The sequence below is a fragment of the Akebia trifoliata genome, chromosome 14 (assembly GCF_017979445.1).
Source record: "Akebia trifoliata isolate Shusen 1 chromosome 14, ASM1797944v1, whole genome shotgun sequence".
Lineage (NCBI taxonomy): Eukaryota > Viridiplantae > Streptophyta > Magnoliopsida > Ranunculales > Lardizabalaceae > Akebia > Akebia trifoliata.
In genome coordinates, this window is record NC_141388.1 from 752,059 (window position 1) to 866,275 (window position 114,217).

Consider the following 114,217-nt stretch of genomic DNA (forward strand, 5'->3'; position numbering starts at 1 on the left):
CCCAGGAAATCATCTTTAGCATTGTGGGGTTGTTGTTTTATTGGAGTAAGCAGTTCAGGAGTTTAGAGGGCTTAAGTTTGAAGAATTTTTTGATTTGTAGTGGGTGATTTTATTTGGTTTGTTTTTCTTTAGGTCTGTGGTTTTGTCTTTTCTTGTTTATTCCTTGTGGACTTCTCGTCCTCTTTTCAATACAATTTTGGTTATTAAAAAAAAGGTTATCTTTGCAAAAAATTGAAGAAACTTCAAAACTTGTAACCCATACCCCATGTCCAGGTAAACACTGCAAACAACACATAAGCAAGTTTTTTCGGTTCTCTTTTATCATTCCCATAAATTGAGACATACAGATTCTAAAAAAAATGAGAACTTTTGCAATATGAAACTTCTAACTCCATATTCAAAACCTATATAGAAATTAATTTTCAAACGATCCTAAGCTTACCATGTCACAACGCAGTCGCTACTATTAAGTCTAACAGCTGGTCTAAGACTTCCGAAGAAGCTCCACTACCTCCTATGGAGACGTTCAAATCACAAAGCAGACCCAATCAAAAACATAATCAGAAACCACAAAATTGCTATATTAAAAAAAATACCCTTGTACCGTGTACTTGCTAGAGATTAATCTACTGTTATTTAGCTCATCAAAATAATTTGAAGCCCTAAAAATTGTTATTTTACGTCAGCAGCGTCTCATTTCCACGTAAAATTTCTACAAATCAGTTAAAATGGATACTACCATGAGAAGAATCTGACTCGATCACCATATCACGGACCTCCACAACCAAAACTCAGATAAATTCGAAATAGAGAACCAAATATAACCCTGAAATCAATCAAATATGAAGCTCTGAAACCTAAATATAACTGCTTACGAGATAAAAAATGAGCACCGAACTTAAGAAATCAAGCAAGATGAGATCTTTAAGATAATTATTATACATCGATAAGAATTAAAGGTACATTGAAACCTTGGAGAAGAGGGTTGATACCTTCGATTTGAGAATTCGATCGAAAGGGGGGAAACTGTGTTATTTGCTAAGTGAGTTCGCTATGCTACATTAGGATAATGTATATTTTTTTGTTTTCTATGAAGAATTCTAGTGTCCAGCGTCGTCGGACACTCTGGGTACAACAACAATGGTTTATATGGGAAGTACGTCTACTGTTCTATAAAATTATTAAAACTCTTGTACTCTACTAATTCAAAAAATTAAAAAATAATAATAATAATAATAAAATAGTGATAAATGAGTTGAAAAAGAGAGATGATATAAGCATCCCCTTTTACTTATTACAACCCAACTAAAAATAAAGAAAATAAATGAATGATTGGGAATAAATAAAAGTCTAGTGCCAATAGAAGTTCTCCCTTTTTTCTTTTCACCGGTTAGATTTTCATTTTTTGGGTTTAGGATTTAATATGAGCCAAATCATAGTTGTAACAACCACTGAAATTGTTTGAACAAGTGTTATAATGTTTTGTAATGTTTAAAAACTATGTTTCAATCTTTAACTGGGGTGTGATGAATAATTTAAGAAAATGGAGTGTAATAAGTAAATGTTAGAATTGACTGCCCTCTAAATTTGAATGAAATTTAGAAGTGTTGTGATAATCTGACTACCTACGTGGCAAACTCAATTGACTACCTGATGTACAAGTTCGAAAATTGTAGATCTGAACTCCTCAGGATACAAGGTTCCCTCGAGATACATTTTTTTATGGGAAAATGCAGCCATATATCCCGAGGAGCACAGATCTACGATTTTCAAACTTGTCACGTCAGAGTAGTCAATTGAGTTTGTCACGTGGGGTAGTCAGATCAACACAATTCAATTTAGAAAGGCCCATTGGTGTTTTCAAACAAACAACATACCCATCAACCTCAATCTTGCATGAGGGATTAACACAAAATGCTTAAAACACCCTCCTTTTCAATCGTATGATAATAAACTTGTAATTTTTTTCCCCAAAACCCATTGCCTCCAACTTCTAATATGAATTTTTTAACATGTTTAACCTCTTCAAACTTGTCTTAAACCCATCATCTTCAATCTCTTGAAAAAAATCCCTGATTTTTTTCCATTTGAAAATTCATCGTCTTCAACCTTCCCAAAATCCAAATTTTGTTCTTAAGATTTGAAGGTTGAAAGAGATAAAATCTTTAGGTTAAAGATGGGCATAACAAATTTTACTTAAAATTTGAAGATGATGGATTTTTAAAATTGTTTTATTTTGTTTTTCCCCTCTCAGAGGTGAAAATCGTCATAGACATCGACTACGGAGCGTGGTGGTTTGTTATGTGCCTATGTGGTTAAGAATTTAAATTTGATGCATCCCAATATGTCTAGGCCTTTTGGACTATTGGTTTAGGTTCTTAACAATAGGAAAGGGGGCAAGGTTGAAAGTGAGGACATTGCAAGAAATTTATGCTTTTTTTTATCTTCAGAAAATGCTGTAGTAACATTGAAATTGACATCCTCTCACACATTGTTGGCATAGATGTGTGTACTAAATGAGATACAAGTGAGAGTCATCTATGGTTCTGTGCACACCAACGTGTGAAACGATGTCAATTTCAATGTCACTCCAGCACGACTACTTGTTAGGGAGACGGATTTGGAGTTGCAATTTTTGTGAGGGCAACCAAACACTAGAATTCATTTCAAGAGTTGCTAGAACACATAATTACTATTAAAGCTTGTATATTTTGGTTAATTATATCTGTAAACCTTGAAGGCTTAGATATATTTAAAGCAAATGGTCGGGTACATATATTTAGAGCTTTAATCAGCTCAGTGATAACCACATGCACCCAATATACTTAAAAAAAATAAAGAGTCGAGCTACGTTGCCTGCGTTAGACACTACATTCAACTCTGAGCTGATGTGGCAGTGCACAGATAATCATAGATTTGTTATCTTTGAAATACAAGTTAAAAATCAACGGTTGTATAATCTAATTAACACAATGTCCAACCCAGGCAGTCCATCATCTTCCAAAAATAAATATCAAGCAATGCATCGTTACACATAACGATCATTTCACATTGCTCAATTACCCTCACAAATGCTAGACCATATCTTTTTCATGATGATGATCTTAGAATCTCACTTGAAGAAATCCTTGTATCTAATGCTCTAATTAGAATTGTGAAATTTAAAAATTGGCATAACTTCACCTCCGAAGGAATGAAAAGTCACGATCAAATTATTGTAAAACTTACAAAGGCTCAAAAATGCTTGGTTACATGAGTAAAAATTGAGATCAATAGAGAGTAAGCCGAATAAGCAAAAATTGAAAAGATCGAGATCATGGAAGATATTGACAATTGGAGAAATATTAAAGATCGAGATCATGGATAGATTAATAATTTATAATCATATTAAAATGACATAAGAAACCATCGCTCATCACACCTTGAATTATATTTTTTTATATAAAAGATATGATGTAAAGACTAATGAAGGCATGTGTTATATATCAACATGTTATGTTCTCTTCCATGCCTTAATGTATAAAAAAAAAGTTGAAGTCTATATTGATGACATGTTAATCAAAAGTTAAAATGTTCAAGGAACCACTAAACCCATAAAACTAGGAATCTTTAAATTTATGTTCAACGTCCTTTTGTCATTAGTTCAAAATTTCTGAATTTCAATTCTGAAATCTAAAATTTGAAATAAAATATACGAAAATAAAAATTTATAAAATTTGAATTTTAAAATAAACCATCTCCATTAAGACTTCAGAAGTATTACCAAACACACACTTAATCATTTCACATTATAATTAAAACATTGGGATAAGACTTTTCCATGAATGATGATAATGACAACCTTCCATGGATTTTGTAAAAAGCCAGTAAGACCATCCTCCTTACTGAAAATATGAATGTTTCCCCAATCACGGCCAAATACATTTTCAAAGACAAAAACAAAATCAAAAGCAATCAATCTGGTAAGAATGTATGGGTACAACAATGTTGGGTTGATACATAATGAAACAATCTATAATTACAATTGGTTCAGATCAGAGTCAAAAACTCCCACAATCATGACCAGATACATCGCTATACAAATGTACATGACACGTGTAAAGTGTTGAGGTGGGGTCTTTCTAAATAAAGAATACAGTCTTGATCACGGCTCGATGCATTAAAACATATAAGGGAGGGAAAGAGGATACAACTTCCATTTGAAAACTTAAATAAAATATGAGGAAACGTATGACACTACTCCACACCATACAAGATTACAACTTACAGCAAATGTACATCTCAGACTGTCCAATATGTGGGTCCCAATTTTCCCCTCTCATCACATATTCCCCCCATCTCACGCAGAAACATACATCATTTGCCTTGGAATACATAGAATTATAAATCCTTTTCTTTAGTATCCCAAGACAAAAGATCTAAGATTCTTTGACGGGAGACATGTCAAAGGGGGTGTAAGATTATTATCACTCTTGAATATGTCTATCTCGAGGCATAACATCTATGATTCTAGTACATGTCACATCGGGAGAGTATTTTGATTGTGGCACGTGGGGGAGTCAAATTGTCGTGACTCTTTTTTGAAAGTTGATGGATGTATAAATCTGATCAGGAAAATCTTGTCTATCCAATCCAATGATCCAAGCCTTCCTCTTCATCTAATTGCAGTCCCCTACAAATGGAAGTGTAAACAATTTATTCAAATAAATAAATAAATAAGAGTTTTCGATTACGTAAAGAAATCCCAAAAACATCTAAATATTAACGAGATGAGAAGGAAAAAAAAAAAAAACAGTTGATTTGGACGTATTTGAGTTGCCCTTTGTATTTTCAAATTGATGACAAGTCCCCTTGATCTAGGTCTCCTGTGTTGGACCAATAAAAAATGGCTTAAATGTCTTCTTCCTCAACCTATAATCAAAATGGCTTAATGGTTAAAATTTTCTCCTACTCTTCAATCTTGGGATTCTATCTATTTCAATGTCCAAACCTCAAAAACAAGATATAAATTTTCTTACAAGAGATATTGATAACTGATGTATGGAAGACAAGTTTCAATAAATTAATAATAATTTAAAATAGAGGTCGAAGATGATTGATTTTGAAAAGAAAATTTAAAGATTTTTTATTACAAGGTGAAAATAATAACCTTTAGTCATTTTACATGAATCTATAATAGAAGATCAAGGCCAGGACCATGTCTTCAGTTTTAAAACACAAGTGAGTAAACCATAAATATTCACCAAAACGAGGGGGTACCCAAAAAATAAAAAACTAAAATATTTTGGATAGTTCTTCATCTTGAATCTGTATATAAGATTCCATGGGACATATATTTTTTTATATCTTAATCAAAAAAATGCCAGGACTCAAGATCACCAAAAAACATCACAAACATCTCAACAATCCCTTTCCTTCTATTCCAAAATCTCTTCCATTCATCCATGGAAGTCTGTTCTTCAATTCTGATAGAGTCCCTCCACATCAGGTCTTCCATGTTGGGAAGGATTTCCAGGTCAATTGGAGCTCAATCAAGGGTGGGTATCTCTCCATTTCTCATCAATCTCAACCAACCAGAGCCATCTGGTCGACCATCCCTGGACAAGCCTTTGTTTCTGCAGCATTTGTAGAAACAGAAATTGAAGAAAGTAGAGGCTCCTTTGCTATTAAAGATGGTAATATTCACTTCATCTGTAACCATCAGTTCATTGAGGATATAAGATTGATTAATCAATCTGATTTTGATGAAGAAGCGAAAGATCAAGATTTCTCATCTGGGTTTTGGAGTTTTGCCCAGAAATCAGATCTTAATAATACCCATTTCCCTGTTTTGCTAATAACAGGTTTGATTTTCACTAGGAAGAGAAAGAAGGTTGAACTGTCCACTATTCATGGAAATATAGATTCTGAGACAAATGAAATTTCCAATGCTCTAAGGTATTGGGTTTTATTTGATCAGAAAAATAATCATCAAATTGGGTTTCAAGTGAAGCTTGGAAAACCCAACTTTGAAATCCACCCAAGAGCTTCAAGAAGATTCCACAAGTTAAAGCAAAGATTGGGTAGGCTTCGACGACGACGACTTGGGATGTGTTGGTCCTTAAAGCCTAGGGGTTTTGTAGGAGTTCCGTCCGCCGATGAAGACGACGAAAAGGTTGCAGAATTTAAAGCGTTCAATAGGATTTTCATCACCTATTCAAGTGAAGAAGATGAGAGGTTTTATGGATTTGGTGAGCAATTCTCCCATATGGAATTCAAAGGCAAAAGGGTACCCATTTTTGTTCAAGAGCAGGGCATTGGAAGGGGAGATCAACCAATAACTCTTGCAGCTAATTTTGTTAGCTATAGGTACATTAAAGACCAATCTACTCATCATTTAATTTAAATTATGATTTTTCTAATCACATATGTTTATCGTCCTCATTGTAGAGCTGGAGGCGATTCAAGCACAACTTATGCTCCTTCCCCCTACTACATGACATCGAAAATGAGGTCACTTTACCTTGAAGGATACAACTATTCTGTTTTCGATTTAACGAGACACGATACAGTTCAAATACGGGTAATTCATGGTTGTTAAATAACATTCTATAACATATTTTGATGGCTTGATGTTTTGACATATAGTTTGTTTGAAGTCTTTCATATTCTGGATATTGTTGATAGATACATGGTGAGTTGGCACAAGGAAGGATACTGCATGGGAACTCACCTTCGGAGCTCATCGAACGATTCACTGAGACCATTGGGAGACCTCCCGAACTTCCCAAGTGGATAATCTCCGGTGCTGTGGTTGGAATGCAAGGTGGAACAGAATCTGTACGCCGTGTTTGGAAACAATTACAGAAATATGGTGTCCCCATTTCGGCATTCTGGTTACAGGTAAATAAATGCTGTGAACATTTTTTATTTTATTTTATGGGTAAATGCTTGGTTAGTACAGAAATATTGTTAATTATTAATAATTAGCATAAGCGGTATGGGTTCAAGGGGTTTGAACCTAGGACCTGGGAACAACCTCCACAAGTATTATAATAAATACTGTGAACATCACAACCCTAATAAATTATAAAGGCAATAAAAGAACACAGAATACAGCAAGATTTATATAGCTTGTTAACCAGCCAACCAGTCCAAAAGATCAATTTGTTGAAGAGGGCGAGAACTATGAAGATAAGAGGGTCACGGGACTTTACTGGGTATGACACATCCGAGAGTGGAGGAAAATATACATTCAACACTCCTCCTCACCCATAAGGATGGAAAGAATCGAACCCGTGACCTATACAAATCTAACGCCTTGATACCATGTTAACCAACCAAGGACTCCAAAAGACCAATTTGTTGGAGAAGGGGAGAACTATGAATAGAAGAGGGTCATGGGGCTTAACTGGGGCATGACATACCTGAGAGTGGAGGGAAATATACACTCAACAGTTTGGCAGTATGCCTATATCCATGGATGAGATGAGACTGGAGAGTGACTCACAAACTTTAAGAAATTACAATCTGGGTTTCTCCACTCTCTCTGATTTCCAGATCCCTGAAACACTAGTTTTCCTGTTCAATTTCACTCTACCCAAGACCCTAATTTGAGTACAAGTGGTCAGTACTTTCATGGTTGTCAATCACCACTTCGATTCAAGAAATCTATCACAACACATATATTTGTCAATTCATGTTCATGTTCATGTATAGTTGTGTATTGTGTGTCTTGTGTTATGTGTAATGCTTGTCATGTAGGATTGGGTGGGGCAGAGGCAGACGGTAATCGGCTCACAGCTCTGGTGGAACTGGGAAGTGGACACATCACGATATGAAGGATGGCAAAAACTAGTGAAAGACCTATACACCCACGAAATTCGAATGATGACTTACTGCAATCCTTGTTTAGCTCCGGTACTCATCTTCTCCCTCATCAATGCTTAACGAATAACGTGATGTTAAAACCATCTTTACATTCTTATTGGAGGCTACTTTCGACAGTTTGTTGAAGCTTTTGCTCACTACTGTAGATTCATGAAAAGCCAAACAGAAAGAGAAACCTCTTCGAGGAAGCCAAAAACTTGGGTATATTAGTGAAAGACAAGAATGGAGAAACATACATGGTTCCAAATACAGCATTCAAGGTAGGGATGTTGGATTTGACACACCCAGATGCTGCAAGTTGGTTCAAGCAGATCTTACACGAAATGGTGGATTGTGGGGTCAGAGGGTGGATGGCGGATTTTGGCGAAGGCCTTCCATTAGATATCTCAGTCCATTCAGGTTCGAAATTTTAACAATTATTTTTCCTGAATTTGTGAAGAATTTGTATATGCCAATATTAATTAATTTGGACATTTATTGATTAGGCGAAGATCCTGTTTCTATCCACAACAGATATCCTGAGTTATGGGCCAAAATGAATCGGGAGTTCGTGGAAGAATGGAAGGCTTCTCGATTTGGAAAAGAAAGGGAAGACCCCGAAGAGACCCTTGTCTTCTTCATGAGAGCTGGTTTCAGGGACAGTCCCAAATGGGGAATGCTCTTTTGGGAAGGTGATCAGATGGTGAGTTGGCAGAACAATGACGGAATCAAGAGTGCTGTCGTGGGTTTGCTCAGTAGTGGGCTCTCTGGTTATGCCTTTAATCATAGTGATATTGGAGGCTACTGTTCAGTAAATTTACCCATTATTAGGTATCGAAGAACTGAAGAGTTGCTGCTGCGTTGGATGGAGCTAAATGCATTTAGCACAGTTTTTCGGACACATGAAGTATGTTAAAACTGCCATTACTACAAGTAACATGTCTGATATTCCAACCTCATTGGCTTTAACAGCGATTGTTATTTCCAAACAGGGAAACAATCCATCTGCTAATACCCAATTCTACTCAAACGACCGCACATTATCACATTTTGCACGCTTTGCGACAGTGTTCAAAGCTTGGGAATTCTACAGGATCCAACTAGTGAAGGTGACTGCAGCAAATTCACTGGCACCCACTACCATTTTCAATACTATCAGTTGATGAACAATAATTGAATTTGCTTCTTTTTTTCCAAACAGGAAGCTGCACAGAGAGGTCTACCTGTTTGCCGTCATCTGTTCCTCCACTTCCCGAATGATGAGCATGTTCATAGCCTGACTTACCAACAGTTCTTGGTTGGTACCGAGATTCTAGTGGTGCCTGTCCTCGACAAAGGTAAGAAGGAAGTTAAGGCTTACTTCCCAAAAGGAGAAGATTGTTCTTGGAAACATATTTGGACTGGAAAATTATTCTCAAAACAAGGATGTGAAACCTGGGTAAAAGCACCGATCGGCTATCCTGCCATATTTGTAAAACTTGGATCCCATATAGGAGAGACCTTTTTAAAAAACCTGAGAGATCTTGGTATTATGTAAAGTTCAAGTTCTTAATGAAACCCCAAGTCCAGAATTCATTTCAGAAATTAATATTTGTATTAAATGTCAATCCAATTACAAGCCCTCAAAATAAAGGGCATTCCATATGAAGTAATTCGCACACACAGGTGAATCTCTTTAATATATTGAATAGAAAATGCATTGCCATGGGTGCTTGTTTTCAAATCAAATAATTGCAATTCACAATGAATTATAGTTAGGGTTTAAGGCTTTAACAACAATGTATAGTCAATTATTTGATAATGATAAAGCACTGTTAAAAGCTCAAAAACTGTTGGCCTTTAAGTGAACAAATAGCCTTAAACCAGTAAGGGATCCATCAACTTTATCTTCACCCTAAATAATTTTTGTTCATGTGCATCTCCTTCCCCTACCCACCCACATAACAATTATTACCAGTAAATCTCCATGAAACAGTTCTTAATAAATTTTAAATTACTTACATTATAATAATTTCCAATTTCCAATACATTTGACATTATAAGAGACTGTTGATCTTACTGGGGTTCTAATCATTCTTCATTATTATCCTAAAGGCAAGAAGAAAGGGATGTCCACCAAATATGTCTAGGGTTCAGACCATGCAGTTAATGGTTATTTCCTGAATTGCCCATGCACTGGAAGTTCTACCAGTTCAATACTCCCAAGCCAAAATCCCAAATTTGAGCAGTTACAAATACAAAAGGCAGCATTTTATCTGCAACCTCGAGCATTGCCATCTGCAACATCAACCGGTGGTCAACCCTTCTTGCCGTGGATATTCTTCTCTCTTTAGCAAATTCATTCAACCATTTTCCTAAAATGAAATAACGAATGAACAAATATTGATGAATTGTTATTATTGCAAAATATACAAGAACACAGTAATATTCCGAAAATCATGTCAGTTCTTTACATAGATTGGCTGGCCAACGCAGCAAAAGAGAGAAGAGGAAATAAAAATAAATAAATAAAAAAGCCAACCATGCATGCATGCAGCTCCTGACCCAGTCCCCCATCAAACACACCCAAAAAAAACCCAATAACCCTTTGATCAATCACTGCTTTCGAAATGCAGGATCAGCAAGCCTTAACACACGTATAAGACAAGGAAAAAAGTCCAGTTAAAACATGATAAGATCATAGAACCTATTGATCAAAGAACCAAAGCATAAAAAAGTTGTCCTGATCCGATAATTGTATTGTAGCAGATGCCAGCCACCTAAGGATTCCGTACGTGCCTGAAAAAAATTATGGCACATTAGATAAGTTGGGTATGTTGGAAAAGTAATCTAACTACAAAAACTTTGATCTTTCTCACTGAAAGCTCTCCCTTTCGTGTTACAATGATTATGGAACGTGCTTTGCACATGATTTATGAATATTTTACAAGTACAGTGTAAGGTGAACCAAGCTTGCCACACATTGTTTTAACACAAACACTTTTCCTTGGTAAGATTTTAAGCCTTACTAAGGGTCACTTTGCTCAAATGGATTACCACATTAGCAATCCAACATCACAGCCCATGGAAAAACTCAGATCCAAAAAAATTAAAAAATCTTTCGGACTTGATCCAAGGTTTTGAAAATGGACAGCAACCAAACTTCCACCTAACTCCCAAATTTAAGATAAGGTGAAAAATAACTTTTTGGATTTTTTTTTCAAAGTTTATAGAATTTTGTCCTCTACAATCCTCTGATGCATCGGATCATGGTTTTGGATGCCACATAGTGAGGGTGAAATCCTTACTAACTTAGTTAGGCTAGATGGACTCATTTTTTAAAGGGTGCGATTAATACCCATGTAAGTGATGTAAAGTTCATCACATTGAATATAGAAAAACCTAAAATTACCTTGCAGAAAGTAGTTGGGAGCTATTTGCATCCCCCCTGGAAGCACCACTACGCCGTGCCCTCATATCTTGTAGCCTGTTAACACGCATAGCAGCTACTTCCTTTTCCATGGTAGCTACTTCTCTTCGCATCTTTTTGGCCTCAACTTCCATTGCTTTATTCAAAGTATCAACCTTCTTTGACAACATCTGCTCAGAATTTAAATATCCAGAAGTTAGATAGAACCAGATTTTTTTAATGAGGGAAAGAGAGAATAGTGGAAACAGACAACCTCAATTGCATCATTCTTGTCCTTTAGGCTCTGATCCTTCTCATGGCACGCTTTCCTCAAAGTTATAACTTCCTTTTGTAGGATATCATATAAAAGTCCTGGCACATAATCCTCATGATCTGCATTCGCATTCCCACTTGGTTTCCCATCTGGACTCTCCTTACATGTACCACTTGTCTCATTACTTTGGATCCCATTTCCGTTCGTGATAACCTTTTTTCTGTCCACTGACCTACTACCACCATCAAATGATCTAGATGAACCCTTGGAATGTTTCAACAACATGCTAGCACTGTTGGAAAGCACGGATCCAAACTGTGAATTTGACACTTTTCTTGACGAAAAACCATTGGAAGATGATCTGGACAAGAGCTCTGCTCCACCAAGAGACTGGCGTCGTGAACGCCCATTGCTCGGACTTCTTTCCAAGATAGCTCGACCATTAACATTAGGAGATGCTTTTAGCCCCTCTTCCAAAACTTTGAGCCGTAAATGGTATTTTTCCTAAGTACCCAGCTCAATCAATGAAAAAAATAGAATTGTTTCGATGAGACTACAAGATTAAATAATTAAAGCATAGAAATTGCAAATCAGGAAAATTCCCTCACTTTCAACTGGGCTTCAGATTTTGCAGTACGCTCTGCTACTGCTAGTTTGTCCCGTAGGTGTTGCATCTCTCCCTAAAAAGAATATAGCAAAAAACAATATTAAGCTCCGCAAAATGTCTAAAATATTTTGAAAATCTCCAAATATTTTCCAAGGTTTCTGAAACAATACTCCCGACATTTGAATCACCAGAAAGTGCAATTATTTTGCTTAAATTTTTTTTTTTAATCCATGAAGATATCAAGAAGTTCTCTATCTGTTTTGATATCTACAATTAATTAAAATAATCTAAAATTTTAATATATTTTTGTACCTTCAAATTGTCTCAAGATTGTGTGGATAACATAAGAAAAGAAAAAACATATAAATAAAATCCCCCAAGTATTACCAAAAGAACTTGATGAATGAGAGACTGTGATGAAAACGTAACAATAGAAAATGGGTAACTTTCAGAAAAAGAACATAATAAAATGGAAGGGAATCAATAAAAACCTGAAAGAATTTCCTCTCTTCAAGCCATTGCTTTACGGGCATTACTTTGTCATTGGCATCTTTCCATTCATTTGCAACTACAACTGCAACTCGATTTGCTGAAACCTTTGCACGAGCTAATTCCCGATCAAGAGTTTTCCTTTCCACCTAAGCAATTATGTCATGGTCAAAAACAACACTAGAGACATTGGTGCATACTTAGGATAGCACTCTGGTATTTTGAAAGAATAAATATCTTTACTATTATAATGAGAGAAGGCGGAGTAGAAGTAGTTCGACACCAAAATTTGGATTCCAAAAATGCCCCCACCTTAACATTTAAACTTAATATACAGGGTCCTTTTGGTCAAAAACCAAGAAAATTGCAATCCTCAGTCCCTAAAATCACGTTGGTTAGTTTTCAAAATCATAAAAATATTATTTTTACTATAATCTTCAAAACCACCATTTATTTAATATATATTTTAAATTACAAATAAGACCTTCAGATACATGTGAATTTGCACATGCCACCTTCTTGTTTAAAATAAAAAGAACAATTACATTCATCTCCTGCACTTTCCGCTGGTAATCACGCACAGCATTGGCAGCAGCCCCCCCAGCAAGAACAGACTCCTCAAGTTCACGTACAGTTTGACTTAGCTTTTCAACCTCTGCAACCTTTTGCCGATGCATTTTGTCCAGAATTTTATTTTCCTCCTGATAAGAAAGCAACAAATTGAAATCCAATCATGCATGAAACTCATATGGGGCAAAAGAAAAAACATACCTGAAAAACAATATATGTAAGATAAAAAAAAGTCGAGCTAGAAAAATCAAGCAAACCTGGCATATCTCAATCTGCTTCATAAGCTCTTGGTTCTTGTTTTGCAGATCATCAACCAGCGATGCCTTTGTCAAAGCTATCTGAACAGTTCTCTCAGCCTCAAGTAAAGCAGCTTCTTTTGATTTAGTAAGGCGATCCAGTGCTCTATTGTCATCCTGTAACTTGGCTGCCTAATAAACCCCAATAGATTTTCTAGTAAGGAACTCATTATTATCCATCATGATCAATTGAGTAAACCACAACATTGCTGACGAAGATCAAAACAAACATCCATATGTGTCATTCAAGAAAGTTAACAAACTATCACTAAAGATGCAAATGTGGATATGAACGTATGATTGTGTCTAACTAAGCACATTTTACACATGAAAATGAGCAGTTATTATACATTAAGAGAGCTTCTATTGCCGCACCAACTTTACTAAGAGCACCCCAAGATCTGTGCTAACTCTTTGGCGATTAGCAAAAGTTGGCATGGCAATAGAACCTCTCTACATTAACCACTATTAGCGCAACTTAAACGTACCTCCAGCCTAGCCAACCTTAGCTCTGCCTCCAGTGGAGTAATGATGGCCTCAATGGGAGGCATCTCATCGTCTTTTTGGGCTGCATGGACTCTTCGAAGGGTGGCTTCTGCTGCAAACTGTGCAGCCAGAGCTGCTTTTCTCTCATCATTTATCTTCTTGATCTCGAGGTTCTACAAATTAGAGTACGAAAAGGCACAGTCAACGCCTACTTATGACGGGATGCAGAAAACTAACCCAAACAGATGCAGAAAATAAATTCGGGCAGAAAAAATAAATAGCACCTTGTTTTCCAAAAGAGCTTCAGTCACCATTAGCTTTTCCCCCACTTTTTCTAGTTCCTCAGTCAGCTGGAATGACATTAAGCAGAACAAATAATAAGGGACTCCATATTTATGAATTTTAATAAAATAGAACCTGGATTATTCTTCAAGAGCTAGATCATATATCACTGGTTCTGTCATTAAAGGGCTATTATCAAATTCAATGATTGAACAACCTTGAAGAAAGGTATATTGTGTACTCTTCTCAGTTATAGATATTAAATAACAACCGGGATTCAATTAGGAAATCTCGCAATTTTTCAATTAGACACTTTGTGGTACTCATTTTTCTTTTACAGATTGTGGTAAATGTCTTGTAGTGCCGTACCATCTTGAGGAGTGTCCAAGTTCCAACAATTTTCAGCACGGCAAATATCCCTAAAGTAGAAGTACCAAGAGAACATTGAAAACATCTAAACCCTGTGTGAATCAATGTCTCCAATCTAAAGATGAAGTCCTCAAAGAACACTACTCCAGAGCCTCCGTGCCTAGAAACCCATTGGAATATAGAGCCTTTGATATAGATAACAATGGTTTGAAGAGATGCTTTGAACCCTTAAAAACCTTCCCATTTTGGTCCTTTCGAATTCTTTACAACGTAGTGAAGAGAAGAATCCTTAAAAAAAAAAGATGGTTTGTTGAATCTCCACTTGCTTTATACATTGAACAAAATCTCACAATAATCCACTAGTGGGTATTGAGATGATCTACTATGAGATATCTATCAAAAATTGATGTCCAATAAGAATGATAAAAAAAAAAACACATATTTTAGACGAGATTTAGAACTCCCTCTCCTCCAAAAAAACGAACCAATTTTTTGATTTGATCAAACAAGACAGATAACCAATTATTTTCCTCTAATTTGAATTTTATTTCGTGATTATAATCTCCCTTCCTTTGATATACAAAATCCGGTTTCTGATATTTTATTGAACTTACTTCTTCAACTGCTTTTTCTTTGAGGCGTTCTGAGTATTTTAATGCCTTGATTTCTGCATGTGCATCCCCCAATTCCCTATCCTTATCTGCAAATAGAGCATCAAAACTCAAACTTTACACACAAAAAAACGCCATAAATAACGGAATTCACCAAAACGGCCAAAATAAATGCTCCAAAACAAAATCATTGTCTCAGAGAAAAATTAAATTAATAAAGAAGGAACCCTCCATAACATAAATAAATGCAACACCCCTAACATACTAGGGGGGTCAACAAGAACCGTGGGTCTATCTCCAATAGACCAAAAACTAACGAAGAAATCCAAAAATACCTCATCGACAACTCCTTAAATTAAGTTCACTAAGCACAAAGCATGGGCATTTAAGTAAATACATCTGCAAGTTAATATTATCTAATTATGTATATAAGAACATCAAATCCAGAAATAAAAATATCTGAAGAAAATTAAAAATTTGCTGGCTCCGAAATTAGCATTAAAAAAAGGGGAGGGGAGGGAAACATCCAAAACTCTAACAGACCATGATCAAAACAAACGCATTTCTCCTAAAATAGATGAATGACAAAACAAAATTAGAAGAAAATTTGCTCACCTCTAACCTCATTTTCGAGGCGATTGAGCTCAACCTTGACTGGATCAGACCCGTGCAAGAGAGTAATGAAATCGTCCACTTCGGAGCCAGCTCGAGCGATCAAGCTCTTCTTCTTAGACTTAAACGAAGCTGATGTCGCAAAAGCCGTTGGTCTATAAGAATCCAACACCGGCGTAGCTTCCCCATTGCTGATGTGTGCATCCTCCATTAGAGATCTGGTTCTCCACCCTCATGAAAAACTGAAACCCTAGACTTAGAAATCTAGAGAGAGAAACATAGGCCCGCGGTTTTTATTTTTCCTGCAGAGAGAGAGAGAGAGTTTATACGTTCAAGCTGTGATTAAGAGGGGTTTAGGCGCGGTTTAAATGCGAGAGATTTATTTGAGTTTTTCTTTTATATTTGGTTTTTATAAAGCGAAAAGTTATCCAGTGTAGCATTGTATACATAAACAGTGTACGTAGTCATTTCTAACTGTTGAATTTTCACCATGATCATTGCATTAAGAATTGAGATATTGTACATTTTGTAGATCCAAGAAAGTGGGGCCCAATGTTTAGATCAATTTTGTACTCTTGTAGTGTTGGTAGCCCCCACATACATCATTAACTTTTAGATTCCCTAATTTTAGTTTTGGCTAGATTAACTGCGGAACTAAGATGACTTCCTAGAAGAGAATTTCATTGCACGTGCAACGTGGGACCTGCATTTAGATCGATCCCACTTAGCAGACATCTTACGCCAAAACTGACATCTCAATCAGGCTATTTTTTACATAAATGATCATACATGGCCTATTAGATGACGCGTGTCTGGTAAGCGTTGAGATGGGAATAAATTCTTTAATAATCAAATCAACTAATCTCGAGGATTGTCTTCCTATCTCAGCTGTTCGAGTGTCCAATGTTGGGACTCTAGAAAAGTCCTTAAGCCAAATGTGGAGGGCCCAGTTATGTGACACGTAGTGTCCAATAACACTATCAAACATTTGGTAGGTCCCTTCCTAATAGCTGCCATATTTTAAAACTCGGAAACTCAATTCGGATCTCTGGACCATTCGATTTGATGACTCAGTGAGTGAAATATTTATGGGAAATGGTTGCATGGACCAAGTTCCTCACTTCCTCGTTTCTGCCCCAGTGGTCCTAAATTTCGTTGTCTAAATTGGATTTGAAAAGAAATTTAAAATAAAAATAAAAAACAAATAGAGGGCATCTTGGCTATGAAAATGAACTGGCACTTTTATCCAAAGGCTCTGTTGGATCATTCATGGACAATAGCCCGAATTTCTATTTTTCATGGAAAGTTATAATTTTCATTATTTAATTGAGTTTTTTTCATGATGATTAGAAATCTACTTTTATCTAAAATTCCAAGAAAGGTTGGAGTTCATTTTTTTTCCACCTATATCTATAGGAAAATGAAATTCGCTCTAGAATCATCTCAAAATCATAAAATCCTAAATTTTGCTTTTCTTCTTCCTTACCATCACCATACCCATCATAATCAACACAATTATTGCCGTCGTTAACGACCGTCGCTATCATCGCATGAAAGTTCTCTCTCTCTCTCTCTCCTTTTTTTCTTGATAATTTTTTCAAATGCAATCAAAAATTATAATTTTATTTTTTCCAGCCTACTCATTTTCCCAGGGATTGGAATTTTCATGCAATCAAAAAGACCATAAATAAAAATTTAAAATCCAAGGATGATTTTTTTTTGTGTGTGTGTGTGGAAATTCACAAGACGACATGAGTTTGCTCACTTGAGCTCCCAAGTTGACCTGATGCAAAATTCAATCGAGTTGAATTAATTTAATAAGTTGATCTGATACTCTCTGTCACATTTGGAAGCATTCTCTCGACTGGCATTGCTAGGCAACAACAACTAAGAGCTTCAATGACCTAATGTTAATCGTGATTTTCAGCATAATTAAGAATCAGTATGCTCGACACCTCAATCAACAAAATCAAATGCAGTCTATGATTGAGAGTTGATTTCAAACTCGATTCTCTAAGACCCTTTGTCACAAGTCACACTATCTTCAACTAGGACTCTGGCTCATGGAACATGCATAGTTAGAAAAAAATCAACTCGAATATCCAGTGAGTGTAGTCAAGTTGAGAAGTCCACTAAGAAAAAACTAAATAAATATATTAAATTTATGAATATGAAAAAAAATATAGTTTTAAAAATTAAAAAACAAATAAAATAATATATTTAATTTTTATTGTCCACTCAGTCGAGTTGGTCATGTTGATGCATGACCAAGTTGAGTTGAAGTGCTGATTCCATTAAGTTTTGCAACTGAGTGAGTCATCTTGAAATCCAATCAAATCCAACGCGTTTCAAAACATGTCCACGTGGCAATACCTTGTGTGATGAACAAGCAGGACAGTTACGAACAACTGGCACCCTAGATTTCTTATTTCTTAAGTGTGCCAAGGCAAAGCATCTGGGGCTGGGCCTATTGAGATGGACAGGACGCAGAAGCACATGGGGGTGGGGTGGAGCGACAAAGCGTGATTCCAAAGCGGGCCTTTTGGATTCAAAACTCATCCACTTCTCTTCACATCTATCCAACCCAGCGCAGCGAACATATTTGCTTCTTATACATATATATCAATTATAATAATAAATTATGATTTCTCCTCAACCACCATCCCAGCTTTTGTCTTCCAACCCCAAAATGATGGGATCTATATATTAAATATGTAAGTCTGTCGTTACAAGTGAAGCAATGCCCCCTATTCTATTAGGACAAAATCCAAGACTAGTCCACATAATTGGACACCATTCTACTTTCGAAAGTGTCACTTGGTCCACCTCATTGTTCATCTATATATTTTAACTTTTTTACCATGATTCATAATTAGTCATAACCATTGTAAAAAATAAAAATGTACTGGTGTAAGGTCCGGGGAGACTTTCATGGAATATGGTCAAATCAATTGGTTGGTCAAGTTCATCAGATCGTTCCCTTCTCATGGAATCTTCTTTCATTTCTTCATCGTCTAATGTTGGGCTTCTCAAAAATTTTTTTCCAGTTATAGATTAATTGGTTTCTTACGTGTTGTTCTACGTGTGATTTGGGTGGGGGGCAATGAGTTAAATTGGTGTTTATCATGCTCTTGAAAGAGGTAGCCCCCTATTTTTACGTAGATTTATGTTTGTCTTATTTATATCCATACCTGAACAACTTAGGTTAAATGAGTCGAGTAAGCAAATATTATCTGATTAGGGCTAGTAATGAATCAGGTCTACCCTAGTGGAAACACACACCCATACCCAAATCCGAATTTTTACCCAAGTTCTAGGTGGATAACCATACCCAATTTCTTACCCGATTCTTAAGTCACCCAAATTTTTACCTTCTCACTTTAATTTTGTTTTTTTGTTTTTTTACTTTAATAATAAAAATTATTCAATAAAAATCTCAATTATTTACATATATTTATACATAAAAGATGAAATTGTAATTTTGACCTCATAAATGAGTAATCGGGTAGGATCATGGTTTTAAAATTTGACTGAGACGGCTCGTCCGATTCATCTCGATATTATCCAGCAATGAGATGGATTGACAAGTCATCTCAAATCTAACGTGTCTCTTATAAGTCTGCCTATTCTGTCATTTTTTAATCGGACAACTCAATTAAATCGAAAAACTTGTTCGAGACAACTCGATCTCATTCATGGATAAGACAAGACATCAAAACGAGTTTTAAAATTGTGGGTGGGATATGACATATATTCATATCTGACCTTACAAAACTTTTGGGTAAACGGGTATAATAACCTTGCCCATATTGGATTTGTTCGGGTCGGATGAGTTGGGTAGACTGGTATTATCCGACCCATCACAAACCCTAATTATCAGGTGTTTCTAGTAAATTTAATGGAAGCAAAGGAGTTCTTCGTAATTATGAAGAACTATAAAGCCTTTGACTTTGTGTTCTTGTTCTCAGAGGATTTAGGGTTTTTGTTAGGGTTTTAAACTAGTTAAAATTGAAATCTCGTATCCATGGCGGAGAAGCTCATTGTAAACGAAGAAATGGAGGAAACCGAAGAAGAAGATGAAGTTGAGGAGAAGCTACAAGACTGGGGAGATTGGAAGGAAGACGAAGAAGATTCAGATTCAGATTTTCTCTGTTTGTTCTGCGACGCAAAATACAGTTTTAGTCAACTTCTGTTTGACCATTGCAGATCAAATCACTCCTTCAATTTTCAGAGTATAAAAAAAACCCTAGGTTTGGATTTCTACGATTCCTTCAAGCTCATCAACTACGTCAGGTCCCAGGTATGCACCTTTGCATGCCCATCTCTGTCACTTCTGTTAAATCCTTTGTTTCGATTGCGATTTTTTTCGAAATTCGACTTCATAATCTGTTAAATTAGCTTATATTATGCTGTATTTTAATCGAATTTATTTATTTTTAATTAAAATCGAGTGGTAGTTCTTAAAGTTCTTATAGGGCTTGTTTGGAAGGCCTTTGTGTGAATAACAATACTATAAGCCTATAATTCTTTTCAAGTTCTGACTAGTTGTTTCTTACTTTAAAGTTAGTCTTTTAGGAGGGTTTGTTGGGCATAACTTTGAGATTCAGTGTTCTTGGTTAACTCTAAAATCATGTTAAAAAAATGAAAATCAAATTTCACACAAGAAAAAGAAAGCAATACTTTATTTGAAACACCATTTAATTCCACTTGAAACCAACCTTTCAAACGAATCCCTACTTCTAAATTTCACTCCTTGTCTTCAAAAATAAATAGAACTTGTATTTACATCGGTTATTGCCAACTAATCCCAAGGTATCAAAGCTTATAGGTGCTATTTTGAATTACAAGTGTCACTTGGAAATTTCATACCATCGGGTAACTTTGTAGTCTCCAAGCTCGAGTTCACGGCTCAAACTTGTAGATGTAGAGAAATAACCCATTGGCAGGCCATTAAAAAGGATTCAATGATACAATGTTTGATGGTTATTCTTCATATTTGTTTGATCTTTATTTTTATAACGACCCATGTGTGGGAACTATGCATTAGTGCTTTTAGGTGTAGTCTTCTTTTTAGTTTACTCAAGGAGTGGAAGCTGAAAAAGAAGAATAAACACAAGATATAAAAGTTGATGGACCCGGGTTGTGCTCGTTTCTTTTGTTCTTTTTCACTTCCTAGGTGGCCAAAAACAGATGTTGGAGTTGTGGGCTTACCTGTCAGTCCAACAATGATTTATTGAACCATTTACATGAAGCAGTTAGTTTACAGAAGGATGGAAAGCTCCTTTGGGAAGATGATAATTATCTGAAACCGTTCTTGCAAGAGGATTCTCTCTTGCACTCTTTTGGGGAAGATGAAGATGGTGAGGAAGATTATACTACAATTGTTGATAGAGAGGAAGTGATGAGGGAATTAGCAAAGACCGAAGATATTGAGCACATGTGTTTCACCGGAGAGAGCATTTTGGATATGTTTCCATCTGAACCTGGTGCCATGAATGAAAATGGAAGCAGGGAGGCATCCTCTGCGTGTAATGGTTCTTTAAACATGATAAATTCTTTAGAGAAGGTCACGGTCAGTGGTACAGAGGCCGGTGAAGATATCGTATCACACCATCAAAAACGTAAAGATAAACACCTCAGAGTTTCTTTTGCCAACGTTGTTGCAAAGGAAATCAAGAATGTGAACGAGAATTATTTTGGGGCCTATGGTTCTTTCGGCATCCATAGAGAGATGATCAGTGATAAGGTACACAATTTATCACTAGGTTCTTTATTCAAAGAAAAGTTGCTGTGTTTAACTGTATATACCAGTGAATAAGGTTCATTTTCATTAAAGTGAAATTTATAGCTTGATCATGTTGTAATACAGTAAAGATTCACGCCTCAGTTATGCAGGTTAGGATGGATGCTTATAGAGGAGCAATCTTGAACAATCCTTCTCTCATGAACTTTGCAACTGTTTTAGATGTTGGTTGCGGCACTGGAATTTTGAGGTATGTTGTTATATATATATATATAGTCGTATGTTCTATTTGTTCAGTTATTGCCATTATTGGCTCAATATCCAAACCTTGCCCCATTTTACCATATTTGAGAAATACTGTCAAGTTGGTCTTTTCTCTGTTCTGCTGTAGTGCATATTTCTCGTCCACATTGTCTAAAGAGTTGACCCTTTTTTGGCTAGTTAATCCTGTTTTTAATGAGATCACCCATAGACTTTACCAACTAAGCTAGCTAGCACCTTCGTCTAAAGGGTTGTCTTAAGACTCTTGTAATCCTGTATGGAATTTCAAGGCCACCTCATTGCAAAAATATTATTTTAGGGATAGTTTCTGGAGTGTTGCTCTGAAACTTTTCATTGCATAGGCAGAATTATTTTATATATGGTAAATGAGGTGTCAGGCCCAAAGAGGTATGAATTTCACCAGCTCACCCTCAGCTCATGTGGCTAGTTTCAGCCCAAAATCAGTCCATTACACAGTGAAAGAAGGAACATTTCTTTTACCTTGCAACGGCTGCCATTTGTTGGAACAAAGTATAATTCATGGTAGGGCATGAGCATGATCAGGGGATATTGTCCATATGACTACTACAGAGGAAGGAATGTCAGATGGATGGTTGGGTTTGGTCACTCGGCCTTATAGCTAGAAAAGAGTTTGCCTGTGCAGTGAAGAGTTTTGGAGCAGACTTCTTCAAAATAATAATATTTAACCAATTTACTGTGAAAATATTGGTTTTAGTGTAGGGGGCCAATATCTCAGTTGAAAGAGTTTGGCTAGAATCCGAAGAATATTGAAAATCTATCCCAAATAAAATATCTTGATTCATAATTCCTACTTTAGAAAATGTTGAATCAATCCCTATCTGTCTCGCCTCTCATAAATAGCTGAAGATAGTAAACTTTTGTCTCTTCCTTGGTACTGGTTTATTCTGCCAATAGTTTATATTTATAAATTTTTAATAGAAACAAAAAGGGTTTTTTTTCACTAGCATTTGCATGAAAATGGCTGAGCGTCAGACTTATCCTTTTTGTACATGTAGCTCTCCAGTATATGATTTAATCCATCACTGCACATTAGTTATCCACAACTAGTCGTATTAGCCAATTTAAGTTTGTGATCATCTTCTACTCTTTTATCATTAAGTAATGATCATCCCATTCTTATATCTGGATTCCACTTTCCCTTTTGTAGTCTATTTGCAGCCCAAGCAGGGGCTTCAAGGGTAATTGCAGTCGAAGCCAGTGACAAGATGGCCGCAGTGGCCACTCAAGTAAGCCTCCTTCAAATTTTCACCTCTTTAATTCCTCATTTGAATATTTTGAGTTCCATTGCAAGGTTTTCAATCAATGCAGATTGCAAAAGACAATGGTCTGTTGTGGGATGGAAGCTCCAGTGGCTGCACTGGGGTAGTCAACGTGGTTCGAGGTATGATTGAAGAGCTTGACGACAAGTCCATACAGATTCCACCGCAAAGTGTCGACGTATTAATAAGTGAATGGATGGGATATTGCTTACTCTACGAATCGATGCTCAGCTCAGTGCTTTATGCACGGGATCGATGGTTGAAGCCCGGTGGTGCCATTCTTCCTGACACGGCAACTATTGTGAGTTCTCTACAATTTCACTTACTCATTCTGAAGTGGGGCTGCAACCTTATCAAATCTTACACCCTATCTGCTTTCTTCTCTGAATGCTTTTACAGTACATAGCAGGTTTTGGAAGCGGTGGAACTAGTATTCCTTTTTGGGATAGTGTCTATGGTTTCAATATGTCTTGCATTGGCAAAGAAGTTGTAGAGGATGCTGCCCAGTTTCCTATCGTTGATGTAGTGGACAGTCGTGATATAGTGACCAATGCCGTGGTGCTCCAGGTTAGTAATCAACTTCATCAATCATTACTTCAATACTTCATTACATATAACATTGAAATATCTTGACTTGATGATAGCAATTAGTTCATTAAATGGTAGTTTTTTGGCCAACGTGGTTTTTTGGCTGTGGCCTTCATTTCAAATCTATGGTTTGGTTTAACTGGTACCAATTGGGTCTGAGTTGACTCAGGTCCAGTTTATAATGTCTTTATCCGGGAGATTCTGTTAATGGAATTTCTTTCCTTATGGACCCATTGTGTTATATTTCATTAGTCTTTTATCTCTCTCTCTCTATTTTTTTTTTCACTTTATTCTCAACAAGGAATAGGTATCATGCTAAAGCGAGCTTGCAGCCCCTCTGCAAGTCAGCTGTGTAAATAAAACTTCTGACAGCAATAATTTAAATTGTAGTCTTATTTTAGTTAGGTTTTTGTTACAGAACTTCGATCTATTGACCATGAAGCCCGATGAGATGGACTTCACTGCAAGTGTTGAGTTGGAACCAAAGTCAGATCTTCCAGTGAACAACAAATCCAAAACAACTTGGTGTTATGGAGTTGTCTTATGGTTTGAGACTGGTTTCACTACCAGATTCTGCAAGGAGATGCCTACTGTACTATCAACCTCACCTTGTACTCCTAAAACACACTGGTCTCAGACCATCTTCACATTCCGAGAACCGATTGTAATGGCATCTGGGGAACCTGATTCTGATAGTGCTGCAGCAATTGGTACCGATGCCTGCCCTGCCGTAAGAATCCAGTCACGTATCAGCATTGTCCGGGCTGCGCAGCACCGTAGCATCGATATATCCTTGGAGACTTCAGGAATCAGCTCAGATGGTCGAAAATGCAGCTGGCCCGTGCAGATTTTTAATTTATAAATGTGGATTCTGCCCATCAATGGAGGAAATCATCCAGCTGGCAGTTTTCCATGTTTGCCCTGGTGATTTTGTGGATTTTAGAGTTGTTGCAAGTGAGCTTGTAATCAGCGATCTTGCGTATTTATTGTCTTGTATAATTGGATTTTCTTTTTCTTTAATAGTTTGTGCTCATCTTTCTTACTAGTTACCTCTGTTTTTTTCGTTTTATAAGTGTTACATGGTGAGCAGGGATCAAACTCATGACCTCACCATTGCGGCCTCAATCCAGAAACAGCATGTTTGGCTTCAGAGGGTAGTAAGTGAAGGAAAAGTGGATTTCTCCGTTCCTACGGACAAGAAAACTTTATCCACAGAAATCATAGCTGTGCTCCATCATCCCATTCGTGCACAAGTGTCCCTATGCTTGTGGCCCACCAATTGAAGATCCTGAATTGCAGGTCAATTTTGTTTCTATGGTTGGATGTGGGAGTAAATCCATCCAAAGTTATTGAATTATTGACGATTGACGTTTGGAAGAGTGGCCTAGGACAGATTGGGTTGGTGCCTCAGTTGTACAATCAGTCTTGAGATGTAAGACAAGATGAGGAATCCAATTGATAAGAATGTAACAAGTACGCCTAAAGCACCTATGCGACAATGGTGCAGAAAATTTAGTCCTAAACATATATTTGAGTCGTGACACAACCTTATACCCCACAATCAACTTCTGGAGTTGTTTACTCTGGTAACTTTTCACTCTAGTTAAACCTCCCACCCCCAACCACGCGCTCACACGCACAAATATCTTTTGAGTTTCCAGGTATCCCTTTCTCTAGATCACTTTTAGGTTTTGAATTGGAATAGTTTGATGCTTGGTTTGTTATAATTAAGGGCAACAAAATGAAAAGGTAATCCAGCCCACAAAAATAAGGTCATCCAGTCCATTTAACTGTCCTTATTCCTTTACATGGTTGGGTCTTGGGTTCATTTCCTAACCCTTTAATGATACTAATTTATATAGTTTCTCCTTTTTATCCCCTTGACGGAGGTGATGCGATCTCGCTTGTGTGAAACCAAGCCTTCATTGCACATGTTAAGAGCTGGGGAGAGGTTGAACATCTCATTCAAGCAGGCATCATGAGTCACTCTGATTATTTGGATCAGTAGGACCATCTTCTTGTCTTGATCATCATCATCATCATCACCATCAAAGCTGAAAGATGTAGATAGTTAAGCTGAAAGATTTTACCATGTTTAAAGCCATGTATTCTGCTATGCAAAGTGTGTTTACTTTGATGACTACCTTTCTTCCACTTTCATAGTAGTCGCGAAATATCTTTTTTGCTATTTGCCACATTAAAACCCTCCCTCCCGGTTGGTCACATGGACAGTTTTCTTGCCTGGTAAATGCACATTTTAATATTTTTCTAAGTGACTAAATGCGCATTTTAATCTTTTCCTAAGTAACATTGTTAGAACTTTTATACTGGCATTAAAAATAGTTCTCTTACATGTTTTTACACTAAACTTTTGTAATCCCATATTGAATAACATTTTTCACAGTTTTTAAGAATCAAATATACATAATCAAACCTTCAGACTCATGCTTTTGCTGGAAATCCAATCATTAAGTCGATTCAGAGCCCTTCATCAAAGACAACTTCTCTTTGGGCACACCTCTTTTCTTGCTGAGACACACTCAATATAAGTAGATAATCATTCATTATAAGGAAACTACAGAGATTAACTAACTACATCTACATAAACAAAAATAAGAAAAGAAAATAGAGTTGTAATAAGGAATTAAAAATCAAATTTCCTTGAAAAAATATGAAGATAAGAAGTGTACCCTTCTTTCCCTGTATGGAAGAAAACAGACAAAATCATGGATTGGACTAATGGTTGACATGAGAACAACGTTCACTCCCATAAACAACAAGAGCGCTATCATAGGCTGTGTTCTATGCAGAGGTGCTTATCTTTCCTAATTTTTATATCCTATATCACAGTAATCATTAACTCATGTTTGTGACATGTAGAGACTGAACATAAATAAAATTGCAGGCATTTACTAAAATTGTAAGTTTCTATTAGAAACAACTTAACAATTGAGATGTTCAAATGGACATTTTTTTTTCTCAATGAAAATTTTTATCAAACAATTGTTTTGCAGTCACTGTATTACAAGTTCCTTGATACAAAATTCAAACAATAAATAAACATACAAATATCAATGGATTCAACAAACTAATTTTGCTAAAACAAAAATAAAATAAAAGGGAGGATTTGATTCAAATTGAAATCAAATATAGAACGATTTAATTCTAAATTTCTAATTCAAATCGAAAAAAATACCTGAAAACATATAATATGGTAAAGCAATTAAATAGGATCACTCACCATATTTATAGTATTGAGCTACTAGGGTAGGCTTTTATATTTGGATCCATCTTGGTGGGTCGGACCCAGGTGTCCACTACATGCAGTATCTTGTGTGAAATTACTTAAATAGACTCCGATGAGGGACGTGTTTTAAACACATCCTGATCTTTTGGGGGCATATAGTAAATTATTTATTTCTTAATGCCCCCTCATATGATATAGCGCAGACCTCAAATCATTGAGATCCGCATTCAAATCATCAAATCTCAATTCATGTTAAAATGTTGATATCCACGACTTTATAAATGGTCAATCTCAACAAGTTGAATGTTACTCTCGTTGATTCATGTTCAAAGGTTGATGATTTACCATCTTTGATTTTTCAACATTTTGCTATAAATGATATCGGGAATTGTAAATAAAGTCAATCTCAACGATTTGATCACAAATCTCACTCATCAAGAGATTCTTTGTTCCAAGAAGCATTAATGGAGGTCATACTGTTGACTGCATAAATTATTAATTGTCTTTCAAAGTCAATTAATAATTAAATTATTTCAAATGGTCCTCAACAATTTAAAATTTAAATGCACAAATAATGAAAATCAATCGAATTAATCACCAATCACCAATATAATTGATTATATTAATTAACTTTACATAAAAAATTGGTTCGACACTAAAATTTGGAGTCCCACACATATGTCTCTAATGCTCATTTTTATATTTAAACTAAATACTATTAAAGTCATTTTTATAAAAATAATAAAATACAATGTTACTATATCTATAATTATATTGTTTAGAATTATAAAAATATTTTTTTATTAATTTTTATCTTCAAATTTGCCTTAATTAATAATTTAATATAATTATATAAAAAATCTTTATAATAAATGTGCTTTTGCTAATTATAACAATCGTAATTAAAAAAGGGTTCTTAATGACATCATATGTCATCATCATTTTTTCTATTCAGGGTCTCAATGAGTAAAATATTAAATTGTTCAGGGATAAAATCGTAAATAACTATTAGAGAAGGTAAGTGATTCTTGTTTGACTTTTTAAGTGAAGGACATAATTGCCATTAAACTTTAATCAAATATAAATAATCCAAATGAAATCTTCTGCAATCTCCTTTAACAGCAGGCGGCGCAATAACCACTGCACCCTTTTTCATATATGAGTAGGGATCCAGTGAGATGTCCCGTACCTAACCAAGGTCAGGTGACACCCCATTTTAATGCCACGTATTTTTTTTAAAAATAAAATTTTTACCCTGACCCTACGAATATGTGACCTATCCCTTAGTGAACTAAGTACGGAAAATCATTGTGTTCGAAAATTTGTATCCACTAAATATCAATAGATTTACAACACCAATCAAATTGTTTTTTTTGTACGTAAATTCACAAAGGCATGGATGGCATGTCTATATGTTCAGTGGATCTCATTAAAAAAAGGTGCCATGTGGCATTAAATGAGGTTTCACCTGACTTTAATTACGAACGGGACACCATACTGGATCCCTACTCTTTAAATATTACTCAAACAAAAGAAGAAACAATAAGATCTCGTGTACGCACGTGGCTATCCAACGTGCTTCCACCATTTCCCGTCGTATAACTCACAAGATCAAACCTAATTTTTCATTTAATTACAATTAACCCTTGAGAAGACATCAAATAGGTCAAAAGCGATGGTCTTGGTCAACATGTTTAGTTGACATGATGGGAAGATGCTCCGTCGCTTCCAAACCTTCGATATTCGACTTAATTGATGTAGAAATTCTCGATTGATACAAGGTGATGAAAGATGCTTTTGATTAGGTGGCCATTAAAAAAAAAAAAATGTTACGTGGCATTTTTTTGGGACAGTGGGAGTACTTAACTTAATATCCGTGAGCGTCATAAAGTCAATGACAAGTGGAGAAGGTCGTTCCCACGTGGTAATGAAGTCAAAGAAATAATAGCGGTCATCAAAGATCGTAAAAAAATCTAACTCATTCAATGGTTGTAATCTTATCCTCAAATGCATGAACTTCCTCCGCAGTCATGATCACAGTGGGTAAACTTGTAATTAAAGATAAAATGAGGAGGATTTAATTAGTAAGCCAACTTTTACTGAACTCAGAGCCAAATAATAGGGGTGAAAATTTTATTTTATTTTATTATATCTGGATGGAAAGGACGAAATCCAAAGAGGGAGAGATAGAGAAAACAAGTCAAAAGTGGCGATTTTAATCTGTAAAAAAGTCCGGTAATTGAGGAGAGAAACAACGAGAAAACAAGTCAAAGAAGGCGATTTGATCTTCAAAGAAGCTCTGGTGGTTAGGGTTTATATTTTGTTTTCGTATTTTTCGTGGGTTTCGGAATCTTTTGTCTATATTTCAAAAGTCGCACCTTGAGATCGATTTTCTGCGTCGGTGGTGATTGGGTTTTCTTTGGAGAACTTAGGCTTTATTAGGGTTTTCTGGTTTCAAATTTTAGTTTTTTTTTTTTTTTTTTAGTGTGGTGATTGTAACTTCCAAGAGTTGCTAAAGTTTTGCTCATCTTTTACGGATTGGAAGATTTAGTAACTTTCATGATTTCAGTCTTTCTGATTCTATTGTAAATGATTCGGGAGGTGAAGATTAGGTTGATTTTTGTTCTGATTGGTAATTGTTAGGGGTTTAGTGTTGTATTTGTTATAAAGTTTCAATCTTTTTGTTGTTTGTTTAATAATCTTCTAATAAAGCTACTGTCGTTGGTAGTTGGATTTTTGGAGATTTCTAGGGGTTCTAGTTACTGGGTTTTTTTAAGGGATTAGGGTTTTAGGGGGTTAAGGTGGTGGTGATGATGGTGATGTATGGGAACTAGAACAGTGAGGAGTGGTGCAGAAGATGGTAAAAACGCCGAGGAAGTGATGCCGAGCTTTGTGCCTTCGTTTCCCGTCTCTCATCCACTGTGAGTTTCATCTCACTCAATTGTTCTCTTTTGATATATTTATTTATTCAAGAATCCTCTGTAGTAGATAGAGTCTCATGGTTTAAAATCTTTGTTCCTTTTTGCCATCTCATAAGGAGATTGGATGATAAATGAAAAAAAAAATGATTTATAGGCCTCAGGATAGTGCAATAATGCTACTCTATCCAACACTTACCTATAAATTCACCTTTTTAGTTTCTTGGATCATTTTTTTTTTAAATATTGGACAGACCAAAAATGGTTGGTCTTTTGTGGTTTTTAGGTCTTATTTAGTGTATGAGATTGGACCCATTAGTTTGTGTTTATCAGTTTTGGGAGTTTCTTTTGGTATGCTGTAAATTATGTGATCTTTCTTCATATTCTGTTTGGAAAATGTTTCCTCTGTCAGTCTGTCTATGGTTTTTAATTTTTATAGTGCAATTGTTGGTATTGGATGGGTGCACTTAAGTAAACGTTGTCTCTTTTTTTTACGTTAGTTTTTTTTTTTTTTTTTTTTTTGCAAATTGTGATTGTCTCATTGTATAGTAACGGATATCTCATAGCGTGGTAGCTTAAAACATAGGTTCCTTTTGTATTATTGGTGATCGGTGATTTTGAGATTTTGAATGGCTCAAAAAATTGTGACATAGATTCAATGGGTTAGCCTAAAATCATGATTGGGAAAAGAATATATTTTTGACCACATAGTTAGGAGGAGAAAACATGAATAGACTCTCCAACATATCAAGGAAGAATCTTTAAATTTTGATGGTGCCCATCAACATGTAAATCAAATTAATAGCTTCTCACTACCCCTAATTTTAATACTGATCCATTGCTACATTGTTTTCTTCATAGTTCATTGTAGAGTTAAATTTTGTTCGTTTTGCTGGATTTCGTTTTCGGTTTTTGGTAACTGATGGATGTTGGTAACTTATGGTTTCAGTGACACTGAAAGAAACTCCATCCATTCTTCTCAAATCTCTGATTTTGGCGTGCTTGAGCAATCCATTGGATTTCGTGTAGATGATGCTGTTGACCTCAGCAGAAGTATGTATTCCATTAAAAAAAAGAAGTATCTATTCCATTAAAATGAAAGCATATCTGTATCTTGTGTTTCCTGCTCTTCTGTCCAGTCTTCAACAGCATCTGAAGACAATGCATTAGACCAATCGTTGGAGGAAAATTCAAATCTTTCTTGTTTGTTCTTCGTGAAAATGCAAAAGAATCAGTTTGTGAGTCAGAAAACTTGAAGTTCACCCTGTCCATCCTCCAGGAAATAACTATTTTGGTCTATGAACTATATGTGTCAATTGATGAGCTCAATCCATCCATTCATCTCACCAAAAAGTCAACTCATAGCAATACTTTTGATACTCATAAGAAGTTGGTCGATGATGCTGGAATATGTACTTGTTTTGAGTGCTTATTCATTTCTGTTGGTAATGATGGATCAATTGCAATTTGAAATATGGTTCAAGGATTTATGTCTCTAGTCTGTGGACACGTCTTGAGTTGACCATAACTCCCAGGCCTTGTGCACTTTTACCTTTTCATTGGCACACATTTCACATTTGTTATTGGCCATCGAAAAGAGACTAATTTGTTGACAATGCACCCCGACAAATGGTGGCTCCAAATCATAGCATGCAGTGCTATAACTGCTCATTGCTTCTTTTTTGTCAGGATTATAATTTTGGGTTCGTTAAGATTGATTTCAAGATAAAGTAATGGTTTACGGAGTCATTGTGAATTCATGTTAGTGCCTTTTGATGTTAGATTGTAACTGTTACAATATTATGACATCAAATTGCCCTCCCTTTCTCTGACCTATTTCTCACATTGAAGACAGTGTTAACAAAGTCAAGCGGCCAGGCTTTTGCTTCTGATCCTCTCCAATTTGGCACTTCTAATAAGGTGAGACTCTTGATCTTTATTTCAAAGTTGTTTGTGTCTGTAATTGGAAAGTTAGGAATATTTTTTTGCCTGTTGGTAACACTCAATAGTGTTGCTTCATCTGATTGCTAATTTTTCTGGGATCATAGTCGCTCGTTTCCCCTACTATAACTGCATCTGCCCCTAGAGTCATATCTCCGGGCTTTCCATCACAAAAAGGGCTGCAACAAAATCTTGCTTCTCTATCTAGTGGTCATTTTGAGAATTGGGAAGAGGCCACCATGGCAGACACCAGCCCTCGGACCGATACTTCAACAGACGTGGACACTGATGATAAAAACCAAAGAGTGAGGCCTCTTATTTTCGCTCTTCTGCCTTCAGTGTTGAAATTTTGTATCTTGTATTTATTTAGACAATTTGTCCTGATTACTGGTATCTGAATGCCTCTTTCCAAGTTTTGTGGACCTTATATACTGGTTTGTTTCTTGTGCTGCCATAAGTTATTCAATTTTGTATGCTAAGTAAAGTTTTTTCTGCAATGTTAGAAGATTTTTCTGTAGTGCAGTGAAGTTTATTGTAGCACTGACATTTATTGTTTCCCGTGCACAGTTTGAAATGGGTCAGTCTGCTGGACTACTCGGTTCTGATTCCAGTGACAGATCAAAAGAAAAAGTAGGGGATCAGAAGGTTGTAAGTTTAAAATGAATTGTCTGAGTATTAATTAAGCTGAGTTTAGTAGTACATGGTAATGTACTTATGTGAACTATTTTTCAGACACTTCGGAGGCTTGCTCAAAATCGTGAGGCAGCTAGAAAAAGCCGTTTGAGGAAGAAAGTAGGTTCTCTTATGATATATTTCTCCCCCCTCCTACTAACATACCTGTGAACAAATATAGTGCATTGTGTTAAGTGTTAATACTTAGTATCGAATATTAATGCAATTACATTAAGTAGCAACAATCGGGAATCTATCAACTAATGCAGTGTATAGTGCCTTGATTCATCAAAGTAAAGTATATGCAGTCTCAATTATCTCAAATGACATTGTGATCATATCCATATGTCACCACAATGCTAGTTTGTTGATAATATGCTGTCGGCACCATATATAATTAGTTGGCTAAATATGGTCCCAGATTTACAATATAACTCAGTAAATAACATTCTAAGTGTTGATTTTGATGGGTTGCACATTCCTTTATTTCGGCAGCTCTTTTTGTGGTTGAGTTGGCTGTGTTGTGTATGGATGGTGGATCTTCTTCATGGTTGGCAGCTGTAATTTCCCCCTTCGTGTATACCTTCTCATTTCAACTCGTGTGTTTTGAAAGGTCCAAGGAAAATAGACATGTGAGATTATTGCAGACCTTCTATTTAAAAAATGTTGGAGCATGAAGAAGGAAATAAGCCATGAACTTACTTTGAACTCTATTTATGTTGGTAAACTTATTGTGGGCAGTTAGGAAGGCAAAATAGTAGGAGGATAAATAGTCCTTGCCGTGAACTTCCCTTTTCATGTTATGTGAGGTACTTATGGTCGGCGACATGGCCAAGATGGGGTATACCATGAGCTGTTCCTAATCTGCTACCTTCTTTATAAGCTGTTCGATCTCACCCCTCCCACAGCGACATGTGCACACAAAATGGGCATTATTATTTTTTAAAGAGAGTTGCATTATCTTTGTATTAACTTGCACTTATTGTTGAAGGTGCCAGCTTTCTAAGTTGGTGATCAGGAGGGTGTTGATACCTCGACCTGGGTTCAAAACCCACCTTCACCCACTAATTAGTAACTGCTAACCCTCTTACCTGTCAAAAAAAAGGAAAAAAACAACAACTTTGTACTTAATTTCTTTTTCTTCTGTTCTTCTGAAGGCATATGTCCAACAGCTTGAGAGTAGCCGATTGAAGCTGACCCAACTAGAGCAGGAGCTCCAGCGAGCTCGCCAGCAGGTTTGGTTCATGTCCTTTTGGTTTCCCCACTTAATACTTTTATCAAGATTTTTTTTTTCTTCATTTCAACTGGGCCATGTAGCATATATTTCTTTTTGGGGCCTGTAATGTAGCATATATTTCAATGTACAACAAGTGCCTAGAAACTTCCTCCAAATATGTGTACTACATACCTTTTCACTCTTATTTTATTTTCTCTTCTTTAGGGCATCTTCATTTCTAGCTCAGGAGATCAATCTCATTCTATGAATGGAAATGGTATGCCTACTGCCACCTTACCTTTATTTCTTTATTTGATTAGGTATACATGTTCTGACTGTTGGGAAATGTGTTCTTAAGTACTGGAGACACTTTGAGTCTATTGTGACAGTTTCAACAATGACAGCAACAATTATCCCATAGATTTGGTGTCAGCTAAATGAATCTTGTTCCACCATTCCACTATGTTCAATGCCAAGTCTTCTGTTATTGAGAATCCATGGGAAAAGATGGAGGAGTTATGGTATTGACACCCACGTACCAACTTAGAAAGCTGACATTGTAAGAAAGACATTATGTTACAATTTAAAATATTGGATCTGGGTTACTGTAGAAATCCGAATTTTAGGATCTTAGAAATGCTGCTTTCTAAATACAAATAATTGCTTCCGTTTTTAGTATCCTTATCAACCATAGTTCAGATCATGCTACTATTATTTTGCATAAAACAATTATGCAATTAATAAACCACTTCTCTTTCAGCATAATGACATTTCGACCGTTCCCTTTTATTCTAGGTGCTGGAAATTTTCTATTTGTAAGTGTAGCATGTTTTCTAGTACATTACAGTCCCCCTACAACTGCTCCTTAGAGATTATATATTTTATACGATCCAAAATTGATGTCATATTTATAATAATTATTTTATGGTTTCTCAATCTTAATTGGAAAGATCATGAAAAATTCATCGGTAGTATCTTATTTCTCTCCTACATGGACTTATTTTGTAGTGATCAGTACCTGAGCTGTATTCTTGATAAATCATCTTCCAAAAAAGTTTATCTTTTTGAATGGATTGTTATGCAGGGGCCTTGGCATTTGACATAGAATATGCACGGTGGCTGGAGGAGCAGAACCGACATATTAATGAGCTGAGGGCAGCAGTGAACTCCCATGCGAGCGACACCGAGCTACGCATTATTTTGGATGGTGTCACTACACACTATGAAGAGATTTTCAGGCTGAAGGGCATTGCAGCCAAAGCAGACGTCTTCCACATTCTTTCAGGTATGTGGAAGACACCTGCAGAGAGGTGCTTTATGTGGCTTGGTGGCTTCCGCTCATCTGAACTCCTCAAGGTAAGAGCATCTTTTTGCGTTGCAAGTTTGTTTCCATCTCCTTACTGGTTTTTGACAATTGATCGTGACAGTTAATATCACCTCTCCCCACCCCCACAAACACATACAAACACACACACACACACAAAAGAAAAAAGTAGAAGACCAAACCGCATGAATGCACACACTAAAAGGAAAGAACAAATGTGACTGATTGTTTTTTGCTTATTAATTAAAAGACCGGGACTCATATCATTGTGAAAGTCTTGGTTGCAATCACATTTTCTGTGCACTGTTGTTGGTATTCGGTCCATAAGGGATCTCGTACTTGTGTGCAACGAAGGTTTCAATTTTATGTTGATTTGCATGTTTAGAGTAAATTCCTATGTCATCACCCTTGATTAGTTCTTAGATATTATTTGTTTGTTATTATGAACTACTATTAGCTAGAAATTCAGATTTTGTTGAGAGTATTTTCCCGATTGTTCCTTCTTTTGAAATGAACCTGCATTGGTTGCAGCTTCTTGTGAATCAATTAGAGCCGCTTACTGAGCAGCAAGTGATGGGCATCTGCAACTTGCAACAGTCATCTCAGCAGGCAGAGGATGCATTGTCTCAAGGGATGGAAGCGCTGCAACAATCCTTGGCTGAGACATTAGCCAGTGGGTCTCTTGGCCCCTCAGGATCATCTGGCAACGTGGCAAACTATATGGGTCAGATGGCGATGGCCATGGGAAAGCTTGGAACTCTTGAGAGCTTCCTTCGCCAGGTAATCCAAATCAATTTCAGTTTGTTGTAAGATTCTAGAAAAACCTATGGAACTGTGTTTGTTGTGGTGGTTCATATATTTCATGGTTTAAATACTTTTAGAATAACATAATTATGATATTCTTTGCGAGTCTTTTTTGGCATCTACATTTCTTGAAAAAGCATACGATGGTCCCCAAAAGGATAATTTGGTGGGTTATAGGAAAAAAGGGAGTATTGAGTAAGTACATTGCAAATATTGAGGACATTATGCCAAAGTTGTAACTAGTGTTAGAATAGTTGGCTGAGACAAGGGGAGTTCCTAGTTCCAGGTTTACAGAAGGGACCAGTCCCAAGACTATACCTTTATGCAGTAGTCATGGATGGAATATTTTCATATTTAGGGGCATATACCATGGAGGCATATGCGATTTTATGGTTGAAAGTAGCATATGCGATCGCACAAGACAACTATGATATGTAGGCATATTTGGCACCAGGATAGATGAAAAAAATAAAAAATCGTAGAACATGAAGTTTCTTGGTTGCATAGGGGATTTGTTGGGTTGGTAAAAGAGTAATTTTGTTAGAACAATCGCCCAAAGAACAAAGAATGCGATGGGGATCACATATGAGAGTCACTAAGGGATCGCCTCAATGAACTTACAAATCTGAAGCCAATCACAATCCAACCCATCTAAAAATAGAAGCTTGAAGATGACATCCCTGAAAATCAGGCAAAATCGATGACCAACAGAACAAAAGAGCCTTGATCTTCAAAACAATAGCCTCCAAGCTCTCCTCTTTGTTTTCATGCAATCTTTGGCTTCTTGTCCAAATGGACAGCATATTCTAAATAGATCTTCCATGAACCTTTGCTTTCTTCGAGAACACCCTCGTATGCCAACTCTCACGTAAGTCAATGACCAAGTGACATATAATCCACTCATCCCAAAGATGGAAAAGAGAGGACAATGAACAATGAATGGTCTATGGTTTCTTTAGATGCCTTGCACATCTGACATCTATTTGGTAGGGAAAAATCCCTATTCAACAGATGGTTAATAATAGTAAGGATCTTGAATGTATTGGTCAAGTGTGGGATGTTGTGTTCCATAATTGGTCTATTAGTGTTAGCTGGGCATTGTAGACTACTTGTATACTATTACAATTCTTGGTTTTGCACTTCCTCAAACCTTTGGGTTAATCGATATGCTACGGCCGTAGAATATTAACACCTGAAATCTGGCTTTCAATATTTTAATAATTATTGTTGTAATTTTGTGATTAATTTCTAAATTGAAATATCCAGCTATAGTTATAGTTACCAGTAGCTAGGAAAAGCAAGAGCATGGAAGTATGTGCATACAAGAGTTAGTTGTAATCCTTATTATCTTGTAAAATTGCCAGGCTGACAATCTGCGGCAGAAAACTCTTCAACAAATGCACCGTATATTGACAACCCGCCAATCAGCACGTGCCCTCCTTGCTATAAATGACTATTTCTCCAGGCTTCGTGCTCTTAGTTCTCTGTGGCTGGCACGCCCTCGGGAATGAGAAGCAGCACTCCTCCTCCTTCCCTTTTATCTGCAACTGCTCTAGAAGTTGTCCTTGCTGGAGGGTCGGTCCCCGAAGCACAATAGTTGAAGAAGGGTTCCTGAAACGGTGGTTTACAGCAGAATTCCAGATTGGGCAGTCTAGGCACCCAATGTGGGTAACATGATGGATGGGTCTATTTGTTAGGAGTCTCCCAGCAATTCTTAAAATGTAACAGTCAACATATGGTTACTGATGGTGTTGTATGTTTGGAACAAAAGTTGATATAATTGGCACCTACTGCTGCTGCTGCTGTTTGATTATAATGAATGTCACTGTAAACAAGTTTAAAGAGAATTCTGATTCTGACTAAATTTTATTTGGTGGGCCAACTGTTCTTAGTTTTGGTGTATATTTTGGAGATACCTCGCTTGTGTTTTCAAACTGATTTAAATACCCCCCTTAACCTTTTTTTTCCCTTAGAAAACGTGTAATCTTCAGAGCTGTCAACAAAAAGCTCTTGGTTATCTCCACTCTCTTAGCTTCTATGAGAAATTATTATTTTTACCTATTCATCGTTGTTTTCAACCTTGCCTTAGCTACTTGCAGAAAACCCTTGTAGTTTTCTACCCAAAATCAATAATCGTCTTCTACGTACTATATTGAGATGATTCAACCTAATCATCTCGATATAGTTCATTAATGAGAGGTTTTTTATGTGAATCATGTGTTTCACATTGACTCATTGAAGATATGATATAATTTGTCCAATGTTTTGAAAATATTTGCAGGGTTAAAAATTACAGTCGGTGTCAATTGGGTTTTTGTATCGTTTTAATTATTAAAAGGAGTCTTGATAATATGATTCCCTCCTCTGACACATCCCTTATGCGCGCCCCCCCCCCCCCCCCCCCCCCCCCCAATAACAGAACCGAAGATCGTTTGCCCTGGGATGCATTCGGTCATTTGCCTCGGGATACTTATATATCCCAAGGAATGGCCTAAGGTTCTGTGATGGGGCGATCAAAACATCATTACACTTTTATAAAATCCCTTGCAAAATTGGCAATATTAAGTTTGACCCCCAGCAAATGCAAGAAGATGTTTACCCCTTTTACCTGGAGGTCAATGTCCCATGTGAATTAATGGTGAAATTTTGATTTTTTTTTTTTTTTTTTTTTTTAAATACCCTTTAAATCCTACATTAAATTGAAATTTGAATAAAATTTTCACCTTTAATTCATCAAAAGAATGGAAGTTGACTTCAGGCAAGGGGTAAAACTAATCTTCCGTATATATGTGTGTGTGTGTTGGGGGGAAGGGGGGGAGGACATTTTATTAAATTATCCTCAAAATTTTTTAATAATATAAATACATATTTTCTAAATAAAATATAATTGTGATGAACATCTTCTAATCCACTTTATTTTCAAAAAAATATATAAATATTTGAATATCTCGTTGCTGAACGAAGACGAGATTTAAAATCATGTTTATGTATAACAATAAATAATCACAAGCCAAGTCAAAAGATTCTCAACATTTCACTAACTTTCCTAATGCCACTCCAAGATGTGTGCAAATTCTTCAGTAATTTACATATGAATTGAGGTCATGTTAGCAAAAGTTGGTGTGGCAATAGAATTTCTGTTATTAAAAAAAAGAATAAAGAGTTTTGGGTGAGTTGAGTAAAAAGGTGAGAGCGGAGCATCCACAACTCACGGTTGAGGCTTTCCATTAAACAGACGGTTGAGATAAGAGGAGAAACATAGATTTCTAAGGACACAAACATTACGAAAATTAAAACCACATACACACATGGCTTATTATATTTAGGCTTCAAGCTGCGTATGCCCTTAGTGGAAAGCGTGGGGTCACCACAGCTGAGAGTGGAACTGCTTTCTGGAGTGCCAGCCCAAATGTCTCATCCATGTTTAACTTCCCACCATTGTGATGAGCATCCCAATCGAAGGAGTGCACCAATGTGCCTAACATGTACTCAACAAGCACAATTCCCATCCTAGTCCCAGCACACATCCTTCTTCCAGCCCCAAATGGAATCAACTCAAAATTATTTCCACACACATCAATTTTCGCATTTTTTCCACTTAAGAACCTTTCAGGAGTAAATTTGAGTGGGTTATCCCACACATTTGGGTCTCGCCTGATTGCCCAAATGTTGACACTGAGCCTAGTACCCTTGGGTATGTAATAACCGTTGACATGGCACGCTTCGGTTGATATCCTGGGCTAGATTGAGTGGTGTAGATGGGTGTAACGTGGATGTTTCCTTGCATTTTGCTTTTAAGTATGGGAGGTTGGGTATATCGGACTCTTCAAGCCTTCTATTCCTGTCTATGACTTCATCCATTTCATCATGTGCACGTTTTAGGATGCTTGGCTTCTTCATCATCTCACTTAGTGCCCATTCTATTATGCACGAAGACGTGTCGGTTCCTGCAGTAAATAAGTTCTACCACAGAAAAATACATCGTCACTACTATATTATTAAAGAGTTGAGATCTAGTATGGTGTCCCGTTCCTATACATAGGAAAAGGTGTCTATGTGGCATGTTTGGATTGGAGAACATACCCATTGGGCGAACCCAAGGTGATTTAGACTCCAACTAAAGCATGCCACACAGACACCCGGAAAGGGATACCCTAATGGATTCTGAGTCATTAGTAAATTGTTATTAGCGACCAACTACTTGTAGATCACAATTCATTGATTGTGACTCCTGACCATAAGAAGATATTGAAATTGGAAACCCCACTCCCCCACCTCCTTTGGGAAAAAACTTTGATTTCAGCATCCCGCTTCAAAATTTCCATAAAACCCTCCCTCTTTTTTGGATTACACGTGCATATCCAAGGAGGTATCCCAAATAATCATGAAAATGTAGGGGTATGAAATAAATATCAAAAGCCACGTCTCATGTTGCAAAGAGAGTTCCATCAAAATTTTGAAATGGACTACCCACTTCAAAGTCGGACTTCCAAATTTTGTCACATAAATATCACGACTAATATAATATTAAAAAAAAAAAGGCAACTTCTTTTAACGAGAGATCTAGGTGACAAGATTTGAGGTGTGGTTGGATTCCAACCGTCCTCACTTGGTCTATAGAATCCACTTTTAAAAAATTACTCCTACTTTCTTTAGATACCAGAGTTCACCCGTGTCTACAGCACAAGCATCCTCTTTGAGGGGTTAAAGGGGGTAAAAGCAAACAAAATAAAAATTGAAGGGATATTATGAAAAAAAAAATAAGTTTTAGAAGTAAAAGATAAAAAAAAACAATAAAGTGGATTAAAAAGGAGACATAATAAAATTAGAGGAAGTGAAGAGGAAAGACAAAAAATCTATGGTGTAGGTCAACGAGACATTTGTCCAACCACAAAAAATGTGGTGGTAGATGAAGTGGTCACGTGTGTGCAATCATCTACTACATCAATTTACCATTCTAAGTTCCACGAGTAGAAAGTAGATATCTTATCCGAGGAAGATTTAGTGGTGTCGATGGGGGTAGCTTGAAGGTTTCCTTGCATATTGCTTGTAAGTATGGGAGTTTGGGTATGTCAGACTCTCCAAGCCTTCGGTTTTTACCAAGGACTTCATCCATTTCTTTGTGTGCACGTTTTAGATTTTTAGTATGCTTGGCTTCTTCATCATCTCACTTAGAGCCCATTCTATTACACTCAAAGATGTGTCGGTTCCCGCAATAAATAAATTCTACCACAGAAAAACATGTCGTTAGTACTATATTATTATTATGAGCAGGGCGGAGCAAGATTTTATTGTAGTGGGGTCAAACTACAATTAATGGTACAGTTGAAAAGTTTGAATATGTATAGTCACGTGTGATGATGACATGGAGGGACGGAGCCAGGATTTTATTGTAGTGGGTCAAACTACAATTAAGGGGAAATTATTAAAAAAAAGTTAATTCGTAAAAAAAAATCCGATTTAAAAAAATATATATAAGCACAAACCTTTTTCGATCTTTTCAAGGCCAAAATGTACATGAGAAGACAAAAAACCATTTAAGGGTCAAAAATTTCTCTCTCCTATTTTCTCTCTTTCTTCATTTTCTCTCTCCTACTTTAGAGTAAATTCCAATGTCATCACCCTTGATTAGTTCTTAGATATGATTTGTTTGTTATTATGAACTAATATTAGCTTGAAATTCAGATTTTGTTAAGAGTATTTTCCCGATTGTTCTTTCTTTTGAAATGAACCTGCATTGGTTGCAGTTTCTTGTGAATCAATTTGAGCCGCTTACCGAGCAGCAAGTGATGGGCATCTGCAACTTGCAACATTCATCTCAGCAGGCGGAGGACGCATTGTCTCAAGGGATGGAAGCGCTGCAACAATCCTTGGCTGAGACATTAGCCAGTGGGTCTCTTGGCCCCTCAGGATCATCTGGCAATGTGGCAAACTATATGGGTCAGATGGCGATGGCCATGGGAAAGCTTGGAACTCTTGAGAGCTTCCTTCGCCAGGTAATCCAAATCAATTTCAGTTTGTTGTAAGATTCTAGAAAAACCTATGGAACTGTGTTTGTTGTGGTGGTTCATATATTTCATGGTTTAAATACTTTTAAAATAACATAATTATGATATTCTTCGCAAGTCTTTTTTGGCATCTACATTTCTTGAAAAAGCATACGATGGTCCCCAAAAGGATAATTTGGTGGGTTATAGGAAAAAAGGGAGTATTGAGTAAGTACATTGCAAATATTGAGGACATTATGCCAAATTTATAACTAGTGTTAGAATAGTTGACTGTGAGACAAGGGGAGTTCCTAGTTGCAGGTGTACAGAAGGGACCAGTCCCAAGTCTATACCTTTATGCAGTAGTCACGGATGGAATATTTTCATATTTAGGGGCATATACCATGGAGGCATGTGCGATTTTATGGTTGAAAGTAGCATATGCGATACGCACAAGACAACTATGATATGTAGGCATATTTTTCACCAGGATAGATGAAAAAAAATAAAAAACCGTAGAACTTGAAGTTTCTTGGTTGCATAGGGATTTGTTGGGTTGGTAAAAGAGTAATTTTGTTAGAACAATCACACAAAGAACAAAGAAAGCAATGGGGATCGCTTCTGAAAGAGTCACTAAGAGATTGCCTCATTGAACTTACAAATCTGAAGCCAATCACAATCCCACCCATCTAAAAACAGAAGCTTGAAGATGACATCTCTGAAAATCAGGCAAAATCGATGACCAACAGAACAAAAGAGCCTTGATCTTCAAAACAATAGCCTCCAAGCTCTCCTCTTTGTTTTCATGCAATCTTTGGCTTCTTCCTTCCAAATGGACAACATATTCTAAAAAGATCTTCCATGAACCTTTGCTTTCTTCGAGAACACCCTCGTATGCCAACACTCACATAAGTCAATGACCGAGTGATATATAATCCACTCATCCCAAAGATGGAAAAGAGAGGACAATGAACAATGAATGGTCTATGGTTTCTTTAGATGCCTTGCACATCCGACATCTATTTGGTAGGGAAAAATCCCTATTCAACAGATGGTTAATAATAGTAAGGATCTTAAATGTATTGATCAAGTGTGGGATGTTGTGTTCCATAATTGGTCTATTAGTGTTAGCTGGGCATTGTAGACTACTTGTATACTATTACAATTCTTGGTTTTACACTCCCTCAAACCTTTGGGTTAATCGATATGCTACGGCCGTAGAATGTTTACATCTGAAATCTGGCTTTCAATATTTTAATAATTATTGTTGTAATTTTGTGATTAATTTCTAAAATAAAATATCCAGTTATAGTTAAAGTTACCAGTAGCTAGGAAAAACCAAGAGAATGGAAGTATGTGCATACAAGAGTTAGTTATAATCCTTATTATGTTGTAAAATTGCTAGGCTGACAATCTGCGGCAGAAAACTCTTCAACAAATGCACCGTATATTGACAACTCACCAATCAGCACGTGCCCTCCTTGCTCTTATTTCTAGAAGTTGTCCTTGCTGGAGGGTCGGTCCCAGAAGCACAATCCTGAAATGGTGGTTTACAGCAGAATTCCAGATCGGGCAGTCTAGGCACTCAATGTGGGTAACATGATGGATGGGTCTATTTGTTAGGAGTCTCCCAGCAATTCTTAAAATGTAACAGTCAACACATGGTTACTGATGGTGTTGTATGTTTGGAACAAAAGTTGATATAATTGGCACCTACTGCTTCTGCTGCTGTTGTTTGATTATAATGAATGTCATTGTAAACAAGTTTAAAGAGAATTCTGATTCTGACTAAATTTTATTAGGTGGGCCAACTGTTCTTAGTTTTGGTTTATTTTGGAGATACCTCCCTTGTGTTTTCAAACTGATTGACATACCCCCTTTAACCTTTTTTTTTTTTTTTCCTTAGAAAACGTGTTATCTTCAGAGCTGTTAACAAAATGCTCTTGTTTATCTTGATACTCTCTTAGCCTCTATGAGAAATTTTTTATTTTATTTTAACCTATTCATCCTTGTCTTTAATCATTCTTTATTTTCAACCTCGTCTTAACCTCTTGCAGAAAACACTTGTAGTTTTGTACCCAAAATCAATAATCGTCTTCTACATACTATATCAAGATGACTCAACCTAATCATCTCGATATAGTTCATTAATGAGTGAGATTTTTTTATGTGAATCGTGTTTCACATTGACTCATTGGAGATCCGATATGATTTGTCCAATGTTTTGAAAATATTTACATGGTTAAAAATTACAGTTGGGGCAATTGGGGTTTTGTATATTTTTTTTAATTATTATAAAGAACCCTCGTAACAGAACCGGAGATCATTTGCCTCGGGATACATAATTACACTTTTATAAAATCCCTTGCAAAATTGGCAATATTTGGTCCCCTGCAAAATGCAAGATGATGTTTACCCTTTTTACCCGGAGGTCAATGTCCCATGTGAATTAATGGTGAAATTTTAATTTTTTTAAAAAAAATACCCTTTAAAACCTTCATCATTAAATTGAAATTTGAATAAAATCAAATTTTCACCCTTAATTCTTCCAAACAATGGAAGTTGACTTCAGGCAAGAGGTAAAACCAATCTTCCATGTGTGAGTGTGTGTTTGTTTGTGTGTGTGTGTGTGGTGTGTGTGTGTGTGTGTGGGTGGGGGGGGGGCACATTTTATTAAATTATCATCAATTTTTTAATAATATAAATACATATTTTCTAAATAAAATATAATTGTGATGAACATCCTCTAATCCACTTTATTTTAAAATAATATATAAATATTTGAATATATCTCGTTGCTGAACGAAGACGAGATTTAAAATCATGTTTATGTATAATAATAAATAATCATAAGCCAAGTCAAATGATCCTCGTCATTTCACTAACTTTTGCTAATGCCACCCCAAGATGTGTGCAACTCTTTGGTGATTTACATATGAATTGGGGTCACATTAGTAAAAGTTGGTGTGGCAATAGAATTTCTATTATTAAAAAAGATAAAAGAGTTTTGAATGGGTGAGTTGAGTAAAAAGGTGAGAGCAAAGCGGTTGAGGCTTTCCATTAAACAAACGGTTGAGATAAGAGGAGAAACATAGATTTCTAGCGACACAAACATTATTAAAATTAAAACCACATACACACATAGCTTATTATATTTAGGGTTGAGATAAGAGGAGAAACATAGATTTCTAGGGACACAAACATTATTAAAATTAAAACCACATACACACATAGCTTATTATATTTAGGCTTCAAGCTGCGTATGCACTTGGTGGCAAGCGTGGGTTCACCACAGCTGAGAGTGGCACTGCTTTCTGGAGTGCCAGCCCAAATGTCTCATCCATGTTTAACTTCCCACCATTGTGATGAGCATCCCAATCAAAGGAGTGCACTAATGTGCCTAATATGTACTCAACAAGCACAATTCCCATCCTAGTCCCAGCACACATCCTTCTTCCAGCCCCAAATGGAATCAACTCAAAATTATTTCCACGCACATCAATTTTCGCATTTTTTCCACTTAAGAATCTTTCAGGAGTAAATTCGAGTGGGTTATCCCACACATTTGGGTCTCTCCCAATTGCCCAAATGTTGACACTGAGCCTAGTACCCTTGGGTATGTAATAACTGTTGACATGGCACGCTTCGGTTGATATCCTGGAAGATTGAGTGGTGTAGATGGGTGTAACCTGAATGTTTCCTTGCATATTGCTTTTAAGTATGGGAGGTTGGGTATGTCGGACTCTTCAAGCCTTCTATTCCTGCCTATGACTTCATCCATTTCATCGTGTGCACGTTTTAGGATGCTTGGCTTCTTCATCATCTCACTTAGTGCCCATTCTATTATGCTCGAAGATGTGTCGGTTCCCGCAGTAAATAAGTTCTATCACAGAAAAATACCTCGTCACTACTATCTTATTAAAGAGTTAGGATCTAGTACGGTGTCCCGTTCCTATACATAGGAAAAGGTGTCTATGTAGCATGTTTGGATTGGAGAACATGACCACTGGGCGAACCCAAAGTGTTTTAAACTCCAACTAAAACATGCTACACAGACACCTCGAAAGGGAGACCCTATTGGCTTCTGAGTCCTTATTAAATTATTATTAGGGACCAACCACTTGTAGATCATTGATTGTGATTCCCTTTCATAAAAAGATATTGAAATTTGAAACCCCACTCCCCCACCTCCTCAAATTTTGGGAAAAAACTTTGGAACCCTCCCTCTTTTTTAGATTACATGTGCATATCCAAGGAGGTATCTCAAATAATTATGAAAATGTAGGGGTGTGAAATAAATACCGAAAGCCACGTCTCCTGTTGCAAAGAGAGTTCCATTAATATTTTGAAGTGGACTGCCCACTTCAAAGTCGGACTTAAAATTTTGTCACATAAATATCACGACTAATATAATATTAAAAGAAAAAAATGCAGACTTCTTTTAACAAGAGATCTATGTGACAAGATTTGAGGTGTGAGTGGGGATCCAACCGTCCTCACTTGGTCTTTACGATCCACTCTTAAAAAATTACTCCTACTTTCTTTAGATACTAGAGTTTGCCCTTGTCTATGGCACGAGCATCCTCTTTGAGGGTTAAAGCAAACAAAATAAAAATTGAAGAGAATTTATGAAAAAAAAAGTTTAAGAAGTAAAAAATAAAAAAAACAATAAAATGGGTTAAAGAGGAGACATAATTAAATTAGTGGGATTGAAGAAGAAAGATAAAAAATGTGTGGTGTAGGTCAATGAGACATTTGTCCAATTACAAAATTGTAATTGAGGGGACTTTTATCCCTATCTCAGAAAACACAAAATCGATGCAGCTTAGTTGGATTTTATTATATAGATTTAAAAGAATAGCGCTCCTTGACTCCACAAAAATTACTCAAGTAAATTGCAGGAAATATGGTTTGAAATTTGGATTTTGTTCACAAAAAAAAAAAAGGCCCTTTAAAAGATTTTTTTTTTTACCAAAATACCCTCATATGTTTATTTTTAATGTGTATTTATTATACTTAATAAAACCCAAAACATACATAGGATCATGGCAAATATTTAATCTTCTTGGAGCCTTTGCTACTAAGTGGGGTTGGATGCTATTAATATATAAATCGTGGCTCAAATAAAGCATATGCTAAAATTATTAATATATAAATCATAGTTTTAACTTTAAGAGTCGTGATAAAATGACTCACCAGGTGGCATACTCAATTGACTATTGATGTGACAAGTTTGAGAACTGTAGATCTGTACGCCTCGATATACACAAATGCACTTCCTCATAAAAAAGTGTGTTTCGAGGGAGCCTTGTATCCAGATGCGTATAGATCTATGGTACCTGAACTTGTCACATCATGGAGTCATTTGAGTATGCCACCTGGCAAGTCATATTATCACGACACAAAATAATATTTACTTCTCTTTTTTGGTAAAGAAATATTAGAACATTGAATGTAGTTTCAAAACTCAAAAAACTCAACACAAATGACTATAGAATCAAGATAACTCGATGACTTGTGATTCAACTCAAGGGATCGGAGTCCAATAAATATATTCTCAATTGATAATTATTTAAAAACAATTTCTAATATTTTAAAAGAGTCGTGATAAATGCACATACGCAGTTGGTTAAGTATGTGGCTGACGTGGCAAGGGTACATAACCATAAATCGTTTTCATCGGGAAAAAGATGTGCGATTTTGTGCCCTTGCCACGTCAGTCGCATTCCAAGACCGCATGCATTCATCGTTATTCATTTTAAAATTAAGAAATATAATAAATCGGACTCCAGAGGCATACCAAGAGAAGGGCCTTGATGTTAGTATCAGTGAGCCTCTCATCGTCCGAGTTGTTCTCCCTATAGTCCATATGCACATCAAGGAAGTCTGGATTCCCCTTACGCTCGTGTTTTGTTGCATCATGCTCCGCAATCATCTTCGTTAATAGTATATCAAACTTCTTATGCAATCGCTTCATTCCTCTTTCGATCCCTTGCAAGTCCATCCATGCAATTGACGGTATAAAGTCGCCAATATTAAAAAACCCGGCCGTTGTCATTAACTCAACCACCATATCCTTGAACTCATTCGACTCCGACCCATTTGTCACAAACACACGACGACTAAGTATGATCTGCCCTATCATGTTTGCCATAGCATATGTTAGCATCTCGGCCACCACCACGGGGCCACTTGAGTGACACATGGCTCGGATCATGTATCCAAGTTCTGAGCGCCTCACATGGGCCCAAGACTCAAGAGCCTTTCCCCCAAGCATATGCAAATTACTCAATTTACGGAGCAATTTCCATTGTGGCCCATAATCGGCAAACACCATATCTTGCGAGTTGTACGCAAGATGCATTGCACCAGCGTTGGGTGGGCGATTGGAGAAATTGAGGTCGAGTGTTTTGAGAAAGGCTCGAGCTGCGTCGGGTGTGGACGCCACGGCCATGCCGCATGTGCCCATCTTCAAGTAGATGATGGGTCCATATTTTTGAGACATTTTGGCTAGGGCAACATGTGGCATGGCACCTAGAAGGGGTAGTGCTCCAAGGATTGGCCATCCTCTCGGGCCAGGTGGGAGTATCCTTTGCAATGAAGGTTTGGGCAAGAGGTAGCTAATGAAACTACGAGTGAGAAGGAAGAGGAGACATGCATAGGCAAGCTCACGTAAAATGAAAAAGGGAACCACCATGTTTTCAATTTAATTAATGGTATGAAAGTACATATGTGCCAGTGGGAGTGGATTAATATATTATTATATAGGTGTAGGAAATGTGATGGTAGATGAAGTGGTCACGAGTGTGCAATCATCTACTACATCGATCTACCGTTCTAAGTTCCACAAGTTGAAGTAGATATCTTATCCTAGTTAAATTTAGTGATGTCGATGGGGGTAGCCTGAAGGTTTCCTTGCATATTGCTTGTAAGTATGGGAGTTTCGATATGTCAGACTCTTCGAGCCTTCGATTTTTACCAATGACTTCATCCAACTCTTTGCGTGCACGTTTTAGACTTTTAGTATGCTTTGCTTCTTCATCATCTCACTTAGAGCCCATTCTATTACACTTAAAGATGTGTCGGTTCCGTAGTAAATAAATTCTACCACAGGGAAACATGTCGTAAGTACTATATTATTATTATGAGCTGGGGCGGAGCTAGGATTTTATTGTTGTAGGGTTAAACTACAATTAATGGTACAGTTGAAAAGTTGAATATGTATAATCGATGACATGGAGGGACGGAGCCAAGATTTTATTGTAGTGGGGTCAAACTACAATTAAGGGGAAATTATTAAAAAAAATTAAAAAAATAATAATAATAATTCGTAAAAAAATAAAATCATATTTAAAAAAAATTATAAATACAAACATTTTCCGGCCCTCTCTTATTTTCTCTCTCTTTCTTCATTTTCTTTCTCCTACTTTCACTTTTTTTCTCTTACATATTGAGATCTTGACCTTAATCAACATGATCATGATCACATTGATTATGATCATGATCTTGATCGTGATCTGTATCGTAAGACAATCATGATCATGTTGATTAAGATGACGATCTTGATCATGATCGTATTATTGTTATAATCAATCAACAAATCAATCAAAGAGAGGAATATGAGAGAGATCTTGATCACGATCACGATCTTGATCTTAATCAACGTGATCATGATTGTCTTATGATACGGATCACGATTATGATCATGATTATGATCACGTTGATTAAGATCAAGATTAACATATGAAAGAAAAGAGGTGAAAGTTGGAGAGAGAAAATGAAGAAAGAGAGAAAAAAATAGTAGAGAAATTTTTGATCATTTAAGGGCCAAAAATTTCTCTCTTATTTTCTCTCTCCTCTTGTACATTTTCGACCCTTAAAGGGTCAAAAAAAAGTTCATACTTATAATTTTTTTTTACAAATTAATTTTTTTTTTTTTTTTTATTTTTTTTAATAATTTCCCCTACAATTAATGGTACAATTCACCAAGCTAGGATTTTATTGTAGTGGGGTCAAACTACCATTAATGGCACAATTGAAAAGCTTGAATATATATAGTCATGTGTGATGATGACATGAGGGGACAAAGCATGGTTTTTAAACTCGGTATCGCATCTTGTCTCGTTCAGCTCCGATACCGAGTTGTCTCGGACGAGTTTTCCGATACGTTTGAGACGTCTCGTGAGATAACTCAAAAATTTGTACATGAGATGTAAAACTCGGTCAAAAAAATCACTTTGTGAGTTGGTCTCGTTCAACTCTGATACCGAGTTAACTCGGGCGATACGTCTCGGTCTCGGACGAGTTTAAAAACCATGGGACAAAGCCAAGATTTTATTGTATTGGGGCTAACTTATAATTAATTGTACAATTGAAAAACTTGAATATGAATAATTTTGGAGATAAATTCAAAGATTTTTGGTTGAAAGTTAAAAAAAAAAATACCATTTAGATATTTCCCAATTAATCCATGAAAAAGGGTCCAATCAAGAGATAATATCATCTTCAAAAACTTTAAGGGATGGGAAGAAAAATTGGAGGGAGGTGATGGGGTGGGGGCAAATAAGGAAGGAGATGTGGGACTGAGGGCAAATGAGACATATATTTAATTGAAAATATAGCACTGTCTCAAAGTTCTTTGGGGGCAATTGCTCCGACAAGCTCCTTACTAGCTCCGCCCACTACGTCATAATGCGGAATAAAAGACTTTCTTGGACAATTGTTTTAAAAGGAGTCGTGTTTAAAATGCGACTGCCAATAAAAGTCGGAAAAAACAACCCTTTTAGACTGTCAAAAAAAAAAAAAAACGACTGTTGTAGACCGTTGGAAAAAAATGACAATCTTATACAGTCGTTTTTCTGGATTTTTAATTTTAAAACAAAATATTTTTCTTCTTTTATAAATTTAAAAAAATGGATCATTACAGTCAGAAAAAATGTGCCGTGTTGACACCTAACGTTATTATAGGACCTAAACACTGATCTCCGTCATTTAACTGATGCAAATTTCCTACAAAATAAAATAAAATGAGGGATCCAATTATAAATGATTTACAACAAATTGTTTTCCTCTATGCTATATAGTAGATGTTGTGTTGTATGCCTCATATTATAAATGTATTCAAGTTGCAATCTGTTGCAAATCATATATTTTAGTTCTGCTAACGTAAGCGAGATTAGTGGACTCTCCATGTTGCAACCTTCCTTTGGGTTCATGGTTCCACAATCCAAGTAAAACCCAGACAGTAATGAAGTAAAGCACCATATTTTTAAGGTAGTCTGTTTACATCTTTATTATTAATGATACAAAACCTTCCCCAAGTAAATCCCCAAAATTATATACTATGAGATTGTTTTCACCTCATACTCATGGGAGATTTTTAGAGGTGAGTCCTTGGAAACTGGCCTCTCTTCTGACCACAGCTCCATGTTAACCGTTCCCGTCCCCCAGTGAATCAAACACTTGTAAACATCGCTCCTCAAGTTGAACCGGTTCACCAAACCCTAGACCAAACATTTGTCGACTAGCATCCAATCCCCTGAGAAATAAATGATCGCAAAAAAAACAAATAAACAATCAAAGCTACGATAAATTCAGTTTATCCGTTAACCCTTCTTCAACCACAACAAAGCCTTATCCTGAAGATTTCCGAGTCAACTAAACGAATCCTGTTCCTCTATTCCACTCTGTTCACAATCAAGCCTAATCCGTTAATCTGATAGATTTGTCTGAACTAGTATGGGATTTTCACAATAAGCAACTTATCAGGACTAAGTAGTGAAGAGGGTATAAAGGTGAGATGAAGAAAATTACCGCTAGGCCAAAGATCCCCTTCAAACAATTGCTCTCCGAACTATGGCCATACTTCATATTTAGACCCATTGATAGAAACGAATGTCACGAAAACTTCTTTAGGATGCAAGAGAGTAAACATTGGGTGCACTCGTAAGCAAACCAACCTTCAAGGCAACCATTAACAGAAAGTGTTAATGGACGAAAAAGAAGAATAACAAACTATTCTTCAAACAAGAAGATTATATGATCAGATCTGCTAAAACAAAGCCATGTGCATCATTTTGGCAAGAAGAACTGTTCTATAAATATTTGCCTTAAATAAGAGTGTTTCTATTGGCACCCCATCTTTTACTTATTACACCCAATTTCTTAAATTATTTCTCTCCAGTTAAAGATTATAACACACTATTCAAACATTACGAAGGTTTGGCATAATTATTATCTCAACATTATAACACTCGTTCAGCACAATTTCAGTAGTTGTTTACAAAAATGATTAGGTTCGTATAAAATCTTAGACTCAAAAAATAGAAATATAGCACACCCAAAAAAAAACATGAGAGAGTTTCTATTGGCACCCTAACTTTTATTTATTCTCAACCATCTACTTATTTTCTTTATTTTTAATTGGGGTGTTATAAGTAAAACTTGAGGTGCCAATAGCAGCTATCGTAAATAATTGTTTCTACGACAAACCTTGAACATGTCAAATCGATGGCCCAACCGATATATATCCCTGCTGAGCATCTGCTCCCCGTTACCACAGGCAACTTTTGCTTCAAAGAGTGAGATTTGGTTGAACCCAACATCTCTTCCTTTCCCAACCTGAATGTACTCGTGGTGGGTAACATTCCCACATCGCAATGTTGAGTTGAAACCTTCAGAAGAAAAACAGAAATCAGAAGCAAAGTAAATTGCAATCATCTAGGAAGGTAATTTTTGTTTTACAGAAGTTAAAGAAATTTACCAGCAAATATGACCTCAGCTCAAATTGATACCCCGAGAAGCCTTGCTGATGCCACCTCGAGTAATGTGGAAGATTCTGTTGAACACATCAGGATGGCCATAATGGAATCGAACCCTGGAACCAACCAATAACATTTTGAGTAACAAGATAAATTTTTTGTTTCAGATACAGTTACCTTAAAAACTTTCCAATGGACTAACTAAAATTATTGTTCATCATTCCATTCATCTAATCAGGATTAAGGATTCCTGTCAAAAAGTTCAGTGTGACTTTAAGAAAGTTCAATGAATTAAAACCTGCATAAATGATGAGTTTGGTTACTGCCGTTTGATTGTTATGACCAATTTTAAGGATTGAGGTAGAAGTGTAGAACAATATTAATGAGCAATGCATCTACATTAAGGTATATATGGGCAATGCTGCTTTAAGCAGAAGTCAAATAAGTACCACATACGAACATAAAGGAATAGACATAGGCACTAAATACTTATAGGAAATGGAACTTACTTTAAAGGGTTTGCAAGAACTCTTTGATTAATAGTGACAAAACTTGTTTCCTGATTTGACATAAATCAGGCCAAAGAAGATACACTGCAGCCCAGATGTAAAATAATTAGAACAGAATCAAAATGATGTTCCCTGAAAGATATATCAAAGAAACTTAAAAACTTGCAAAGATCAAATGACTAATTTCATTGCACCGACCTTCCAGTAAAGATATGCTCATGGACACCTAGAATTGTAGGTGGATGCACTCCATGATCCTCATTGAATTCTTCTAAAAGATTATGCATTTTAAAAGCTTCTTCCAAGTAATTGTCCTACAGAAAAAAATTGGACTCAGGAATCAAATTAGTTGAGCAGAACACTAATATTACCTGGTTCATGTCAATGGTCTGAAGAGCTTCCCCTCGAGTGAATATTATTGCATGGTTCTGATTTTCAGGCTTTACTTCCCCTATTTTTGCACACCCCGGCAATTTTATACGATCGATTTCCTTTCCAAAGGAAAATATAGAAAATTCATTTAATATGTTTTTACAGGGCACAAGTGTGTGACATTTCTTTCAGACTTTAAAGGACTAATACCTGATCTAGATTTAATATGCTTCTGATTTCCATAATTTTAACAGGTAGCAACATACGTGAATTTCATGTCAGCCACAGCCTCTAGTTGAGCACAAAGAGATCTCTGGCTCTTCTTCTCTTCCTCTGATGGAACAGAAACAGTCTTGTAGCCTTCCAAAATCTCTGCAGGTTCAAAATGAAAAGAATCACAACATAATCACCCAAAAAAGATTAACCACATCTCTAAAAATACTATAGAAGAAGCTCTCTTGTGATTACCACTTTTACAGGCTATGTCAAGGAAAGCTTGAAGCTTCAAAGCCCTCCGATAGTACATCATTCCTCTAACTACAAAACCAATACCGTTCATAAGAATCAACACACTAGGTACCATAAGAAATTAAAGGGGGAAAAAATAAAGAATTCATCGGCTATAATAGGGAGTCATGACACTGCCAACAGCAAGTAAAATAATTAAAGATCAACAATAAGAAAACAAAAAGTATATTGTGGAAATGATGCAAACATTGCAAAAAAAGTTAAACTTAAGGAAATGATATAACAATCATGAAAGACATAAGTTATCACAGTGCAATATAAAACCATACAGGGTGCGGAAACCACTTTATAAGGCCTTGTTAGAAAGCTGTTAAATTTTTTTATCAAAAAAAAAATTGTTGAGGAGCTATTAAAAGAAGTTGAAAAATGTTGTTACGTTGGACCGTGGTTTTAGAACTTAGTTTCGCATCTTGTCTTGTCCATGCCATATATCAAGTCATTTCAGATGAGTTTTTTGATACGTTTGAGATGTCTCGTTCAAAAATGAGAAAAATGAACGTGAGATTCTAGATCTTGTCCATGCCTAATATTGAGACGATTTAGACAATACATCTCGGTCTTGAACGAGTTTTGAAACCATGCCTATTTGAAGGCACTTAAGAATAGAAAAAAAAAAATTGTAAGGGCAATAGTGGTGGATTTTTTTTATCCGTCGCTAATATATGTCATAATAGCTCATTAATCTACGGACTTTGAAAATTCTTGTGGGGGCAAGTGCCCCCACTGTAAATCCGTCCTGTATTTGACAATTATTTTGGAGAACTATTGCTGTATTTGTACAAGCTGAGATTATTATTTGGTAAATTGTATTTTTTTTTCCTTAAGAGATTGTCAAACATGGACTCATATTTAGTGACACATGTACTTTTCTTCTCATCTCAGCCGCTAATTTTATGGGCCCTAAAAAGTCCTTCTACCACCGTATATATCTGTCAGCCCATCGTATCTCGTCCTCTGTCGTTGTACCTTTTTAGGATCACCGTGCGTCAAACCCTACTTTCGAAAATCCTACAACTAGGAAGGATAACCAGTCACACCGAATTTCTCCGGTTCATCCATCCATGGAACCTCACCCTAAGAGATCTCGCTCTGACATAAATAGTAACTCAATTAGGGTTTCTGAGCAGCAACAATGGGGCTTTTTCCAGCAAAGTAATGGAGGTGGAGATCTCGAATGCAGACGGTTTAATACCCCCGATGGTTGCCCGTTTGGATCTACTTGTAGATTCCGCCATGTTTCAACTGGTACATCAATCCCAAACTCTTCAATTTCATCTGCGATTTATAATTTTTTGGAATTCTATTACGGTGGAATCGAAGATGGTTTGGTTTTTCTTTATTCGGACTCTTGAGAAATTGGAACTTGTTTAACCTACATCAACCATGGATCGCTAAATTATGCAAATAAACAGAATAATTCATCATCTATCTTGCATGATCTCAATGATTTTGTTTCCAACAATTAAAATCTTTGAACTTTCAGTAATAGAACTAAATTTTGCTCGGAAAGTTCACATTTTTAGGGCCTTTTCGGTGCCAGAATTTGGGGATAATTGGCTACTGATCTACGTGAAACTGCAATTGTGGAAATGTTTGTGATGAGTTTCAATGTGAAATCATCAACATGAAATGTTTGGAGCACTGTGTGATGAATTTAGGTTTGGATGTAAAACAGCAGTCAGTAATAAAAATAATTAATTCCTAGTTGTTTATGGAAGTCGAAGGAATTAATGCGAAAAAATTGAAAACTACGAAAGATAATGGAATTATTGCAAAAATATAGAAATCACATGCTAATATTTCTGGAAGTAATAAAAGAAGTAGGGAAATTTCTTTACTAATTATAGCAAAAGTTGTCATATGTGATTATGTATGCCATTTTTTGTCAATAAATCTCGTATGTCATGCATATGCCATGATGGCATATGAGATTTATGACCATTAGCTGATTATGTCATCGCATTCAAAAGTATGTGATCGCGTATGCTTTTTCCCCCACTATTTTTTTTCCTATTTATTGTCTGATCCCATGTATGCACAGGCATGTGTTGATCACACAACATGGCATACACAATTTGATAACATTTATTACAACAATTCAAAATGCTATCCAATTTAACAAATGCATAAAATGATAGTATTCATTCCTTACATACTAGTAATTGTATGTGAAAATTTGAGACGCTAGGAGCCTCAATTATACAATTAATTATTCAAAATTAAGTGCACATTATTTTAGGGTAGTGATGGGGATGAGAATTGTACTTGAGATGTAAAGAGGGTAAGGTACTTAGGATGAGGTGGACGGGAACATCTCGTCTAAAACGAGAGGACAACCATTGGGGTGGTCGTTGCATGAGTCAAAGGGAAATAAGACATGAAAGAAACTCTATGAAAGAGAATGGGAGGGAGGAGAAGCTCCCATGTAAGGGAAAAGACTAGAAAATTGTGCCCCCTATATAGCTTATTTATAGGTTAAAAGGGGTATAAAATGACTAGAATGCCCGAGATTCAATGACTCATGTGTTAAATTTCTTAGATAAAAGGCATCGAATGTGTGATCATGTGGTCACAGTAATCTTTATATATATTAAAAAAATAAAAATAAAGTCTTCCGGTCAAGTTTTTCTTATTGTACCTTAATCTGATAATATTTTATTGCAGATAGTCAAGATTTTGGATCACAGAACATGTCTTCCGGAGGCAAGCCAAAACCCTGCATGAAGTTCTTCAGGTTTGCTCTTTGTCTTCATAATCTCACCATCAAAATCCAAAAATGACCGTATTGAATACCCTCATAAATTAATGGGTTAAAAGGGAAAAAATGGCTGATCTTGGAAATTCTTGAACGAGACCAGTATTTTGTCTTTCAGGTCTGGCATTGCTATCAAGGCAGCAGTTTCACATCCACTTTCGATGACTTGGAAGTGAAAAATTGCTGCAGCCGAGTCATCAGGTACACCTTAAAGAGGGGGAATCATGACTAGATATTTCATATAACTAGGATAGATTTTTCATTTGGCATGGATAGAACTATAACCTCTTGGTTATGCAGTAGGGGTGCACATTGGATTGGGTAAATCCGAGATCCGAACCAATCCGAAGCTTTTGGATTGGATCGGTTCGGACTAAACACACCCACGGTTCGGGTACGGATCGAAGAAAAAAAAATCCGATTAATTGGTTCGGTTCCAGATTAGGATATAATAGAACCGAACCAATCCGAAAACCGAACCAATTATATATAAATATATATATATATATAATTATTTAAAAAATAAAATTTTCAATTTTTTATTTCTTTCTTCTTCTTCCTTTTAATTTTTTTATTATCCCAAGTCCACGTTCAAAAAGTCCTACTTGTTTTTAAGGTTTGAAGATTGAGGAGATAGAATGCTTGGATTGAGGAAGAAGGTATCTATCTTCAATAAGTATGAGAACCGAGAACCGATCCGAACCAATCCGAACCAGATTGGATTGTATTGGTTCGGTTCTATAGGGTAATTGGATTGGTTTGGTTTCAAATTTATAGAACCGATCATGTTTGGTTCGGTTTCAATTTTGCCAAAATCCGAACCAATCCGAACCATGTGCACCCCTATTATGCAGAATGTAAACCAATTCAGCAATGGGCTTGTGCCTATATAATGAGGATTTCAATCTCTGAAAAATCAAATAGTCCATCTATAACTGGGGGAAATACAAGTGTATAACTTTCGTTCATAGAGTCTACTAGCAATGTAGCATTGATATGTTCTGGGTTTTTCTTAAGGCAAGGTTTATATTTTTATTTGGAAAAATTATAGGACCCATGTAATGGACTATAAAGATGGCCAACCAATCAGCCTGATTTGGTATCACAATGGAGATCTTCTATGTCATAAATTGATTGATTGTATGAATGTAACTATGTATCTGCTTTGTTCTTCAGGATGATTAGAAACTATAATGAATGAAAAAGATAAAAGATTCTCTAGATTGAGTAGTTACAGTCATCTGATTGACAATCTGTAGTCAGTTCCTCTCTCACTCTAGTCATTTCTAGCTGATTTGGTCTCTTTTTTTTTGGGCAATTATTTCACTTAAGAAAGGATCCATTTCTAACTTGGGAGATCTAAAGTTCATACCACCAAGTGCATAGCTATGACATTGCTGGAACACCTTTGCAGTGTCTTCCTCAATTTTTCATGTTAGATACCTTAATAGTTATTACATCCTCCATCTGTTGTGCAGTACTTCAGGTTGCTCGTATGGAGAATCATGCCATTTCCAGCACTATGTACCTGGGGGTCTCAGTTCTTTGGGTTTATCCCCCATTGTCTCACTCTCAGCTGTCTCAGCCATCATCTCTCAAAGGAAACCAGAGGTGTCCATTGGGGACCTTAACACCACAGTTAATGGCTACAAGACAAAGCTTTGCAACCGGTTCAACACAGCAGAAGGCTGTCGGTTTGGTGACAAGTGTCATTTTGCACACGGGGAGGGTGACCTGCGACTGCCAAACTATCCTTCTCGAGGGAATTTCTGGAAAGCTCCAGTGGAAGGAACAAGAGGGATGAGTCCTCCTGGTTTCAGCAATGTGGATTCTGAATTTCCAAGCCCAACAAAGTTTGGAACTATGTCAAATTTTAATTCTCAAGGCTCTGGTGAGCTGAATCCACCTGGAGTTGCAGTTAGTGATGACTCTGCAAGTTATTCAGCCAGGCCTATTGGTGAAAATTTACAGGTATACTAATAACAGGTTGTTGAGTGCCCATATTGCTCAACTTATCAGCAAATCTTGCATTTCAAGGGAACATTTCAGCATACTGACGACTAGTCTAGACCCTCATGTAAAAGCTTTATCGCATAATCTATGTTTTATTAGAAATATGTTCCATTTTATATGCAGTATCAGAAAATCAGCAACAATAATAGACACCCCCAGTGATTTACTTGAACTTGCCCGTTGGATTACTAGCAAAATTATTGAATGGCAGGTTGTGTTGATTTTTATTTTTTTTCAGTTTTTTTAGTTTTTACCCGGACTGAATTCCAACCAGAACAAGAAATAGTTATCCCATTTCTAGATCTATTGAAATTCAGTATCAAAATGGGAATCAGAATCAGGTTTTGGTCTATGCATTTCAAAGGCCTCTTATACTCTTGCATCGACAATTATATAGAGGAATTTTTTTTTTTTTGAGAAGTATATAGAGGAATTGGCTTTCGTTAAATTGTAAAGCTGGTCAGCACTAAGCCCAGTTGAAACCTGATGTTTATTCCATTGTAAGTCGCTGTATCATAATAGATCTCATTCTTCAACAAAACAAACATTGGACCAGGAGGTTGAATGCCAAGGAGTGAAGTGCTCTTCACAATCAAGAAATTGAATCCAAAGAAGCTCGCATGTAAATGATGGATGACCTTCACCTTCAAGGGTTTGGCTCAGTGACAGGTGTTTGCTCCCTCTAGTAGTACTATGTTCAAAACTGGGTGGCATGAAAATGTAAATGATGGATGGAAAAAAAAAAATCTTCCCCATTCTCTATTAAGAAAAAAAAATATATTTTTCACCATGCTATGACATCATAATGGTTTTAGTATGATGATGTCCTCAATTCTCACCTGGATATCATATTTACATTTTTTTTCTTTTTTAAATTAACCTTCATCCACCCTATCATTTGTAGGGTTAAATTTACAAATGCCTTAAACAATGTATGTATTTTCGACTGGTAACCACTTTTGATAAGATCAGAAATGTCAGAATATGCTGGATTTTACGAGAATGTTCACCATAGAGAGATCATCATCTAGATTTACAAACCTCTAGAAGAGGAGTTGATGCAAAATGTGTGCTCTGACTTGAGTGGAGAATTGATAAACAATGTTTGCTAAAGTCGGGTGTGGGAGAGAGTTTTCAGACATTCATGGGAGCCGTCGTAATTCATAGGTAACGCTCAAATATATAATTTAAAGGAATCTTAATTTTCAGAAATCAGACATCATGGAATTCAGTTTTCATTTTCAATTCCACACCTGGTTCACAGATAGACCCTTAATCAAGATGGCCTAAAAAGGGAAGATATATTCAACTACATCTTAAGGAAATATGACAATGTTAAACAATAAGAACGCTATGCGCAATAAAAACATATAATGAATTTAAAAGAACAAGGCAACTCCATTGGTACGATAGTAGAATACTTGCTAGTAAGTTGGTACTGAAGGATCTGCTTTCATTGCATAAGCGTGAATTCCACCTGACACATTGAATACTCTCCTGAATCCCTGAACACGGAAATCATATCGGGCAGGTAGATCAATCCTCCCAATCCCTTATATCCGCACATATGTGTGCATCTATGCATGAATGTCTACTTTTTAAAACAGATATGTGGGAATAAAAATATACGAAATCTAAATTCAAATACAACATGCACCATTCGTAAAGAAGAAAGTACGTCTAGTTTTAAAACAGATATGTGAGAATAAAAATATAGGAAATCTAAATTCAGATACATCTTGCACCATTCATAAGGAAGAAAGTGCTACCAAAGTACCAAGTCCATAAATTTCTTATGCACACCTCGTCCTAAGTCCAAATTTCTTTGTTGTCAAGATTTTATAAATGAGATGTTTAAAATCCTTCTATCCATCCCCTTTTTTTGTTTTCACACTTGCTTGCTTTTTTGACGATATCTTAGGTGTAAATGACCACTCCATTAAGGGTTTTCAAGTCAAAAAACAATTTCCAATGTTCCTATAATAATTCTCAAGTTTCTCTAAGTTTGTGAATTTTATAAAATTTCTCCATGTCGAATAAAACATTCTCCAATTAATTTTTAACTTTAACTGAGCGATGTTTAGGGTGAAGTAGACATTTAGTACCCTGATTTCTTGTCAATGATAACATGGTTCACACACATAAATGCACATACACGTACCAATTGATAGATATTCAAGTACTTTGAATATGAAATACGGCATGAAGAAGAAATTACTAAATCAGCAATGAAATTGTATTTTGTACACAGTGACCAAATAACAGTTTACAATAGGGGGATCTACCTGCGTCTGCAACCACTTGGCAACCTGTAATGACCGCACACCATGGTGACACTGCAGTTTAAACAACCATAGTAAATATGACAGGAAAAAAAATGCAAGGATTTAGGTGCTTGACATGTGAAGGGCAAACAAACACGCAAGTAATCAAAACAATCATGTCTATCGCATATGAGCTAAATTGTTAGGATGTTTAAGTGATCAAGTCCATGGGGTCAATTGTGTCTGACATTTCTTACTTAGGTTATACATTGACACAAGTGTAGTGTGTGCCCCATGTCATTGTTCTGTAGATTTCTAGATTCCAATCTTATTGTCAATCACTTCAAATTTTCTTATGAAATCAATCAACATATTTTTTGTTCCATATCAACTCTAGTGGTTTGTTACACTCATTGCATTTGAGTGTCAGTTCGTTGATTGGTGGTCAAGGGAGAGATCCTAATTCAAAGCAATTCAAGGGGGCTTACTAATTCAACAAAATTTCAGGGGAGCAGTGTTAAAATGTCCTAAACTATCTGACAACAAATCAAAAATAATAATTCTCCCACTCACCAAAACGTAAGTATCCTTTTGAGGATCAAATTTAGTCGTTATTTCTGATGCCCAACTTCCAAACTGGCGAAGAGGAAGAACCTGAAACCCTGGCAAAGAAGCTTGGGCACTGTCTTCACCAAATGATCAAAGAAGTGAGAACGCATGACAAATAATACTAGTATGTGATGAAACATAAAGGGAAATGCCAATAGTTGGCTTAACAAATCAAAACAAAAGGCCAAAATAAGTGATTTCAGCCCTTATAAAAAGAAAACAAATTTTCCTTTTACTTTTTTCTTCCTTTTCTAGATTTAGAAGAAAAAACATGAAGCTATGGATTTTTCATAACTTATTTTAATGATCTGACTTCAATCTTCAATGGCTCTTTCGGGTCGAGCCTGTCACTAAATAACTCCCCTAGAAAAAGTAAAAGAAAAAAAGGGGGAGGGGGTAGACATGCCAACCATGAAAATCTCAAATGCTAAAGCATAAAGCTCAAATTCATAGATGATCAAAATGCCCTTCCAAGTTGGCAGAAAAATATTTAATTATACCTTTTTTATGGGTAATGTTATTTGTTGTTATTTGTGATACATGTAACCTAACAACCCTGGGAAGAAAGTCTAGACACTTGATTTAAGAATGAAACTTGGTCATTTGTAAAACTTGAAGAACAACCATGCCTTCTGAAATCTATGGTGATGCTGTTCAGTATGAGCAGCAAGAAGGAAGGACAAAAAAAAGGCTTACATTTCTTCGGGTTCTCGGACATCTATCAGTTGAACCTCTTCAACAAAACTTGGGTTTTGTATTATTGCATGAAGCTCCTTTGGATCAATGTCTTGAAGTAAAGATTCTTCCCTACAACCATAAATTACGCAAAAAGATCAAATACACATACACCAAATCACAAAAGGAGAGAATCCGATCAGCTTTGATTATCAACTAGCATATTCAATTTAAAGACTGCTACATAAAAATACCTCTCAGACAAAACTTGCAACAAGTGCCAACCAAACTTAGTCTTACAACGTACGACTTTGTTTAAAGGGGCATTAAATGCTGCTTCCTCAAACTCTGGCACCTAGCATAGTATAATTCACCGAGAAAAGTCCATCAATCAAGCAGAGTAACTTAAGAACCACAGTATTAAATTTCAACATATTTCTACAAAATACACTGACATATTCCCATTTCCATGAGGCTTGCACAAAATTTAACCGATTCCTTTGTTTTACATACTTCAATGAAAAACACTATTCATTTTGTGAAACATTTCAGTGAACGATAATGTTTGACTGAAAAAATAAAATTTCAGGTATAAAAAATGCAAGATTCAGTGAAAATATTTCGATATACAATAAAATCCAGCTAAAATATATTCTTGAAAAAAGATATTCCTGAAAAATAGTAATAAAAATAACAAAAAAATATAAATTAAGTATCAATATATCAACATATTTTGATGTATTTTAAGCATACTAGCACATTCTTATAACCTCGCACGTGTAATCATACATGTCCTTGATATTTGAAAATATTAGTTATTTATTCATACATATTGATAAATAAGAATGAAAAACCATCCGTGGATGTAGTACTTAATAGTTTTTCCATTTAAGTGTTTTATACATTAAGGTTTGTGCAGTTAATGTGACCTTATTATCTTCTCATTTCCATGTAGAATACAGTTGCTATTCATTATTGAGCTCTCAGATACTTGCTCTAATGTGTAAAAGAACGCTATTGATCTTCCTCACACATTCCATACGATTGTTTACTATAATCTGTTGACTTGTGAGTGTCTTTTCACGACTATGGAAAATTGCGTTTAATGGCAGAAAAACAAAGCCAATACAATCTGAATAGTTTGATAGTTTGTCCAAGAGAATATATTCATTTTGACTATTTAACTTCAGAGAAGTGAACTCAATGTTCTTATAATATATTCATGGTCGAACCTGAGAATATGGTTGTTCAGAAATATGTGCTTCACCAAGATTGTAAGTTCTTATGCAACCATGTAACATTACAAGATTTCATTAATCTAATGTGAGCATACCATCTGTCCTTTTTGCACCCACCCAAGCATCCCACCCTGTTCTTTTGATGGACATTTTGAGTATTCCACAGCCAAGTCACTCAGGTCCACTCCTAAATGGATGAATTGAAGAAGACAATGTTAGCAAAATGAAATTTTACAACAGTAACACCTATATGTGAACTATAATGGTTTAACTCCTAATTATCAAAAAACATTAGAAAAGTGGAAAATTGATTTAATATGGATATCAATTGTTGCAAACCTTCTGCAATACTTTTTTGAAGCTCCGATAGAAGCTTAACGTTGTCTTCACCAACAAGCAAGTGTTGCACTAATATTTCCCGACCATCAACACCTCCACTGTATCCAGCACTAAATGAAGCTGTACAAGAAGAAAAACTGAAATTCTCATACAAAAAGATAAATAAATCCTTCTCAACTTGCATTTTAGAAAAATAAAAAGCCTCCAATTTACTGAAATTGGAAAGGCATTTGTGGCCAATACCTCTGGTTCTCTTTTCTCTTATAGGGAAGACCACTTCCATCCTCGTTAATAATTAAGTCCAAAAACAAAAGAGAAAAAAGAAAAACCAAAAACAAACTGGAATGATTTTATGGGAGGACAAAATCGGCATCTCATCTGGACTGTTCGATAGACACGTATATTTAGGCACTTATCATGCCACATCACATTATTTGGGTTGGATTTTATCTGATCCGGAAAGAATCGCAACAGGAAAAGATTATCTATTTATGTATAATTGCTTTATTTGGATAATAGCAAATCCGACAATTACAACTTGAAAAGATTACGATTCCATTTTAAGATTAGGATTAAAAGGGGTAAAACCACTGAGAAAGAGGGGAAAATCATGTAATATTGAAATATTATAATGGAATGGCTCCTCGAGTCTATGGATGTAGGCATCTTTGTTGAAGCACGTAAAAAATCGGTGTTCTCTTTCTTCTATTTTCTTTTCCCTATTTTATATGTTGTTTGCAAGATTTCTTCATAAGATCTTGAGAGTCATATCAGTGAATCTCTGGTATCTCAAGGTGGATTGGTAAATAGCGAAATTTTGCTTCTACAGATTTAACTCAAACCATAAACCATTAAACTGATAGCAAACAAACACACAAACCCATTTCAAATTTCTCGAAAAAAATACATTAAATAAAACCTATTTCACACAACATTGAAACCAATTGATATTCCCCAAACATTAGTGAACAAACAAATAAATTATGATAAAAGAGATGGGTTTTTTTTTTCTTTCTTTTCTAAGAAATACTTACTCATTCAATTTTGAGGGGGGGAAAAAAAAGAACAAATAAAGCAAAATCAATAAAATAAAAAGTACATATAGAGAACCCATTTGACACATAAACGAAACCCGACAATAGATAGTATGGGGTTTTAGTGGAATTACCGACCTCTTCCTTTGGGACTTTGATTGCCCACCATAGATAAGGCCCGGCTGAAGCTGGGAGAAGGAGAAGAAGGTGAAAAAGAAGAAGGTAACTGAACAAATGAAGAGAAATTGGGAGGGTTTAAGCAGGAATATGAGAAGTTGAGAGAGGAAACTAATGAGAATCTAAGAGTGCAAAGGAGGGTTGGAGATTGCTTGAGATATGGGAGATGAGAAGCTCTCAACATCATAGTTTTGATAGCTTAGATATACTTTGAGCTATATTTCTCTTTCTTCTACGGTTTGGACTCCAGAGTTTAGTAAGCAAAATCCGAGAAACTTGGGAACGGATTTTCGACGTTTTGTTTTTTCTACAACTTCTATTAGCCCACATAAGTTTGAGTCACCACTTGTTTTTTCTACAACTATTAAAATTTCATTTTAATTCTCAAAACGTGTTTGTTTTCAAGTGAGGTCGCTGGTAGGTATTTCAATTTAAAGTGACAATCTCATTAATAATTACCAATCACAATCTCACCATTAAAAAATATTGATATTTATATTTAAAATTATCAGTGAGATTGTCATTTTAAAATTAAAAATATTTATTCTTTAAATTAGTCGAAGAACTCATCACTTTTTATCAACGAGATTGTGAGTTTAAATTAGAATACCTTCAAATAAACTCACTTGAAAACATACTTTGAAAATTATTAAAATAAAAGATAATTTTTGCAAATTCTACGCATGTTTTCAGAAAATACTCAATCTCAGAAAGATGAGTGTATTATATGTAAAATTGGTGTGATAATAGAATCTCTCTTCAATTTTTTTTACTTTTATTTTTTCTTTGAGAGCAAAGGATTTTTAATTGTGAATAAAAAATTTATCATCACACACCAATTATATTAATGTCTAAAGGTAAAGGGGTGGAGATAACCGTTATTTTTCTTGATGATTGGTGAGATGTATCTAATTTCATTAACTGTTGTTTTAAGGTAATAATAGAAGCTGTTAAAATTAAATTCAATGCCATCGAGTGGCGTTAATAATTTCTTTTGTTTTACATCACCACACCACACATTTTTCTGATTCAATACTTTCTTCCAAAATATTGACTTGTTCATCAATAGCATTGGATGAAGTACCTTATCCAGATGGCACCCCCCACAGGCCATCTGGATCACAATTGAAATTGCTGACGTGGATGTGTGCACAGAATCATAGATGCTTTTCACCAATACGAGTGAGAAGTATCCATGGTTCTGTATACATCAATGTGTGAAACGATGTCAATTTCAATGTTACATCAGCACAACTCCACTGATAGTCCCTGTGACATGTCACTCATGGAATCAAAACTTGGTAAAAAAAAAAAAAAAAGATTAATACAATAGTATGAAAATAGCATCAATTAATCCAGTTTTACCGGAAAGAAAAAAAAAACAAATCAATTGTATATAACAATGCACCCCTATCATTAATAACAACCAATGAGGCCTCGGCCCACAAAGAATTTCATGAAATCAAGATACCTAGCTCCCAAATTCTCAATCACAAACATTTGAGTTCTGAAAAAATTTTACCTGTATGTAAAAAATTTAAAAACCAGTTGACTCGTTCGAACCAAGCATCCCTCATCTCGAACAAATTTTAAAATCATATGGTCCTGAGTCCTATTTGATGGGCCGCTGAAATTAATTAATGCACAACACAATCTCAACCTATCAGTGAATTTCTTTCCAGGTCAGCCTTCGTCATTTGCATAAATGAATGGAACTGTTTACCAAAACAGAAAACTACAATGTGTATACTATCATCTTATTGCATAGATAACTTGTATTTCATACCAAATTTATGAAAAATACATATAACTTTCGTCTCAAGTAACTCAGATTCAAAGCAAACCAAAATCAAAGTTGATGACTTCAGTATTTGAACTAGAAAAAAAGCAAATACATGATTGCCTGTAAATATATACACATTTAGGATCTAATAAGTTCTATATGATGCTTTTGTGGAAGCAGGACTTACGCTTAAGGGCCTCAACCAAATAACTCCAGTATTTTGTGCTGGAAATACAAGGAACGGAGATCCATTGTTGGTTGGATGACAGGAACTTCGAGTAGAGAGATAGACCCAACTTCCTTTTTCGATGATTTCTTGCATCTGATTTATTCTAATATGATACAAATTGACTGCTGTTCTGTTCTATACCAAAGATTGGAACTTTGGCATCTAGTGATAAGACTGGGTGATGACGTGGAGTCATAGATGCGTGCTTCAAGCTGTGGTCATATGATTCATGTGTGCTAACAGCTTCCGGGCTGGGAGTTACGTATTCTACAAAAGAAAGGTCCAGCTGATCGCAGTTTGGCTTGTTGAACAAGAGGCCGGCAATGGTCCTGTCGATTGTGTTCGTCTCCAACTCCACTTGCTTAATTCCTCCAGGTCTGAGAATGAATTTAATATTTTGATTGCATGAGTAAGCAAAGATATGCATGCAATGATGTGAGATAAAATGGTCAAAATTGAAATTACAGAAATATAGCAGCTTATAACAACAATATATATTGAAGATGAATATCAATTCCCGATTCCCGATCAACGATGAATGGCTGTACAAAAGATTGAACACGCTCATATAGGTAAGTTCATCACAAATTTCCTGTTAAATCCGACTAGATGACCAAGCTACAGACCCGTTAGGTGACTAAGCTATAGACCCGTTAAGAGTTAAAACTCAAACCTCCACATGACATATGTTGTACTATCTACACATAAGGATGTGAAGGAAATAACTTTCTAGACATAATCTTCATCCCAAATCACTTGCAATTAGTTTTCCATTGAATCTAATTTTTGGGATACCCAATCACATAGGTTGGGCTTCCACTATGGTAATTTATTCATATTATATTAAATTTTCATCTAAGGATAACTATTTTGCCAATGGTTCTGCTAGATTATCTCTTTATTTTATTTTTTTACAAAACCAATTGTTAGTTATTTTGCATCGCCATACCCGTCAAGTAAAACAGAATTGTAGAGGCCCCAATTTGCTCAAATAGAGCCCGAGAGCTCATCAAAATCCAGCGAAAAAGGGTGTGACTTGAAGAATTTCGATTGATCAAGTGGAACCCACTTCAAGCACAAGTAAAATCATAAAATTTCTAAATAAATTAAATTTAAGCTTGGCCCTCACTGACCAACAGCCAGACTTAATATTTGCCTTGGCCATTGGTCACCTAATGTCAAGGTAAATTCTGCTCTAGCCTTCTCTCACCTAATGTCAAGGCTAAATTTGCTTTGACCTTTACTCACCTAAGGTCAAGTTCGGTTAGATATGCTTGGAATGAGTGCACTTGAGTGCTCTAGATTTGCTTAGAAAAATTACTTCCAAACCCCTCTCTTAATTGCTTATTCCTCAAGAAAATCCAATCAATTTTCAACTTTGTCCATCTATTAAGCCTTCCTTAATTTTGCAACCTTGGTTTTCTAGGAATTGTCTAGTTCTTCTAATCTTGACTCTTGGTCCACCTTTGGTCCCCTCAAAGAGCCAATAATCCTCTTGCCCTTATTTTGTTGACTCAATTAAGGTAATTGACCTTTAAGCCCATCATTCATATCCTTAATTCAAAGTCTGGTCTCCTAAATTCCATGCACATTGACAAAGATCAAGGGACCTTGACCTTTTTGCCCATCCTCAAGAATTCTCTAGAAACCTAAGAGCTTTTACCTTATTACTCTCAAGTTGTTAGGATTCTAACCAAAGCAATTGACCCTTGAGCCCCAACTCTCCATTGCAAATTACATACCATTGCTTTTAAGTTCTCTAGAAATTAACCACTTTCCAAGAGCTTGGACACTTCTACCCTCCCTATAGAATTCTCTAAAACCTTATGAACTATTATACCTCTACCCTTTGATAATCATTATTGGTAAGACTCAAGGACGTGCGAAGACCATCAAGGACAATTTGATTGAGGGTATTTGAAGTCATTCATTGAGATTTTTTTGGGAATATTTTTCAGTGAAGAAATTTGGACACTTCTATCCCCAAATGTCTCCTTCGAGCCTATAAATAGAGAACCCATGCAAGGCAAAAGGGGAGGCAAGTTTTAGTCCCAAAATGTTGTCAAAATTCCTTCTTAGAGTCTTCTAAAGTACTATAATTCTGTCCAATTGATTTCTCACTCATTTTAGAAGCCTAGAAAAAGAAGGAGAAGAAGAGAGAAAAAGGGAAAAAGACCAAGGTGGGGAGAACATTCTTATTTTCTATTTATTGTTTATCATACCCGCCAAATCCCACTTTTATCTCTCCCATTCTAATCTCTTACTTTCAAGTTCATTTAAATTCCTAGCAATGTAGTTCTTTTCTTTTTCTTTCCTTATGGATAGGGTGGTAGAAAGTAATCCCTCCATATGAGGTAATATCCCCCTATAAGTCCATAATAAGTTCCCTAAGGAACATTTAGTTCATTTAAATTTCAAGTTCTTTATATTTCAAGTCCATTTACATTTAATGCAAGTAGTCTAGTTTGCTTTCAATGACTAAAGAGGAAGAGAGTAATCCCTCACTTGTGAGGTAATTTCCCCTTTGTAAGTCCATCTATAAACTTATTAGTGAGCAATTAATTCAATAGCAATTTCTTTTCATTTCTTTACTTCCAAGTATCTTTTAATTCAAGTGTAAGTAGTTTAGTTCTCTTCAAGTGGCCTAAAGAGGAAGAGAGTAATCCCTCACAATGTGAGCTAATCTTCCCTTTTCTAATTCCATGAATAAGTTCCTTTTGGAACATAGCATGAATACACACTTGCACACACCACTCTTTTAGTTTTCTAAAATTACTAAGAATCAAAAGAGTGAGTCTCTTTAAATTTATCCTTAAAACTCTGAGTCTACAAAAAAAAAAAAATCCCTAGATGATAAATTTTCATGCATAAGGTGAAAGCTCCCAAAGGATTTACCCAACCCATGGGTAAGTCCCCAGAGCTTAACCAATAAAAAATGAACTCCCAAGTGAGTATATATCTATGTGGTAAGTGCTTGAGGCTCCAAAAGGTGAAATCTCACTAGACTTGCACTAAAACCTCAAGCCCATAAAAAAATCCAGCAAGTTCAAAATTTTACTTTCTCACTTGCTCATTGCATCCAAAGGCAAGGTAAGAGGTTTACCTTTGCTTCTTTCGATTTGTAAACACCTAATAGTTTTCTAACTCAAAAAAAACAGAAAAAATTCAGCTTATACTTCACTCTTGGCCAATACTTGGTAACCACAAACTTGGTAAGTGAGACAAAGTGCCTAACACCTTCCTTGTCTCACAACCGAACCTCCTTACCCTTAACTTCAAATAATAGACTAGTTTGAGTCACCAATTTGTTGAAAAACAGATTTTATAAAACTCTTTTATGATGTCCATTCACACCTTAAAACTCTTTCAATGGTGACGACTCCTAAACCCATTGAACCTCACGTGTCTACAAGAATATTTCGCAAAGTGCAATCCAAAGTCTTAAGTATGCCTCATACACCTTAACAACATAATTACTCAGCAAATAGAAATGACAAGGTGGCTAACAAAATACTCAAACACTAATGTGGGGTGACACGTGCCAAATAATGATCTCGAAAACAAGATCATTGTCTCACGTTCTGATATGGGGATTTGTGAAGACAAAAATATGAATCATCTCAAGTGTTGCACATATGCCTCACCACAAGTGTCATCATAGAGCCTTGGCCTGTAATGCCCGACAACCACCCAAAATCTCACAAACAACCGAGCTTGATACGTAAAAATGAAAAATAACTTGAGAAATAGAAAATATCAAGGGAAAATCCTAAAGATCATGAAAGAATCAATGGGGAATCCTCAAAGTTAAGGAAAGTCCATGGAGATCCTAAAAACTTGCCAAAGAAGATATACACAGACAGTCTACAAAACGAAAACATCCATTCGATTTTCTTTGCAAAAAGGCATTATTCATATCCCAACTTGAGCGTCAGGGTGACTTTCACAAGAACCTTGGTAATGTAATGTACAAGGTGGTAGTGGAGGATCGGGCCTCAATGATTCATTGTACATATCTCGAGATGTAAGATGAAACTTCATTCATAGACCATTGAAAAGAATCTTAGATAACAAATGGTTAGGATCCCCAAATTCACAAAAGAAAATAGATTGAGGTAGTGATAGTGAATGTGAACACACTTCTAAGTTCTAAGAATAGAAGACATGGATTTAGACAGCCAACCCCAAATTTTGGTGATGAGGCATGAAGACAACGACGATGTTGGATCCTCCTCAAATTGGGTCAATTTTTCAACTAGGAAATATCTACATGGGTCCATTGAATAGTGGGTCATAACAGGTCCGCATAATTTCCATGTGAAGGTTCAGATGTGTAAACATCCTCACTCCAAGATGTGAAAACGTGCTCACCCAAATATTCCTCATTTGAGAAAGAGCAACAACCTCTGAGAAATAGATTTGACTATTACAAATAATATAAAAAAATCGAGTTTTTTTATATATATAAAAAAAGGATGACCAAAGAAAGAGAATTGTATACCCTTAAACAACACGGAAGTTTTAAGATGTACCTCAATGTTTCCTTAGTTATTTCTCCATTCCGGGTCAGGCTTAGTAAATGTTGCTGTTTCGAACATTGGGCAAGACGGTATAAAGCATCTCGGAAGCAAATACGGGTCTTCTGGGTCAGCTGTTGAAATCGAAATATCAACAACTCCATTAGGTATTATTCTGTCAAAATTACATAGTATAAGGCCTTCATTAAATTTTATTCACCTGTGTCATCACCACTTGGAGCTCCTGCAGCACCATCGCTTCCAATGAAGTTTCCTTATCCACATGCCCAATTTCCTTTTGGGATGTTTCCAGTTCAGCAGGGATCAAAACAGAGAGTCCCGGTGGCTGAAAATCACTAGCACTACCATGATTAGTTAACCTTTCCAGCCCAAAAATATGGGGTTAGGAATTAAAGGAATAAAAGAGGAAGCACCCTCAGATATAATGAATATAAATCATCAATCAGACGAAGATTTGTAGTAAGATCCACCGAGGAGTGGAACCAAGGTTTATGGGGTCAGTGGGGAGAAAGAGTATACCAAATGCAATATTTGACATGACCAACATATAGATATTTGTGACCAATATCTAAAGTTTTCTTATAAGATAACACATGTCAACCTGGAATTATTGAACAATCCTCACTTTTTTTTATAGAAATCTCTCCTACTTATAATTAAGATTGGGTCTTTTCTGCGAGAAGTGGGGCAAAAAAGACTCACAATCACAAGAGGTACATGCTCATTATATATAGTAGAGATAAGCTTACCATCCATAAAGAAAGTTCGTTTGAAAGAGAGGAATAAAGTATATTAGATTGAAAAAGCTACTCCAAGCCTCAAACCAAGACTTACCTGAATACTTATCTAAATCTCTGTGTAAGAACAGACTGTGCTCACAGGCCATGTGTCGCAGCCCAAAATCCTAACACGCATCCCCATTATATAATCACACTAATAATTTACATAATTATAATTATCACAAATCATTCAATTACCATGTATATTTCCATGATAACACCTCGAGATTCTAATACTTAATCATGGGGATGCGTGTTAGGATTTTGGGGCGTGGCACCACGTCAGTTATCAACTTGTGGACTGAGTGAAAAAAACCGTGCTTCCCTCCTAGTTTAAAGCTTATAAGATCTCACCTTCGTTGTCAGGGAACATTTATTTTGCCCTGTATCAGACAGCATGAAATACTCAGAAGTACAATCCATATTTTCCCAGATCATTGATTGAGGAAAGTTTCCCGTGCCAGATGACTCCCTTGAAATACTATGGGGATCCATAATCATGTCAGTCAAGAGATTATCAAATGATGTTGCGCTGCACTCAAACTCGGGTAATGTGTTGATGTGTCGGTATGGATTTTCCATTTGAGACAGATCTTCATCAAGCAATGAACTTCTGCACACAGAGAGCATAGAAAAAAATTGGAAGAGTAAATATTAAGAAGACTTTATCATGTATAACAATTTTCAGCATTTTCATAAACCATATAATTTCCTACAGGCATTAAATCAAGTATCATAAGAATCTCAGAAGTTACGTGTGTACAATAAAATGTCATCCATTTGATCTGAATATCCAGTCCTTTGCAGAGAAGCTTCTAGATTCCCTCCACCATAGTTGACCAGTGAAGATTCTTGACTTGTGGTCAAACCACATGTGCCTTCTGCCCCAGGGACAGATGATTTCTTGTTAACTTCATGATTCAAGTGCTGTCTGTTGAAGTTAAGTTCTTTGATAGTCGATTTTGTTGCTTGAACACAATACTTGTTGGGAAACCCAAAATTCTTGAACGTAGTGGCAGCCCTTTGCAACATATAGTCTGGTGATGCAAAAGTGTTTGGTGGTTCTCGATCCATTGGAATGAGATAATCGACGTCTCTACCAAAATACCAGTCCATGTGATCTCCCTGAAAATGATCGAAAAAATTACATTACAAAACTTCTTCAGTATTCATCTAAGTTTCACCTACAGAAGGATTGATGATTCGCTAAAAGCTAATAACAAAAATAGACAAATGATATCCCTCAGTAACTTTTTTTTTTATGGGTAAGCTGGACTCGAACCCATGACACCTCAGAGTTGTTTTGCAATGTTTCAAACCAACTGGGCTATGGGTCTAAGCCTGTCTAGGTAACTTGCGGACACATAGGACTAGAATTTCATAGAGAATAATATACCCAACAGAATTAGCAACCTAGTTCAAGCAGTAGCAGACACCATTGTTTCTGTTATGAAAGTCCCTCTCTTTTTTTAAGTATCTTAGATACGAATTATATGTCCACAATGTAACATTAAAATGTTTAAGAAATTTTAGGCTATTTTCTAAGTTTAATTTTGGTGCTAATTTGAATGATAATTTTGGAGGGAAACATCAACTTTCCCTTTTGTTTGGGTTGTCTTTTTTGAAAACTTCTAGTTCCACATGAGTTAGCTTTAGGATATCTTCAAGGGTAGTTTGCCATATCAGTCATTTGGGTGCTACCTTAGGAAGGAAATTACCAGTGTGTCCTAAGATGTTTGTCACGGGCCTTAATACGTCAAATAACTCAACTCCAATGTTTATATATCCATTAAGGTATTTTTATTTTTTTTTCTTACACTATTTCATTTTATCCCAAGTGTTTCTGAGAAGATATTGGCAATTCATGTCAACGTATACTGGGATGTCTTGAACATTTCTCTTGTAGTCATGGGTAGCTTTGTCGAATTAATAAAGCAATTTGAAGATTAAGATCAAATTGCTTGATTCAGTTCTATCTTGATCTTTAGTGTGATTTGGATCGTACTGTTGTGATTAGTGGAGCCTGATAGTATTGGTCAACAAGGACGTACTGTAAATCAAGCCACGCCTTCACGCTAGTCCACGTATCTTGGGATATTTATATTTCTCATTTTTGGGTGAAAGGTTGTAATCTTGCGAGTTTTCTCTTCATAGTGGAATCGGTGTGATCCATGGACATTCCTCAATCTTGAGGGAATCACGTAAAATCTCTATGTTTATTTGTGTGATTGCATCTCATCTTGTGTTTGTTATTTCAATTCGTTTTTTTGTTTCGATTGCGTCTCCATTTCAATTGACTGTTAGACTTCCTAAAGATCTCCCTGAAGTATGCCTACCTAGAAAAATAAACTAAACACCCGATTTAACTAACAGCGAGCAATATTCAAATACACGAAATATCGTTCAGACCAATTTCACCAAATATTGAAATTCTAGTAATAATCCAGCAATATAAGTGATCCAAAATCCAAGAATCACTTTTTTGAGAAAAATAAAATGAACAAGTACCCAACCAATCGACCCAAAAAACAATGAAATCAAACACAATTATAGACTGAAATCCAAATTTTCAATCTTAAAGTGAGTAGAGAAACAAACCTCTTGACAACCCAATTGTCGGTTGGAGAAGAGATTGGTTCCAAACGAATGAAATTGGCTGTAAGTCAAGATTGGTAGCTTGAGTTTGAGAACTAAAGAAACAGAGTGTGCAGCATGGGTAATAGTCTTTCGAAGCCTTGAAGAGTTGAAAAATAGACAAAGACGGAGCTTTCGCTATTGGATGGCGTAAAGCAGTACATTTGTGTTTCTGGCTGAGAAGTCCTAAGGTATAATTAGTGGTGGAGAGTGATCCATCTAAATCTTTCGTCCCAATGGTCCCCCGTGTCAATCTAACCTCCTTTACACGGCTCTTAAATTTGTGGTGTCAGTTGCTCGGTGCCAGTATTTTACCAAAATGCCTTTGCCATAAAAATATTCTGACTTGTATACCCTCCTTTCCATGCCCAGTGACGAAAATTTTAAGGCCAGTTTAGTCTTTTTACCAGATAGACTTGGATGTTAATGTACGTCAAGTGCTGGTTTTTATTTGACACGTGGCATGCATACAAGCACAAATAAATTACACTTGCTCGTATCGACAGCCACGCATTATACGCGCTGTGGAGTCCCTAGTGATGTATATATATATTTACGCTGTAATTGGATTGAGAGAAATGGAGAGAAGAGAAGAGAATCTGTAGATGAGTTTCTCTTCATTTCTATTGTTTAGATTGTTAAGTGGCAGGAAGGGAAAATAATTAGAGAGAAGAGAATAAAAAATAAAAAATAACTGAGCTTTCTTTCTCTCTAAAGTTATGTTTGGATTGAGTGAAGTGGAGAGAATAAAAGAGAAGCTCAATTTCTCTCCACAATTTTAAAAATTTTAACTATCTTAAAAGAGATTTAAGGGCAGAATTAGAATTATAAAATATTTTTAAATACTTTCTTTCCACTTTTGGAGAGAAAGAAAACTCACCTATTTTTCTCTCCAATTATTTTCTCTCTTCTCCCTAGTTAATAATTCAATCCCTAGTTAATAATTCAAACAAGAGAAACTCATTTATTTTCTCTTCTCTTATCTCATTTTCTCTCAATCCAAACACAATATCAAATAGTGGAGAAATAGAGAGAAATTATTTTAAAATATTTTATACTTCCAACTTTGCCCCTAGATTTATTTTAAGATATTTTAAAATTCTAAAGTTGTTTTAAGTTCTCTTCTATCAATCCAAACATGGTGGAGAGAAAATGGATTTCTCTTCTCTTTTCTTACAATATGTTTGGATTGAGAGAAGAAAAGAGAAGAAAAAATATGTAATTTTCTCTTCCTTTATTTTGTTTGGATTGTTAAGTGGGGAGAGAAGAGAAGAAAAATGGAGGGAAGAGAAGGGAAAAAATGTCAAATTTGGTTATCTCCAAAAGTAAATAGACGGTGAGGGAAAAATAAGATAATGAAATTTACATTCCAAGTTTGCCATCATTATTTTCAAAATTTTCAAAAATATATAATATTGGCAGGCCAGCAATTACTATTTAAACCCTAAGTAAACAAACATCCAATAGGTCATTGGGCAAGCTATGAAAGGTATAATAGTCATTTGACAATAATATTTTCTTTTATCTTCTCTTATGAATCATAACCAAACAGGAGAAACTTGATTCTTTCTCTTATCTTCTTTTTCAATTCAAACAGGGTGAAGAGAAATTAGTATTATCTTCTCTTAATGAGTTTATCTTCTCTCCACTTCTCTCAATCCAAATTTAAGAGGGTTTTGGTATTGGATTGCTTATGTGATAATCCATTTGAGCAAACATTGAAGGTGGTGGGGGCACGCATAGTCACAAAGTTGAAGTACGGGTTTAAAACGACAAGGAAAAACTTCGAGAAAAAAACGATAAAAACAAAAGATTATATATATATATATATATATATATGGGTCACCATATTTTAACATTTATGAGTCACCAAATTTTACTATATATCAAATCCCACATTGAAAAAATAAGAAATTGTTTAATTTTTTCTATCATGTGAAAAAATGAAAGAAAAAAATAGGGAATAAAATTATTTTATTTTTTGTCACAAATGAAAAAGTCGTGTTTTTTAATCGTTTGACATGCAAGATGCGCTTTTTTCAACATCAAAAAATAATAAAATAATAACACCATTTTTTTTGTTACTATGGGATATTTGCCTCCACAAGAATTTTCAAAATTAAAGAATTTATAAACTGTTGAAACGGATAATAGTAGCGGATAAAAAAATCTACTACTATTACCCCCATACAAAAAAAATATCTCTCGTAGTTGCAACCACAAATATTTTTCCACTCTTAGTTGCCCCCACGTGGGCAAAGTCCTATTGCTACAACTTGGGCGGGTTGGAGGATCAACTCTAACTCAACCCAAGTTGTAGAACTCTCAACCCAACCAACCGATTAGAGCTCATTAACTCAAGCTTAACCTGAGATTGAGCTTATAAAATCTGGTTGAGTTCGGGTTAGACAAAGTTAGGTAATTTTGGGTAGGTTGGGCTTGTTGAGCAAGCTTAATTTCATTTTCAAGTTAGGCAATTTTGGACGAATTGAGTTTATTTTATTTTTCTCTTCAAACTTTATGTAAAAACAGCTCTTTGTCTTCAAAAATCTATAAAGTACTATACTTAAACAACTAAAAAATATAAAATAAAGTCATCTTGGAGTTACTAAGCAAGATATTGCATTAGACACTATCTCGAGGAAAGGTATCTAAGGTTCCGTGCATACCTCCATGTCAGTTTAATGTCTAATGTAGTGTCTTGCTTAGTCATTTCAATATTCCCTTATTGTTGCGTGGAAGCATAACAAAAGTAAAGATAAAAAAGCAGAACAAACACACAAGATTTAAGTGGTTCGACAAATTACTTACATCCATGAAGGAGAAGGAGAAAAAATCCACCATCAATGATAAAGATTACAAACTCTCTATCCACAACCGCAAAGAACCTCACTGAGCAAAAACAATCACAAACCTCAATCCGTATTGGGAAAGATCCCTTTTGACATTACCTTGCCTCTTGAAGTCCAAGCCCAATAAGAACACTGCACATCTCACAACACCTATAAAATAAGTTGGATTATGAAAATGTATTTCTAGATGGATAATAAACATTTAAATGATTGAAAAATATAAAAAACATATACACATGACTTGATCATATTTATTAACATGGCCCATATTTTCGAAATATCAGATGAATCATATTAAAGTTCAAATGATCACACTCTAAATCTTATTAGTTCACAAATCATACTGAGTCATCTTACCTGTAGACTATTTTTAGGAAGATAATTCTCACAATTTCATATAGGATTGCAAAGAAATGGATTTTAATTTGTAGATCAACCAAGTTTTAAGGACACACAATTGAAATGTACCATAGCATTACCAATATCAATTAAAACATTATGATAAAATTAGAAAACCTTTGTGGACAACTTCCATCTAAAAAATCATTGTTGCAATCCTCTCTTTTAACTATGTTATTTCACCTCCTTTTTGTTCTCAAATTTTTTTCTCCCTTCCTCATTTCTCATATGTTTTTTTTTCCCCTTTGTTTGCTTTTCTAAACGATTTTTAATAAATATTTTATCACTTGAAGTATACATCATGCCAAAAAATTGGGTGGAATACTTGAGCTTTTGGTAGGGGCAGTGCATACCAAGCTGACATAGGGGCATTTATAAGAACTCGTTTCGGGTGCAAAGGATCGGACAACCAATTAACAATGACTTTCCCCCTCCCTTCACAAAACCCCCCCCCCCCCCCCCCCCCCCTTTAAAAAAAAAAAAAAAAAGAATCAAGATCTAGAACAGTCTCCTTTACTATAGAATAGGAACGGTGTCTTCGTGACAAGATTTGGCTGATGATTGCATTGGGCTCCTAAACAAGCAGTGCACGCAGTCCTATACATTTTAAATCCAACCAAAACGTGCCAAATAGCTAGGCACCATTTGTTGATATAGGAATGAGAAGCCATTCTGGATTGTGACTTTTTTTTATTTTTTATTTTTAATATCCAATGACATTTTTTTTTAAATATTTCACAAGCCTACTAATTGAATATACCTATCTTTCGATGGATTAACATGCAGTTGATCTATTTCAAAATCAGATCTATTCTTTTGGGGGGAATTTTTGATCTGATTTTTAAATATGGGTTCGTATACATGTGTGTTTTTTTTGGCGATATTTGCTTTTATTTTTTAGCGGAATTTTAGTTGCGAGATTAGATGTAAAACCCGAATTATTAACTATTTACATTTTTTTTTCCATGAGAGGTATTCCAATCTACTAACTATGGGGGGGAATGTAGGTTCCACAGTTTTTCCAATTTTGATGATTTCCGGTCGACTTGGGTGTTTTGGAATTGACTCGATAGCACTAACAAGTGAATTTAACATCTTGTTGGCTTGTCCAGAAATCAAGTTGACATCTCCATAATTTTGAAAACTTGAGCTAATTTGAATGAAAACTCAAACCTATTCTAAATCGTTCCGGATGTTTCATATATGTAAACTGCGAGATTTTGATCTAGTTCGTTACCCACCCACCAAACTCCCTTTCGGCCATCACCAATTTAAATCCTAGAATGCTTGGTTGCACATATATATACACTCGGACGATGAAAGATGTAACAAATTCGACTGTGTATGAGGGTAGCTTAGTTAATATTATGTATATTTGCCTTTCGTTGATTGTCTAGTTATGTAGAATTGTGATAATTTGACTATCCAACGTGGCAAACACAATTGACTATCCTAACGTGGCAAGTTTAGAAATCATATATCTGCATTTCTCGAGATACACAACTGCACTTTCCCATAAAAAAATGTATCTTGAGAGAACCGTGTATCCCAAAAAGCACAAATCTATGGTTCCTGAACTTGTCACATCAAATAATCGATTGAGTATGCCACGTGATATAGTCAAATTATCACGACTCATTTATGTAAACTCCTTAGTTTCTAACACATGTCCTGGTCGTAATACTTTCAGGGACGATGACACATGCTGGTTTTGGGAATCCCACGCGCATTGCGCATGGAATTGTTCGCTTGGAATTTGAGTCCTTTGCAACTCTTGATTTCATAGGATATTTAGTTCACTGTACCTTACTCTCAAACTATATGGTAGGGGTGACCCAATTAAAATGAGATGTACATGTTAGAATTACCGTAGGAAACATAAATGATTTTTAATACTTATATTAAAAGTATAATGAGATTTTGCAACTGTGATAATGATATGGTCATAACAAGGGATCTATTTTTATTTAAATAATTTTCAATTCACAGTCGGCATAAGTTTTGAGTTGGTTTAGGAGGGTTTGATTTGCTCTTGCTAGATCTGATCAAGCATGAACATATATAAATCAAGATGTATTTATAAAAAAGAGTCGTGATAATCCGACTACCGCACGTGGTGAACTCAATCGACTAGCTAATGTGATTAGTTCAAGAATTGTAGATCTGCACCTCTTCAAGATACGGTTCCCTTGAGATAGACTTTTTAGGAGAAAGTGCAGGTGTGTATCCCGAGGAGCGCATATCTACGATTCCCAATGTCAGGTAGTTGATTGAGTTTGCCACGTGCGGTTACGATTCTTTATCAATGTATTTTTGGTCGGTGGGATCGTCCGGTTCAAATCGGATACGGTGAACATCGATCCGATCCCAGAATCCGGTTCAAACCATGGTACAAAGCATCCGGTTTTGCTACCCTGGTACAAAGTATCCGGTGATAACCTGACTACCGCACGTGGCAAACACAATCGACGATCCGTAGATCTCTATTCCTCGGGATACACGGATACAATTCCCGATAAAATACCGTATCTCGAGGTAACCGTGTTTCTTGAGCAGAGCAGATCTACGGTTTCGTACTCGTCACGTCGGGTAGTCGATTGAATTTGCCACGTGGGGTAGTCTGATTATCACGACTCACCTATATTACCTCTAGCCAGCATTTCGAGTCTCTCTCTCTCTCTCTCTCACATTTCTTGCAGGGGACAAACAATGGCGGATACTTCAGCACTGGAGAAATCAGACGCAGAGAGAGAAGAAATTCTCGATCGAATGTTAACTCGTCTAGCTCTTACAGACGATCCCAAGCTCGAAAACTTGCTCAAAAGGCTTCTTCCTTACTCCATTTCTTCCCTTTCTACTCAATCGTTAGCTGTTAGAAAAAAGGTAACCATTCTCGCAATCTTTCTCTGCATGTAAATTTCCATGGAGTTCCTCACTATTATACGGCCATCAAAGCTTGATCCGACCAATTTCATTTCTTTAATGTTTGCTTTGCTCTTGTTCTCGTTTTTTCTCCCAATCAGGAGCTCGTGATTCTTGATGCATCGTATTTAGTATCGTTTTGATTCATGAATTTTAATATGCTATCAACCATTGATTTTTATTTTTATTTTTTATCAATCATAATCATGCAATTTACGTTACCTTAGATTCCAAAGGAGCTCATGGAAGTGATTGTGTGGAAATTGATGACCTAGTTTATTTTTTGAGAGAATTGGGGCGGAATCTAGGTTTTTTGCGAGGCATATAAAATGGGTTTGGAGATCTTGAATAACTGTTTACGTTATTCAATCTGTCCCCACCTATGTAGTATTAAGTGGATGCTCGTAAATTGCTTATTCTGGTTGTTTGAGTGTGGGGCATGGTTTTAGATCTAGTCCGAGACCCAGATGACTCATCCGATAAGTCTTGGTATTGTCCACCAACGAGACGGATTGACAAGTCAAACGTATCGGACAAGATTTAAAACCACGGTTCATTTTTCTCATTGTTGAATGAGACGAACCAAACGTATCGGAAGACTTGTCCGAGACATCTCAGTCTTGTTCATTGATGAGACGTCAAAAGAGTTTTAGAATCATGGTGTGGTGTAGTTTAATGGAAGCTCATTCCTTTTGTTATTTTTGGGTTTTAGGGAAAGAAAGGAACAAAGAGTATCTACAAGGACAAAGTAATTCTGTTGAGAGGTTATCGTGTTGATGTGAAGCTATGTTTCAGTTTTCCTAGGTTTTAGAGGGGTGTGTTTTGAGGAGTTTGTTTACTGGGCTTAGTGAGCTCTTCTATATTCTCTAACTGGTTTACACTGTTGTTTCTTGGTATGGTGTGGTGCTTGTCAGTTTGCTCCTTCTCTTTGTGTAATACAATGATTTTCCACAGAAAGGAAAAAAAAATTATAAATTGTCTGAAGGTGCCATCTTGGTAAGTTGGTAAGGTTTGTGAGTGTTGATTGAAGTTCAAAGTCTTGTCTCAAGGCAATGTTTGGGTTAGGAGAAAATCCAAGACTGTCTTGACCCAACCATTTCGAGACAAACCGAAACATTCCAGTCTTGGCCAAAATCAAAATGTCTCATCCTTCAACTAGTAACCCATTTGCCTTTTTTTTTTTTTCAAAAAATAAAACATAAAAAATAAGAAAGGGAAAAAGATGGTAAACATAATGAATCACAAAGTAAGTAGAAAACTATGCTGTTGGGACAGTATTTTTGGCAAGAATGAAATTTTATGAAAGTATAAGTGGCTTGGGGATTGAGATGACCAACCCAAGGAATGTAAAATTACAGAGAAAAGCGGAAAAGTCACTGTTGTTAGGAACACTATCCCATCTGGATAAGAGATCTTCAAAGAAGACACGTCCGAACTCCTTGAAGACCTTGCACTAAAAAAAGAAGAGGAATTCCAGCCCCATATGATGGCCTCTTGCATAGTGTTCACGACCCAAAAAAATCTGATCATTTATCTCCTCCAAATTCCCCAACATATAGCAAAAGGAGTAATGATCCATAAAATTCTCTTTGAGGTGCCAAACAAGAATTCCATATGTTACCATCCTTTAAACAGAGAAGCAATTGTTCTAGGAAAGCAACAGGAAAGAATGACAGGAAGTGCGACCATATATCCCTGGCAAAACAACAATGGGAAAGATAGAATACCTTGTCAACCTCAATGTTAATAGCAAGGAGAAGCTTATCAAATTACTTTGTCAAAAACCCAAGATCGAGAATTTTGATAAGGTTTGAGGGAATAGAAACCAAATAGAATCATTGGATATGAAAAAAACAAAAAAACCCAAGACTTCATAAGTTGAAGGAAGGAGATAAAATGCCAGGTTATCCATTGTGTGACTAATGGTAGGAGGTGCCGAAAAAGTATTCCGGGCTGCTTTTTTATGGGTGTTCCCCCTGAGTCTCTTACATGTTTGTTTCTCTCTTTGTACTGCAGGTTCTTTCTTTTCCTCTTTTTTAAAAATTCTTTTACCGATCTAGACAAAGAGAGAAATGGATCATAGAGAATTCTAAAATACCGTGAAGCATACGTCAATGAATATCATGGAGAACTTAAGTCCTGTTTTTTAATATTTTTATAATACCTCATCAAGATCTATAAATCAATTGCCCAGTCCCCAATTGATCAACCCCTCCTCTGGAAGTGCAAGTAAACAGGTTCTTGAAACCTTCTTGATATGGTGTAACTAATGAAGGTAAAAAACGATTAACCAATCCATTGGCTCTGTTCATTAAATAATGACTGAAGTCATACCATTACGGTTTCTAACAAATGGGCAAATAATGTACACGGTACATATCTTATGTACTATTGTGCTTTTACATGCATCTAAGATTCTACATTTCGCATGTCTCTATTTTGTTTTGCAAGCCTTTGCACTAAACATGTCTCTCTTTTTGGATGTGTTGTGTTTCTAGTTTCAGAGTAAAAGATTTTGATGGATATTTAGGGTTGTTGGATCATGCACTGCACATTTCAGATTTTTCTGTTGTTGTCATGATAGGTTATGGAGATATTGAGTCATGTGAACAAGCGAGTGAAACACCAATTAGAGATTGGTTTGCCTTTGTCAGAATTGTGGAAGATGTATATAGAAGCTAATGCCGCTCCAATGGTTAAGAACTTCTGTATTATTTATATTGAGATGGCATTTGAACGCTCAAGTGTTGAGGTCAGTGTTTTGCTTATTTGGTGGTTGAGTCTCATTGTTCTAGTGTTTATTTATTTCATTTCTCTGCTACAGGAGAAGGCAAATATGGCACCTGAGCTGGTAGCTAACATCTCAAAGCTGCCTCCCCAACATCAAGATATAGTTTTGAGAATTGCTGCAAAGGTTTATTTACATTTCATGAACACAATCTTCTGTCCTCTTCCTTTTGTTTATAATTACTTGGAGGTTGGGGGTGTTCTCGCTTCTGCTGTACTAGGATGTCTAACAACAGATACATTTTCATCTTATGTGTTAGCTTGGGACTGGATATGTTTATTTTACCAGTGCTCCACGTGTGATCATGTTGTTACACCCAGATATTGGAATCCATTCACATTCCAACGATTTCTTCATAAAGCATATAAGTTACAGATTTAACCAATCATGACAAGAAACCACACTTAGACTTACATGGCACGTTTTCATTTTCTCTTGGTCTTATATCTTGCTGTTTTTTTCTTTCTGACAAATTGCTATTTTATCGTCTGTGACTATTTATTGGTTTCAGGTGATTGGTGAATGTCATTCAAGTCGAATCGACGAAGAAGTTGCTGCAAAGTACAAATTGATGAATGATGCTCAGGATTTCCAGATTTTTGTTGAGTTTTGCTTTCATACAATTTTGTATCAACCCACATCTCAAGGGTCTGTTATTCAGACTTTCACTTGCAACAGTAAAAAAAATTCTTTGCAGATTTCTTTTGCTAGATTGCATTTTATTGAAGTCAACCATGCATTCTATTCCAGTGTGGGAGCTCCAGCAGGGCTTTCAATTGCTCAGTTAAATCGTATTTCTGGGAAAGATCCACTGAAAGGTGACATGCTTCTAATGAGAAAGGTGAAATTAGTAGAACTTTAGGAGAATGCTACACTGGAAATTATTGATTGTTTCACATATTTGTGTTCTGCTATGATTGCTACAAGAGCTTTATATAATGGTTTGATCATTGACTGTATCTTATCTTCATAATTTTCTGTCAGCAGTTAGGGATCTTGAATGTGGTAGAGGCTTTGGAGCTAGCCCCTGAGCTTGTATATCCTCTCTATTTGGTGGCTTCTTCAGACAGGTATCTGTCAACTTAACCCCTGTATTCAACTGCAAAACTTATTTACATCTACTTTATATAATAACCGTGTTGTTTGATTGCTGCTTTGTTCAAGTCAAGAGCCCGTTCTTAAGCGAGGAGAAGAGTTTTTAAAGAGGAAGGCTGCTGGCATCAATTTAGAAGATCCAGAACTGATAAAGAAACTTTTATTATTATTTAATGGTATCATCTTTATATGATTCATGTTTAATGTGTATTCAGAGTTGTAGTTTAAATAAATATGTGATGTGAAGAAGATCAAGTGGGAAATAATGTAAATCAGGGAATTTCTCAGTTGAAAAAATATGTTCTAGATCAATCATGTGAATGGATGGTTAAAATTATCTGTAAATTAAGTTGCATATGTTCCAATGGGGGCTCATTTTGTACAATTAAGTTGCATTTAATTCTTTCACAGAGACCAAGTAGATATTGAGTATTGTAGGTTGAATAGGTTCCCCATAAACAATTGTGATAAATATATATATGGGTAGTGTTCGGTAGACAAAATTGTAGACAACGTTCTAGACAAAGTTTTGTCTTATATGGCTAAAAAGTTTCGGAATGGGCTGATTTTTTGTGAGGATGATCTCTATGGTGAGGAGCATCCTCACAAAAAATCAGCCCATTTCGAAACTTCTAACCCCATGAAAAATGGTTACAAACTAACAGTAAAAAATTGACGATTCTCGATTCTTCAACTTATAAACTAGGGTTAGAAATTTCAGAATGGGCTGAGTTTTTGTGAGGATGATTTCCTCACCATAGAGATCATCCTCACAAAAAATCAGGCAATTCCAAAGCTTTTAGCTCATATAGGACAAAAAACTTTGTCTCTTTAACCCGACCCTATATATATATATATAGGGAAATGTTAACGTCCAAGACCTCATGGGGATGTTAACATTGTCCACCACTTTTTTTTCAATAACCCCCCCTTTCCGTTTTGTCTTTTAGTGAAAAAGACAAGGGTATATTAGTCTATTACATAATAAATATTATTTATTATGTCATTAATATATGTATTTATTATATTGGCATTGATTGCCAAAGAACTTACTACAAAAAAAAGCATTTAAATCAAAATACTTGAATGCCTTATAATTTATTAGGTAAACAAGCATTTATTATGTAAAAGACCAATACGCCACAAAATGAGGATGGGTATTATTAGAAAAAAAAAAGTGGTGGACAATGCTAACATCCCCATGAGGTATTTGATGTTAGTATTCCCTATATATATCACTATTATCCCCTCTTTATGAGAATTAATGAGTAAAAATGCAAGTTGCTTCAATTGTCCTATACATGTCTATTACTCCCTCTCTATGAGAATTAATAACAAGTAATAAAATGCAAGTTGCTTCAATTCTCCATTACTATTCTTCAAGATGAGGAAATCTGCTGGTACAGGGCAGTACCCTCTTTGCCTGACCAGGCTAATCCATTGGGAGTTGGGTGATTTCAACTCCACTGAGGAAATCTGCCCATCATGGGATTGAACTCACAACCTTCCACTTGGGTGGATACACCAAACGTCTGAACTATTGGACTATTTTGTTGGGTGTAAACAACAGAATTTAACAAATTTGTTCGAGTACAATTTTTTTTTTTTCCATCCTGAAAGAACATAATTTAAACCAGTTCATTGTCTGGTAGCTTGCAGGTTAATTTCCTGACATTTTTGTCCAAATATGGACATACATCACTATGTTAGTTCTTTCACTATATAATTTGCATCTGTGCAGGTACTACTGGAGTTGTGAACGTTGCTCCGGAAGCTAGGGTCAATCCTGCGAACTCTGCCTTGAGAGCCCGACTAATGTCTGTTTTCTGTCGATCTATTACTGCAGCAAACACTTTTCCATCCACTTTGCAGTGCATTTTTGAATGCATTTATGGTGAGCTCAGACATTTTTTCCCCTTTATTGTGAATGTGGTTCCACTGTCAATTTCCTCATAGTATCTTCTATGAATAGTTGTAAATAAAGCTCGGCATGAAAGAAAGAAACAACACCCACTCATTGTGATGGGTGACCAACACAAACTGAGAAATTATGCGACAAACCAAATATTTGTTGAGAGAAACTCATGTCAAACTTCCATCCTCTTGTTCTGGTCACCATCATTCCATGACATCTTGGCTGTAACAAAACGAGATTTTGAGCCATTGTTGACACTTCTTGTATGTTAATTCAAGTGTTCTTTTTGTTGGCTCTGTTCGTTGCAATACTACAATGTTGTAATTTTAATTTACCATACTTAGATTGGAAACAAAAACACAAATTACCAATCAAAAAAACAAAAACACAAAAACACAAATCAAAGTATCGTATTATATCAGTATGTATTGGCTAATTCTTACCAATTTTTGAACCTTCTGATATGAAGCATTCATAGAATTAAATGTTTTTGACTGCTTTGGCTTGTATTGGTATGTGATGGAATACTTCAGTTGAAACATTTCAAAACAAACCAAAGCGGAAGAAAAGACATTCAGAAGGCTAATGGAATCTCCACATAAATGGATTTTCTGCACAGAAGGAGGGATATCAAGAATATTTCAGTCCTTTCCAACCTCTCTCTGTTCTACTTCTTCTAGAGTAGGTTTTTAGGAGCCATTCTCAAAGGAAATCCATAAGGAAAGAACCCACATACTTCTAATTAAAATCAAATGCCTTGTCCATCAGGCTATGGTTGTTTGATAGTTCATTAAAAGTTGAAACATTAAAGATACTTTAATGCCATCTTAGTGTATTATCAGCATATTGGTGTGTAATAGCGTATATCAACATGAAAAAAATATGCTATAACTAAAAAGAAGTAGCTGTAATAGTCATTTTGTAACCTAACACACACACGCACGAGCGCACACACACACACACACACACACACACGTGCGCGCGCGCACACACATATTTAGTATTTATCATTAAAGTGGTTACTTTTATGATTTGAAATGTTTCGATGAGTGTATCTATTCTTTCCCCGATTGAAACATTCATCCAAAATGACATTTTATATCTCGGAGAAGATGAGGCTGTTGGAGGACAAATGGCGTGACAATTCATCCCTCAGAGAGGATTTTTCCGTTTTCTTTCTTCTAGGAAAGAACATTATGTTTAGGAATTCATTGCATTACAACTTTACCTTGGAATCCCCTCTTCTTTCCTTAAATGACGATGTGTGATGTTGGGTTTCAAGTTAGAATATCGGTTTTTGATGTGATCCTTTTATTTTGCTCTCCACTTTCCTAGTGAATACTATTTTTTATCTTCTTTTGTTTGGGGATTAAAATTTCCTTTTATTATTACTTATCAAAAAAAAAAAAAAATTCCTTTTAAGATTGCTTTCTTCACAATTTTAACCATCGATAATTTGGTTATCTTTTTTTTTTTTTAATTTTTTTATTTTAAATAAGTGTAGATTTTATTAGGAAAAAAGAAGAAGATAAAGCAATGAAACATTGTACGTCGAGGAGACCTCTAAAAACAAAGATACAACATACTATGAATCGAAATCGACAAACCAAGGCTCTCGAAATAACCACATCCCATCTAAATACTAATTTAAAAAATAATCCCCTACATTCCGGTAATCCAATTACTATTCTATGTGAATCTAGTGGTGGGCATCTTGATCGTTACTTCTTCATTGTAACTTGGCTCTAAAGAATTGGGAACTTGTCATTCTTTAGTTTCAATGTGTTCAACTGTGCTGACCTCTGTTTTGAAGACTCCCTCATGACGTCGTTTTTTCAATTTAAAAAACTTTTTGTATAGATGGACCTTGATTATTAATGAGTATTAGATTTTTAGATGGGATTTGATTAATGGGGGAAGGTTTTTTTTTGGGGGGGGTGGGGTGGGTGGCTATTTTTTCTTTTGTAGGTCAATACAACCTAAGTGGTTGTCTTGCTTGTTTTCTTAGAGATAGACTCTTAACAAATTCATTATACTCAATAAAATAAAGCTAAAAAACAAACAAACAAACAAACAACAACTTTGAGTTGTGGCTTCAAGTACAGCTTACCCATAAAAAATGACAACCACCACTATGATTTACCCACCATAAGTCAGCTTCTTCATACACTTCTTCACCTTCAATAATATGAAGCTGGTTGAAATTATCTGGAAAGCTAGTTCAGATGGGTGCTTCTCGGTTAGCTCTCTCTACTTGCTCCTTGAAGGTAACCTTGAGGTGTGTTTTACTTCTTCCATCATTTGGTCTTCTAAGGCCCCATCCAAAGTTTCTTTGTTCTTATAGTTGGCAGCTTTGAACAAACTCCCTATAATTGATCTCCTTAGGCGTAAAGGTCTTTTCTTAACTGATTATTGTCGAGTCGATAGATCATGTCCTCATTCATTGCAAGGTCACTTCTCGGGTTTGGTCACAGACTTCCTTTCCTTGTTTAATGTGTCTTGGTGTACTCCGTCTTCGATTATCCCTCTTTTAGTCGGGTGGGATCATTCACCCTTGGGTGGAATGTCTAGGATTCTTTGGAAACTTATTCCCTTTGCTAGTTGTTGGGGTCTGTGGAAGGAAAGGAATGCTCATACTTTCGAAGGGGTGGAGACTAAATGCATGAAATCATTTTTAGTACTCTTGGATTACTATTCTTTTGGTGCAAGCAATTCAAGGAGTTTAGGGGCTTCTTTTTTGAAGACTTTATGTTTAGATGGGGAAATGCAATTAGGGAGTGATTTTGTTGCTTTTTTGCTTTGCCGTTTGCTTCTTGTTGTTTTCTTTTTGTGGACTTCTTGTCCCCATATCAACAGAATTTTATACTTAAATAATAATAAAAAAATTATCTGGAATTTTCTGGGGAAATGAACAGAATATTTATCATTTGTCTGTCTCATATAATGCACCACCTTTCAATATTGGGTTTCAATCTTCTAAAATTTCTCTTTGTGTTGCTTTTTTTTGTTTTTTGTTTTCATATTATAGAATACACTTGCTTACTTCATTGGTTGACAAACGGCTAAATTCTACTTTGTTTTCCTCATGATAGGAATTAGGACCACCTCGAGGTTGAAGCAGTTGGGAATGGAATTCACTGTGTGGGTATTTAAACATGTAAGAACTTTATGTGGAGATTTGGGGTTCTGTTTCTACCTGTGTTGTGTGTTTATTATTGATACATATTTATTTATAAGCTAAATTTTATTAGTATGAAAATTAGGAATAAATGATTAGGTTTAGGAGGTCATGGAGGGACTTACCTACCTAAAAAAACTACAAAATCCAGAAAGATCCTGGGATGCTGTTTAAGAGTATGAATTTTGAGATGACAAACTTTTTACTTGATGTCCTTTTGCTGCATTTGGATGGATGATGACATTGTAGGAAGGGGGTGTGGTTTCCCTCATGCTCTATGTACGACTAAATCCTGGGGTTTCTATGAGTTATTGGAGGGTAGGTAGGACCCCATGGAACCAATCAATGTTTCTAGTCTTGTGCGGCATCTTGGGTTGTCACTTAAAAATTAATTTTACAATAGGAAAAGACAAAACAGAAGTCCACTCATTCAAAGGTATTTAGTGCAAAATGTGATCGAGAGGGTATAAAGTAATGTGAAATACATGTTAATAGAAGGTGGATTTTATTGAGTGGTTGAGAAGTTTAGTCCAGTAAAGAAGTGTAAAACTAGGATTATTGCAAGCTTGGAAACTCTATATTTTTTTTTCTACGATGTAGCCATGTAGGGAGGAACATACATATTGTATCTTATACATTTGGTTTAGAAAGGTTTCTAGTGTAGAAAGTGTTAAAATTCCTGTCTCAAACATAAAAGCTTTCTCAGGAGCCCCATATCTCTGCCACGGCAACACTTGTGCACTCTTTATACTTAAAGTCAATGGCATCTTTGATTTATCGTACTCCCTATCATTTTTCATTGTCAGCTTCTATGGACATACTGTTCGAAGCCAGTAAATAACTATTATATTAATGTTTGTCTTAACATCTAGCTAACTTGGACAAATAATATATCCTTACACAATTATATGTATTGGTGGTTTAGTATTACACTAGAAAATGTCAGGAAAGTAATTGTTTTCTTCATGTATTCGCATCTGGGAAACAACTGACTTTTGTATATGTTTGCACTGAAATACTTCATATGCAAATGGATCATATATATATGGAATGATCTTGTATTCCTTATTTTTCTAGGATCATGATAATCATGTCATTTGTCTTATCTACGCAGGCAATCATGGATCAGCTGAAGCTAATGGGCCCCCTTATACTCACTGGAATTGTGAAGTCCCTTGATGGTTCTTCAGATACAGTATCAGGTCCTTATTGTTTAATGCAGTCTGTCTGTTCTTTTCACTCATTTTCTTTGTTCACTTAGAAATTTGATTTCTTATTTTCATCCACAGTTCTAGAAATTTTTACCTTTTTTGATTACTAAGATTTCAATCTATTTTATGTAAGGGCACTGAGAAGAAATATCTAACTGAATCTATGTAAATACAACCACGCAGATGCTATTGCCAAGGATGTCAAAATCTTCGCCTTTCAAGCAATTGGATTGCTTGCACAACGTATGCCTCAACTTTTTAGGTATTCTTTTGGGTATATTCTGTTTCTCCATCATCTTAATCTCTATGTTTTGGCCCAAGTAACGCTTCTCCTCTTTGTCAGAGATAAGATTGACATGGCTGTTCGACTTTTTGATGCTTTGAAATTTGAGGATCAGTTTCTACTTCTCACTATTCAAGAAGCAACCAATTCCCTTGCTACAGCTTACAAGGTATATCAGCTCCTCTAAAAATCATCCAATATTTCAACTCTTTCTTCATATTCACGTTAGTCTTGGAATTTCTGGTTTTGTGTGGTATCATCTAGCATAGCTCTAGTAATTAAATTGTGGTTGCACACTATAGTTCATTGTTCTGATATAGTGTCAAAGAAGACAGAGGAACAAGCAAAAATCTCGGTGTTTCAATGAACATGTAAAAATGAGAATTGAGTGCAAATTTGTATCTAACCTACTGCTCAGTACATGTGCAGAAAAAATGCAGATTAACTTATAAACTGAATGGGCTGGAGTCTTAGTCATTTTAGATGGGTTAGGCTATGAAATTGTCTGTAGGCCAGGTTTTGGCCTGAGTTTGTTGCCTTGAGGGCTAGGTCCGGTCCGGGTCATGCCTGACTGGATATACTATGAATGAGATTTGGGCCAAGCCCAGGCAGTCCAAACTGGTTAAATATATGATACTTGTTGCATTTTATAACATTTGAACCATTTTCCTATTACAACATGTGATCTTCTACATTTTCATCATTCTTGGATGTTTTCAATATTGCATGTCCTTGAACAATTTCCACTAGAGAGGGTTCAAGCTCCCTTGATCATAATTGTTGAAGCCTTATCTCAAAACTTTGGGGTCGGCTCCAAGCCCCATGATTATCTTGTTTCTTTTGGTATCCTATTGACTTTTGTTGTTGCTTGATATTCTATGTAGTCATTTTCTGTCATTGTACCTGAACACTTCTTATCTAATATTAGGGAGCTCCCGCGGCCATCTTAAAGGATCTAGAGGCGCTCCTGTTGAAAAACTCTAAAGTGGTAAAACCTTGTTGCAATTTAGTGATGCTGTTATTTTTCTCTTTTTGGTTACTTGTTCTCCCCCCCATCATTTATGTGATTTAGGAATAAGAAATTTTGGAACAATTGTCCCTATTTAATATGGCTATGTTGAAGACTACCTGCTCCTTAATGAGTACACATTGTCTTGGTGATTTCAAGGAACAAAGTGAAGTGCGTTTCTGTGCTGTGAGGTGGGCAACATCTATATTTGATTTTCAGCATTGTCCTAGCCGGTTCATTTGTATGCTTGGGGCTGCGGATTCTAAGCTGGACATAAGGTTACTCTACTTCCTTCCTAGTATTGTTTAGCATTTTCCAGTCTATGGTAATTTTTCATTTTATTCTTTGACATGCTTGACCCCAACATTAAATTACCTGGATTTTTATTTTATCCTTCATGGCATTTCATTTTTCTGTTTGTATGCTGTGCTTGATTAATACTTTTTGCCCAGTGTGCTTTATATTATGTTAAAATTTCAGTTTTGTTTGCTTTATTTGTTTTTTTCACCTGTACAGGTCCATAATGGGGCAATACTCCGAATCTCAGTTAATAATATTCATTTTGTCAATTGCCTAATCATGCAAAAGTTCTGTAAGTGGATGTGCACAATGCAATGAAGTGCTAAAAAATAAGTTGGTTGCAACATCATATGAAACCCTTCAATGATTTGACTATGGCAAGTTTTTATGTACAAATTTGATTACTTTAAATGGGAAAGAAGGGAGTCCTTTGGGAGTCTTTCCTGTTCAATGTAAAATTTACACAAATTCAAACATGGATAGAAATAAGGTTTCAAAGTAGACAAAAATTTCAAACTAGACAGACAATTGGCCTAGATGAGAATTTCACAACATAACTAAATTAACTAAGGAGCGACACAACGCACTTTGGAGAAGGCGCAATCCACTACTCTTGCATCTACAGCCCATACCAATCTTCTTCCAATGTTGGCTGAGACCGCAATGAAACATTGATCCCGAAACATTCAATGTTTCAATTGAGGTAGTCTTGGATTTTCTCCTAACCGAAGCATTGCCTCAAGACAAGATTTTAAATCTTCATCGAGGTTCACATTTTATCACTTTTTAAAGTCCATTTTCATCCCTTTTGGTTGTTTCTTGAGCATGCCACTTCTGCCTTCTTATTTCCCATTCCATTTGTTACCGTAGTATCAATTATATAATCTTTGTTGGGAGACAACTTTTGGTTGTGTCAGGTCTTATATTTTCTACTTTTGCAATTGCCTTACATTTACGTGCATTTACCCCTTTCTTTGTAGGGAAATGGCACTTGAAGGTCTCTTTCTAGGGAAAGACCAAGGACAGACTATAAACAAAACTTTCAACCTTAAATATCCTAATATCAGAGACATGCTAAATTATATTTTCATTCAGCAGCCAGAATTAATCGATTCCACTAAAATGGGCGAAGGAAAGCTTCTTTTTCCATCAAAAATGTATGTGGCTATGATTAGGTTTTTACTAAAGGCCTTTGAGACAGATTTTGAGCAAGATAACTCTGTAAGAGGAACAACTGCATTCCAGTCTTCAGCCGAAACAATGTGTCTCTTGCTAGAACATGCTATGGCATTTGAAGGATCTGTTGAGTTGCATGCTACGGCCTCCAAGGCATTAATATCTATTGGATCTTACATGCCAGAGGTTAAATTTTTATCCCTTTTGTATTCTTATTTTGTTTACTTTCCTTCCCACTGTTGTAATTTTTCTGACCTTTTTTATTTTATAGATGATAGCATCACGCTATTCAGGTCAAATTTCGTGGTTAAAGCAACTTCTGGGTCATTTGGACTCTGACACACGTGAATCTGCAGCACGATTACTGGGAATAGCTTGCTCGTCTCTTTCTAAATCTGCAGCATCTGATCTTATTTCAGAACTTGTTTCCACAATTAGTGGAACAAAAAGATTAAGGTTTGTAAAAATGGGATTTCTCATTTTATGAGGGCTTTCCACAAAATTTCAAGTTTTTTATTTATTATTTCTTATTTGGGATGAGTTAAATACTTTTTGATTTTGGAGCTTGAAATCTTCTCCAGGTATGAAATTCAGCATGGGACATTGTGTGCAATTGGATATGTTACTGCAGAATGCATGTCGGCAACACCAAATGTAAGACAGTAGTAGAGAAACTCTCTTTCTTGCCCTCTATTCTTGTTTGATTTGGCCAAGACATCTGGGATTTTGAGCTACTGGAAAAAAAACAATGTAGTTACTTCTGAACGTATTAGATTTTCGATTGGTTTTGATAAGTTTTGAAGTACACCGATTTGTATCGGTAGGTATTAGTTTGCTTGCAATACATACCGATACAATCAAAATTTATTGCATTACGACTTGTTTATCAATAGAGGCCAACCAGACCATGCTGTGACCTGGGCTGGCTAGCCTAGGTTGTGCCCAGGCCAGGTCCAACAGTTCTTGTGATCATGCCCACACCGTGCGCATGTCATGCCCAGTTTGTGTATACACTCATAGAATTTGGCAACAGAGGGACCATGCAGTACTCTGCCTAAGATCATGATACCAAGCGAGCCCTTGTGCATGGGCCATTCCTGGCCAAGTCATTCCAAGTAGGGCCTAGCTTGGCCATCCCAAGCTGTGCTTAGGATGGCTCCAACAGTGTTTCACCCATGCCCAGTTCGTGCCCAAGCTAGTCTAGTTCGTAATAAACCAGCTTAGGGCATTTTCACCAGTGCTACGACCAAGCCCAGGTTATGCCTATGGGCTAGGTCATGACCAACTGTGTTGCACTCATGCCATGGCTGGATGGTTTAGAGTTTCTTACTGTTTCAAAATGCTTTTTCCAAGACATTACAGTTTTGGCCGGGACTAGAACAAAACCTTGACCCTGAGACACTCAATGTTTTGGATTGGCTCGGAATGTTTCAGTTGAGATTGTCTCAGTTTTTCTCCCAACTGAAATGTTGCCTCAACGAGATTTTAAACCTTGTCAGGCCGTGCCCAGACTAGCAGGCCATGCCCTATTTATGCATAAAAAGCAAATTTCTTTTAAAATTTTTTTGCTGTAACAAATGTTTTGTATCAGTATTTCTATTGATCAAAACATTGAAACAGACTGAAATTGTGTGTTTGTGTTGAAAATCAAGTTTGCGTCTTGTGTTTTAGTTTTCTTTACTAATTTGCTAGTTATGCCTAGGAAAAAAGTTAAAACATGTCTTGATTATATACTTTTCCTCTAAAAGTTCAGTTCCTGTTCATATCTTTTTTTACCACGGTGTACTTACACCTAGTTTCCTACAGATTTCAGAAGCATCACTTCAGAGTACAATTAAGTGTTTGGTAGACGTGGTTAATTTTGAAACTGCAACATTGTCTTCCATTGCAATGCAAGCACTAGGTCATATTGGACTTCGTGGTCCATTGCCCACTCTTGTTCATGGCTCCGGTTCAGGTAACTTTACTTTTTTATAAGCTTTTTAGTTATATGGGGTGCTTCTCTGGGTGTAATATTACACACCATGGCATTGAAGACAGAATCACATTCATACCAACACTTGTAACTGCAGATGGGATTTTGATGATTTTGCATGAGAAGTTGGGAAAGCTACTCTCTGGTGAGGATATCAAGGCGATACAGAAAATTGTTCTCTCTCTGGGGCATATCTGCACAAAGGAAACATCATTTTCTTTAATAAATATTGCCCTTGATTTAGTTTTCACTCTGTCCCGATCAAAGGTGGGTAGTGGAGTTTATTTCTCTCATTTAGTGTTCATGTTCTGTATCTGATATCTGCAATTTTGGGATTTTACAGGTCGAAGATATACTCTTTGCAGCTGGTGAGGCTCTTTCATTTTTGTGGGGTGGGGTGCCAGTGACTGCTGATGTGATTCTCAAATCCAATTATACTTCCCTTTCCCACACTTCAAATTTCCTTACGGGGGATGTGCCCTCATCTTCATCTAAATGTGGCTCTGATGAAGAAAGTATGGACGATGAGGATTACCATGCCATGGTCAGAGATGTGATAACTAGAAAGCTATTTGATGTTCTTCTATACAGTAGCAGAAAAGAGGAGCGCTGCGCTGGAACTGTCTGGTTACTATCACTGACAATGTATTGTGGGCACCATCCAAAAATCCAACAACTGCTTCCTGAAATTCAGGTTTGTCATTGGATCCATTCATCTTGACTTCTGCAGGATATTTTTTTACATGCTTATTCTCTACCTTTTTATTTTACTGTAGAAAACAGCTAAAATGAGTAAGAGAAACACATGAAGGACTACGAGGTAGAAAGGGAATAGTCTCAAGTATATATGGTCATATATATATAAGAGAAAAATTACAGTAGAACCCCTAATAATTTGTAGCAAAATAAAAAGACTATTCTACCCTTAAGATATGTACGAACATACAACACATCTTTCAACAATCTCTGCTAAGCTGGACATTAGTGTCAAAGTTGCACTGCTTGGAGACACTGGTGGAATGAATAGGTCTAAGCTTTGGCCAGAATATTAGCAAGCTGATCATTGCAACATGTCATCTTTTTTGGATCTGTTGATTCTATTTGGGGCCACTATCAATTGAACTAACTGAAGTTTTTGGATAGGCACCAAGAGTCTAGCTATTAAGCCAACTTCTGTGGGGCTGGGTGATATCCCTCAGAAAATTCATCTATATAGAGAAGGAATACTAATAAAATTTGTTTCCTATTAATTTTGGTAGTTCACGAACAGGAAGGACATATTCTTATCACTTTAGAATGGAGCTTGTGTCAGTTATTTACCATAGGTCATCTGGGCAGCGTGTGTAGGGTTTTTGTTGTATTTTTTGTGCTCATTTATTTTTGGCTGGTCTCCTCGACCCCCTTTTAATTAAATTCTATGGACATGGAAACTGGTTTCATAACTTTTGTGGGTTTTACAGGAAGCATTTTCTCATCTATTAGGTGATCAGAACGACCTTACTCAGGAATTGGCATCTCAAGGCATGAGTATTGTGTACGAAATCGGTGATGCATCAATGAAGAAAGACTTAGTTAATGCACTTGTCAGCACTTTGACTGGTTCAGGGAAGAGAAAAAGAGCTATCAAGGTGAACAAAGTGATTCCAGTCCCCTCCACCTGTTTTGTAGTTTTTGTAGTTCTAATTTTTTATGTAGCCAGCCAGCCAGGTATTCTGTTGATCTAATAAGCCGATAATTTGTCTTCTACAGCTCATGGAAGACTCTGAAGTGTTTCAAGAGGGGACAATTGGTGAAAGTCTCAGTGGAGGGAAACTTAGCACTTACAAAGAGCTCTGCGGTCTAGCTAATGAGATGGGGCAGCCAGACCTAATTTATAAATTTATGGATTTGGCTAATTATCAGGCTTCTCTAAATTCCAAAAGGGGTGCTGCTTTTGGGTTTTCCAAGATAGCAAAGCAAGCTGGGGATGCTCTTCAGCCACACTTACGTCTGTTGATCCCCAGACTTGTCCGTTACCAGTATGATCCTGATAAAAATGTTCAGGTATAAATCTATTCCAGCTATTAATTATGTTTCAGGGCTGGCAAGAATATTCATTATGCTCTTCAAGTTACAAGGTGTGGAAAAGTTTAATCTGAATCAATTCCCATGTAGTTTGTGTACATTATTTTAGGAACCTCAAAACTTTCACAAGCAATCCGACCCTTAATTTCCTAATTTTGTTCCACAAATCATTGAAATTATATCTATTTTATTTTCAGTTCCCTTGGATCTTTCATGGCTTTCATATCCTTATTGCTCTTAGTTTCTACTATATTTATAGGATGCAATGGGGCACATCTGGAAGTCACTTGTGGCAGATTCAAAGAAAACTATAGATGAACATCTGGACCTCATTTTTGATGATTTGTTGATGCAATGTGGCTCCAGACTTTGGCGTTCAAGAGAGGCTTCATGTCTTGCCCTTGCTGATATAATTCAAGGGCGCAAATTTGACCAGGTGATCAGTTTCTTGGAAGTCATGAATAACATGCGGAAGAGCACTCTAATAGTTGGCATGCTCAAGTACTATCTAGTGATTGTCTTGCTTTTATGGAAATACAAATTAACTTAAATTGATGACCATACTTGTCTACAAAAGTGTGATTATATCCTTTAAATTCCTTGTTACATCCATTTCTCGTAGCTACATCATCCTAAGTATTTTGAAAATCCTCTGATCTCATTAATTTCTTTAGCTGGATTTATCTTTTTTGTTTTTGTTTTTAATTCCTTTTTTAACATATGTTTTAACTAGAATTCAATGTATTTCTTCTTAAACTCCTTTTTATGCCTAAAAACTCTTCATAGTGCTTCCTAGATATTGTAAATAATTTTTGTCGACAACATACAAATACATACACATTCCTGTATCAGTTTAGGTTTATTGTGCTACGGACAGCTTACCATGCTTGAGTTTCAACTAATTTCAGAAATATACTGGGAACTTTTTAAAAGAATGCATTCAGATAGTTTGGCTGTTTAGAAATTTTATCTAGTGATAAGTTACAATCACCCCTTTCTTCAAGTAGTCCAGTTCTTGGTAATGGAAGTCTTCATGTTCCCACGAAGAGATAAGTCACAATTCTGTATGCTGCCTCACCTTTCTACGTTATATATTCTACACGTCCTCGGATCTCTATGAAACAGAATTCAAAGCCCAGAATAAGGAGCAAAAGGAGGGAGGAGAAGTGGAAAGGGGGAAGAAGTCTATTGCTAGTTCTCACTTAAACTGATTTTTTCAAACTTTCATTTTTTAGGTGCCTTCTGAAATTAATTGCCACAAACCATACTTTTTATTCACACCCAAACATTTATCTAGTCAATTTGTTTTCGTCATGTAGGTTTCTAAGCATTTGAAAAGAATATGGACGGCAGCATTTCGTGCAATGGATGACATAAAGGAGACTGTTCGAAATTCTGGTGATAGTTTGTGTCGTGCCCTGACTTCACTAACGATAAGGTTATGTGATGTCTCACTCACTACAATGTCAGACGCAAGCCAAACCATGGATATTGTGTTGCCTTTCTTCCTTTCTGAAGGAATAGTGAGTAAAGTCGCCAGCATTCAGAAGGCATCTATAGGAATTGTTATGAAGCTCTCAAAGGTTAGCACTTCTTGGATTATGACTGAGGTGGTTCTGTTACAAGTGTTGTGTTATAATGATCCACCAAACATTATTCTTCTGTGGGATGTTACCCGTCTTGCTTTGACACTATACTCATAATTTCACGAACTAACAAAAATTCACACTTTTTATGTTAATTTTAAAAATTTTACGCATTTAATAAATTAGATTAAATTTTGATCGTGTAGGATGCATCTAAGAATCAATGTTCAAATTGTTCCCTGACTACATTTATTTTGGCTGAATTTAAACTAGTTTATCGGGTATTCATGAGTCTTTGGATATATACTTCGAGCCCTTATGATTTGGTTATCCTTTGGCGTTTCTGACTTTCTAGTGCTTCTATCCATGTTTGTTTGTGGGTTTCGGTTGTGGTTGTTTTGTTGATAACTGAACTTGGTTGCATAAGGAAGCAATTTCCCGTGAGAGGGGCATTGAGTCTTTGTCGACTTAGGATTATACTTGTATAGTTTCGAAGTCCACTTTTGCTTGCAAGGTTGGTGTATTACAGATTGTTCTGTATTATGTCTTTGAATTCGGTCAATGAGCTTTGGGGCAAGGGTCTGTTCGGTTTCTAAGTCCTCATTCTGCGTTAGCTGTGGATAAAGACTAATGCTGAAGTGGCCTCAAGATTGTACCTCACATCGCACATCTTGACGTGAAAGTGCGTAGGAACTATATATGCTTTTTGACTCCTATCTCGATAAAAAGCATCTATGGTTCCTACACAGTTTGACATCAAGATGTGTGATATGAGGTACAATCTTGAGGTCACTCTAGCACGACTTGTGGATAAAACCATGGATGAAGTTGTTAGCACCAGTACTTTCGTCCTCCTTTATCATACGATGGAGTTGTTTATATATATATCTATACACTCGCACACACACATGGACTCATTTTTCTTTGTTTAAAACTCTAGGATAGTTTTATTCAGTTATTTGACAAGACAATTTCAGTAATTGATTGTTCGGATACAAATTTGTCATGACTTTTTTCACAGGGTGCTGGGATTGCAATCAGGCCACATTTGCCTGTTCTAGTTTGTTGCATGCTGGAAAGTTTATCAAGTCTTGAAGACCAGAGGCTCAATTACGTTGAGGTTTGGCTGATTTAACATGTCATTACCATTTTAAACATAATTCATTTTTTAGGAAAAAAAAAGTTTAACCTGTCTAGGGTATCATACATTAAATATGAAAACCTGTTTTTTTATCCTTTGTCCTCTTAATTTGTACATGAATTTACTTCCCTTTTCTTTTTGTGAAACTAGTTGCATGCATCGAATATTGGAATCCACGCAGAGAAGCTTGAAAATTTGCGAATTGCAGTTGCAAAGGACTCTCCAATGTGGGAAACTCTTGATTTATGCCTTAAAGTTGTTGATACCCAATCATTGGATTTATTGGTTCCTCGTCTTGCTCAAATGATTCGATCTGGAGTCGGCCTCAACACTAGGTGTGTGGATATACCGAATTCATATACTTATTAATTCATGGTTGGTTTGATATGCATTGTCTACTTTTTTCCTCATACCCGTGAACAGCCACGTAGTTGATGCACAACAATATTAATTAAAGTTCACTTACTAATTACAATAGCAGGGTCTGTATAAAAAGGATGTTGGTGGAGAAATTATGCACCTGTTGCCTCATTAAAATCCTTAATATGCACTTTGCTCATTTTTTGTATTCATGCATTTCATCATTGGCCATGTAGCCATGAGGACTTAAAAATTAAACAAAAAATGTGATATACCATCCAATAACATATGTTAGTCAACTTTCTAAGTATTTTATTAGTTATTTATTATTATTTTGAGAAGAAGGCTTGAAGGATAATCTGTAGCTGTAAAATAGAAGATAATAGATAATTCTCGAGTTTAACAGAAGATAATCCCTTCTCAGAGACAACCTTTGTGCATTGACTTAGTACATATTAACGCAGTTGTTATGGAAATATGACCTCTCTAATTACATTTATTGATCTTGTTGCAGGGTGGGTGTTGCCAGCTTTATTGGCTTACTAGTTCAAAAAATTGGCCCTGATATCACACCATTTACAAGCATGCTATTGAAGCTCTTATTTCCGGCTATTCTAGAGGAACGAAGTGGTTCAGCAAAACGTGCCTTCGCAAGTGCTTGTGCAATCATATTGAAATATGCAGCTCCCTCTCAGGCGCAAAAATTGATTGAAGACACTGCAGCCTTGCATACTGGTGACCGAAATGCTCAGATTTCATGTGCAATTCTTCTGAAGAACTATTCACATCTTGCTGGAGATGTTGTAACTGGATTCCATGCCACAATTTTTCCTGTTATTTTTGTTGCAAGGTATGACTATGAAACTTCCCTTGCTTATCTTCCTGAAGCTTTTGGTTGTACTTAGCCACCATTGTGAGGTGGCTTTTATAGTATTAGTTTGTCTTATGCTTTAGTTCCTATCGTTAGTTGTTGGCCTCCTGTAATTTTGTGTTAGCATGGTCTCCTCAATCTACTTGCTTTATTTATCATCTTTTTTTATTTAGTGTAAAGGTGATATAACTGTTGGTATTCTTATCCAGGAAAAAAATGTATTCAGAACATGTTCTTGCAATCATTTTATGTGCCTACCATGTTATATTGTTCAATTAATTTGATATCCAACTTTTACTGGATTGTGAGAATCATATTGGCCTCTAGTTTCTGGTAAAGATCTTGCCAGACATTGAATGTGGAGTGGTGGTGGGAGATCTCTTCTGTACTTTTTTATTTGTGAGAATCATATTGCCATCTAGTTTCTTGTAATAAGGTTTCTCCCTCTTAAATTGGTTATATCCTAAAATTCATCCAATCAAATAACCCTCTACTGTACTTTTCTGGGTTCTCCATGACGGCCGTATGTTAATTTAAATCACTGTACCTTATATTTTTCTTTGACTTAATTTATAAATTATCTAGAGTTGGTCGTGTTTATTCAATTTAATGTCTGGCTTTTATTTTATAACTAATAATCAATTTCCTTGAAATTTTAATAGTAAAGCAAAGTGAAATTATATCTCGTGTGTCATTTGAATGCTGATTTTTATGCAGGTTCGGAGATGACAAAGATGTCGGTAGCCTATTTGAGGAGTTGTGGGAGGAAATCGCAAGCAGTGAAAGGGTCACCCTTCAATTGTATTTGGTGGAAATTGTTGAACTTCTTTGTGAGGGTATTATGTCTTCATCATGGGCAAGTAAGAAAAAGGTTAGAATTCGTTTTCATAAACTCATATTTCTCTTTGAGGTCTTTCCCTTCGGCATGTGCATGTGTTGCCTGGACCATGGTTTTTTCAGATTAATAGTTTGTCACCTCTGATGGTTGATTATAATCTAAGATGATGCTGTGTTTACTGGTTTTTGTCCTTCACTCTTATTGCAGTCAGCCAAGGCAATACGAAAGCTGAGTGAAGTTTTGGGTGAATCACTTTCTTCTCATCATCATGCTTTGCTCAAATCTCTTCTAGAAGAAATGCCTGGTCGACTATGGGAGGTAGGGATTCTATATGCATAAATGTTTAATTACATGTTAAAACACATGGCGGTGTTGTTCTACCCTGGGATTTACTTTGTAACCATTATGTTATAGTCTATGTTACATGCATAAAAATGGGTGTCAATTCATGTTGAATACTTCAATTCTAAGTGTAAACACCTTGCCCATACCATTTTGGTTACATATCATGTATGAAAATTCAAGGTTTCTTTAAACGTTGCTTTTGGAAATGAACAACATATTAGTAATCATATGTAGGTTTCACATATTATGTTCTTTTTCTAATTAATTCAGGATGTCTGACAGGGAAAGGAGGCTATTTTATATGCAATAGCTGCTCTTTGCACATCATGCCACAAAGCAATCTCCCTTGAAGACCCTGCCACTCCAAATGTCATTTTGACAGCAGTATCTTCTGCATGCACCAAAAAGGCCAAAACATACCGTGAAACAGCATTTTCTTGTCTGCAGCAGGTAAAAGAAGGCACTTTTGCTTCTTGCAAAATTCTCAATATTGACCATAAGAGCTAAAGCAATTTATTCAGTGCATTCGTATGTTTCTAGTCCTGCTTACATTCTTCAGTTTTGATTGGTAGGCCATAAAAGTTTCAGCAAGTTAATCATAATCTATGATTGCTACCTTTCACCTCTTAAATACCTTGTGGCCCTTTTATGCAGTTAAATTTGTTAATGTTATCATGAGTCATGACGATGATGATCATTGAAGGCTTATCCTAAAGTTTTGGGATTAGCTGAATTTATCATGTTCCTCCATTCGATTCTACTGATCTTTCGTTAATACACTTACGTTATTATCCACTCTAACTACCTCAATCCACATCTTTTTTGGGCTGTCTTACTCTTTTAGAACCTTCAAGTTGTAGATTCTCTACTAATTGAGGATGTTATCGGTTGTCATTGCGCATGACCATACCATCTCGATTGACTTTCCCTATTTATGTTTGTTTTGTGTTCCATATTCAATGATCTTGGACTTTTTTCTAGCTGAAGCAAGCTCCCACATGCTTATCTCCCTCAACATTTCCAATCACAAAGCAAAAAACCACTTGTGGCTGATTTTTCCAGCCTCCCTGATTCTGGACTTGATTCTTACTGATTTCAATTTTTTCAGTGTGTTAGAAAGACTACCAACATTCTCTTCTTTGTTTATTTGAATCTTTTTGTTTTGCCAGGTAGGTCTTCTCAACCTCCTAAATTTGTATCTCCTCTGCATTATCTTTTCTAGTGCAATCTACACTTGTAAACAATGTGTCCGACATGTGAATATGACATTGCCTAATATGGAAAATGGATTGTCCTTTTATGTAGAAAATCTGAATCCAGATATCCACTGTACACTGCAGATGTAAGGATCAATTCGTCTGGACCAATTCTTCCAGATCACTTTTGCCTTACGTCGCACAAACATGAGTGATAGGTTTCAACTTCAACAAATAAAGAGAAAAAAAAAAAAAAAAAAACACAACAACAACAACAAACAAGGGATTCGGGGACTCATGGCATGTATTTTTAGGTGTGTTCATGGTATATTTTACTTTTTTATTCTAATAAGAGTTTTGATGGGAAAGATAATTTTAATGTAAAAGCATGAATTAATGCCAAACAAAATAGTAAAAAACTAACAATCTACATTTAGAGATTTCTTGCTCTTGGATCTGCACTTTTATATGATGAACCTTGGGTAGGATACATTGAGGTTCAAGCTTGGATGAGTTCACCTATCGAGCTGTTTTTTTTTTTTTTTTCCAGTATGTTTTTTTTTTGAGTAAAATGGTAGACAGGTATTTATGACCCACCATTTTTTCTGTATTAATAGAAATGTTTGGTATGACCAATATATTAGATAGGCATTTATGATGAATCAAAATGGATTGAAATCACCTATAAAGCTTTTTTTTTTTTTTTTGGTAAGTTTATTTATTTATTTTTGGGTAAAATGGTAGACAGGTGTTTATGATCAACCGTTTTTCCTATATTAATAGCAATGTTTGGTATGACCAAATTATGAGATAGATGTTTATGATCAACACCTGAAGTTTTATCTGTCAGCAGTTTGAATGAAGTCTAACATTATGTATTTGTGATACACAATTTCTGTATCGAGATCATCCAACCATTAGGAATTACGTACCCAATTAAAAAACAACCCTGAAAAATCCACTTATTCCATAAATGTATGTTTCTCTCCATTTATGAATGTATTCCTTCCGTATGCTTAACTAGGATTTAATGTGTTCAAGCTTTGCATTTTCTACAAATATGCTATATATTCCCTTCTGCACATGTTCTTCAGGTAATACAGGCCTTTGGTAATCCAGAGTTCTTTGGGAAGGTTTTCCCCTTGCTATTTGATGTATGCAATCAAGCCACCATCAGCAAGCCCGGGCAAGCACTTTTGGCAAGTGATACTATTAAAGCAGGTAGTTGCACAATTCTAGGTTTTTTTTTTTTTTTACTTGACGTGTAAAAAAAAATTATTCTTTTTCGTTTAGAAGCTAATTGATGCTGTTCTTAGTGCTGTTAAAACTGCAATGCACTTGATCAAGTTTGTCTGGATTATATTCTTATAGAAATTAAAGCATACTCTTCCTTCTGTGCACTGAAGTTTATCTTTTAGGATCACTTGTTCCATATTTCAAAGAGAATTTCACTACAAAATTCCAATTAACACTTCCAGGCATCAACATACAATATATTTCACATTTGACCTCGTAGACTATATAAAAGCCCGAATGTCGCATTAAAGTTGCTTCAATTTTCTTCCCTATTATATCTTCTAACAGTCTTATCCCTGTCTTGGTCCATATTAGTTGTTGAGATTTGAAGCATTCAGTGATGTGAGAGATAACCGTTTATAAAATATAGTCAATCCATAGAAGCTTCAGATTTGATAATCATGTGTGGATTGGTGGGTTTGGGTGTGGATGCTTCTTTTTTTAATTGAATGAAGTAGAAATTTCCCTCAGATTGTATTAGCATTGAATAATGATATCGCATGTTAAATTTTGAACCTTAAGTGTTTACATGCTGCTCTAGTAGTTTAAAGGATATATTTTCTTGATCGCAGAAGACAAAGGGGAAGATGTTTCTGCTCCATATGACAAGATTCTAGACTGTATTACATCTTGTATCAATGTGGCACATCTACCTAATATTCTTGAGCAACGAAATAACTTGGTGCATGTATTTTTGGTTGCGTTGTCACCTGGTTTACCATGGACAGGTGTCTTCCCGATCCTTATTTTCCTTTTTTCTCTTTTTAATTATGAAGGGGTAGATCAGTTCAAAATCTGCAGACTATTTTGCTTTGATTTTATTCTTACTAGATTTATTAATGCATCTGTTGTTTTTCCAGTCAAAATGTCTGTTTTCTCTTCAATTAAGGAACTCTGTTCAAAGTTCCACCAGATTGCCAATAAGTCTCTGGACGCTTCGCTGCACGCTGAAACAAATTTTCTTATTAATGAGGTAATGTCAAATCATGTTTGATTTTCCATTGTGTTTTCTTTTTAAAGTTGTCGCGTATCTCACTTCTTGTATTTCCCTTCTTCAGTTGTTTTACAGTGTGGCCCCTAAAGTAGTTGATTGCATTAGCACAGTAAAGATTGCACAGGTATTCTCCCTTTCTTCCTTGTTCTGTTGAGTCCTCCACATGCCTTTCATCCCACAATTCGATTTTCATTTTGCACTTATCTTAATTTTTTTTCTCCTGATGCCCACCATCTCAAAATGGTGGAGGCAAAAAGAATTTGACCAATTTCGAAATATTGGTTGGAGCAATTTTTGTGGTGAGAAATTCATTCTCATATTTTCTTTGGAAAATTTCTTGTGTTCTTCATCAGTTTTTTTTTTTTTTTAATGTAATATATTTATGTTATTATATATTTTTTTTCTTTTTGTTTAATTTACTCCAGTTGGCAACTCTTTATTTATTTAGTTCCTTTGTATGTTAACCCTAAAATTCAGGTTCACATAGCTGCTTCAGAGTGCCTCTTAGAAATGACCGAGTTGTACAAGGGTGTTCCTCTTGATCAGAATAAAGATGTGGGTTTTGAGGGTGAGCTCGTTCATCTGTGTGAGGTGGAAAAGAGTGAGCAGGCCAAGTCCTCATTGAGGAAATGTCTTGACATTCTTCAAAGTCTTGAGCAGGAAAACATTCAAATGGTCAAAGATTGAAGCTTAGGTCCGTTTGACTACCTTCAATTATAAATAGTTTTTTTTTTTTTTTTTTCAAGTATCCAATTTAACTTCTTTATTGTGTTTTATGGTATTTTATTTTCCCTGTAATTTTTTAAAGCATTAATAATTTTATCTTCATTGCAGATAAGCAAATTACAAAGGCTGTGGTCTGCAGACACATTGATTGATACTGGCTGTGTCTCTTAAAACCCATTCAACAAAATGCCTTCATTCCATATTTAACCATCATCCTGCCTAGGTCCCAAATGATTATTCTCAGAACCAGTCTATATAATATATACAGTATATTCTTGCTTCTAATTTATTTTTTAATCTTTCTTGTATTAGGAAAAAGTTAAATTTCACAATAGGAAAAATTTTCATTATTTAAAAAAATATATGATGATAAATGAAAAGATGTTTCTGAAGGGGATGAGATCTTGTACTCCCATGTATTTGGGAAGGCTTCCCAACTCCATCTTGTCTTTGTTCTCCACCATTGACTCTCAACGGGCCAACCAGCTATGAGTAATTTGTGGCCTTCAACTAGGTGGTTTGGTGGGGGTGTTTACAAGCTCCTCCTTATGAGGCCAAGGGATTCACTTCCCATCACTCTTTTGCTTTGGTGGGTTGTAATATGCAGTTGAGGATCTACCTCATCTCTCTCTCTCACATTCACTTAATTCAAGAAAAAGGAGAAAAAGAGGCAGAGGTGGTAGTGAGGTCCTTCTCTTAAAGGGATGAGAACCTCAATGCAGTATGGTTTTCTTTCTATCATTCATTTTCTGAATGTCCAACAGAAGCAGAGAGGGGTTGGAATACAAATAGGTGGTGGCCAATTACCCTGGAAATTGTTGCACAAGTGCTGGTGTTTCATACAAATAGGGAACAGGACTACATGAGGTATGGGCGACATCTACAAAAGGTAGATATTACACTACATACATGCCTTGAAAGAAAGGTTGGAGTTGGGACACATGAAGATAAAAAACATAGGTGGTGGTGGTTGTGAGGCTGGATTGTCATGCATGTTTAGGCACTTAATCCAGAAGTTATAACATAAATTTATTAATCTCATGTGAGTCATAGAACTTAAAACATGTCTGTTTGTCGTCTCGTCCAGTGGTCGTACAAAAAATATTGCATTTTTTGAAAGCCATGGCCCTATTAAACTAGAATGCCTTTATTGTTATGTAACAAGTTTTCCCAAACTATGTCATTAAGTGCATAAGCTGAATTCGATGGAATATCAGACATACAAATGCTAGCTAATTAACAACATCCAATTCAATCCACAACAATATTAAACATGTCATAATAGCATAAATACTTGAATCTTAATTGGGAAAAAAACAAGGGAAATGTTTCATGTCATCATCCCTATAAAGATGATACCTGAAAGAATTTCCAAGAAAAATACGGTTAATCAACACTCTTTTCTCTATATATTTTCATAGAAACCATTATTCATTTCCCGAAATATTTTGGCGAATAGTAAATTTCTATCAAAACAATCATACTTGAAGCTTAAAAATGCAAGATTATTTTGATCAATAGTAAACTTTGAACAAAATACTCGTTGAAAATTTTCTTTTAGAAAAAATGAACAAATTTCTTATTGAAAGGATCTCCGAATTACAAATCACATAACTAAATCATACAAAATAAGTCTAATTAACTAGATACCTATTGTTTTATTTTTTATGTATTCTAAGCATATTAGTATGCTAATATACAAGGGCCGAGCCAGGATTTTCTTGTACCCTGGCAAACTATGGTTAACTGGTAAAGTTAAAGAGCTTAACCATGACTGATTTAGGAGGAGAAAATTGAAGGTTTTTTTGTTAGAGGAAAAGAAAAGGGTGTTTAGATGATTTATCATTAGTCCAAAGAAGACCCAAGTCAAGTCAAGGGAGCAATGTCATCAATTTAAATACATCAAGAATCTCAAGTACTCACCAAAATAACTACATACCAAGTTAACTTGGTCTTCTCCAATATATTAAGTGAAAATGACCTCAAATACCCTCGTCTTCAACCTAAAACCAAACACCCTTTGATTTCTCTTTCCAAAATCAGTCATCTTCACCGTTTGGGGTTTTTTTTTTTAATCCATTATTCAATGTGAAGATAAATCTACTTTAAGCTTCAAACCTAAAGAATAAAAATAGGATTTTCGAAATAGAAGATGATAGATTTATAGTAGAAAATTCTAGAATTTTTTTTTTTTTTTTTTTAAAGGAATTAAGGCAAGGTTCAAAAGTTGAAGAGCTTAAAGATGACTTGTTCCAGGAAGAAAATTAAGCTTTTAGTTATAAGTATGCAATGAAGGTATTTAGGTTAATTTTTATTAGTCTAGAAAAGAACAAGTTAAATGGGGTCATGTAATTAGTTTGAAAGCACAATGACATCTTGAATATTCACCAAAACGTAGAGGTATGTTTAGATTATCCAAAAAAGTTTTTTTTATATATTAAAAAAAAATATTTTTATGCATGGATGGGGAGCAACAAGGTCAAAGCATAGTCACAAAATTCTCTATTTAAAAAAATAAAATAAAATAAAACTCTTCGAATGATGGTCTAATTGATTATATTGACAAATTAACAAATTAATTGATATTTATTAATCAATCGTGATATATTATAACATTTTTACCCTTCAACCTAAACTTTTTTAGGTTTTTCAACATTCAAATCTCAGGACGGAGATAGGATACTTTAGGGAGTGGGAGTTGAAGTTGAAGATATAACCTTTCAAATAAGTTAATATCTACCAATACAACCCTGAGCATCTCGCACGTAAGTAACCTTAACTTGCTCTGCCTTACATTACTTTTATTTTTATTTTTTCCTTTTTTGTTGACTGATTATTGATCTATTTGGTTAATTTTTAGAGCTAGTTAGCTATATTAATGGATTCTTGGAAAAAGTAAAGAAAACATGCACTGATCGATCTTTAGGTTTACTAATAATTATACATGTTAGTGAGAAGTTAGGAAACTAAAATACCAATCACTTATTCTCCAGCAACATTACTGTTGGATATGTATAGCGAAACATTTTCCTTAACTAACTTAGTAATGATTTGAGCCTTACTAAGGGCTAGTTTTGCTCAAATGGATTACCACCTCAGCAATCCAACACCTGTACAGCCCTTCAAAGTAAAACTCAGATAATAAAAAATAAAAATAAAAAAAATATTTTTTAACTTGATCCAAGAGTTTGAAAATGGATGGCTACTGAACTTTCACGTAACTCTCAAACTTAAAATTGAAATTCAACGGCGAAAAAAAATTATTTATTGGGATTTGCATTGTTTTCAAAGTTCATAAAATTTTATCCTCTACAACCTTGAAGCATTAGATCATGTTTTTGGATGCCACAAGTTGAGCCCAAGGACTCTTAGTAAGGGTGAAATCCTTACTAACTTGGTAAGGCTAGTTGGATTGTAAAACATCTTAAGTACTAATAGATCGTAATTGATCAGGAAATATCATTTTTTCATTAGAGTGTTAGGCTAGCCTACTAACTTAATAAGATTTCAAAAATTACTAAAGGGTGTGAGCTCACATTTTAGCATCTAAAAACATGATGTGATCTCATGATGTAGAGGATAAAATTTTAAAAACCTTGAAAAAAAAATTTAATTATTTTGCACAGTTAAATTTTAATTTTAAATTTTGGAGTTAGGTCACCGTCCATTTCCTTCACCTTGGATGAAGTTCGAAACATATATTTTGCTTTTAATATAAATTTGTCCATGAAATCTAGAAGGTTGTCATGTTGGATTGCCAATATAGTAATCCACAAAGAATGAAATTTTATTCCTTAAATTGTCTCAATTGAAAAGTCATATTTTCAAGAACTGGTCTCTAGTAAATATGTCTTTTTCCTCTATTTATATAACCGAGAGTTACCAAAACAAGTAAAACCCCCCAAAACAGAACCACCCCCCTCTCAAAAGAAAAAAAAATTCTTAAGAAAATATTACACGATTATCCTTTTCGACTCCCACAACTCTACGTAGCACAACAGAATACAAGACATTTATTCTTATTGGTAATGGGATATCTTAAAAGTTTGAAAGAATGCTACTCTATTTTAGAAGAAAATTTAATTTCTTGCAATAAGATTTACTAAGAGTATTACCAAAAATTGGGCAACAGAAATTAAGCGAATGATTGGCAATAATTAGTTGCTAATAGAAGCTCTCTTCTTCTCTCTTGTTTTTTCCTTGTATTTCTACTTTTGGGTTTAGGATTTTATGCGAATCTAATTATCATAATTGTAAACAACCATGGTGATGTTTGAAGAGTGTGTTTTAATCTTGAATATGGGTGTGATAAATAATTTAAGAAAATGGGGTGTAATTACTAAAAGTTGGGTTGCCAATAGCATCTCTTTTAAGGAATTAGAAGGGTTATATGCACCAAACAGTTTTAAATTTTTTTTTTGTGGACACATGGCATCTTATGATTGATTTGATATTTTTATACATTCTTTTGCTTACAACAAATCCGTACCCTGAGTAATCTTTCCTAATCATGACTATCTAGTAGAAGATATACTACAACAGTCTACAGGCCTACATTTCTCTGGCTTAACAGGAATATTTGATGTATGACCCCTGCATTTTCAAACTGATGGCATTACGCCTTGATCAAGGTCTACGGAAGAAGACTAATTAAAATAACCCAAATACCCTCATCTTAAAACATCTTGCTAAAACCATTGATTTAGTGTCTTTAATTTAATTTAAATTGAACTTTCAAAAATACCTAAAGTGTAACATGTGTTGACACAATTACCTTGTAATTTTGACAATGTATTATGAAATTATCAACATTACGTAATAATTTTGTCAATATTTCAAAAATACCGAAAACTTTTGTAATTATTTGAAAATTTACCCTTCATTTATTTGGTATAATCAAAACTTTTTATATCTTTTCTTACCATATTTTTAGAAGAATAAAAAGTATGGAATATCAAGAAATTAATCAAATCTTGCAATTAAAAAAAATTGATGAACTTGTTATGAGAATCCAAGATAGAAGACAAAGAGCTTTCGAAAAAGAAAAAGCAAGGGTTTAACAAGAGGTTGAAGATGAAATCTTCTTTCTTAGGTGTTGTTTGTTAAACTGAAAAAAATAAGTGTTGAATAGCATTAAGCACTAAAACTTATAAGCGCTGAATTTAAGTGCTGAAAAAGTTATTTGTTTAGATGCTGAATCATGTTTATTACACATTATTGAAACTGGTAAATTGTCTTTGTTACCCTTACAATCATATTATACATTGTTTGCATGTTTCAAATGCCTATTTCTTATCAAACACAATAAAATATATTATTTCTTATCAAATTAAAATACAATTCATTTTTGAATAATTAATAATACTTAAATCTTCAATTTATAAATAATAATTTTTATTTACAATAACTTAATTTTGGATGAATAATTTTCGATGAAAATGAAGGATGTGTAATTATAAAAGCACCCTATGAATTAATAAGGACAACCTACACCATAACCAATTTTTTTTGTTTTATATGGATTAAAATTTTTGGAATGAGCAAATTTTTAGTGAGGATGGTCTAGAGATCATCCTCACAAAAAATCAGTCCATTTTGTAACTTCTAACTCATCAAAAATAGTTTTCAAAAAAAAAAGAAGGGACGATTTACGGTTCTTGAACTTGTTTTGATAGGATTAGAAGTTTCAGGATGTGCTGATTTTTGGTGAGGATAATCTCCTCATTGTAGAGATCATCCTCATCAAAAATCAACTTATTCTAAAACTTTTAACCCATATAAGACAAAATAATTTAGTCATGGTGTGGGTTTATTAATTTGTGGGGTGCTTATATACTAATGAGGAGATCATCCTCACCAAAAATCAATTCATTCTAAAACTTTTAATCCATATAAGACAAAATAATTTAACTATGGTGTGGGTATATTAATTTGTGGGGTGCTTATATACTTATCCATGGGATATAAGAGGTAATATCCTTTTAAGAATAAGGGCATACTTGTCCATGCTCAAAAAAATGAAGAGCATATTTGTCTGTATCGAAAAAAGTAAAGTGCTTACCGTTTCAACACTTTTTTTCAGCATCAAAATAGTACTGAATTTTCACTTATTTTCAGCAATAAGCACTAAAAATATAGAGTAAACAAACGCGTTATTTTGACAAAAAGTGTTGAATTTAATTTTTTTCAGTAATAAACGCCGAAAAATAACGCAAACAAACACTGCCTTAGTCTATATAGAGGATGGTCAAGGAGCATGCCATTAATCTGAAAATGTAAGGGTAATATTAACAAAAGGTTGTTTTACCAAAAGGATTAATTAATATTTTGCCAAAATTACTGGTCCTACTACTATTTTTGAAAAATTCGTCAAAAGAGTCATATACTTGTTATTATATATTTTTTTTATTTTATCAAAATGGATATTTTTTGGATGAGTCGTCGTAATCTAACACCGCCCTTTGACATTCCCCCCCACCCCCACCTTCCAATCCTTATTACAATCATATGCCACAGGAATACACAAGAAAAAGATTTATAGTTCAAGGTATCTCAAGGCAAATGATCTATGGTTTTATCATGGAGCATGGAGGGGGGGATGGGGATGTCAATGAGGAGCTGACCGTT

The 114,217-nt window shown here is 35.6% G+C and overlaps 11 protein-coding genes, 1 long non-coding RNA gene and 1 pseudogene across 27 annotated transcripts in view; 6 read left to right on the top strand and 7 right to left on the bottom strand.

Moving 5' to 3' along the window:
• Positions 1-1,116, bottom strand: part of LOC147385268 (uncharacterized) — a 10,466-nt gene extending 9,350 nt beyond the window's left edge. For 2 of the 14 annotated variants that reach the window (XM_086422421.1, XM_086422427.1), the window contains exon 1: positions 443-713. In XM_086422421.1, the coding sequence (XP_086278547.1) occupies positions 443-445 (3 nt within the window). In that variant the 5' untranslated portion in view covers positions 446-713. The other 12 variants (XM_086422419.1, XM_086422425.1, XM_086422424.1 and 9 more) reach the window with 12 other exon arrangements.
• Positions 1,117-5,335: 4,219 nt separating this feature from the next.
• On the top strand, positions 5,336-9,492 carry LOC147385269 (uncharacterized). Its single transcript, XM_086422483.1, has 8 exons — positions 5,336-6,348; positions 6,430-6,562; positions 6,667-6,882; positions 7,744-7,899; positions 8,016-8,268; positions 8,355-8,755; positions 8,841-8,957; positions 9,050-9,492. The coding sequence occupies exons 1-8, from the start codon at positions 5,360-5,362 to the stop codon at positions 9,383-9,385; spliced, it is 2,601 nt and encodes an 866-aa protein (XP_086278609.1). The 5' UTR covers positions 5,336-5,359; the 3' UTR covers positions 9,386-9,492.
• A 765-nt stretch (positions 9,493-10,257) lies between these two features.
• LOC147385270 (microtubule-associated protein 70-2-like) lies at positions 10,258-16,186 on the bottom strand. 2 transcript variants are annotated; one of them, XM_086422484.1, is made up of 11 exons: positions 15,836-16,185; positions 15,224-15,309; positions 14,243-14,308; positions 13,961-14,131; positions 13,434-13,604; positions 13,152-13,307; positions 12,609-12,755; positions 12,119-12,190; positions 11,511-12,014; positions 11,240-11,427; positions 10,258-10,626 (listed from the first exon to the last, which is right to left on the bottom strand). In XM_086422484.1, exons 1-11 carry the CDS (start codon positions 16,041-16,043, stop codon positions 10,608-10,610), a joined length of 1,788 nt encoding a protein of 595 aa, XP_086278610.1. In that variant the 5' UTR covers positions 16,044-16,185; the 3' UTR covers positions 10,258-10,607. The 2 variants fall into 2 exon arrangements, with proteins under 2 accessions (XP_086278610.1, XP_086278611.1); XM_086422485.1 differs by lacking the exon at positions 10,258-10,626 and having other exon boundaries at positions 11,236-11,427; positions 15,836-16,186.
• A 3,605-nt stretch (positions 16,187-19,791) lies between these two features.
• On the top strand, positions 19,792-24,745 carry PRMT3 (protein arginine methyltransferase 3). Its single transcript, XM_086423566.1, has 7 exons — positions 19,792-20,132; positions 21,009-21,578; positions 21,728-21,825; positions 23,026-23,104; positions 23,187-23,438; positions 23,537-23,704; positions 24,144-24,745. The coding sequence occupies exons 1-7, from the start codon at positions 19,857-19,859 to the stop codon at positions 24,585-24,587; spliced, it is 1,887 nt and encodes a 628-aa protein (XP_086279692.1). The 5' UTR covers positions 19,792-19,856; the 3' UTR covers positions 24,588-24,745.
• A 4,381-nt stretch (positions 24,746-29,126) lies between these two features.
• On the top strand, positions 29,127-37,738 carry LOC147385272 (transcription factor TGA2.2-like). The gene is made up of 11 exons (XM_086422330.1): positions 29,127-29,893; positions 30,840-30,943; positions 31,746-31,810; positions 31,939-32,136; positions 32,399-32,476; positions 32,564-32,623; positions 33,661-33,738; positions 33,945-33,996; positions 34,804-35,075; positions 35,575-35,823; positions 37,212-37,738. The coding sequence occupies exons 1-11, from the start codon at positions 29,796-29,798 to the stop codon at positions 37,356-37,358; spliced, it is 1,401 nt and encodes a 466-aa protein (XP_086278456.1). The 5' UTR covers positions 29,127-29,795; the 3' UTR covers positions 37,359-37,738.
• Positions 37,739-39,176: 1,438 nt separating this feature from the next.
• On the bottom strand, positions 39,177-40,020 carry LOC147385273 (flavonoid 3',5'-hydroxylase 2 pseudogene; annotated as a pseudogene).
• A 1,538-nt stretch (positions 40,021-41,558) lies between these two features.
• LOC147385274 (transcription factor TGA2.2-like) lies at positions 41,559-43,437 on the top strand. Its single transcript, XM_086423125.1, has 2 exons — positions 41,559-41,843; positions 43,240-43,437. Exons 1-2 carry the CDS (start codon positions 41,574-41,576, stop codon positions 43,435-43,437), a joined length of 468 nt encoding a protein of 155 aa, XP_086279251.1. The 5' UTR covers positions 41,559-41,573.
• Positions 43,438-44,795: 1,358 nt separating this feature from the next.
• Positions 44,796-48,577, bottom strand: LOC147385275 (flavonoid 3',5'-hydroxylase 2-like). Its single transcript, XM_086424419.1, is given in 3 exon segments — positions 44,796-45,492; positions 45,495-45,717; positions 47,635-48,577. Coding segments are annotated over 3 exon segments (1,527 nt in total). The 5' UTR covers positions 48,532-48,577; the 3' UTR covers positions 44,796-45,085.
• Positions 48,578-50,942: 2,365 nt separating this feature from the next.
• LOC147385276 (uncharacterized) lies at positions 50,943-54,065 on the bottom strand. Of its 2 annotated transcripts, none has more exons than XR_015171801.1 (8): positions 53,944-54,065; positions 53,686-53,847; positions 53,302-53,417; positions 53,104-53,187; positions 52,597-52,710; positions 52,326-52,507; positions 51,648-51,793; positions 50,943-51,372 (listed from the first exon to the last, which is right to left on the bottom strand). It is a non-coding gene; the product is annotated as an uncharacterized LOC147385276 (long non-coding RNA). The 2 variants fall into 2 exon arrangements; XR_015171800.1 differs by having other exon boundaries at positions 53,302-53,594.
• An 884-nt stretch (positions 54,066-54,949) lies between these two features.
• On the top strand, positions 54,950-59,008 carry LOC147385277 (uncharacterized). The gene is made up of 3 exons (XM_086422788.1): positions 54,950-55,248; positions 56,668-56,737; positions 58,237-59,008. The coding sequence occupies exons 1-3, from the start codon at positions 55,065-55,067 to the stop codon at positions 58,736-58,738; spliced, it is 756 nt and encodes a 251-aa protein (XP_086278914.1). The 5' UTR covers positions 54,950-55,064; the 3' UTR covers positions 58,739-59,008.
• On the bottom strand, positions 58,053-65,414 carry LOC147385278 (rhodanese-like domain-containing protein / PPIC-type PPIASE domain-containing protein). The gene is made up of 8 exons (XM_086422787.1): positions 65,069-65,414; positions 63,897-64,016; positions 63,653-63,744; positions 62,574-62,674; positions 62,341-62,451; positions 61,609-61,717; positions 61,057-61,107; positions 58,053-60,276 (listed from the first exon to the last, which is right to left on the bottom strand). The coding sequence occupies exons 1-8, from the start codon at positions 65,292-65,294 to the stop codon at positions 60,196-60,198; spliced, it is 891 nt and encodes a 296-aa protein (XP_086278913.1). The 5' UTR covers positions 65,295-65,414; the 3' UTR covers positions 58,053-60,195.
• Positions 65,415-66,864: 1,450 nt separating this feature from the next.
• Positions 66,865-75,266, bottom strand: LOC147385279 (uncharacterized). The gene is made up of 6 exons (XM_086423146.1): positions 75,035-75,266; positions 73,200-73,561; positions 72,791-73,049; positions 71,857-71,982; positions 71,652-71,770; positions 66,865-67,496 (listed from the first exon to the last, which is right to left on the bottom strand). The coding sequence occupies exons 2-6, from the start codon at positions 73,550-73,552 to the stop codon at positions 67,223-67,225; spliced, it is 1,131 nt and encodes a 376-aa protein (XP_086279272.1). The 5' UTR covers positions 73,553-73,561; positions 75,035-75,266; the 3' UTR covers positions 66,865-67,222.
• Positions 75,267-80,975: 5,709 nt separating this feature from the next.
• Positions 80,976-107,982, top strand: LOC147385280 (ARM repeat superfamily protein). Its single transcript, XM_086423549.1, has 36 exons — positions 80,976-81,204; positions 83,828-83,995; positions 84,068-84,157; positions 84,543-84,679; positions 84,782-84,872; positions 85,019-85,101; positions 85,196-85,302; positions 86,868-87,020; positions 90,134-90,198; positions 91,334-91,421; positions 91,614-91,692; positions 91,774-91,882; positions 92,642-92,701; positions 92,882-93,000; positions 94,003-94,384; positions 94,470-94,654; positions 94,780-94,852; positions 96,005-96,155; positions 96,271-96,440; positions 96,517-96,867; positions 97,634-97,801; positions 97,923-98,216; positions 98,497-98,673; positions 99,557-99,820; positions 100,845-100,943; positions 101,115-101,299; positions 101,839-102,174; positions 102,913-103,066; positions 103,241-103,351; positions 103,661-103,828; positions 105,669-105,795; positions 106,443-106,598; positions 106,731-106,843; positions 106,929-106,988; positions 107,342-107,558; positions 107,699-107,982. Exons 1-35 carry the CDS (start codon positions 81,031-81,033, stop codon positions 107,549-107,551), a joined length of 5,457 nt encoding a protein of 1,818 aa, XP_086279675.1. The 5' UTR covers positions 80,976-81,030; the 3' UTR covers positions 107,552-107,558; positions 107,699-107,982.
• Positions 107,983-114,217: the final 6,235 nt, after the last annotated feature.

Excerpts from the sequence above, each read along its gene's own strand:
- LOC147385269 (XM_086422483.1), top strand. The coding sequence starts at position 5,360 with ATGCCAGGACTCAAGATCACCAAAAAACATCACAAACATCTCAACAAT. Across the intron at positions 6,349-6,429 it reads GCTAATTTTGTTAGCTATAG|AGCTGGAGGCGATTCAAGCA; the intron begins GTACATTAAAGA and ends TCCTCATTGTAG. Across the intron at positions 8,958-9,049 it reads ACAGGATCCAACTAGTGAAG|GAAGCTGCACAGAGAGGTCT; the intron begins GTGACTGCAGCA and ends TTTTCCAAACAG.
- LOC147385270 (XM_086422484.1), bottom strand. The coding sequence starts at position 16,043 with ATGGAGGATGCACACATCAGCAATGGGGAAGCTACGCCGGTGTTGGAT. Across the intron at positions 14,309-15,223 it reads AAGAAAAAGCAGTTGAAGAA|CTGACTGAGGAACTAGAAAA; the intron begins GTAAGTTCAATA and ends ATGTCATTCCAG. Across the intron at positions 12,015-12,118 it reads AATCTGAAGCCCAGTTGAAA|GAAAAATACCATTTACGGCT; the intron begins GTGAGGGAATTT and ends CTGGGTACTTAG.
- PRMT3 (XM_086423566.1), top strand. The coding sequence starts at position 19,857 with ATGGCGGAGAAGCTCATTGTAAACGAAGAAATGGAGGAAACCGAAGAA. Across the intron at positions 20,133-21,008 it reads TCAACTACGTCAGGTCCCAG|GTGGCCAAAAACAGATGTTG; the intron begins GTATGCACCTTT and ends TTCACTTCCTAG. Across the intron at positions 21,579-21,727 it reads GAGAGATGATCAGTGATAAG|GTTAGGATGGATGCTTATAG; the intron begins GTACACAATTTA and ends TCAGTTATGCAG.
- LOC147385272 (XM_086422330.1), top strand. The coding sequence starts at position 29,796 with ATGGGAACTAGAACAGTGAGGAGTGGTGCAGAAGATGGTAAAAACGCC. Across the intron at positions 30,944-31,745 it reads TGCTGTTGACCTCAGCAGAA|TGTTAACAAAGTCAAGCGGC; the intron begins GTATGTATTCCA and ends CATTGAAGACAG. Across the intron at positions 31,811-31,938 it reads AATTTGGCACTTCTAATAAG|TCGCTCGTTTCCCCTACTAT; the intron begins GTGAGACTCTTG and ends CTGGGATCATAG.
- LOC147385274 (XM_086423125.1), top strand. The coding sequence starts at position 41,574 with ATGAACCTGCATTGGTTGCAGTTTCTTGTGAATCAATTTGAGCCGCTT. Across the intron at positions 41,844-43,239 it reads TTGAGAGCTTCCTTCGCCAG|GCTGACAATCTGCGGCAGAA; the intron begins GTAATCCAAATC and ends TAAAATTGCTAG.
- LOC147385277 (XM_086422788.1), top strand. The coding sequence starts at position 55,065 with ATGGAACCTCACCCTAAGAGATCTCGCTCTGACATAAATAGTAACTCA. Across the intron at positions 55,249-56,667 it reads ATTCCGCCATGTTTCAACTG|ATAGTCAAGATTTTGGATCA; the intron begins GTACATCAATCC and ends ATTTTATTGCAG. Across the intron at positions 56,738-58,236 it reads CCCTGCATGAAGTTCTTCAG|TACTTCAGGTTGCTCGTATG; the intron begins GTTTGCTCTTTG and ends TCTGTTGTGCAG.
- LOC147385278 (XM_086422787.1), bottom strand. The coding sequence starts at position 65,294 with ATGATGTTGAGAGCTTCTCATCTCCCATATCTCAAGCAATCTCCAACC. Across the intron at positions 64,017-65,068 it reads TCAAAGTCCCAAAGGAAGAG|CTTCATTTAGTGCTGGATAC; the intron begins GTCGGTAATTCC and ends CTTCTTGTACAG. Across the intron at positions 63,745-63,896 it reads TCAAAAAAGTATTGCAGAAG|GAGTGGACCTGAGTGACTTG; the intron begins GTTTGCAACAAT and ends TCATCCATTTAG.
- LOC147385279 (XM_086423146.1), bottom strand. The coding sequence starts at position 73,552 with ATGGACTGGTATTTTGGTAGAGACGTCGATTATCTCATTCCAATGGAT. Across the intron at positions 71,983-72,790 it reads AATGTTCCCTGACAACGAAG|CCACCGGGACTCTCTGTTTT; the intron begins GTGAGATCTTAT and ends AGTGATTTTCAG. Across the intron at positions 67,497-71,651 it reads ATAACTAAGGAAACATTGAG|ACCTGGAGGAATTAAGCAAG; the intron begins GTACATCTTAAA and ends ATTCATTCTCAG.
- LOC147385280 (XM_086423549.1), top strand. The coding sequence starts at position 81,031 with ATGGCGGATACTTCAGCACTGGAGAAATCAGACGCAGAGAGAGAAGAA. Across the intron at positions 92,702-92,881 it reads TGTTGAAAAACTCTAAAGTG|GAACAAAGTGAAGTGCGTTT; the intron begins GTAAAACCTTGT and ends GGTGATTTCAAG. Across the intron at positions 99,821-100,844 it reads TTGTTATGAAGCTCTCAAAG|GGTGCTGGGATTGCAATCAG; the intron begins GTTAGCACTTCT and ends CTTTTTTCACAG.